Below are 144179 nucleotides of genomic sequence, written 5' to 3'. Positions count from 1 at the left end.
GAGCTGCAGACAATAACTATTGTTGATAACTATTGTCGCACATGGACCTGTGTCATGGTTAAAAGTAAATTAAACTAAATTTCAACCCAATAAAGATACAAGGAATTTTTTGAAAAAGAAATATAAATGTCTCAAAACAAATCCATAAGTTTCTAAAAGAGCAGATTGACATCGAAACTAATGGATTTCATTTGACTTCTTGACTTGTTCAGAAGTAACTAAATCACTTTAATATAAACATAAGGGCAAAAGTGAAACAACTGAGGAGAACTTCCTTAGACATGTTAGATGTACATGTTGGATGATAAATGGTAATGTTAAGCAGCAATTTTTTCTTTTATTCATTCATTGTTAGCAGAACACAGATTGAACAATTATTATCGTTCGATAAGGACTCCCTTCAGAATTATCATTAATTTCTTTCATGTTTCAAAAAGGATTTGTGTTTATTTTTTAAATCATCTGGTTGGTCAGATAATTTTGAAAATCAGAAATTGATTTAAAAATAAAAATGTGGGAAAGTTTGTAGGGCCTTCAAGTGAAATGATGGTTGTATTTAAAGGTACACATTGCCTTGGATCGGACGAGTTGGTCTATAAAAAGCGTTTGTAATCGTTTGTTATAAAATGCATATGATTAGAAAGATGTTTTAAAAGTAGAATACAATGATCCACACAAATTTGCCTCGAAATTGCGTGGTTTTCCTTTTTCTTTGCGAACTAACACGGTCGGCCATTTATGGGAGTCAAAAATTTGACTCCCATAAATTGGGAGGTAAACAGAAAACCGTGCAATTTCGAGGCATGTGTGTGTGAATCATTGTATTCTACTTTTACAACATCTTTTTTAACCATTTGCATTTTATAACAAACGGTTACAAACGCTTTTGTTCTTAAAAGGTGGGTGATTATTTGGATAACCCGATTCTTTGGAATAATCCGATTTCATGGCTTACAGGGTTCTGTGCATGCTTGCAGCAACCTGCAAAGCATGTAATTCTATGGGCCAAACAGTCTGCGTTAAGCGTAGAGCCATGAAAATTGGTTTATAATTAGTAATTGGGTCTCAGCTGTTAAGAAGGTAACACATTGGTTACAGGCCTGATACTTCACGGAGGCAACAAGGGCGATCGCCTCCGTGCCCCCTGGTCATTTAATTGCTGTGGTGCCCTTGATATGATCTAATAGTAATTTACAGTTTCCTCATACTTGTAGGTTGCCCTTTACCAAGGAGAAAATGCATTGCAAGTCATAAATTTTATGCAAGTCGCCAGACACACAAGGCCTGAGGGCTACTTCAAGGTGTGGGGTACAATTATTTTTGTCCAGAGGCTGTTGCCACCTACTCCTAGGGCTGAAACAGGGTTACCCCTTTTACAGTCCATACAGATGTAGGCTTGGTCATCAATCCGAAGCCTGGCGGGTAGAGCAGAAAGCACTACCTCCCCAATTTTATGTAGCAAGTGTCACGACCGGGATTCAAACCCACACTCTGCTGATCAAACAGCAGAGCTTGAATCCTGCTCTTAACCGCTCGGCCTTTTAAAAACGAAGATCTGGCCTGCATTATGTTTATAATAATACTAGAATAACAACTTAAAGCAAGATTTATAGAGCACTCTTACACTAGAGCACAGCGCTTTACACAAAATAAATAATAAGCAAATAAATAATGGCACTAATATTGGGAAAACAATTTGTGCATTCTGTGTTAGAGGCTAGTTGAGCTTTATTCAAGATGATACCAGCATAGTGACTTACAATGCAAGTGAGCGGCCATGTTATATTAACACTAGACTTGAGTCAGTCTGCTAATGGCATACTGCTTCATCGGCAACTATAACAAGGAACTCGCCTTGTCCTTTCAATAATATTATTGTTGTCTACTTAGATTGTTATTAGTATGCATAGATCAAAGCAAATACATTCAATTCATGTCATTGTGTTTTAACTCTCTGTAGGCTCACTTTCTTCTACATCCCTCCTGCACCAGGAGTGTACTTCAGACTAACATGGCGCATTACAAACGGCCACTATAGACCATATTGAATATGACGTCACGCGGCTCAAATATCTTACCTACAAGATGGCGTCTGTGCGTGTGCGAGTGTGTATGTGTGCATGTGCCATAGAAATCAAACTGGGAATGTTACATACTGCGTGCTTGGATGATGTACGCGTTAGGACGTGCATACGGTTTGCCCTATAAGATGGAGATTTTTCGTAGTAAAAAGGGGTTATTCAATACGGTCTATTATTGTTATTGTTTTTATTATTATTGTTAAATACATATAACAACAAGACATTTGTACAGCTTGAGACAATTTGCCAACAATTTTGAGCATGCAGCATTTTTGCAAAATTTTAAATGCATTTGGAATACATACTAGTAGTAGTTTGACAAAACTGTCCTGTGAATCCGGTCAGGCATTGGCAGATGAACGTAGTGCCGAGATCCTGACACGTTCCCTGGTTGAAACACTGAACGTTTGCACACTGACCTGTGTATTATGATCATTGTTAACATATGAATTTATTCTTTAAAGTACTCGCGCAATCTTGGTAAAATTAAGCTTTTGTCAAAACCACAGTTTCAGCAATTTTCACAGTACAAAATTAAAGACAACAGTCGTTACCAAAATGCTATAAAAATTTGCAAAATTAGAAGAAAGAAAAAAACCCCATATATATAAACACACTGCTAAAAATGGTATTTTTGAAACAAGAAAAACATCTTATTTTGAGAAAATATTTCTTGTGTCACTCCCTAGAAAAAGTTTGTAGGGAGTCACACAAGAAATATTTTCTCAAAATAAGCTGTTTTTCTTGTTTCAAGAATACCATTTTTAGCAGTGCACTCGTTTCTTTTTATGATGCACACTGGAAGGCAATTTTCATGTTTTTAACGTGATGTAAATATTAAATTGAAATTGAAATTGAAATGCTAGTCATGGCTCTCCTCAGAATGTTAAAGAAATGAGGGGCATTACTGGACCTAAATTTTCTAAGTGGAAGTGTCGTGGTCGAGCGGTTAAGATCACCGAATTCAAACTCTGGTGTTTCTGATCAGCTGAGTGTGGGTTCGAATCCCCAGCCGTGACACTTGTGTCCTTAAGCACGACACTTGACCATTGCTTCGTCCTTCGGATGGGGCGTAAAGCCGTTGGTCCCATGTGTTGTGTAACGCATGTGAAAGAACCCAGTGCACTTATCGAAAAGAGAAGGGGTTCGCCCCGGTGTTCCTGGCTGTGGCTGCTTAATGCACCGTAGCACCTTGTAAACCCTTATCAGGTGGTAACTAATTGGGTCTCAAAATTCATCACTTTAATAACCTATCTTTCTGAAAGTTTGTATATACTCAGCGCCTTGAGTACCTTGTTTGGTAGATAGTGCGCTATATAAGACTTCGATATTATGGTATTATTAAATTTGGGGGCTTGGCCGAAGGTTGCTGAATTTAAACAAGGTCTTCTAAACGTTTTCTACTTGATGTTAACCTTGATTTTAAATGCTCTAATGTGCAATCTGGAGCAATACAAAGGATTTTATCAAGATAATTTTTGCGAAATTAGTATTAAAGGCGCAATTTGCTATAGATTGTGTATAACTGTATTTATAAGGAGTACCCTGATGGTAATGTTTTACATGTCCTACATTATATTCCTTCGAAATTATGCCAAATATCAAGAGTCTTGACCTACATGACCTACTGGAAAAGTGGAATTTATATTTTGGATGGAACCTAGTCCTCTCTCTCTCTTGTAAAATAATATACAACATTTATAACGGCTGTTTCTAGGCGCACATTCAGAATTTTCCGGCAAGGTACTATACATGTAGGTGAGACTACATTATTTTGAATTAGGATATACATGTACTCCCTTCACATAGCTCCATACTTGATATTTCGGTGTAACTGAGCTATATCAGCAAAATTATTACATCATGTGAAAGCTTGCGAGAGCAGTCAAATGTAAGATGATTTACTAAAGAAACTGTGACTGTAAAGTCCCTGACCAAGAGAGTATCATTCTCTTATACCAAACCTTACTTAAATAAAAACTCTGAATGCCGATAAAGGATGTAAAAACAAATCATCAACTGCGCATTAATGGGTTAATTTACTGGTAAATTCTTTTAAATTGCAACATTAAAACAAATTATTTAATTAAACTTGGGTCATGCATTAAATGTTAGAACAGGATGGGGGGGGGGGGGTGGAGGGTGGCTGGGCAGGTGAATTTTGTAGTTTTAAAGGGTTTGTAAAAATCAAAGTCTCTAATCACACAAACCTTTGTCTTCCGAGCTGATGGAAATTTGGGGCAGGGGGGGGGGGGGCAGGGGAAGGGTAACACTTATAAATATTTGAGAGATGTTTGCTTTCTCGTTAATTAGTACACAAAAAACACTGTGCAAATGGTCAAATGTTAAAGGTACATTGTAGGCGGGAGGGGGAGCTTAAATACTGCAGCTTCTAAGAGTTCTATGGTGGGTGCTTCATTCTGCAAATGCAGTCACCAGTGATGACAAAAAAGAAGAAAATATTTTGCTAATTTTTTGGGACATCTTTTTACAGCTGGGGGTAGGGCATTATTTTGGAGATTAGTAAGACTTAAAACTTTGCATAGAAAGGATTGCGGTAACACCACGTAATGACTATCTCTAATGAGTTGCTGTGGTTCTGAAAAGAACCGTCGGTTTCAACTCGACGTTTCGATCAGTATGCTCCGATTGTCTTCTGGAGAAAGCTTTTGGAGATTGTTGCTATTCGAATCAAGCATCCTAAAAGAGTAGTCTATTAAATTGAACAGTTTATTGAGATTAGTTAGGTATGAAGGCGTAGATACGGTATTGACCGTATTGAATATGATGTCTCCATTAAAGCCATTGGACATTTTCGGAACAGAAAACAAATTTAAAAGTTCACAGATATTATACAAAAAACTTACAGGGTTTACAGAAGGTAATGGTGAAAGACTTCTCTTGAAATATTATTCCATGAAATGCTTTACTTTGTGAGAAAACATTAAAACAGTATCAATTCTCGATATCGACAAGGGTTGGTTTTCCCGTTATTTTTCTCCCGACTCAGATGACCAATTGAGCCTAAATTTTATCAGGTATGTTATTTTATATTATAAGTTGTGATACACGAAGTGTGGGCCTTGGACAATACTGTTTACCGAAAGTGTCCAATGGCTTTTAAAACAACCTGCCCTACATTTACAATATGGCATCTGTGAGCGTGTGTGTGTACGTGTGCGACAGGTGCCGGAGAAATCAAACCGGGAACGCTGCGTGCTGCGTGCTTCTTGGATGTGTGCGTTTAGACGTGCATACAGTCTGCCCTACATGTACAATGTGGCGACTTTCATAGCGACAAAAAGGTTATTCAATACAGTCAGCTGAGACACTTAGAGAGAGAAGACAAAGTTTATGACACAAGAGAATGTCATGTTGAGATGAGAAGTGCAATGGACTGAATGTTAGCAGATTCATAGAGATGAGTCTTAAAGACACTGGACACCATTGGTACTTGGTGTATCTCAGCATATATGCACAAAATAACGAAACTGTGAAAAGTTCAAAAGAGTCATGAAAGAAAGAAAAAAACGCCCTTGTTGCATTACTTTGTGTGCTTTCAGTTGCATAATAAAAGGCTTCAGCTGGAGTCCTTTTGTTATCATTTAAATTGAGTGAGAAATTATCTCTTTCTCAAAAACTACGTTACTAGAAGGGGAGCAGTCTCTCACAATGAATTATACTATCAACAGCTCTCCATTGCTTGTTGCTAAGTAAGTTTTAATGCTAACAATTATTTTGAGTAATCACCACTAATGTCCAGTGCCTTCAAGTTGGCATTTCAATATTTGTAAAGAGTCAAGTGTACGGTGTTCATAGGGGTGATCAATTCATAGCTTTGGATGCACATGAAAAAGGCTTACATTACAACTCCCTATATTACATAATATTTTTAACCCATCTTAAACAAAATGGCTGATTGAAACCAAGGAATTCATATGCCAAGGGAGTGCGAGATGATATCATTAAGAAGTATGTTTCAAAAAGGTTGGAGCCCAGCAGTGACTTTGTTTAGGCATGAAGTGAGGTAAGGAAGATTTGCGAGAGGAAGAATCGAGAACTTTGATGGCAATTTTTTAATACAAGAAGAGATGTGGTTGACAGGTTTTTCCATTTTGCTGCGGGTCACTTGCTTCTGCCATTAAAGTGAGGCGGGCTTATACACAGCGTGGACGGGAACATTTGAGCTGACACATTATGCCAGCGTACAGGGACATGTATTTATTCGTACTGACAGTCGTTTGACAAAATTGTCCAGTGAATCCAGTTGCACACTGGCAGGTGAACGTAGTGCCAGTTACCCGACAAAAACCTCCATTGAAGCACTGAACACTTGCACATGGACCTGTGTCATGGTTAGTATGGTTAAAAGTTATGTCAACTGAACTTCAACTAAATGACAATTCAAAGAGCTTTCAGACAAAGAAATATATTTGTCTCAAAACAAATCCATAAGTTTCTTACAGAGCAGACTGAAATCACAACTTATGGATTTCATTTGACTTAAATGAACATGATGGCAACAGTCGAACAGGCAAAGGAAATAGCTGAATTTTCATTTGTATACTGATGGTACAAGTTCGATAAAAAATGTCCATCTGAACTGACAAAATTGTCCAGTGAATCCAGTTGCACACTGGCAGGTGAACGTAGTTCCCAGAACCAGACATGCACCTCCATTGAAGCAGGCCACACTCGCACATGGACCTGTGTCATGGTTTAAGTGCAGTTAAAAATTAAAAATTATGTCAACTGAACTTTGACCAAATCAAGATACAAAGAACTTTCAGATAAAGAAATTTAATCGTCTCGAAACAAATCAATGAGATACCGAGAAAGAACTGATAGATTTCATTTGACTCCTTGAATTCGAAAAAGTAACTAAATGAACATTCAAACACTTGAAGAAAATAACTGAATTTACTTTGGTCTGTAGCCCTACTTACATGTATGATACAAATCTGATACAACTGTCCACTGAACTTATAAACACATAGTGTACGTACTGACAGCTGTTTGACAAAATTGTCCAGTGAATCCAGTTGCACACTGGCAGGTGAATGTAGTGCCAGAAACCTGACATGCACCTCCATTGAAGCAGGTAACAGTCGCACATGGATCTGTCTCATGGTAAGTATGGTTAAAAGTCAACTAAATTGCAACTAAATATTATAGGTACAAGGAACTTTCAGAAAAGGAATATAATCGCCTCAAAACAAATTCATCAGTTACTGAGAAAGAGCAGATGAACATTTCAACTTGTGGGTTTCATTTGACTCCTTGAGTTGTTCAAAAGCAATAAAAGAACATAAAGGCTACAGTCGTACAGTAGCAGAAAATAATGGAATTTGTGCGTACTTATGGTTCCAGTTTGACTATCCACTGAACTTATATATTACGTACTGATAGTCGTTTGACAAAATTGTCCAGTGAATCCAGATGCACACTGGCAGGTGAAGGAAGTGCCAGAAACCTGACATGCACCTCCATTGAAGCACTGAATGTTCGCACATAGACCTCTGTCATGGTAAGTATGGTTAGAAACAAGTCATTTATAAGTTTCTTAAAGAACAGATTGAAAGGGTCACAGCTTCGCGAAAATATAGATCATTGTAACATTACGTAAAGGTATTGGTACTAGGAACATGCAGAATAGTTGACAAAAGCTGGGTCTTCTTGTCATAAGGTTTATCACGATTCGGAACCGCAATGCATTGTGGGTAGGCAGATAGGTTATTTGACATGTATGTTCGACAACCACCATATCTTTGTGTGGGTTCAACAGCGCCCTCTCTTGATATTTTACTTTTCACAATAAACCTTATGAAATGAAAGTTTACACGCTGGTGCTTTCAGTTTGACAAAACTGTCCATTGAATCCAATCAGGCATTTGCAGACTATAGTCGTGCCAAGATCCTTAGATACCTCCATTGAAACACTGAGTATTCACCCTTAACTGCGAGTACTATGGTAACACTCACTGCGTTTAGCTACATGTACTGCCTTTAATAATAATAAGACATTTATGTAGCGCTCATACACGAGGTACCACAGCGCTTTACAAGAAGTTTTGATGTTTCTTGAAAACAGCAAGTGACTCCGCCGAATGAATTTGATGAGGGAGACAGAAGACATCATACAGCTACAAGTATGCTCCTTTTTTCTCCTGTTAAAGGGCGATTTGATAACCCAGTAAAAAGGGATGCGTCCCCTAGTATTCTTGATTATTGCACAGTTTGGATTGCATCGAGTGAATAAATGCTCTCAATAGCACCCACAAAATACAAGAAAGAGTCTCCTGGTTTCATTCCAAACTGTGTGAAACAATGTCAACGTGGTCAAGTGGTTAGACTGCATGACTTGCAATCACAAGGTTGTGGGTTCGAATCCCGCAGCTAACCGCAGATTTCACAATGACTAAAATAAACATTGTCGTCTAGTTGATGAATCACAATTTCTTGATTTGTGTAATTCATAATCATAGACGTTAAAGCAATGTTTGTGAGAGAGATTGGCTGCTGATTGCCAGCTTGGTGTTTATATCCCTTGTTGTGGGAGTTTGCTGAGTTCCCTTGATGGGAAGATCATTCAAACAAACAAACAAACAAACAAACAAACAAACAGGCTAATGCTACAGTATAGAGACACAAACAAACAAAGAAAAATGTGCTATAAGCATGCTTCGTCCTTGACTGAAGCATGCCAAGTAGCAAGCCACCTCCCCAGTTTCAACCGTGGGACATTTATGAGGATTTGAAGAGGGTGTCTGTTTCAAAAGCCGGGGGGCCCGACAATGTTCCTCAGAAGGTGTTAAAGGAATTCGCATACGAGCTCAGTTCCCCTGTGACTGACATCATTAACACCTCTCTCGTACAGGGCAGTGTTCCTAATCAATGGAAAATTGCAAATGTCATCCCTGTACCCAAACAGACACCCCCTTCAATCGAAAAACTTAGGCCAATTTCATTGACATCAACTCTAGCAAAAATTGGTCGTGTAGCCCAACATGTGCTAAAGTCAATCCAACCTCATGTTGATGACAGACAGTATGGTAACCGTAAGGGTATGTCAACCACACATTGCCTAACTGATGTCTACCACCAATTGGTGTCAAAAGCTGAGAAACCTGGCAACATCAGTACTCTTGTACTAACTGATTTCTCCAAAGCTTTCGATGTTATTGATCACAACATTGCTTTTTCTAGTCTTTTGAGCATGGGTGTGGCGCCCAATATTGTGCAGTGGGTGGTTGACTTCATTTCTGGTAGACAACAAAGAGTCAAATATAAACAAACCCTCTCCGATTGCATTACTTTAATGGGTGGTGTCCCACAGGGAACAATTTTAGCTCCAACTATTTTTCTTTGTATCATCAACAGTGCCCAGGAGGAAGTCAGGGATACGGACGTCCATGCATGGAAGTATGTCGATGACCTGACATTGAGTGAAAGTAGAAGTTACGGCAGTCCAGGTACCATCCAAGATAGTTTGGACTCCTTGTATCAATGGACCATTGATACCAAACTGAAACTCAACCCATCAAAATGTCAGGTCATGCAGGTGTACTTCGGACGAAAACCCATCCCCGACGTGGATGTCCGTATCTCTGACCAGAAACTCGCCATCGTGGACAAGGTCAAACTACTGGGGGTAATCATTGAACAAAATCTGAAATGGGAGGGCCAAGTAGACTCGATGTATAGTAAGGCCAACAGAAAGCTGTTCATGCTAAGGAAGTTGAAGGATGCTGGACTAGACGCCGAAGAACTCCTCACAGTATACAAAGGCTATATTCGCCCAGTCCTTGAATACGCAGCCCCTGTTTGGAATGCTGGCCTTACCCAGAAGCAGGTGAACCACCTCGAGAAGATCCAGAAGCGTGTATGTCACTACATCCTCTCTAAGGACTACACAACATACCACGATGCTTTGTCTATTCTTCAATTGGACTCCCTCCAGTCTCGAAGAAACAAACTCTGCCACCAATTTGCAGAGAAGGCAAGCGCTTCTGTGAGATTTTCGAGGTGGTTCCCTGCTTCTGTAAACAACTCATCTATGCAACTCCGCCAACGAGCACGGTTTGGTATGTTTCACTGCAACACCAAAAGATTCCAAAACAGCCCCTTGCCCTACCTCACCAAGCTCCTGAACTCCTAGAACCATGTTAATATAATTGCTTAATTTTCTGGTCTTAAATGTATACAAATGTAGTGAACCTGTTTGTACATAATTATCTGGCAGGCCATTGCTTTTGTGATTTTTTTTTTATTTATTTTTTTAAATTTTTTTATCAATAATGTTCACTATGTATTTTCTATTGTAAAGCTTTTTAATAACTAATGTAATATTTTTTAATTATTGTAAATTATGCTGCAATTCAGCGGTATGCTGCGATGGCATTTTTAAACAAATAAACCAATAAACCAATTTAAAGTATATTACAATATGGGTCAGATGTCAGTCTCATTGTGTTTTGAATGACCTTCTCTCTTCTATGGGAAGGGAACACTGACAATCTGTCGACCTTAACTGCATACAGTTTAAATTACAGCAAGATTGAGGACAGGGCCCGATTTCATAGCGCTGCTTAGCGGCCGATTTTGTGCTTACTGTGCAATTTCTATTTCATAGCGCTGCTAACCGTAAGTACACGAAAAGGCATGCTAACCTTCCGGTGCTTACCGCACGAAAATAAATGGCGTCACAATGCAAATCCACGGTAAACACGCAATATGGCGCCCAATTTTTCTGCTAACCCGTGAAATACGCTAAGGCTTAAGCAAATTTCTGCTACAGCAAGCACGCAAAGTTGCTTACCGTTAAGCAGCACTATGAAATTGGGCCCTGGTGGGAGGTGACCAGCCGTCGATTTCACCGAACTCTTCTTAACTTAGCATTAGTCTTAGGAGATAGTAGGAGTTCCGTATCCATAGACTAAGGACGCGTTGAACAGATCCCAAGTTAGGATGAGTTACTCGTCTTAACTCGAGACAGGAATAATCCTAGCATTTAGTGAAATCGGCTGCAGTTGCTCCATTATGGCTCAGTGCCTGGCTCTCCGGCTACTATGCTTGAGCTTTCAGATAAAAGGGATTGACAGCAGGCATCATTCAACTATGCCAGACAAATTATGGCCGAGCAAGTTATTCCGAGGAATGGCGAAGAATTTCGAGGCAAGATTTACACATCAGTGGGAACAAGTTTTGATTTATCAAAACCCTTCTAACCTCTTGACCTTAGAATTAGGTAGAGGGATTTGATTCAGTTCAATAAATGTTTATTTCATGATGGCAGTAACAAACACAAAGACAGGGACGTAAGGAGGGGGCTGAGGGAGGATGAACAACTCAACTCCAGCCTATATTCCAGTACAGAAGGAAAACAAACTAAACATGGCTGTACTTGAGGAGAAAACTCTAGATTGTTGGCCAAGCTCTACATATGATGTGCGGTGTTGTACAAGACTAATTTTAGTGATGGGCTCTAAATCCATCAAGTTCAACAACATTATTCATGTTTAGATTGGTGGTTATTACAATCTTGGGGAAATCTGTGCTGGGCAGTACAGTGCTCGGAGTGCTGGACACCATTTGGTAGTTCTGGGCAGGCCCACAGTTCTGAAGGCTACTAGTCTTCATTATCTGTTCAGTCTGCATGCTGCAGTAAATGCATACGCCATTGAATAAAAGTGGGCGGTTTCAGTACGAATGCAATGAGAGATTAGGATGAGACACTCTCAGTGGGCGAACTTTAATAGTGCCTTATGCTGTATCTACAGTATACAGGCCTGTGAGCGGGTCATGAAAAAAAGCGGAAAATTGTTGTCCGGATTTTGGGCCAACACTTCGAGCGTAATAAAGGGCTTTAATTAAAAACTGAAGCGTAGACAACACATTCACAGAAACATAGACCACAAATCTTACATGTAACACTGTGTTGTAAATCATCATTTTTAAGATATTTTTGTAACATTCTTTAAGAAATAAATCCACAAGCGTGATGAGTCCTCGTCGTCGACTGCCATATTTTACTTGTCGCAAAAAAAAATACACACCGTACACAAAGTACGTCGCATGGGGGAAAACCATGTGTGCCTAATCTTGTCTCAAGGTGTTGGCTTTTTAGTAAAGCACCCTCTATTTGTGCAATGGAACAATCACATTGAAGTACATGTAAAATAGACATCGCACTAAACGAAAAATTAACAACAACGGCTCCAATGAAAGACCAACACGGAGCATTTTACTGGGTCTAGCCCCCAACTCACATGTCAAAATCAAATCGCAATTAAAGTGCTTCCCGATTCTAGGTCTGTGCTGCTTGACGATCTATTTCGGATGTAAAAAAAACAAGATAAAACCGGAACGGGAAAAAAGCGGAGCCCGCAAGAAAAATGCAGATTGGGAAAATTTAAAAGAGCGGAAATCCGCTTTAAAGCGGAGATTTCACAGGCCTGAGTATACACAAAATGCTTGTAAAACCACACCGTGAACTGCGCATGCTCTATAAAACCCAAACAATTTTGCTCTTGCGCAAATAAGCGGAGAATTGTGCAGCAGAGTCATGAAAATGGGCCCATGGGTTTTATGCTTACTGCGCGATTTTCCATTCCATAGCGCTGCTTACCGGAAGCACACAAAAAAGTCATTCCAACCTTCCAGTGCTTACAGCACGAAAACTAACAACGTAAAATACAAATCCATTGTGAATGAAAGATGGCTGCCTAAAATTCTTGCTAACCTATGAAATATGTTAACACCTCAGCAAGTTTTTCTGCTACTGTAAGCACAAAAATTTGCTTACCGTTAAGCAGCGCCATGAAATAAGCACAAAAATTTGCTTAGTGCGAAGTTCTTCCTTAATATAAATAAAACAGGATTACCAACCAAATTTCGACGTGATTTTCAGGATAAGCAAACACTAAGCTGAATACCAGTAACAAGCAATATGCAACAAATAATCCTGGGTTTTTTTCAAGGAAGAAATTTCATGCTCAGCAAATATGTGTGCTCTATGAAATTGGGTCCTCCACAGCACACAGAAGGCACTCACCTTGCACGGTTACAACAACATTGAAGACGCATCGAGTTTTCTTCCCTACAATATCCTCAAACAGGTATGCCACTGAGGTGGTTCCTATGGGGAAGGTATCACCTGGAGAATGGGTATTCATGACGAGTCTTACATGTCCAGAAGCGTCGTATGCAGTCGGGGTCGTCCAGGTGATAGCTGGCAGCACTGTGGCAGAAACAGCCTCTTGTTGGATATTTAGAGGGCATGTTGTAAGAACCGGATCATATGGGTCATTTCCCGCTGGGTGGAATGGTACAAAAGAAAAATGCGATAAAAACAGGAAGAATAGCATGACAAAAGTACATTTTTTTTTTTTTTTTTTAAATTGCTGTTTTTTTCCTTCTCCTTGATGTTTGTTTGTGTGGTAGTTAAATTCGTTTAACAGTCCTGTCACATTTATAATATACAAATATAACATGGTTTGAGGGTCGATATTAGCTCCCTGAGGTATTGGAAATTACCAAACCAGTTCCTGAGGCGAATTGTCAACTTCCATGTCAACTTCCAATACCGAGGGGAGCTCATCGACTAGTCACCCAAATAAAAACATGTTTTACTTGTTTTACTATACTTCATACATATTCAGTTACCGGAACATGAGTTTTGAGCAAGAGAAAATGATGACTGTGAAACAAAATGCACATGATAAGTTTGTTCATGTGTTGGATGTCGCTTAGAGAGCGCTGTTCGTGCGTGTATACAAAACGGTGCCACGATCAATAGCGCCCGGGGATGACTTCACGCAATGGTAGTGCGCATGACAAGTAGAATAGCTCCCGGGTACCTATTTCTTGTCATGCGCATTTACCACTTGCGTGAATACTCACGTGCGCGTTTGGCAGTTAGCAAAATTAACACCTGGCAAGTGATGATGAATGGACCAATGAGAACTTAACTCTCTGTCATGAATATGTATGAGGTATAGTAATAAGCATTGCTTATTTATTTATTCATTTAGACAACTCATGACTGTTACTTCATATGTACCTGTATGTGTATTCTTTTTGAAGAGGCTAGACCCTGTAGAAGCCTAGGCTTCATGTCTGCGACCTCCTCATACTGTTATTAAGTTCTGATAATTAGTTTGGCCTTACATTGTACATGTAATTCAAAACCGTATGGAATTAAACCTGAAACCCGATTCTGTGTTTGAGTATTTTTTCATTCTGGTTTTTGAATCCAAGGATTCTCAGAACAGCAAAACTTATTCAATATACTAGCCAAGAACTTCACGGAGAGAATACATGTTTTGGTTTAAAAGCAAAACCCAAGAGAATTTTTCCTGCGACCCACGCAATCAGGTAGGGACTGAAAACCCAATCTACATAGCTTCCAACGCAGCATTCAAACCGGTGTCCTAGAGGTGGAAGTTGAGGAAAGCAAACTACTACGCCAATGGGAGACTTTGGGACGCTAGGTGGCAGCAGACTTACCAGGTAAACTCCCATTGTTTATGCAGTTCTGAGCGTCCGCACATGACCGAGAACAATGGATTTTACCAGGTAAGTCTGCTGCCACCTAGCGTCCCAAAAGTCTCCTATTGTTTGAGTGTGAAGTTCAAAGACTGTGTAGCCATTACTTACGTGATCTGCTGATGACAAATGAGCAAGAGGCACGGTTGCCGCTGTTGTCGTTGACGGTGTAGGTAACTGTCGTGAAACCGACAGGAATTCCAGCTCCAGGAGTATGGCTGCCTTGGACAGGTTGAACGCCAGATGCATCAGTCGCTGTTGGGACTGTCCAAGTTGGATTTGCTGATGAAGTCCTAATGTCGCTGGGGCATGTCAGACTTGGTACGACGGTGTCAGTTCCTGTGAAGAGAATTCAAGCTTGAGACATTAGAACAGTTCAAAAAACAAGAGGGTAAATTAAGTAGAAGAGAGTTAACGAACCATGAGACTAAGGCCAAATGAAAACAAAATACCAGTTGATTATCCCCTCCATCAACCTGTTTTGAGGCCACATCCTTTTTTTAATTGTTTTTATTTCACATTTCTTTTTCAAAAAGACAAATTTTTCTGTGTGTTTCTCATTAAAACTTCCTTATCTTTTAAGAACTTTTAACTACATAAAGTAAGGACTTTAAACTGAATAACTGGTGGCCAGTTTGAATGAAAATGTTTGGTGGCCACTTTTAAAACTAAAAAGGACCCCTTTTTGGAAAAACCCGGAGAGTCAACAGGCATTTTTTTACTTGGCTTATATTTAAATGCAGTGGACACTATTGGTAATTACTCAACATCATTAGCATAAAACCTCATTTGGTAACGAGTAATGGGGAGAGGTTGATAGTCAAAAACATTGTGAAAAACGGCTCCCTCTGAAGTGACGTAGTTTTCGTGCAAGAAGTAATTTTCCATGATTTTTGATTTTGAGACCTCAGATTTACAACTTGAGGTCTCGAAATCAAGCATCTGAAAGCACACAACTTTGTGTGACAAAGGTGTTTTTTTCTTTCATAGTTATCTCGCAACTTCGACGACCAATTGAGCTGAAATTTTCACAGGTTGGTTATTTTATGCATATGTTGAGATACACAAAGTGAAAAGACTGGTCAATAGTGACAAATAGTGTTCAGTGTTTTTAACTTGAGAAGTAAAATCTGGTTAAAAACTGTTAAGTGTGAATTTCCCAGAATCGATGGCAAGATACCTTCTCATATGCCGCATCGCAAAAACACTTTATTTTACTTAATTCAATTTGCCGTATTTTAGAATTACACCCCCACTTACGAACAGTATACCGAGTCCCTTTAAGCCAAGTCACACTAGGCAAGATTTGTCAGGTACCTCAATGGCAACCAACTGCACTGCTTTCTCCAGGAAAAACTTCTGCAGCACAACAAAACATTCTTTAAGCTGTCACCCACTAACCCCATGAAAACAATAAGAAAACTGACAAGAAAGGGTTTTCATCTGCTTAGAGCTTAATTGAAGTTTGCTTAGAGCCCCCCCCCCCCCCCAGGGATTTGAATTATCCTTCTCCAGCCGGCTTTGGCGAACTGAATCTCGGGCGGACAGAATTCCCTGGCACACCTCGCGTAACATGGCCTATAGTGAGACGTGTTGTGGCCGAGCGGTTAAGAGCACCGAATTCAAACTCTGGAGTTTCTGATCAGCAGAGTGTGGGTTCGCATCCCCAGCAGTGACACTTGTGTCCTTAAGCAAGACACTTAACCATTGCTTCGTCCTTCGGATGGGACGTAAAGACGTTGGTCCCATGTGTTGTGTAAACGCATGTAAAAGAACCCAGTGCACTTATCGAAAAGAGAAGGGGTTTCGCCCCGGTGTTCCTGGCTGTGGCTGCTGTTTGCGCCCCGTAGCACCTTGTAAATCATTATAAGGTGCTAAATAATTGGGTCTCAAAATTCATCACTGCAATTACCTATCTTTCTGAAAGTTTGTGTTATACTCAGCGCCTTGAATACCTTGTTTGGTAGATACGTGCGCTATATAAGACTTTGCTATTACATTAATATTATTATTATTATGAGACTGGTTTATACATTACCTGAAGTTGTCACAGTAACCGTGAACATGCATACCAATGGATCTAAATTATTTGTTGGATCGATCCATTGGTACGTCACTTCTGTAGCACCCACTGGAAAGAGGGTGTTGGGTGCGTGGGATCTCCAGGACCTTCGGACAACGTTGTTATTATCTGTGGGCATAGGTTCATCCCAGCTTGCGACACCTTGGGTATTAGCGCTGGTTATGGTAACGAATACATCACCAGGGCAAATTACTGTGGGCGGATTGACATCATTCATGACTACAAGAGAAGAAAAAAAGATCAAATGAGAATGCCATGTATATAAATTTTGGTTTACCCATACACACAGATGTTTAAGAGGCAATTGGTACAATAATACTACTGAACACAAGTGGAACTCCCTCATTACAGGCTTGTGGTAGTTGACTAATTAGTCAGTTGGCTGGGCTGAATGGATCTACTTTCAATTTGTTGTTGTTAAATTCCCTCTTACCTGGTATGGCCACAAGGAACGTGCAAAGTGCAATATTTTGTGGAGGAACTGCGTTGTCGATAAACTCATACCCAACGGTGGTAAACCCATATGGGAATTGAGTGGAAGTTGTTTGTCCGTACAGGCTTCTTGAAGATTCTGCCGGTGTAGCACTGCCATCAAGATTGAAAGCAGAAACAGTGTTCCAAGTAGCAAGGCTTGTCCCTGCGGTGGTAGTTACTTGGCTGCCTCTTTCATCGTCCATTGGACAATTGAATACTTGCGGAGGTGTGGTGTCTAAGGTGGAGGAAAAAGTATAAGACAAGGGAATAAATTATTAGCAAGTTTGCTGCTAGAAAAAGTATAAGACAAGGGAATATATTATTAGCAAGTTTGCTGCTAGAAAAAGTATAAGACAAGGGAATATAATATTAGCAAGTTTGCTGCTAGGCGCCACCAATTCATCGCCCTAATTTAGGTAAAATTACAGTCAATTTTATTCCCGTACAAGAAGGTTAAGCTGCATATTATTATACATCCATAAAAACAGGGAGAATTGTACAACTCTAAAAAGGCTTGAAAAAAATGTTACAAAATTGCAAGGAGATGGAATACATCTTCAGGTGAACAATTTTGTTACTGAATTTGGGGTAAAAAAACACAAAATTCTAATTTTTCAACAGTTTGAAAGTGATTTAGATGCATTATATGACTCTTAGCCTGCATATTTAACGGTTGACACATGTTCAAACAATGTTCTTTTAAAATCACCTGGAAATAGAAAATAATTTTTTGAGTAATTATTTTTAACGATTTAATACGTAAAAGAAAAAAAAGTTGTGTGGGGGTGACTCCGCCTACCCCTTTTGTGACATCAATCGAGGCAGACTTTGCCTCGATCGAACATTGAAAACACGTAAAGTGCAAGTACATTCAATTTCTAGTCGTGAGTATGTACATTTCGAAAAAGGTTTTTTTTCTAGCATTTTGCTGGCAATGTCGACTAGATGTATTGCTGCTGGATGCAGCCAAACAACTAAAGATGGGGTCAGTTTGCTAAGTAGTCCGGTCCGGCGTCTTTTCCAGCGCTGTGCAGCAAATACTTCGAGCCGACATGCTTTGAAAACATTTTGACATGAAGAGAAAAGTTCTTTTCTAAAACATGACGCCATCCCACCAACTTTTCCAGCTAGTGGGGAAGTCGAATAAGGTACCTGAATGATGTGACGAACCTAAAGGAGCATTTGCCTAATGTGAAAAAAATCAGGTATTGTTTCAACTTTGAGGGCATGTTTTTAGCTAAGCGTCACTATCTTGTGTTGGCACCGCATGTGATTCATCGCGTCTCACTTGACGTCACAAACAGCGCCCTCTCGAGTCGGGTTTATTTTCAAATTTGTAAATAACATTTAAACTATTTTTTTTAAAGCCATTGGACCCTTTCGGTACAGAAAAAAAAAAAAAAGTTCACAGATTTACAAATCACTTACAGGGTTTACAGAAGGTAGTGGTGAAATACCTTGAAATATTATTCCATGAAATGCTTTACTTTTTGAGAGTACTTTCATAAGTTTTAGGTTACATTTCGGAATAAAAATTGAGTCTTTGCTGAGTGAAGATATTATCTTCTTCAAGCTTTATTTGTTGGTCACCAAGCGCTGAACCACAGGTACCAGCCAGTTGAATTGACGACCTGCCGAGTGTTGAACATATCTGGAAGTCACAAAATGGCCGTGCGACATATCAACCTGGAACATTTGTGACTGTTTCGCTCCGGGATCTAGTAAGTTTTTGTACTTTTTTTCAAAATATTTTCTCAATGGTGTTTTCAATGTTATTCATTAGATATTGAGAATTAAGGTCGTGTTGACAGAATTTATGTCACGATTTTCGAAAGTGGTAAAAATTGAGCAAATTTGTTGGCTAGCTGTTGAAATTGTACGTTTTTAACCATTTCGCCCAGCACAGATTGCCGATGATTCATAACCCTCCGGCTACGCCCTCGGCAGGAGGGTTACGTTATCGCAACTAGGGCCCTAGGCCCAAGCAAGATGTCAATATTGATTGGTGCTATAATAACTATTTATTTAATATTATCAACAACAAAAAAAATCGTTTTTGTAAATGAAATTTTACGGAAAATCATAAGAAATATGTAGTTCATTTGTAGCCAAGACTTATAACTTCCATGCCCCATTTATAAGTTTGTGATGCATATTTAATGAGTTGACGGCACGAAAATGAGTTGACGGCGAGTTGACGACAAGTGAAGTATGATATGAGGATCGGACCGACAGCGTTTTTTTTTTTTTGCTTGTTCTTTATTGTTTACTTAAGTCTATTTTTTGTTTGTTTAAGGCATTCCGTTTATAAGCTTCGGCTTCCTGGGTTATGCCTCCACGTATTAGTTTATTGTATCTATTGTTTTGTTTTCTTATTAAGTGATTACCCTTTGTGGAAATAAATGTTCGTTGAATTGAATTGAATTGATACAGCATGTACTGTTGTATTCATTCAGTGTACAGTGAGTTAGTACCTACCGATTTGCAAATAAAGTTAAAGTTTAAGTTAAACGCAACTCTTAGACTCACAGCAAACAAATCCAAACGTCATTCATCTTAAAAGGGCATTACCTGACAAGTAAGTAATCATTGGTTCACCTTTGGATCAATCCGACCAGTCCTAAGATCCCAGAAAATCATGAATTTTAAGCCACACGCCGAGTCGCGCGAAACTACCGAGACTGAGAGTGTAAACAAAATAACTGGAAGTACGCCCTCTGTTGAACAAAAACCAATGTCATTGGATGGCCCTTTTCGAAACCACGGCTTCGGCTCTGGTTGGCCGGCGGGCCGGGATGTGCTTGGTTCAGTACTAGGGTTTCAGACGAGAGCACGGAGCCTGAAGCCTAATCTAAAGCCGAAGCCGCAGATTCTCCAATTCCAAAAGTCCCATCCCCAAATGGTAGCTAGTAGGTCAATGCTTGGACCCGCATTCCGAACTGATAACAAAGTTATTAATTATTAGTCAGGCTGACTTTCGACGCCATTCTGGGTCATTGTGACACATGTTTCTTGGTCATTCTGATCCATGTTCTGATGGACTCACAAGACTGAGTACAGCCACACACAGGACTACTCAGATCGGTGTCCCATAGAGAAATCTGTTCAGAGATAAGAGCGTCGATTAGCTTCCCTGGGTCTACCCCGCGCGCGGTGCTCACTCGGGTGAGCCCCTGTAAGAGCTAAACGAACGATCACACTTGCCCTCTCGTGGTGACGGCATGCACCTCGGGTCACCCCAAGTGACACTCCACAAGCAGGGCACTGGGGGCTGACCCAGGTGGCCCAGGTGAAAATGAAATGAATATGTACCTCTGTACAAAATAACTAGTGTGCTGCCAGCTTCCAATCAATGGCGGGTGCAGTTTTTGTTTGTATGTAGGCCTACATCAAAATTGCCACTGTCGTAAAGGCCCAAGGGCTTTTCACTGGGGATTTTTTTTGTTTCTAAATCGATTAAAAAAAAGGGAATCCTTCGATTTTCACCGATTTGCAATTGAGTAAAAAAATTCACCGATTTGTAATTATATTTTTGGGATACACGAAGTGAGAATACTGGTCTTTGACAATAATTTCACCAAATGTTTCCATACAGTGCCTTAAAGACGGCGGACACTACTGGTAATTGTCAAAGACCAGTCTTCTCACTTGGTGTATAGAATAACAAACCTGTGAAATTTTGAGCTCAGTCGGTTGTCGAAGTTGTGAGATATTAATGAAATAAATAAAAACACCCTGGTCACACAAAGTTGTGTGCTTTCGGATGCTTGATTTCGAGGCCTCGAATTCTAAACTTGAGATCTCGAAATCAAATTCGTGGAAAATATTACTAACTTCGTTCTCGAAAATTCGTCACTTCAGAGGGAGCTGTTTCTCACAACATTTTATACTATTAACCTCTCCCTATTACTCGTAATCAAGAAAGGTTTTATGATAATAATTATTTTGAGTAATTACCAATAGTGTCTACTACCTTTAAAGCACCGTATACGTCCGAGTCATGTACATGGAAAATCACCGGCCAATCTCTCGGGTGTGTGTCGAACCAAAGACCTTTGCCACTCTAGAGCAGGTGTCTTACACCAAGCTACAGCGACAGTTCGAATCCTGTTTTCCAGCTAGCAGGATGTCGAGCATATCGCAACGATTTTTAATAGATGACGAAACACTATTTCAATTTCAGCCAGATGAACAATGTTCGAACATTGTTCGAGCGTGGCCAGACAATCTGCTCTTGTATGGCAAAGGTCGCGGGTTTGAATCCCACCCAAGTGATATGCTGGTTCGTTATTTTCACAGGTCTCAGCGCGGTATATTTGGTAAAAAACTGACTTGATAAGGAGCATTGGAGATAGTATAAAACATTGTGGGAAACGACTCCCTCTGAAGTAACGTGGTTTTTGAGAAAGAAGTAATGTCTTACTATAATAATAAAAGACTTTTAGCTAGAAGTCTTTTATTCCTACCTGAAAGCACACAAATTCATCCAACAAGTGTGTTTTTGATTTCATCTTTTTCTCGCAACGTCGATGACCGATTGAGCCCAAATTTTCACAGGTTTGTTATGTTATGCTTATGATGGGATACACCAAGTGAGAACACTGGTCTTTGACAGTTACCAAACGTGTACAGTGCCTTTTAAACACACATCAGTCAGTGTAAAACCAAATAGTATTCGTAGGATTTGAAACTTTGGTGGAATCTAGTATAGGGTTAGTGGTAACACCACGTGGGCCTAATCATAATCTCCACTAATTGAGATGGGGGTGGTTCTAAAACAAATTGCAGGTCTTAAAGGCAGTGGACACTGTTGGTAATTACTCAAAATAATTATTAGCATCAAATCTTTCTTGGTGACGTGTAATGGGGAGAGGTTGGTGGTATTAAACATTGTGAGAAACGGCTCACTCTGAAGTGCCATAGTTTTCGAGAAAGAAGTAATTTTCCACGAATTTGATCTCAACTTGAGGTGTCGAAATCAACCTACTAAACGCACACAACTTCGTGTGACAAGGGTGTTTTTTTCTTTCATTATTATCTCGCAACTTCGACGACAGATTGAGCTCAAATTTTCTCAGGTTTCTTATTTTATGCATATGTTGAGATACACCAACTGTGAAGGCTAGTCTTTGACAATTACCAATAGTGTCCACTGCCTTTAACCACATACATTAAGAACCTAGGTTCTTTATGTCTGTGGTTTCAGCACACTTTTGAGAACCATCCCGTGTTACCGCAAACCATCTAGATCAGTATTCACTATCCCAAATGAAAAAAAAAAAAACATACATCCATAAGTTTCTTGTCACTTTCCAGTGACTTTCCTAACCACCAATTAGTTTGTTGTGTGTGTGGAAACTACTCTATCAAAAGTTGAAGTTTTGTCATCAGGGTGAATTTGAGCTAGATCTATTTGCGTGTTTGTAAACTTTACACAGTGTTATAGGGGGTGTTCCCGTAGGATTATATTTTTTATTTAACTTGTGGATTGTGCATCAGTTGGATTTTGCAGTGTCTGACCTGCTATGAAATGACAATTATTTTGCCACATTATTTGTGTTTGTTAACTCTATCTTTACAATGCGTAGTATATAATACATGAACGAGAATAACAACTTACCTTGTGCGAAAGCATGGTTTGTAGTCAGGAGGAAAACTCCGACGACTAGCAGGTGGGACACAGCCATCCCTGCCTTATGGTCTCTCCTGGTTCTCATAGAAAAATGCGCCCAAAAGAAAATCCACGTCCGCTCCACCAACTGTCTGGTAGATCGGTTAGAGTAAAGTTACTAGTCCCTGTACCCCGCTTCTTTTCGGGGACGGTATGCCCAAAACTTTTCAGCACACCGGGCTGGGCGCGGCTGCTGTATAGTTAAACTCGCCAAAGGCCAATATGCAAATCTACTCTAATAATGAAAAACCATTCAACCCTACAGAAACCCTTTCACATCAGTTTCCCCCGAAAAAATATTAAGTTCAGACTGATATTTTTCATCGCCCAGATGAATGTGCACTTTGTGCACTGGCAGGGAGCTTTGCTGAATTGTTATTTAAATTGCTATATATACCGCGACCTTCATAGAAAATAAAACATTCCTTTGTCACGAATAACTTGTTGTTCCTTGTGCAGTCGATACCTTGTTCTTGTTGATAGTGTGAACTTCTTTGATGTAAAGGGGAGGTTTATCTGTGATCTTCAAGAACATTAGGGGTTGAACAGTCAAGGTGTTTTATTTGAATTGAGGGGACACTATAAAGTAAGATCTGTTCACTGGATTACCTGACTGGTGACCTTTACGGACACGCGTGTGTCTTCTTAAAGGCAGTGGAAACTAACGGTAATATTATTTACTACGAAAAATAATTGTGCGCATAAAAGCTTACTTGGTAACGAGCAATGGAGAGCTGTTGATAGTTTAAAATATTGTGAGAAACGCCTTCATCTGTGTTTAAAATAACTCCGTTATTCTCGCGAACGAGTATTGATATTATTTTAATGTTTTCTCAAAAAGTAAAGCATTTCATGGAACATTTCAAGAGAAGTCTTTCACCATTACCTTCTGTAAACCCTGTAAGTTATTTGTAAATCTGTGAACTTTTTCTTTCTTTTCTGTACCGAAAGTGTATAATGGCTTTAAATACGAAGGACCGGCATTTTGGAGAGAAATATTATGCTTCGCACACTGACTGAGCTATTTTGATGGACAATTATGTCAGTGAGAATTGAAAACAAGTATGGCCTGAGTTCAGGGCGTGTGTATTTATCATATACAATACGCATTTTGGTTTTCCCCATAAAGGCAGTGGAAATTATTGGTTATTACTCAAAATAATTATTGGCATAAAACCTTTCTTGGTGACGAGTAATGGGGAGAAGTTGATAGTAAGTATAAAACATGTGAGAAACGGCTCCCTCTGAAGTGCCATAGTTTGCGAGAAAGAAGAATTTTTTCCACGAATTGGACCTCGAGACCTCAGACTTAGAACTTGAGGTCTCGAAATCAAGCATCTGAAAGCACACAACTTTGTGTAACAAGGATGTTTTTTCTTTCATAACTATCTCGCAACTTCGATGACCGATTGAGCTCAAATTTTCTCAGGTTTGTTATTTTATGCATATGTTGAGATAAACCAACTGTGAAGGGTAGTCTTTGACAAATACCAATAGTGTCCACTGCCTTTAACTTGTCATTTAAGTGGTATCAAAGAGCTCTAAGTTTCATACTTTCAGGCTATGACTATAGCCTTGCTCAAGGCAGTCGAATTATTCACTTCGAAAAAAGACCGCCGCTGTACAAAAAACCCACCCGTATTCACTGTGCGTAACATCGCACGACACGATGCCCCCGTACACTATCCGCATGCGGAGGCCGTCAGCGGCCTGACGGCATCCGCATGCGGTTAGTGGTACGAGTGCGGATGACTTGTGTGCACAGTAGTCGTACGATGTGACAGTGTGTACACGGGTGAGTCATGCGGTGTGATCGCACGCACCACGCACAGGGTATACGGGTGGGTTTACAGCGGCGTCTTTTCGGAGCGAATAATGCGACTGCCTTGAGCAAGGCTAGGCTATGACTTTAGCTTTAAAATTGAGTCTAGACGAAAGCACTAACAGCCCTTAGCTATCCACATTGTGAGATTTGCAGAACCTTTAGCTGTATACGGTCAACGTTTAAAGGCCAAGTTTTTTATCTCCTTTTTTTATTTATTTTTATTGTAAAAACATGACTGTTCATCGCAATAAAGCTGTCACGTTTCATAAAATATAAATGGAATTAAATTGGCAAATGTAGTCGAATTTTGACTCCACATAAGGCCAACCGTGTTTCTTCGCGGGGTAATTGTGTGCCCACGTTCGTCCTGGAAAAAAATAAACTACGCCACATCGGGGTCGACCCACGGAAGCCAATCGAATGCACCCATAAGGTGCGTTCGTTTAGCTCCCTTGGGTCGACCCCGGTGTGTGGCGGGGTTTTTTCCAGGACGAACGTGGGTAATTGTCTGCACACGTTTTTCCTGTGAAAAAAACGCCACACGACGGGGTCGACCCAGGGAAGCTATACAAACGCATCCTACAGGATTCGAACTAAACAATCGGGCAAGCTCTTTGATGCAGGGCCTACATGACATAATATGTCTACTCTGGAGTGACGAAGTTGGTGTTTTTTCCCATATAGAATTCGGCCGAGTGTACACTGCTAAACACACATTGGTGATGAGTAAAACACAAAATAGTTCACAGTTATACGCAAACCAGTTGAAAAGTAACTGCACTGATATTTTTTTTGGCCACGCACCCTCATGCCATTAAAGCTTCCGAAAGCGCTTGTTAACGTCCAGTCAGCTAGAATCACCAATCCCAATGCCATCTTACCATTGTCCAACACAGAGTGTCCTCCATCAAATGACCTTAATTGCGGTAGCTTATAGTTCACAAATCCGCGAGTTGCTTTGTCCACTATTCAGTCCACGTTTATGTTTTCCTTTTTTTCTATATCCGTTGAGGTCAACCCCCGAGGCTATTAACTTAAAAAAATATATATAAAAACCGATCTTAACTGAAGAGTTGACCTTTCAGCTGAATTGGAATAAAATAGTTTGAAGTAAGTAATAATTAGGATGACCTGCAGAGAGGGTGGGGGCAAGTGGACGGCCAACAAAGATGCGCCTAAGCCTCTCTGATAATGGAACATGGTCGTAACACAAAACACAATGTCCACAGATGAACATTAAACTTACAGGGTTTGAAGATATTAATGACAGTGGAAGGCTTCCATTATTAAAATATTAACTGCTTATGAGTTGCTGTATTTTATTTTTTTAAATGAGTAAAAGCAATATCAGGAAAATACATTTTACATGCTAGTGACTTGTTAAACTCATTTGTCAAAAACTACAGCAATTCAGTAGGTAACATTTTAAGGAAATTTTCTACCATCTATAACCGTGTAAGTTTAGTGTAAATATGTGGACATTGTGTTTTGTGTTCTACAAAAAGTACCCAAGCCCTTTAAAGGAGTAAAATATCCAAAGTATAACATAAAGGGAAACAGTTTGATATGGGATCGGAGACAGAGAGAGAGAGAGAGTGAGAGTCGGAGAGAATAACGGAAGAAAAACACCCTTGTCGCACAAGTTGTGCATGTGCTTTCAAATGCTTGAACTCGAGACCTCAGCTGAGGTCTCGAATTCAATTCAAATAGTTTGGTGAGAAATTACTTCTATCTCAAAAACTATGCTACTTCAGAGGAAGCCGTATCTCACAGACAAAAACCTAAAATAAAACGGCCTATTTTGTCCCAAGCAGTTTCCCTGAGATACTGTGAGTTTTTTGTTAATTCATGGAGTGAAACGGAGCCACCTTTAATAAACCAGTCAATGAAACAAAAATGTTTGTTCGTTCACAGCTTGACATGAATAAGTAGGCTTTGTAAAAATGTCAAACCAGTTCCACAATTCTATTCAACGTGCATGATAGGTTAACCTTTATCCACACGTTCGCACAAAATATGCATCTAAAGTTAGAGTTCGGTCATGAATAGAGTGATTTATTTTTCAACTTGCTTGGGAATGTCTGGTTATTTTTTTTATACCCTCAAGCTAAAAAGGGGATCTGTGAAAAAGAAGAAAAAAAATATGTAGGATTTTTTCAGTTGGTTACAAAAGAAGTATTTGAATGCTTGAATTTTAAGGGTGCAGCAGCGGTATGTTAAGTTTGGAAGCGGTTCAGTACATTTCTTTCTTCATAAAACTACACTCACTGGCAAATCTTACTCGGGCGTCACCTTTAAATCAAAAGGCTACGAAAAAAAGGAATGAAATCCGCGGGTATTTTTTCTCTCTAAACTTTGTTTTCCTCTCTGAACACTATCTCAAAATAATTGTTAGCCAAAAAAAAAACACCCGTGCCGGTAGCAAGCAATGGGAGATGTTGATGCTATAAAACATTGTGAGAAACGACTCCCTCTGAAGTAACGTATAGTTTTAGAGAAGGGGGTAGTTTCTCACGCAAATATTAAAAGACTGCGGGCATGATGGAGCCTTTTCGGCATCCGAAATAACTTTTTATTCAGTTGCAGAACACGGCTTCATTGTGTGATTTTTTTTGCACAGTGACCCTATACAATAATAACAGTTTCTAACAATAATAATAGCGATCAATTAATAAATACAACTTATAAAATGACATCAGGATTTTTGCAATCGTTTGGAAACCTTTTTGATGAGTTGGTTCGTTTTTATAATTAGTTGACAAATGCATCGTTCCAGAAACTACTGAACCACAAACATGTCGTGTTTTGTCCCTCAGTGAAACATAATTTTTTGTTTATGCCTTGTCGTTAATATTACATTGGCTGCACCAGTTCCGGGTCTGTGAACAAACACTACTGTACCTATATTTACTTACTTTCCAATTTCTCAATTCTAGGAAAAGTGCCACAATTGAGACGGAACGAAACCGAGCCCCAAAGTTCATGTTTTCTGTGGTGTTGGGATTTTCGCTGAAATACAGAATTGGGCATTTCGTCACAATGACGGTTATATCCCGTAATGACGATGGTTGACATTTTGATTTTATCTTAGGGCAATTGGGTTGCATTTTTGTCTATACATAAAGATTCCCACTGTCATTGCTTTTCAATGGGGATTTTTTTTATCTTCTAAATCGATTCCCAAAGGGAAACCTTTAAAGGGAAGGTACACGTTTGGTAATTACTCAAAACACATATTATTTTAAAAACTGACTTGGTACGAGCTGATGATAGTATAAAACGTTGTGAGAAACGGCTCCCTCTGAAGTAAAGTTTTTGAGAAAATATCATATATTTACTAAAATAATAACAGACTTCTACCTAGAAGTCTTTTATTCCTATCTGAAAGCAAACAAATTCGTCCACCAAGGGTATTTTTTCTTTCATCATTTTCTCGCAACTTCGATGACCAGTTGAGCCCAAACTTTCACCACAGTCTTGTTATTTTATGCTTATGTTGAGATACACTAAGTGAGAAGACTGGTCTTTGATAATTACCAAACGTGTACAGTGCCTTCAAATAATTATATGCATGGCTGGAAAGAACACATCAGCAGCAGTGTGTCTAAGCTTTGGGGTGTATCGCGTTGCTGAGTTACTCCCGTTTGAAATTAGCCACTACACCATTATTTTTGAAAAACGAATTACAAGTAAAATGAGATTTCAAACTACCATTGTGTGCAAAAGGATACAAATTAGACATAAGCATGATCACAAAATTGTTGTATTTATAGCTTTATTGCCTAAAATGTAAGTGTTCTAAAGGTTGACCATGCAACTAAAGATCTTTTACTCTTTTTTTATTATTATTTTTTTTATTATTATTTACATTTTCCACATTAAACTGTCCATAACTTAATATTGCAATGGGCGACATGTGACTCATTTTCACAGAGTGTGTCACATTGTTAGTGATATGGTTTACATGGTTTACATGTTTCTATGCTTTACTTATTATCTTAGGACAAACATTTTAATGAAGCAAGTCGGCTAAATTTCGTCGTAAAACATCTGATAAAATATGTTTAAGTTATCTGATGACCATTCAAGGGCATAGTCTTCATCTAAAACGACGTAAGAGCTGTGAAACATTGAACGCAATTTCCTTTCAGCTTGCGTTTAGTATGACCCCTAATCGGGCGTGCTTTTTGTTTGGCTTTACATTGTTAATTTTTCTGTATTTAAAAACAAAATCTTTGGGAAATATCGTGGGAAATGTGACTCAGCCCGGTGGATGATTCAAACATTACAGTCAATCGGGAACACACACACACCCAGTATGTCACACCGGGATATCTACCCCTCCGAAAAAAAATGACGAATGAAAAAATAAAACAAATAAAAAACAAAACAAACATGTGCACCGAATTTTGAAGGTTATGTCTAATTAGCATAGCGTGTTGTGGCGCGCGTGTGTGATGATGTCATCATAGAATGGCTGTCCAGACCACAAAGAAGGGAGGGGGGTGTTGACGTAGGCTATAACAGAGGTATCACAATTTAAGGCGTATACGCTTGACTTTCACCGGGGTTAAAATAAAATGAGTTCATATCACTTTTGGCGATTTACAGTTTTTATCACCTCATGCGTTGGTATGCGAAGAATCTAACTTCCTTTGTGCTCGTACTCATAGACCGTGGCGAGACGTTGTAACTCTTTGCTTCACGGAGTGTAAACGGCACGTTGACAAAAAATACTATCACCAGGATATTCTAGATTACTCTAGAGGGCTGGTGATCAATCACTCAGAAGGCTGGCTAATTTTAAAGGTAGATTGTGTTTTTTGTATTCCCCCCCCCCCCCAACAAAATAGTGACCCGAAACAGTTATCTTTGTTAGAAGCACAACAACTGTTGATAGGATAAGGTATTTTTTAATTAAGACAAAAATTCGTTTGAAATTGGGATGGTATGTCGGGTGGGAGTATGGATTGAATATTTACCCCAAACATCGGAAATCGTTTTCAAAGAGTGACTACATTTTAAATGGTCAAAATACAAACATTGTTGCTGGCGTTAAATAGTACACCATCAACATTCACCTATCTGGAAATTGTTTTCAAACTTCAAAAAGAGTTAGACAATTAAAAGTAAGTTAGTTACCTGTTCATGTTTGTTGTGTTGTCATTTAGCCTTCGAGAAAGACTCTGCTAGGGTCGAAACGTCAGGCCATTAACTATTTTTTACAATTAAAAGTATATCCATATCAAGATCCAAACTACACAACGTTATCATCTACGGCAAACAATAATGTTGAGAAAAATGGACGTTTCAAAAATATAAAAACTCATGTTGTTAAAATTTTAAACTCACTTACAAAAACAAACAACAATACTTAAAATTGACAGAAGTTGACACACTTTAAACTATTGTATTTGATTAACAGTAGTACCCGACTCAGACGACTCAAGCACACAATGCAGTAAGAAAATGGGAGGCTACATGCAACATAGCACCAAAAGTGGCACCATGCTGGCAACAGAAATAACCCCAAACAGTTTAAACTTATGACCATTGTTTTTTTGTTTTTTTTTGGAAATGAATCATCAGTCAAAACCATTTTTTTTCTGAAACAAAAAGACCAAGCCCCTTTTTACAAAAGAGTTACCCAAAGTTTGGGTTAGTCTCAAACGATCGAGAGGTTCATTCGAAGGCTTTTGATTGAAGAAGCAAAGGACAGCACAATTTTTTATGGGGTTGTGTGAAAGGAGTTCAGTGTTTTTTTATAGTTTTTTTATAGTTAAAGGAACACGTTGCCTTGGATCGGACGAGTTGGTCTATAAAAAGCGTTTGTAACCGTTTTTTATAAAATGCATATGGTTGGAAAGGTGTTGTAAAAGTAGAATAAAATGATCCACACAAATTTGCCTCGAAATTGTGAGGTTTTCCTTTTACTGTGGGAACTAACACGGTCGGCCATTTATGGGAGTCAAAATTTTGACTCCCATAAATGGCCGACCGTGTTAGTCGACGAGTTAAACGGAAAACAGTGCAATTTCGACGCATGTTTGAGTGGATCATTGTATTATACTTTTACAACATCTTTCTACCCATATGCATTTTATAACAAACGGTTACAAACGCTTTTCAAAGACCAACTCGACCGATCCAAGGCAACGTATTCCTTTAAAGCCATTGGACACTTTCGGTAAACAGTATTGTCCACAAGGCCCACACTTCGTGTATCACGCACCCTTATTTCCGCACGTTTCGCCGTGTTATGACACGATTGCGTTTAAAATAAGTCCGTAATTCTCGATATCGAGAGTTGATATTGTTTTAATGGTTTTTTTTAAAAGTAAAGCACTTCATGGAATAATATTTCAAGAGAAGTCTTTCACCATTACCTTCTGTAAACCCTGTGAGTTATTTGTAAATCTATGAACTTTTTTTCTGTACCGAAAGTGTCCAATGGCTTTAATGGTGTTTTCTTTTTTGAATTATTTGACGGGGAGTGTCTTATAATTTAACCTTTTTTTTTCGCAAAGTGTTGTTCCTCTTGGCTAGCATAATGAGTAAATGGTAAAAGATAGTTACTCTTTGTTTGCACTAAATATGTAACTTTGTTTAGTTTTCTGCTTGGTCTTGCACTATTTGCTCCTGACTCACGAGACCAAGGCCCCAAACTTTCACAGGTTTGTTACTTCATGAATAATATTACCACAACAAAACTATGATGTCTGCAAACAACACAATGAAAACAACACACACAATTTATGAGTTCAGAGTGATTTCAGGTTTGTGTCACCCTGTTAATACATTTAAATGAAAACAGTTTACATATTTGATTACGTAAACGAAGTTCCCCTGTTATTACATTTTAATGAAAACAATACACACAATTTATTGGTAAACGAAGTTCAAAGTGATTTTAGGTTTGTGCCACCCTGTTAATTCATTTAAATGAAGAAAAAAAATCACACAATTTATAAGGTAAACGAAGTTCAAAGTGATTTCAGGTTATAGCCACCCTGTTAATACACTTAAATGAAAACAGAATTCACACAATTTTTTGGGTAAGCAAAGTTAAAAGTGAGTGTATAGGTTTGTGGCACCAAGTTCATACATTTAAATAAAAAAATAAAAAAATCACACAGTTCTAAGTATAAGCGAAGTTCAAAGGGAATTCTGGTTTGTGCCATATACAAATCGCACATTATTTATTGGTAAACGAAGTTCAAAGTGATTTCAGGTTTGAGCCACTCTGTTAATACATTTAAATGAAAACAATACAGATACATAATAGTAAGCGAAGTTTCAAGCGAATTCACGTTTGTGCCACCCTGTTATTTAAATGGAAAAAAAATCACAATTTATTAGGTGAGCGAGGTTCAAAGTGAACTCAGGTTGGTGTGCTTTTGTAACACCCCTCCCAGTTTGCCAATTCCGGTCTCATATAAAGGTCAAATTTTATTGGTTGACCGGAGCCCAAAAAAGTGCATTGTTCATTACGTTGAATTCACTGGAGACTCCATTCACGCTCTGCCCAACCTGGGACCGGGCGAAATTAATTATACCATAAGAGTTATTTGCCGATTTTCTATGACCCTTTTCGAAAACCACGACTTTGGCTTTCCATTCTGCTTCAGGCTCCGTTCTCTCGTCTGAAGCCCTGAGCACTTACGCAAAGCACGCGCGATTGTTAAAACAACCGCGGGACCAAGCTAGCCTAAGCCGAATCTGGAGCTGAAGCCGTGGATTCCAAGAAAAGGGCCACAGTTATGTCAACCAGGATGAACCTTAAAATGAAGATAACAAAACATCAGTATATATGCTTATGAAAATAGGCGATTTCCTAAAGCTGCTGACTGAAGTTACTTAAAATATTCTGCTGAGCATCTAAGCAGGAAACTAGCCACTGATCCTACTTGTACGGTAATTCGCCTGGTAACCCTAACCTGACCAGCAAGCATTATTTGTGCTTAGCTATCTGAATTGTTGAAATTTTTTACTTAGAAAAAAGTTGTTTGAAGAGGGACTGTCCGATTGTACCATTGATTGGTAATTTTTGCGCGATATCTGCAGACAGACGCACATAGGAAAAAAACAAAAACAAAACGTGGAGTTCATAGAACCATTATGCCTAAAGTCTTGAAATCAAGTCGGTGATTGTAATAACCGGTGTAGTCACGGGGATACACACATCCTCGATCCCAGTATGTGTGGTAGAGCTGCAGCTTCTGACGGACCTTGCGGGCGCTACCTACGACCGTTGCATGAATGTATAATCGCACTGTGACTATTGCATGAACGACAGAATGTGTGTTAGTAACAGGCAGCGCTAACGACTTCAAGTTGAATAGAACCAGAAAGCAAGGTAGAACTGTGTGTTTTGTGCACGTATCTTTTGGCACAGCCATTTTTCGTTTTGAAACCAAGCTCTACATGTCCTCCTAAATCTGGACAAGGGAAGTGGTATTGGACTAGACTGGTCCCCTGTCTTTACCCGCTACGAAAATGAAAGGTTCCAGCCAGTCTTTCAAAAGCAGTGATTTCAATTGGGTACAATGATCTCATTGGATAAACGTGTAGTGACGTAAGCTTTCCATACTTGTGTTTTGATTGGTCCGATGTGATGTGGGTGCAGCTGACCAACTTCACATCGGACCAATCAAAACACAGATTTGGAAAGCTTACTTTCGGTCTGCTTGCATGTATTGGTGTAGGACTCGACTGCGTGTTAAATGCATGTAGGTGAAAGGTGATTATGGACATTGTAGACGGGTTGATGTTGGCTATACAAACTTTATACGCTTTATAATCTTTGCAAAAAAATAGTTAATTGCCTGACGTTTCGACCCAGGCAGAGTCTTTCTCGAAGTCGGTTGGTAAGCAGTTTGCAACAGCTTATTTTATATTGTCTCAAAACTAGTCTTTGCAATGATTTTCTCAAATCTAACAGTGAATTTGTCAGCCTCGCATTATAAACAGTGTGTTAAAAAACGTACCAAGCTGAAAAACTCTACATATTAATTGTTCACACTTTGATCAAACCAGACCTCAAAGACCAAATTCCACTCCTATATTTCTTAAGGCGCAGATAATGTAGTTACAACACCCTCGAGGGGGTGGTGGGGGGGGGGGGGGCTAACACATTATAAGAAAAAATAACCTCAACAAGAATGTCTTTACTGAGATCAATAACAAAGGGGAAGCATGGATGACTGACTATGAAAGAGGGCTTATAACAATACTGTCAACAGGCTAGTAAATAGTCAACTCACACCCGACAATGCCAGGCACGGGTTGAATGAATTCAGGTACTTTTGATTGAACCAGACCATGACCAGGTTTCTCCCAAAGATCGTCCCCAGATGGTTAAAGTGTTTAAAGGCATGGACACTTTTGGTAATTACTCAAAATATTATTGTGAACACAACACGTTACTTCGTAAACAAGCAATGGAAAGCTGGGACAGTATAATAAGCATTTTGCGAGAAACAGCTCCCTCTATAAAGTAACGTAGTTATTGAGAAAGAGGTAATTTTTCACAGAAATAATAAAAGACTGTTATTATGCATCTGAAAGCACACACAAAGTAATGCAACAAGGGCGTGTTCTCGTTCATTATTCTCTCGTAACCTTAACTATACCAATTTAGTTCAAATTCGTATCAGGTTTGTTATTTTGTGCATAATGTTGAGATACACCAAATACTGTCTTTGACAATAATTAATACCAAAGGTGTCAAGTGCCTTTAAGTGAGAAATTACACGTGAGAAATTACATCTTAACTACGTAACACTTCAGAGGGAACCTTTCTCACAATGTTTTATACTATCAACAGCTCTCCATGCTTGTTGCCGATTCGGTTTTTATGCCAACAATTCTTTTGAGTAATTACTAATAGTGTCCATCAGTGCCTTTAACTATATGGAGCACTGCTTTCGCACTATGGTTGTGTAAGTTAGAGAGTATGTGTCAAAAGCTTTTCACAAGTTGACCTTTCTAACTTGTTTGATTATGGAACGTGTTTCTGTTTCACAGTAATATCAAAGAGAACTTATGACACTTTTTTTATGCCCCGATTCAAAGAATACGTGAGACTGGGGGTTACGTCATTTAATTCTATTAAAAGGCACTGAACAAATTTGGTAATTGTCAATGAAAATTGGTGCATCCCAATGTATGCATAAGTATAACAAAACAAATCTGTGAAAATTTTGACTAAATTGGTCACCGAAATTGCAGGAGAATAATTAAGGAAAAGAAACAAAGAAAGAAAGAACAAAGTGCATTGTCCCAATGGGTCCAAATTCATTGATATCCTAGAATGAATCACTCCACATAACTTAGGCTGTGGCTCAGGTCTCATAGTAAAAAAGAACTTAAGAGAAATATGCCAGTTACTGGGTAACGAAAGTACTAATATATCTTAAACAATAGTTGGCATTTAAGGAAAAGACGTAGATGCACACATTGCTTGGAATCCACAATATGCCATGACTATCAGCCGGGTTTCAACCATAAATTCCCCTATTTCCGACGTACAATTGGATGAAAATACGCCCTCCCATGCGTTTATGTCATAACTCAATTTCATAACCTGGTAATAACATGATTTGATTACATTGAGTATAGCAATCGCAGAAAAGTTGTTATTGCAGATTTCCATTACAAAACTACCAAAACAACACTGTCAGTTAAACAGTTTGAAGAGAAAACACTGGCGAGTCAATTTTTTTGTTTTGTTCAAGGGCGTCGGGAACATACAAAAGACGCCCCATTGAAGATGACTATACAAAATGCCACAATCACTAATGCAGAACTTAGTCATTGACTTTTATGAATGGCTAAGTGACCTTTCCCACAGAACAAGAAATCCAAAAACACAGAACTCCTTGAGCCTTATATTGGCCCCGTTTGGTATTTTCTGCAATTAACCTTGTCGGTAGGGGTTTTGTGCCTTGATGGCACTTGTTCTTGTTGTCAACAAGGGTAGCACAGAAAGCATGTTTTTCAACAACCATTACCCACAATATTACTTAGTTTAGAGACGTTAAGAAGTCGCCTTTGTGACTACAGATACAATGAAAAACCTACATGAATAAGTTTATATAGTTGGCCTTTGGGCCAGACATCAAACGAATTTTCTTATTAACGTAAATAAATATACAGGGCCTACGTCAAATATTTTCAAGGTTTTTTTCCCCAATTCTCAATACTCACGTAAATATTAACATTCTGGGGTCTCAATTGCAAACGTATGAATATTTATGTGACTGAATAATTGCGAATTGAGGCAAAAAGAACGTGAAATATTGACGTCAGTATTAACGTTAAAAATGTTTGTTGTCCCTTCGGGGCCACCGTAACCGATCTTTCATTGTTTTTCTTGCTGAAAATGTTGCTAAAATGTATGCCTTCTGTGTGCTGGGAATCAAAACCCGCACGTGCAATTTCATTCAACAGATTATGGACGTTTGAAATTAAACACACCGTGAATTCATCCCACGGCCGACACATAAGGTTTCAGATAGCACACACACCATTGCGCCATCATAACATGGGTCCAATAATATTTAACCCTATGAGCATTATGTTGATCACGCACCCAATAATCGTCAGGGGTTTATATGGGTATGCCCAGATAACCCATTATGGGTTACATCAGATAACCCATTATGGGTTACATTTTGGGTCCCTTTTAATAATAGGTTCTATGGGCAACCATGAGTCCCATATGGGCCACCTCGGGCCCCATTTTATTTCATCCAATAATCACATGGGTCTCATATGGGTAGGCCCAGATGACCCCTCCTCCATATATGGGATAATCCGGGGTCCACCTGGGGGAAAACTACCTGGGTAAGTCTGGGTTACCCCATCTGGGCTCAAAATGAGGGTCCCTAGAGGGATGGCGCTCGTGGGGGCGACCTTCACCTTGCATACAGGAGAGATGGGCCAAGTTCGTGCAAGGGGGATGGTTCACCACCAAGTTAGCCCGAACTATGGTTTCAACAGCAATTTTCCCTTAACTTTTCTTATATGATTATAGTACTTTTCTTAAATCTGCCGTTTTAAAAAGTGTATCCACTTGCGTACACCACAATTTTGTAGACACTTCGGACCCACAGTGATAAGTGAGGAAACCTTACTGGGCCATGATTTTGTATGATAAACCTGTTTGAAAAATTCTTCTTTTGAGTCTCTCAAAAATCTCTTATATTATTGTATTTTGAACCTTGCCCAAATTTCACCCACATCCATCTAGGTTCAGCTGTTTGGTCAAATTTATCACACCCGGAGACCTCTATTTTGTTGAGATATTTCCACTTCACATTGTCATTCCACAAACGAGTGAGCAATACCTGTTTGTTAATTCTGAATCAGTATTCTATTGGTCCATGTTTTGGAGCGATCCTTTTTTCTAAAGTTTTGGCCTTAAAATAATGTACACGGTATTACTGTTCGTGTGTGAACTCAATTTTCTTACAGAAAACATTTTTAATGAATTTCAGCAAAGGATTCGGGTACTTTTTCAAAATGTCCACAGATTTACATTAAACTTACAGGGCTTGAAGATAATGATAGTGGAAAGCTTCCCTTCAAATATTATTAACTAAGGTTGTGTAGTTTTTGAGAAATGAGTAAAACAAGTCACAAAATAATTTTGGTCTCATGAGACCAAAATTATTTTAGCATGTAAAATCCCCTTAACCAGTTATGATATTATACCAAAACCATAGCATAACTGGTTAATACGTTTTTACATGCTAAATCTGAGACGAAAATTATTACTTTACTCATTTCTCAAAAACTGCAGCACCTCAACAAGTAAAATTTCAAGGGAAGCTTTCTACTATCACAATCTTCAAACTGTGTAAGTTTAATGTAAATCTGTGGACATATACCCTTTAATGCCGTTTTTGTTCAAGTAGGTATTTTAAAGTTACTGAACACATTTACTTTGGTAATTTGTCAAAAAAAAAACCAGTATTCTCACTTGGTGCATCCGAACATAATCATGCATAGATAACAAATCTGTGAGCATTTGGGCTCAATTGGTCATCAAAGTTGCAAGAGAATAATTAAAAGAAAACATCATTGTTGCATTACTGTGTGCGTTTTCACATGCATAAAATTGAGTGAGAAACTACTACGTTTACTTAACCAGAGGGAGCCGTTTCTCACATTGTTGTATGCTATCAACAACTCTCCAGTGCTCGTTGCCAAGTAGTTTGATACGCTAACAATTATTTTGAGTAATTACCAATCCAGTGCCTTTAAGAAAAAAATGCAGATGGAGGGCACATACACATACATTTACACCATAGGGAGCAAGTTTTCAGTCCCGAGTCCATCCACCCCTTCCACTCATTGTGAATTGCCCCAGTTATTTTATTCCACATTGTCCTTTGTGTGTACGGTAGGTTTGGTAAGGGTCATGTTGAGGCCAGTTTTATACACTGGTGGCTGCCGATGAATATAAAAAGGGGAACAGTGAAACGCATTCAAACCACGAATCCAATTATTATGCCCCATGGAGTATGTGTATAGCCTTTAGTGTTAGGAATTAGAATACATTGAAGGTGGAGAGGATCGTACGATGGTTAGGTCAGGGTGCTATTATTTTATAAAAATGTTCCCAAAGAGTGCGTTCCATTTGCGCACATTGTTGCATTGCGCAAACGTTTTCTATAGGTGCGCACTACGTGATGTCAATATGGCGGCGCCCTGTTGAAATGAAGATGGCGACACCGTACATAATAATTAATCAACGAATTAACTTTGTTATTTCAAACCTGCATCATCAACCACTGTGTAATTATGTTCATGACAAGATAATAATACCGTCTACTTGTCCGCCGTTTTAAAAACCCACCCGCCAAAACCTTAGAAGTACGGCCGAATCCGAATTTGCGGCTATGGCTATGGCTACAGCTGTTGCTAAGGGTGTTGCTAAGGACGTCCTATACACATCAACGCATGATGACGCGTAAATCTAGCCGTAGCCGTAGCTGTAGCCGCTAATTCGGACACGGCCTAAGTTCGTACATGGTTCGCCCGCCTACGTTTGCTAACAGTGGCGGCAACTCGTTCCACTGGAAATTGTTTTGTGAACGTGCGCAAACGATTGCAACGATTGTTATTATAAACCGCTTAACCAAACAAGAGCAGAAACACCAACCAGACGAACTAAATAAAAACCAAAGTAGTAATACACAATACACAACTTAATTAAAATAAGAAGTAATAATAGTAATAGTAGTAAACAAAATAATCATAACAACAAATAGTCATAATAAAATATATAAAATAATAATAATAAATGGTGTTTTTTACTTTGAATAACAAAATCTTTACTGTATCTGATCTGTCGTAACAGCAGACTTTTATTGACATCTGTGTTCAAGACGGAAAAAATGATACAGAATGGACTACCGATGACATTTTATCTGTGTGCGGACTGGGAAAATAATAAAAAATCTGAGATTTCCCTCATGCTAAGAATCGAACAAACGGTGAATCCAATTGGTGACCAGATTTGTCCTTGTTTATCGTCCAGCTTGGGTAGTGGAATTCGATGTTATATCGAGAGGCCCATCGTTCAAAGATGGCTTTCTCCGTAATGAAGCGATGTCCCCCACCTTTGTTCCTCTCCGCACCGTTGTAAGTTGAACACTCTTTTACATGTGGGGTTCTATAATAGTAGTACGGGCAATCCTTCTCTGGCTTGCTCCTATTAAAGAAAGGACACATGATGCAGATATAGTGATCGGTCATTACAAAACCGTCATGTTATCAGCATTCTAAAAAGCCTATAAAAGGCACTGAACACTACTGGTAATTACTCAAAACAATTGTTATAAGCATAAAAGTGGTTGGTATGAGCAATAAGTTGTAAGAAACGCCTCCCTCTTAAGTTGCGTAGTTTTTGAGAAAGAGGTAATTCATCTTGTTCATATATTAAACAGGCTTTAGGCCTGAAGTCTTCAAACAAAAAATTGACGTTTCAGACACAAATATTTCAAGAGATGATAGACGATATTTTTTGTTCTTACCAATAATGAAATGTTCCTTTAAAGGCACTGGGTTGGTTATTACTCAAATTAATTGCTAGCATAACAACTTAGTTGTTGATAGTATAAAAAATATTGTGAAAAAAAACCCCGTGATTTCGCACTAAAATATTTGAATTGAATTCGATACCTCAGTTGAGATCTCGAATTCAAAGCATGGGAAAGCACACAACTTTTGCGACAAGGGTGGTTTTTTTCCCTCCCATTATTCTCTCGCATCTTCGACGACCAATTGAGTCCAAGTTTTCACATGATTGTTATTTTATGCATGTTGAGATACACCAAGTGAGAAGACTGGTCTTTGACAATTACCAAAGGTTTCCAGTGCATCTTACCATTAATTATTTTGCTATGGTACTTACGCACAGTAGTTGGACGATACCATGCCGTACACATGAACTTCTGTACATATATCAATAGCTACCATCATTGCAAACCAACCGGTGGACAACCAGGATTTGGTTGTACGCCTGAAATGTTGAGAATAAAACAAACATATTTAACGGGAAACACAAACATGTGAATGAGCCACATAACACCACACAAAGTTGCTCAAAAAGTAACCAGTGGGTTTTTGTTTGCAGTGCATCGAGGAATGACCAGGGACCAATTTCATAGAGCTGCTTTGCTTAAGCACGAAAACAGCTCGCTTATTTTACACGTTACTGGCCAAAATGTTATGCCATATACAATTATTGTGACTGGTATTTAGCTGTTGTTCACTTAGCATAACAATTGAGTGGAGTCTTGGTCGGTAATCTGATTTTACTAAGCAAGGATTTTTTTGCTTAAGCACAATTTTGTGTATTTTTGCTTTTGTTATTCTTGTGACCAACACCGAGTCCAAATTTTCACAGAACTGTTATTTTATGCATATGTTGGGATATGCACCAAGTGTGAATACTCTTTGACACTTACCAAAGGTGTCGAGGGGTCGATTTCACAAAGAACTTGGGCCTTTAGTCCTAACTTTAGGACTAGTCCTAGGATTTAGGACGAGTTGACTTTTTGTGAAATCGACCCTAAGTGTCTTTAAAGGGAATGTAAACGTTTGGTAATTACTCAAGACAAATGGTAACTTGGTAACGAGCATTGGAGAGCTGTTGATAGTATAAAACATTGTGGGAAACGACTCCCTCTGAAGTGACGTAGTTTTTGAAAAAAAGAGGTAATTTCTCCATAAAATAATAAAAGACTTCTAGCTATAGAAGTCTTTTATTCCTCTCTGAAAGCACACAAAGTGTCGAACAAGGGTGTTTCTTCTTTCATCATTTTCTCGCAACTTCGATGACCGATTGACAGTGGCGTAACCAGAGGGGGGGCAGGGGGGGGCCGGCGCCCCCCCGCTCAGAACCCTTGCCCCCCCTCTTGCCCCCCCATATGAAATCAGAGATAAGTATATTCTTATACATAGGGCTTATATATAAATCGTTTAAGGCTGCATAAAATGCTGTCGTAAAAAGGAAAACTTTTATTCATACCAGTAGGCCCTATGTGGACTATAACATGAAAAATGCGTGGAAACGCGCGCGCGATCGTATTGGCGGTAAATGTTTGTTGTGGTTTTGCGGTTACAGAGAGTGCAGGATGTGACAAAGTTCTGTTAAATACGTGGTGGTGACCAATACTAATAGCTCCGTAAACACAAAGTCAGATCATGGAGGAAGAAATTTCTACCTCCATGGTCAGATGCACTACAGAGAATTTACAACAGCAAACAATGGCCAGCGAAAAAGGTTGCTTAGACCATTTCTTCTCCTTTGAAGCAAGCGGTGCAATTGAGAGGTAGGCCTATTTTAAATATCCGTTTCATAACTAAAATGTGATTATTAAACACCCACAATTTCGATCCTGTATTTTTTTTTTTTGATGGCTTACACTTGTTACAATAAGGCCGAGTAAAAAAAAGAAACATGTTTAGTGTCTGGGTTTCTCAAAAAAAAAGGAAGGAGGAGGGGCTTTTTATTTTTTATTTCAAGATGGCCGCCATGAATGTCAAATATCAACTGTTTTTTCTGCTGCTGAAATACACAAAACATTAATGAAACAGTTTGGTCAAGGCATTCAGACAAGACATTCAGATTTTTTTTTTTGCTGAGATCATTTAAAATAACCCTTTTTCGAAAAAAAAACAAAAAGAGGTGTCCTGTAAAAAGGAAGCGGGCGGGGACGCTAAACATTTCTATTTTTCTATTTTTGCTTGGCCTAATATTGTTATGGTTTGGGTATTTACACACCCACAAAGCCTATTTGAGAATGCCGTGTACAACTCTAAGTTGGTACTTGGTGACCACAGTTGGTAATTTAATCCTTTTATACAGTCAAAAAGTTTTATCTTATACAAAATGACAAGTTCTCTAAGATGTTGTTTTCGCAATCTTTTGTTACCTGCTGACTATGTAGACTGTTTTAGAACTGCATTGGTGTGTATCAACTATATATCAGTTAACACATTTAATAATAATCTTGCACTTCTTTGGCCCCCCCCAAATTTAATCTTTGTCCCCACTTGCCCCACCAAATGAAAATGTCTAGTTACGCCACTGCCGATTGAACACAAATTTTCACAGGCTTGTTATTTTATGCTAACGATGGGATACACCAAGTGAAAACACTGGTCGTTGACAAGTACCAAACGTGTACAGTGTCTGTTATGGCAAGGCATGCTAGAGGGACAATTTCAGGACTATAGACGATGTGACCTATGTTTACCGCCCTCTGTTGACAAAACACTATCTACGTCATGTTTCACCGGGCACTGAGTTGCGTAGTCATAGTAGTGTTCATGCGTTTTGCACGTACGTACAACGTCCATTAAGCTCCTGGCCAATAAAAAGGTCTGCTTTGAAGACTCCATCCCAAGCCCCTCCCTCTACGACTGTCCACATCCTTATAAATCCCACAACGAGCCCCGGTTTTTCATTGTTCGTTTCTTTCACCCGCTTGGTTCGTAAGGAATGCCGTCGAGAATACAATGCTAACACTATACTCTTATACTAAAGGAGTATTCCAATCCCAAACCCACATCCCCAGTCGTTACGACTCTAATTCAGCCACCAGCAGTGGTGCAAAGTCTTTAAACCCCGTTGGAGAACCCGTTGAATGGCTGCATTATACATGTATTTATAAAGTATACTTGTTTAGCACGTTTCTGGTTTGTTTTAAAGACAATCCATTATCTTGATCATCTATAGAAGACACATCTCTAATTGTTCTGATATAGTGTTACTGTAAACAATGGGAAGGTTAAGCGAAAATAGTAGTTGTTCTTTTTTGGGGAGGGGTCGGTTAATTAGGAGTCCGATCCCAAAACATGATATTGTGATCCATATTGCTTGTAGGTCTTCCTCCATGCGGTGTCCAGAGTGTTGTTGGTGAAAACCAGTAACAGTTCCCTTACAGACAACATTATCATTGCAAACTAGTGTCTCCCAATCCTTTAGTTACATCTTTTATGTTACATTTTAATAGACAAGGTATCGTTTGAAAAGACACCTAAATCCTTTAGGTACATCATTTATATCTCATATATGTACAGACAAGGTATCGTTTGAAAAGACACCTAAATCCTTTAGGTACATCTTTTATATACATTTGACAGACAAGGTATCGTTTGAAAAGACACCTAAATCCTTTAGGTACATCTTCTATATTACATTTGACAGACCAGGTATCGTTTGAAAAGACACCTAAATCCTTTAGGTACATCTTTTATATTACATTTGACAGACCAGGTATCGTTTGAAAAGACACCTAAATCCTTTAGGTACATCTTTTATATTACATTTGACAGACCAGGTATCGTTTGAAAAGACACCTAAATTCTTTAGGTACATCTTTTATACAAGTTGAACAATCAGCTACTGGACTCATTGTTAAACTCTATAGACGTCAATGGTCAAAGTGTGTTGGATCTTCCTGGATCTTTGGGCGGAGTCTGCAAAGCAGAGCTTTTTTATTAGCCAGGAGCTTAATGAACGTTTTACGTACGTGCAAAACGCATGAACACTAGTAAGATTGCATACACTTTCTAGCTGGCTGCCAAAACACAAAGGTTTTGCCCGGCGGTATGCGCGCGAATCATGTTATGGTTTTCGTGTGACGTCAGAGGTCACATCGTCTATAGGAACCGAGAGGAAGAGGAGGAGGAGGGGGGGGGGGAGTGACTCACAGCGATGTTCGTGTTTCAGAATTAAACAAATCCTCAGCCTCCTTCTCTCCTTCGTACGTCTGAGCGTGGATAGATATCCCTGGTCTGAGTCTCTTAACCGTTTCTTTCACTTCTGTTAAATATCTCTCCCTTCTGAAAAGTCCCCAGACGAGCACATGACTCCCCTCTGGAGGCAATCGATCAGCCCGCACACCGTCCATGAAGTTCATCACCCGTAGCGTTGTGCGGTTACCGACGTCTTTTTCGTAACCTTTGACCGGGGCAGAGTTCATTCTGATAACGCAGGGGTGTCCCTCGATAGCCTGCCCGGCTCCCTTGTCCAGGAGGTAACCCGAGCTTGACACCAGAGCGCAAGATGAACATCGGAGTGTCACTGGCTGCAACAGAAGAAAAGAACGGCAACAGTTTATTTTTTATTTTATCCAAATCCTCGAACGACGTGATGGTATTGTCGTAGCCGACCTGTGGTGGATTTCACTAAGATGGTCCTAACTTCAAAAAAAAAAAATCAAAATATTTTTGAACAACCCACTCACCCCAACTTTCTATTTTTGCAATAGTATTACCTCAAAATGATGTAAATCTTTTGTTTAGATCAAAGGTCTACAACCAGTAGTTTTTAATAGCCGTTCGTGGATTAAACCCACAAATTTATTGTTTAAACAGAGATGAAACGTGCTTGCACATAAAGCTTTGTACAACAGTATTTAGTTTGATATTATGAGGTTCTGCCGTGGATTTCACAAAACTCTTCCTAACTTCAGATTAATCTTAGGTCTTATAGGAAGAGTCCCCACTCTGCACTGTAGCATGCAGACCTTAAGATTAATCCTACTTAGGAGACTCGAGAAAAGACGAGTCCTAACTCTTTGTGAAATCGACCCCTGCTGTCTTATAAAAATGTTGATGAAAAAAAAATATCCAATTTTTTTCCATTAATTTTTTAATTTGTTTTAATTGAATTTCGTTTTGCAGTTATTTCTTTTGACCCACCCACCCACAATTAAAAAAAAATCGATAATACTTTTTGTGAAATCCAACCCTGGGCCCAACTTCATAAAGCCTGTAGATAAGCACGAAAACATGCTTAGAAAAAAGGAACTGCTTGAAGGATTTGGGTACACAAACACAATGTCCACAGATTTACATTCAACTTACACCGTTTGAAGATAACGAAGGTAGAAAGTGTACCATAAAATATTAGTTGCTGAGGTGCTGTAGTTTTTGAGAAATGAGTAAAACAATGTCATGAAATTACGTATTTGCATGCTAAAATAATGTCCGTCTCATGATCACTGAGACGAAAATTACGTTCATGACATTGTTTTTACTCATTTCTCAAAAACTGCAGCACCTCAGCAACTAATATTTTCAGGGAAGCTTTCTGCTATCTTCTAATTGTGTAAGTTTAGTGTGAATCTGTGGTTGTTTTTTGTCCTACAAAAAGTACCTAGACCTTTTAACAGAAACAGGTTACCAGCCAATTTGAATTTAATAAGAGACCTCAGCTGAGGTCTCGAAATCAAGGCATCTGAAAGCACATAACTTGTGCGACAAGGGTGTTTTTTTTTCTTCCAGTATTTTCTCCTGCGAACAAACGTTCACATTATTCTATGCATATGTTGAGTTACACAAAGTGAGAGCACTGGTCTTCGGCAATTACCAAAGGTGTCCATATCCCCTTATACCTGATCATCACCCAGCAACGATTTGTAGTGACGAATAGATCCATTGACAGCACCAGTGAAGATTGGTGCTTGGTGTTGAAAGTCAACCCTCCCATTATGGTGTCGATATATCACAAAGCACAACGGCATGAGGAATGAAACAAAGACAGTCAGTGTGAAGGCTTGTCTAAGGTTCAACATTAGCAGCTGTTAAAAAAATATATAAAAAAATGGATTTATACAATCAAAATTACCACCATAGAAATGTCCATTGTTTATTTAAAAAAAATGCGCAGGTTGTCATGGCCGACCGAATGAAAGCAAAACAATAAATCGTGTCACAACAAATTGTGAGCAAATTCAATTTTATTTTTTTCGTGAGTTGAAACATCCCTTATAGTTTGTTGAACTATTTCCAAAAAAATCAACATTGTCAATACTGAAAGTATGTAATATTTCATACAAACTCTCTGTTCGTGATGTGCTCATCCATAGTTTTCCAACCTCAGTTAGCAAAAACTCGGGCTGTGACGTGGCAATGTCTTTAAGTGATTCATTCATCACCATTGCAGTGGTGTACCATTTCTGGGTGTGTTGTTTTATCTGTATAGCTTTTGGTGTGTTTGTTTAGGCTATACAATGTTTAATGGCACTGGGGTGGATTTCACAAAGGTAGTCCTAACTTAGGACTAGTCCTGGACAATGCTAAGAGATAGGACCAGTCCTAAGTTAGGATGAGTTACTGGTCCTAACTTAGGACCAGTCCTATCTCTTAGCATTGCTTAGGACTAGTCCTAAGTTAGGACTACCTTTGTGAAATCCACCCCCGGACAACTATGAGTTATTAATAATAGAATAAAGACAAGTATCATACAGAACACAATGATAGCAGGACAAGTTTATCGAATACAGTGCTTTTATAGACCATGTGTGAACTTTGTTTACATTAAGTGTGACCTTGTACATTTTAAGCTAGTCTGGCAGGCAAGATGCTGCACTGGTCATGGGAAAGTTGACATTTTGTGTCATATAATTTCGACATAAATCCAAGAGTAACGAAAGTAAAAGCTGGACAAGTTTTGAGATGTGCCCTGTTTCATCGTATCAAAAGTTAATAAGAATTGGACAGTGCAATCTCTAAAAAATATGAGACTTTATATTTTCTTCCATTGAGCTGTGTACAAATCTTGCCTGCAGGAAGTCCAGGCGTGGTGGCTCTTTAGTAAACATGATGTCACTGGTCACATCGTCTAGAGTAGAGTAACAGTACAGACAAAAACGAACACAAGAATAGGCAACTTTTGGTAGTAGAATGAAATCGATTTAAGTACCAAATATGGTGTTTTTAGTAATAGAATTATATAACAAGCACCAAACACAGTGCTGTAGTAGCAAATAACAGCAAGACTAGTACAGAGTACAATGCTTTTATATATCAGCAAGACGAGTATATGCATACGAAACACAGTTAGTGCTTTTAGTATGTATTAGAATAAGCAATAGTGTCCACTGCCTTTAACCAAAAAACACACATTTAATGGAATCCTGCATCACCCATGGCGTCTTTAGACTCGTTGTTCTCTTCTATGTACTATAATGGGTTGTTCTTTGTCGTAGACCAAATGCATCATAGGAAACCTACCATGGCTGTTACATTGACGTTTGATAACCGTTCTACTGCCGTGCATTATGACCACTTATCCTGCAGCCGATTTCACGAAACGCTAGGATTAATCCTAACTCGAGTTAGAACGAGTAACCCGTCCTAACTTAGGATGGGTTCAATGCGTCCTAACGTATTTGGATACGGATCTGAACCCTTCCTAAGATTAACCCTAAGTTGGGAAGATTTTCGACGGGATCACGTACGGCAACAGCATAGTAAAAGCCATTTTGAGATATATATGTAGTCTTGGTCCCAAGACCATTGGTGTTGCGCGGTCACACACAACCAACGTTCCGATTATGCACGGCAAAAACTGTCCACGCTTGTAATGAACGAACGCTAGCGGGCGCTCTGTTTCTCTGATTTAGATCTCACCATGGTGAGCACAGGACATGGTGAGATCTAAAGCAGAGAAACAGAGCGCCCGCTAGCGTTCGTTCCTTACAAGCGTGGACAGTTTTTGCCGTGCATAATCGGAACGTTGGTTGTGTGTGACCGCACAACACCAATGGTCTTGGAACCAAGACTAATATATATGGTGGACACACGACGAGGTTCGGGTTATATCAGATCTGTCTGTATAAAAAAAATATACACAAACTGTGCATTCAGCGCGCGACGCGTCGCCTGCTGTAGGCGTGCGAGCCAACTAGGATCCTACAGCATGCTACAATATAACAGCCACTTACCGGTCTCATGGTCCTATGGCATGCTCTCCCAGCAGATATTCTTGGTTTTCTTTTACACAGGAACATAATGACAAACTCTCACATCAACAATTTGGACTAGCTACGTTACTAGATGGACTAGGTGTCTGTGATTAAGGGAATCATGTACATATGTTTCCAGTTCCGTGTGTGTGATGTGGCATTGATATTGCTGACAATCGTTCATTAAAATAACTATGATAATACGAGACATAATTGTACGAAAGCCCATCAGTGCCATCGCAACTATAAAATGTGTGTTTTTTCCCGTTTTTTTTGCAGGTAGGTTCTTATAATTATAGCGCCTCTATGTGTGTTTTAAAAGGAACTGACGAAAAATTTGCCAGTGGTGGTTGGAGAACCCTGAATGCAGGGCGAACCACTTCCGGCACCGACTGTCATGGGCAGAACCCTTGCAGTTTCCTCAAACAAGGCCTTGTTTGAGGAAATTGCTAAAACCATGGAGCAATAACTAGTTTATTGCTCCCCCAAAAAACTGTGATGATCACCTTATGATGTAACGACAACTACGGCAACCCGGCCTCATTTAATAAACTCGACTAAGACCACAGATTTACATACAACTTACAATGTCTACAGTGATGATGATAGTAGAAAACATCCATCAAAATACAGTTCTGTCTGAAATGTTATAATATTGATGAGAAATAAATTTTTAAAAATCCGTTTGGAGTCTATCGCTCGATCAGTGAGCGTTTTAAACCTAAGTCATGCAAACTCATGCAAACTGTGTTCACCCGTGACCAAGATGGCCGATCGATCTCAAACTTCTACAGGTTTTTCAATTTATATATATGGTGGATTACATGAAGTTCCAGCCACTTTTTGTTAGCAAAAACCAATTCTGTAATGTACCTTTTAGATTCGGACTCCACGAGGCCTGTACATGGGCGTAAATGAGTGAGGTGTCCCATGCATGGGCAACTGTCCACCAGAGATTCTGTCACAATGGGAACTTAACATGGGCTGGGGGGGGGGGGGTGGTGGATTACTCAACACCGGGCCGCTGTCAGCAGTAGTTTGTATTGTCTAATTGGGGGGGGGGGGGACACACATACTCCGGGGGGGGGGGGTAGACTTGATTCAAGTCCCTTGTTCGTGTGAGGTCCCAAACACAACGTGCCAGCAGTCAAGTACCAATATACGGCTCTGAGTCACGTAACAAGTGCGCCCCCATCGTCAAAATGTAGCTATTGCAGCAGCGATCCCGCAGGCAGAACAGGTTGGGCCTGTTTTTTCTGTGGCGCTGGCACGGGATTGGGACTTGAGTCAAGTCTAGGGGGGAGGGGACACACAGAGAGGGTCTCCTGCCACAACGGATTTGTGTGCTATGTTGAAAGCCACTATAACTATTGTTGTTTACATAGATTAGCTTCACAAACAATGACCTTTGGAGTTTGACCGAACCTTGGCGTACACAGCGTACAAATAACCTGGGCTCAATTTAGTATAAACATTCTGGCAAGGGGGATTTTTGGGTAGAGTTCCCCATATCAACTTGTTTAGAGCCTGACTCGGAAGGACTGGAGCAAGTCCACACATCTGGATCGTTTATAGTTTTGACTGTTTGTGTGATACAGGTATCTGTTCTCCAGTAATGCATGTTGCGGACAGTATCGTGTTGCGAACGGCAACTACGTTAACAAAATGTCAACAGATTTACATTAAAATTACAGGGTTTGAAGATAATGATAGTGGAAAGCTTCCCTTCAAATATTACTAACTAAGGTTGTGTAGTTTTTGAGAAACGAGTAAAACAAGTCACGAAATAATTTTGGTCTCATGAGACCAACATTATTTTAGCATGTAAAATCCCCTTAACCAGTTATGATATTATACCAAAACCATAGCATAACTGGTTAATACGTTTTTACATGCTAAAACTGAGACGAAAATGATTACTTTTACTCATTTCTCAAAAACTACAGCACCTCAGTAGGTAAAATTTCAAGGGAAGCTTAAATTTCTACTATCATAATCTTCAAACTGTGTTGTGGACATTGTGTTTTTTTGTGTTAGGAAAAAGTACATATACCATTTAGACTACAATATTATAGAGTTGTTCTTGAACTGAATAATTGGTTTGCGCGTAGTCTGACTTGGCGTTTTTCTCCCCAATACCCTGTGCAAGTCTTGTGTGGCAGGAGATTCGCGGTCCCCCATGGCAAACTGTGTACAAACTACTTGTGAGAGCGCCCTCTTTTGAATCATCCTCATCCAGCCCATGTTATTCCAATTGGGAGACCGAATCTCCGGCAGACAGAATTCACTGGGACACTGGCGCTTATCGAAAAAGACAACATTTGTTTCTATGTATTAAGTCTCCTATACACATTTCTGGAAGTAAGACAAACAAAATGAGCAATTTGTCATATTATATATATATTTTAATAAATATGTTTTCACTTTTTATATTAGACTTGGTTGCAAGTATAGATTAACACTGAAACAAATTGAAACTTGGGACGAGGGTGATTTATTTCTCCGAAACCTGGCCATTTTGTCAAGGCACGCCCCAATGGGGGAATTATTTTGGAACGCTAGGTGGCATCAGACTTACCAGGTAAATGTCCATTGTTCACGTAGTTCTGAGCATGCGTACATAACCCAGAACAACGGATTTAACTGGTAAAAGCTAGTCCTAGGAAATATTAAAACTGAATTGGATAATCTTAAGTTATGACGAGTAACTCGTCCTAACTGAACATAGGACTATAGTCTAAACCCTTTTCGAAATCGACCCCAGGTTCACCATGTACGCGTTAAGAGGGCAACGCACAGAAGATGACTTAACTTAACTTAAATGCATTTATAAAGCGCTTTAACACTGTTTCAAATCACTGTACAGTCAAGAAAAACATTTAAATGCAGGATTAAAAACATGAGCAAACATAGCAATTTTTTTTTTTAAATACACAACAGTTAAAAGGGAAACGGACCTTAATAATAATAATAATAATAATAATAATAATAATAATAATAATAATAATAATAATAATAATAATAATAATAATAATAATAATAATAATAATAATAATAATAATAATAATAATAATAATAATAATAATAATAATAATAATAATAATAATAATAATAATAATAATAATAATAATAATAATAATAATAATAATAATAATAATAATAATAATAATAATAATAATAATAATAATAATAATAATAATAATAATAATAATAATAATAATAATAATGATAATGATAATGAGATAATGATAATGATAATGATAATGATAATGATAATGATAATGATAATGATAATGATAATGATAATGATAATGATAATGATAATGATAATGATAATGATAATGATAATGATAATGATAATGATAATGATAATGATAATGATAATGATAATGATAATGATAATGATAATGATAATGATAATGATAATGATAATGATAATGATAATGATAATGATAATGATAATGATAATGAGAATGAGAATGAGAATGAGAATGAGAATGAGAATGAGAATGAGAATGAGAATGAGAATGAGAATGAGAATGAGAATGAGAATGAGAATGAGAATGAGAATGAGAATGAGAATGAGAATGAGAATGAGAATGAGAATGAGAATGAGAATGAGAATGAGAATGAGAATGAGAATGAGAATGAGAATGAGAATGAGAATGAGAATGAGAATGAGAATGAGAATGAGAATGAGAATGAGAATGAGAATGAGAATGAGAATGAGAATGAGAATGAGAATGAGAATGAGAATGAGAATGAGAATGAGAATGAGAATGAGAATGAGAATGAGAATGAGAATGAGAATGAGAATGAGAATGAGAATGAGAATGAGAATGAGAATGAGAATGAGAATGAGAATGAGAATGAGAATGAGAATGAGAATGAGAATGAGAATGAGAATGAGAATGAGAATGATAATGATAATGATAATGATAATGATAATGATAATAATAATAAATTAATAATAATAATTGTGGCTTCTTATAAAGTGCACATGTCCGTCACTCAGTGACGCTCCTGGCGCTGTAACATACAGTATTTGCTGGAAGATTGTGCGACTACGTTTGAATTATGAGACCTAATTCTGATAGCACCATGTAATGCTTTATAAGATGCTGTGGCGCAATTTGCTGCCGACCCCTTCTCTTTTCGATAAGTGCAATGGGTTCTTTTACATGCGTTACATAACAAATGGGACCAACGGCTTAACGTCCCATCTGAAGGACGAAGCAATGGTTAAGTGTCTTGTTTAAGGACACAAGTGCCACGGCTGGGGATTCGAACCCACACTCTGCTGATCAGAAACACCAGAGTTTGAATTCGGTGCTCTTAACCGCTCAGCCACGAGAGGCTATAATTACTTGACAGGTTTGTTGTAGGCCTTCACTTTAAAGACCCATTTATTGGAGTAAATGACAAAAGCAAGATTCACCAATTTAACATAAGCACAACAATTAGTGTTGAGTACGGACACATTTAAAGTATAACAGTAGGATAGTCTTTTATTTGTCACCGATAGAAGAATAAAAACAGAGATAATCAGTATTCAAAACAACAACAATTAATTGTGACAATTCATGGCACAATAGAGGAAAACAACATGTGTAGCTATAACGTTGGCCATTGGAGATAAATATGAGTCAATATTATACTCAAAATAATTATAGGCATTACTTGGTAACAAGCAATGGAGAGCGGTTGATACTATAGAACATTGTGAGAAACGGTTAGTTTTTGAGAAAGAGGTAACTTCTCACTTTAAGAAATAAAAGACTTCAGCTGAAGCCTTTGTTATGCATCAAACCACACCACAGTATATGCAACAAGGGAGTTTTTTCTTTCATTATTCTCTTGCAAATTCGATGACCAATTTGGCCCAATTTTTTTACAGGTTTGTTATTTTACGCATAATTATGTTGGGATACACCAAGTGAGAAGACTGAGTTTTTTTCAAACTACCAATCGTGTCCAGCCGTCGGTTTCACCAAACTCTTCCTAACTTAGGATTAGTCTTAGGACTTTAGGCGAGTGAAGCTCCATATCCATAGACGTAATTAAAAACGCATTGAACCCATCCTAAGTTAGGATGAGAAACACTCGTCCTTGACTCGGGATAGTATTAATCCTAGCGTTTCGTTAAACCATTACATTTAACATTGATTACTTTTTAAATACATTAATAATACTTAAGATCATAAAGCACTATCCTCCCATAGGTATTTATCATCGTTCAGCAACTGAGCAAGTTCTACATTAAAGGGGCGATAAAACTCCTTCAACAACTGTTTGGTTTCCGGTAGCATTTGTTTAGTCGGTCTCTTGTTGACATTGGACGGGTGACGGCGGCATTTCTTTTTTATGTCGGTACTGTCCAGTTTCCCTGCGTGGGGATAAACGAAAAGGTGCGTTGCTGCGGTGATTGCAAACTTATAAACCGTATTTCATGCTAAAGGTACTAGTAGGTATCAGGTACTCTTAGCTGTAGAATAAAGACGGGTCCCTGCTCTCAGATCCAGTGATTCCATTGGATACAATGATATCATTGGATACGTGCAGTGACATGAGCTTTCCATGCCCAAACAGCACACTGCTGTCACATCCGCAATATAATTTGACTGCGTATCTCTATGTGAAATGAATGAAGGTCAAAGGTGAAAGTACACGCCGGTCTGGAGGCAGGTCTCTGGCGTTATTCACGAGCCTCGAAATGTGACGTCAGATATTCAGACTATCTTAGCTGCAGCTCTGTGGTCCTCAACCCCAAATCCACCCACCCAAAATGCTGCCACCTACAGTGTCGCTAAGTCTCCCATTACAACATTAATAGTTGCATCGTACCAATTTCCATTTTAAACTATTTGTTTTATTCAACAGTGTAACTTACTCAATTGGAGAAACTCAAATAGTTGAGGCAGCATCTGTGTGCAGTTGGTTTGCCAGTCCTCCAATCGGATGACCTTAATCTGATCACGTGGGAAAACTTTCAGCCAATCACGGAGGTAGACTGAATAAAGTCCGATGCTGGCTCTCTTCAAATTGAATAAGTTTAAAGTATTGAGAACAAAAATAAAATGGTTAGTGTTGAAAACAGAAACCTAAGTTGAACAGCACTGAACACGCTTGTGCATAAAATAACAAACCTTTGAAAATGTGGGTTCAATTGGTCGTCAATGTTGCTAAAAGAGTAATCACAGAAAAACATCCTTGTTGCATTAATTTGTGTGATTTAGGATGCATAATAACAGAGTTTAGCTGAAGTCTTTTATCATTTGAGTGAGAAATTACCTCTTTCTGTTAATGTTACTTCAGAGAGAGCCATTTCTCACAATGTTTTTAAACTATCAACAGCTTGCTTATTTTATGCTAACCAGTATTTTGAGTCTTTACCAATAGTGTCCAATGCCTTTAACGACGAGGCATCAGCAGATACCTTTCACTTAACAATAAGGGAGCTTTTTACTTTTAAAGAAATTATTGTGATATTTTCTTTGAAATTCTGTTAATACGTTGAGCGGAGCCCCTAAAGGGAAAGGTAAACACTAATTGAAAGTACAGTTAGACTGGTCCCCTGTCCTTATCCTTATTCTTATCCGCAAGGATAAGGACAGGAATTAGTTTATATATGTACACGCATGTACGTCCGATTTAACTACGAATCTCCAGAATCATGAAGGCCAGCCATGTGAAATGATGAAAGGTCAAAGGGTGGTAATGGGCGTGAACTTGAGCTTTAACGGCAGATTTCTGGCCCTACCTTTATGCACTGTTTGTACTTTCAAACACAAATAATGGAAAATATAACATCTATTAAATACAAGCGCTGTTCAGTGAATTTAGATGGTTAATAGGAATTCTTGAATGACAAGGTCAATTTAAAGTTAGCTTTCTTTTTCCCAAATTTTTAGTAACACAGCAAACAATATCACTTTAGTTTTTCCTCTCACCTCAACAGGGATCTGGATCACTTAACATGTGCCAGACCCCCAATGCCATAATGCCAGTAAGCGGAGTAAAATGTTGCTCCGCAGAAAATTGGTTACCAGCCAAAAGTTTTACATTGTTGTCACTGGTTCCCAACTCAATTTTTGCTTAGCAATAAAAAAAAAAGCTGCCAAGCTGTGTTTTTCTGACGACCACCCTTATGAAATTGGACCCATATACTTAACTTCCTAATAATGACAGTGGCTAAATGAGACATTTCAGCTTAGCAGAGATAAGATCCAAATGTTGAAAAAACATAAACACGACACCACTGACTCCTTTCCTGTAAAACAAATCCTGAAATCAGTTTTAGGTTCCCTCAAAATGTAAATTCATTACCTCGAACTTTTATTTTCTTCCCCCGAAATGTATTATTTCGTTCCCTCGAGTTTGTTGTACCTGTCCCTTTAGGAGCTTCGCACTATTATTATATTTCAGTACAGAATTCCATAGTAAAAATTTACCACTTTTGATTCAGTCTGAAGATCATACGCACACGTCCTGTTGTCTTTCTTATTAGCTAAGCATGACTTAAAACGACGAAGGTATTCTTTGACTTGACTGTGGAATATCGACGGCCCCTTGTCATAGTCGTGCTTATTAAAGTAGTGGAAATCAGAGAACAACCTTTTGATAAAAGTGAAAAAAGACACAATAATGTATTCTTGTTTGTTCAGGTTTTTCATTGACGAAGTGTTGTTGCTTGAACAAAAAGAAATGCTCAAGATTAAGTATACGATAAGTTTGCCAGAAAATTTTTATGAAACTGAAGTTGGTGATAGTCCTCGGAATAAATCCATGCAGATGATAACACAACGAGCCTCAGCAACCAGGGGGCGACTGTGTCGGGCGACTTTCAGGGCGACTTTGAGAGGGCTTTGCTAGGGGCCGACTTTGCTATAGTGGACGACTTTGCTAGGGGGGGGGGGGCGAGTTGACTTGTTTCCGCCTCAGCAACCATGAGCCCCAAACAGTACTGACCGAAGTAACCACTGTCTTTAGCAGCAACTGCTATCCTGCCACTGTTCTTATCACCCGTCTGGTCTCAGAAATCTTCACAAACCACCGAGGCTCGGCAGTCACCAGCCTCAGTAGTGATTTTCTTTGCGGCAGCCCCTATGGTCTCAACAAGCCACCGAATCTCGGCAGCCACTGACCTCAACAACAACTGTTCTTATCAGTAGCCACTGGCCTCGGGCAGCCATTGACCTATGTCTTTCCGCGAAAGCCAAAGCCAATGATAAGTACAACACACTGTAAAAACTGTTTTTAGATGTTAAACACAAATGTTGTACCCACTTTTTAAACATGTTTACATGATAAAAATGTTTACAATTTTTCACACCTGTTCATATGGTTTGCATGCATCCAAGCACACACAATGATGTTTAGGTAAACATGTGAACAAAAGTGGGAACAAAATTTATGCTTAGACATGTCATGTATTTAAATTCTAAACACTGTTTTTACAGTTTATACAGTATTTTACAGTATATTTCAGCAGACATTGGCCTCTCTGATTATACTGAAAGTTTCCAACAGCATCTTACCACCCACCTTGCAGTAGGATCTCGAAATGTGACAATTATCTGAGACTTTGGCAAGACTGTGCTAATAACTTCTGCATTAACATGTGGAGGACCAATGTTTTCCTGAGGGAAGAATTGGCGCCATTTTATGTTGTCCCAGAAGGTCGAGGCCGAAGAGTCTCCTAGAAAGAATACGAAGCGGCAATGGATTTTATAAAGACTTATAGTTTTCCAGTCATGTTTTTACATTATGTGTGCAAATTTGGGCTCAATTGGTCATCGAATTTGCAAGAAAATAATGAAAGAAAAAACCTTGCTTCGTTACTTTGTTTGCTTAATGCATAATAAAGGCTTCAACTGAAAACTAATATCATTTTGAGTGAGAAATTTCTTCAGAGGAAGCCGTTTCTCACAATGGTTTATACTATCAACAGCTCTCCATTGCTCGTTATAAAAGTAAGTTTTATTTTGAGTATTTACCAAAAGTGTCCAGTGCCTTTAACCACAAGGACATAATTCTAGACATACTTGTTTTTGAGTAAGGGGGTTAGGTGTAAGAGAAGACAGAGAAAGTATGTTAATACAAAAAATACATAGCCTACCCATAATGATCGAAGGGTCAGAACCCTTCACAAGTTGCTTTGCGATGTTAATTGACTGGCCGCCGATGTACTGAAGTACGCTTGCTGAAAATGTAAGCAATCACTCAACATAACTGATTTTTATTAATCATTGTTCTGCACTTGTAATGGGCATCTTATCATATTAAAATGTACTACTCTCTCCCATTGTGTTTGGGAATCAATGATGCCAATCCCATCTAATAAAGGTCCGCTTGGTCAGTAACAACATCACAAGAGGGCGCTATATGTGAGACCTTTTCGCAATTTAATACTCACATTATGGGGGCGTTCGATAAGCTTCCCTGGCTCGACCCCGCATTGCTCACTCGGGTGAGCCCATGACAAGAGCTAATCGAACGATCACACTCGCCCTCTCGTGGTGACGGGATGCACCTCAGGTCACCCCACAAGCAGGGCACTGAGGGCCGACCCGGGTGATGTACCGGGGCAAACAGGGGTCGACCCAGGGAAGCTAAACGAACGCACCCACAAAATTATTCTCTGTATGCGTTGAAAGAGGTGCATGCTGGTCTAGTCAGCGCTCCTGAAATAGACTATTTCATTTTTCTTATATTTTTTTTACCAATATACACCGATGTGTGATTAAGACGGTACACTCACCCCAAACAAACTTCCTTTGTTAATGGCGTTAAGTTCCACAAGCATTAATTTTAGCCTATCTGTGAAAGACTGTGCACAACGCCTAGGAAGTTCCACGGTTTAACCAGCGAGTTGATCGTTCAAGTCTGACCGTTCTGCTGAGTATTGGGGAAGGGGGGGGGGTGTCACACATAAACACAATTTCACCTGAACAAAACTTACTTCCAGTGAAGCGTTTTCTGGTCCACCAGTGTGGTTCCTTGACGCGAGCTCTGAAGACCTGTGGATGCGTATGCAACTTGTCATGGACGTCAGTGGTACCAGACTTTGGCATACCGGCCAGAAAGAAATAGGGTAGACACTTCAGCGGAGGTGACGTCATCAGACCACCCTCGCCAGAGAGTTGAGACCGCCAGCAAGGATTTCTAAATTTAGGGAGAAATTCTTCTGGCACCGCGTCGAAGACCTTGCCGTGAAGACAAAACAAAACGGTAAAGCTCTAAATAAAGCTTAAGGTTAGACTTGATTCAAGTACCGTTCTCGTGCGAGAGGACATGTTGTGGCACAGGTTGGGGACGTTTCTGTTGTTAGGCGATGGGACTGAAAATATAATAACTCTCACGGGATTGGGACTTGAGTCAAGTCTAGCATAAGGTAAAACATGTTATATTGGTTTAGCAATGCTCAGTGCCGCTGATATAGGGGTATTTTGTCCCCAGTGTTTGAGTTCACAACTCTTGGTGCTCGATATGGTGTTGTACGGTACGACAACCCCACACCATTGGACCTTTGAAAACATTGATGTCGTGATTAATAGGCTCTTTTCAAATCCACGGCTTCGGCTTCGGCTTCAAACAGGCTCCGTTCTCTGAAGCCATGAGCACGACGTATAGCACGCGCAATATTGTCAAAACCACCGCGAGGCCAAGCTATAGCTATAGCCTGAGCCGAAGTCTGGAACCTAAGCCGTGGTTTCGAATAGGGCCATTATAATATATTATATTATTATCATTTCTGTATGCAATATAAAGATAGAATATAACGATAGACTCACATTTGGCGCAAGTTTATAAAGACTCTCCGAAATATTTTTCCTTAAAATGATTTCCTCCTTCTGCTCAAGATTTGTTAAATCAGTTATTGGAGACCCTTCGTTGATGAATGTCATCACCTCTGACATGTAAAGTGATTTAATCGTTGGTAGCTCGTTCTGGGCTCTCGGCCACCGCTTTAAGTCAGCCGTCAGCTTCAAGCAGAGAAGCAACGACCCGACGCTGACAACAAAAATTACGTTTTTCCTTTGCTGAAATGATAAATAGAGTAAATGTTTTTCCTTTGCTGAAAAGATAAAGAGAATGAACGTTTTTCCTTTGCTGAGAAGATAAAGAGAGTAAACATTATTCCTTTATTGAAATGATACAGAGAGTAAACATTGCTGAAATGATAAAGAGAACAAACGTTTTTCCTGTGCTTATATGATAAAGAGAATAAACGTTTTTCCTTTGCTGAAATGATAAAGAGAACAAACGTTTTTCCTGTGCTTAAATGATAAAGAGAACAAACGTTTTTCCTGTGCTTATATGATAAAGAGAACAAACGTTTTTCCTGTGCTTATATGATAAAGAGAATAAACGTTTTTCCTTTGCTGAAATGATAAAGAGAACAAACGTTTTTCCTGTGCTTAAATGATAAAGAGAACAAACGTTTTTCCTGTGCTTATATGATAAAGAGAATAAACGTTTTTCCTTTGCTGAAATGATGAAGAGAACAAACGTTTTTCCTGTGCTTATATGATAAAGAGAATAAACGTTTTTCCTTTGCTGAAATGATAAAGAGAATAAACGTTTTTCCTTTGCTGAAATGATGAAGAGAATAAACATTTTTCCTTTGCTGAAATGATAAAGAGAATAAACGTTTTCCTGTGCTTATATGATAAAGAGAATAAACGTTTTTCCTTTGCTGAAATGATAAAGAGAATAAACGTTTTTCCTTTGCTGAAATGATGAAGAGAATAAACATTTTTCCTTTGCTGAAATGATAAAGAGAATAAACGTTTTCCTGTGCTTATATGATAAAGAGAATAAACGTTTTTCCTTTGCTGAAATGATAAAGAGAATAAACGTTTTTCCTTTGCTGAAATGATGAAGAGAATAAACATTTTCCTTTGCTTAAATGATAAAGAGAATAAACGTTTTACCTGTGCTTAATGATAAACAGAATAAACGTTTTCCTGTGCTTATTAATGATAAACAGAATAAACGTTTTTCCTGTGCTTAAATGACGAAGAGAATAAACGTTTTCTTGTGCTAAAATGATGAAGAGAAAAGACGTTTTTCCTACACTGAAATGACAAAATTATTTTAATATAGACGTTTAATGGTAACTTTTCAAAAGAGTAAAACATCAAGAGGAAAAGAATGAGTGTTAAAGCCATTGGACCCTTTCGGTAAACAATGTTGTCCAAGGCCCACACTTTGTGTACCACAACTTCTATATCAAATAACAAACCTGTGAAAATTCAGGCTCAATCGGTCATCGGTGTCGGGAGAAAACAATGGAAAAACCCACCCTTGTTTCCGCGCGTTTCGCCGTGTCATGACATGTGTTTAAAATAAATCCGTAATTCTCGTTAACGAGAAATTATATTGTTTTGCTGTTTTCTCAAAAAGTAAAGCATTTCATGGAATAATATTTCAAGAGAAGTCTTTCACCATTGCCTTCTGTAAACCGTGTAAGTTATTTGTAAATCTGTGAACTTCTTTTTTTCTGAACCGAAAGGGTCCAATGGCTTTAAAGGGAAGGTACACGTTTGGTAATTACTCAAAACAAATATTAACTTAAAGACACTGGACACTATTGGTAATTGTCAAATACAAGTTTTCTCACTTCTCATGAAAAGGTTTTCTTCAAATTTTGCCCTGTCAGTTATAACAAGAAGACAATGTTTGCATGTAAGGCACACTTTACCTTCTTCCTGATCATGTGTGGTAAACAATCTGGTCTCAGATCAATCCCCTGTACCCTTTGACATGGCAAGTATCATTTATAAATGGGTGTCATTTCCTACTAACTGTAAATTTTGTAGTGCACGTATGCAGCTCTGTTTTAAAAAGTCTTTTGTAAATTGGATTGAGGCTTTTTTATGTCATCTGGCTACAAATACGTGTGTGCGAATGATATGACCTCTAATTGAACTGGATAGACTTGTAAAAGGGCTGTGTAGTTAAGGGTTCAGGAAGAATAATTTTATTCTTTACTTGCATTTGATGGTATTAAAGGTACTGGACACTAGTGGTAATTGTCAAAGACTAGTCTTCACAGTTGGTGTATCTCAACATATGCATAAAATAACAAACCTGTGAAAATTTGAGCTTAATCGGTCGTCGAAGTTGCGAGATAGTAATGAAAGAAAAAACACCCTTGTCAGGCGAAGCTGTGTGCTTTCAGATGCTTGATTTCGAGACCTCAAATTCTAAATCTGAGGTATCGAAATCAAAATCGTGGAAAATTACTTCTTTCTCGAAAACTACACTACTTCAGAGGGAGCCGTTTCTCACAATGTTTTATACTACCAACCTCTCCCCATTACTCGTTACCAAGTAAGGTTTTATGCTAATAAATATTTTGAGTAATTACCAACAATGTCCACTGCCTTTAAAAACTTACTTGGTAAGGAGTATTGGATCGAGAGCTGTTGATGGTATAAACATTGTGGGAAACGACTCCCTCTGACTGTACAAGTGGCTTATGGAGTTCAATCCTGCGAAATGCCAGGTTATATGTGACCAACAAGAGGAAACCCATCCTAAGACCTTACAGCATTCACAATCACATCCTCGGGATGAAGCCAACTCTGCCAAATACCTGAGTGTTCACATCGACTCCAAGGTTAACTTCAATGCCCATGTTGATGCCACAGTCAAGAAGGCAAACTCCATCCAAGCCTTCTTAAACCGGACATTCAGGCACTGCAATCAACAGATCAAGCAGGCAACATACACAACTTATGTCCGGCCGATTGTGGAATACGCAGCTTCTACGTGGGACCCACACACCAAGCGCAACATCGACAAGCTTGAGATGGTCCAACGTAGAGGTGTTCGCTATGTCACCGGTAACTAACACCATACCAGCAGCGTAACCACCATGCTAAAAAAACTACAGTGGCCCACTCTGGAAAGAAGACGTCTCCAAAGCCGTCTTGCCATGATGTACCGCATCCGATATGATCTTGTTGACATCAACTAGCAAGCACACCTCACTGAAGCACAACACCAGACCAGAGGACATGGATCTCGCTTCTACATCCCGCACTGCAGCAATCAGGTCTATGTATCATCATTCTTTCCTCGCACGAACTGGAACTGCTTGAAGACGGACCCTGCCCTCTCACCCTCTCTAGATGCATTCAAGAATGCACTGAGGGTCTCACCTAGTCAGTAATCTTGCTGGCCAGTTTTTACTTGCACCATGTGTATTTTGCACCTGATTGGCTTACGGTCCCATGGTTTCACGCGTGCGCCCAGCCACAGTGCGGTAATCTTCAAATTTTCTGAAGCAGCAATAAGGAGGAAGAAGAAGAAGAAGATGAAGAGCTGATTTGAGTGGCCGCTGTTAGGCGCTCAGGCAAATCATTAACATATTATGATGGTCAACACTCCCATGTACGTTGCAATCAAACTAAGATACCTTTTCGAAACTTGGGAGCGCCAAATTGCCCCACAGCATGTAGATACGCATGTGGAAACATGTGTACGAGAGCCAGCGGTTTTGCTAGGCTACGATGGTAGTACGTCATCACTTTGTGTGCTCAGGTGACGCGTAACCGCGACATTCGTGTTTTGCATGTACGGAGCCCGTATATGAATAGACTTGATTCAAGTCCCATTCTCGTGTGAGAGGTCCCTAAGCTTACTATGAAACAACCCCGTAGCATACAGTACAGTGCGCGCTCGCCGTCAAAATGTGGTCCAAATGGGGAGATGTACAAAACCAATGGGAGCGTTGAAGCGCTGCCCTGCCCTGGCGGTAAAATATTCATTATACTCCGTGACATCACAGTAGAAGACGTTGTAAGGCACGCGTCTATACGCGCGGCACGCACGTGGGGCGGGTAAACTCATTAGCAGGCAAGGGGGTGTCGGTGTCATAAGTCGTTTTATTGCACTTCCCAAAATTCAAATTTTGCAAACAAAACCGACCCCAATGTATGTTACAACGTATTACTTAAATTCAAACGAATATTTAGTGTTTTTTATTTATATATATAATTAATTGGTTATTAAAAAATGTATTTCAATCATCAACTTAAAGTACTTAACCCACAAGTGACAAATGAACTAGTCTTCTTTTTGGGTGCGTTTGATTGGTCAAAACGTATCACGTAACAATGTTACATATTCATAAGTGAATACATTTACATACCAGGCGACTGCGACATCGTCAAGTCCCTGTCCCGCATGCGGAACAGGTTTGGGAATGCAGAGCATCACAAAATAATAGTTTTCTGGGGATGGCACGGGATTGGGACTTGAGTCAAATCTAGTATATGAAGGATTTGGGTACTTTTTGTACGACACAAAACACAATGTCCACATATTGACATTAAACTTACCCGGTTTGAAGATAATGATGGTATAGAAAGCTTATAATAAGCTTTCTATACCATCATTATCTTCAAACCGACTATGTGCTCTAAAAATTGAGAAAGAACGATTTCGATAGGCTAGCAAATTTAAATTAGTTAGAGAATTATGTTTCTTTTTAATAACATATCTTGAGTGAACCCACATAGTGGTATTGTTTTGCAGAATAAATAATTTAAGAAAATGTAGTTTTAAATCCTAGAAAATATAATGCACAGATTTTTTGCGAGTCGAAAAAAACAAAACATGACACAATTTTGTTAGACCAAATTGTCTCTAGTTAAAGCTTTGTTTGAAGTTCCATAGGCTACTACTAAAACTCTTCATAATAATGTGAGGTTTTTCTTAATTGTTATCGTCTGAATGTTTCCATTTTTCAGGTGACCTGTCTTCCTTCTGGTCGCTGTTTACAGTTTTCTTCGTTCAGGCAAAGTCAAGAGATTTCAATTGTATCTGATGCAAATTCCAACGTTATTCAGTCAGATCAAGCTGGTAAGCATGTCTTGTGTTTTTTTCGTTGATATATTGTTCCCATGTAATACAATTAAGATACAATTAAAATTTTGCATTTGTTGGCATGGTTGCTATAAAGGAAAGCAATACTTTTTACGATATGGTGGGAGATATAATTTAATACAAAGCTGTTTTTAAAAACGAGTGGTTTGTTTGTATATGGCCACCTGAGCCCTATTGCAAGAGCCTCAATAACATAAACTAAAAAATAGAGACTGACATGTTTTTTATATTCAACGATTGTGTGCTGGTCAACAGAAAAACAACCGTAAATTACAGTGACATATACTTTACATTTAGTTAATGCTACCATTTTCCATGGTAATGATGTGGAGGGTTTGTTAACACTAACAGTCGTCTGGATGTTTTCATGTTCCAGGTGACCTTTGTTCCAATAGTGTTTGCTGTTTACAGTTTCCTTCATCTAGTGTAGAGGTCAAGAGGTTTCAATTGTAGCTGTTGAGGTTCAGAACATTATTCAGAACAAGCTGGTAAGTACTATTTCCCCTAGATGGAGGTTGTTTAAAATTATGTTTCCTTTACTGAAATGTAACAGTGGTCCATTTCACTAAGCAATAACATTCATTGCAAGACAAATTGTAAGTATTACCTTGCTAATTTGTATAGTGACATCACACTTTACTTAGCAACTGCGATTGATTTGCAGCTAAAATCAAACTTAGCTCTTTGTGAAACCTGGGCCTACTAATTCCACTTTAAGCCACAATGTTGTTTAAATCAACTCTATCAGAAAGAACTCACGTTTATTTAGAACTTGATTTCTTTGATGCGATTCCTTTTGCTTTAAACAAGGAGTGAGTTTATAATAATATCATTTGAAAAACGATCACATATCCACGTTTGAGGGGCCCCTATAATAGCTGATAGCTGATAATTTGAAAGTATTTAATCTTGTCACATAAACATGCGGATTCCCCTATATCAAGGTCACATTCACATACAGGTCCAGGGTCACGTTTACATGTTTTTTATCATGGTTATGTCGACCAGGGACAGAATTCTTCAAAGACGTTTCTTTGGGACTTAAACAGCCCCCCCCCCCTTTTCCAAACCGGTCAAGAAAAAACTGTGCATTTCAAATGAGAACATTTCATTATCGTGAGCATGTTTTGTTTTTTCAAATACAGGAGGGGAGTAGCACACACATCGATGAAGCAGTTACAAACTTGACATCTATAGAGATACAGCAACCTGAACAACTTCCCTGAGAGAAAGCTGAAGCAGTTTGTCTTTTGTATGGATTGCATTCCCGTTAGTGTGTGGGGGGGGGGGGGGTCGTCAGTAGTTGAAACTTTTGATAAGTTCTTAAAATCCGTTATTTTGAGTGTGGGTCAGACTACTCTGAAAAACCAACAACTTTGGAGATCCTTGCTGCAATGAAATCCGGTTATCCAACTGATATCAAACATAATTCACAAATCTAATTTGAAGTGGCATTCCCTTGGATACAGCATACAGTTTTGCTTAAAATAAATAATTTGTAGGAGAAAGGTAGTTCATCAGTTAATTCAAAAGCATTTAACAAATTGTGGCAATATCTTTTTTTTTTAAAACAAGTTATTTGAAATAAAGTTAGTGTCGTTACTAGACTGTCCATGTTCACCCTATCTAGGAAACAAACAAATTGTTTTGTTTTAAAATAAATCTCTCAAATGTGCCCAGAGGCTGTAAACAACTGGTTAACAACCACTCGAATCTTCTTAGAATTGTTGAATGAAATTGCAGATTTAAACCTTGAGTGATAAACATGTAGCTACAAAACAGAACTTTTCATGTTTATGGACAACATAGGTCAATTGTATGTCGAGGTTTATTGTCGAAACTATGTGTATTATTTAACTTGTATATTTGAAAATAAAATTTTGAAGGCAAATATTTTAAAACTGTTGTTTTTACTTTGTTTTGTTTTTCCTGCTGGTTCAGAAATCGTGTTTACTGTTTTAATCCCCAGGAAGATTAGAAATGAATCCGAAAAGATTGCTAGCATCTAGGTTTAAATCATTCAATGGGTGAAGGTTAAATCTGTAAAGATTTGGAAAAATAAATCCACTGGGATTGATTTAATTAATCCTCCACAGACTTAATTGTTTTAATCTTTTGAAAGATTAATTTTAAATCCACGCTGATTGGTCCCTAACGACAATCCTTGAAAGATTTAAAATTTAATCCTGTGGATTTAAATTTAAATCCTTGTAATTTAGAGTGTACCTTAAAACATTACTCTTTGAGGTGCTTTAGTCTTATCTCTTTTGTGAAATCACTGACATAGTGCGTTGACAATAATAATGGCTACTTTAAAGACACTGTACATTTTTGGTAATTGTAAAGACCAGTCTTCTCACTTGGTGTATCTCAACATATGCACAAACCTAACATTTGAACCCAATTGGTCGTCGAATTTGCGAGATAGTAATGAAAAAAACACCCTTGCCACACGAAGTGGTGTGCTTTCAGACGCTTGATTTCGAGACCTCAAAATCTAAATCTGAGGTCTCGAAATCAAATTTAAATACTTTTAGTGGAAAATTACTTATTTCTCGAAAATTACGTTACTTGGTTATTTCTCAAAATGACTTTTATCATAAAAACTTACTTGGCCAAGAGCAATGGAGAGCTGTTGATAGTCAAAAACACTACGAGAAAGGGCTCCCTCTGAAGTAACGTGTTTTTTTTTTTTAAAGAAGTCATTTCTCACTAAAACATTTTGAATCGAGGTGTCGAATTCAAGCATCTGACTGAAAGCACACAACCTCGTGCGACAAGGGTGTTTTTTCTTCCATTATTATCTCGCAACTTCGACGACCAATATTGAGCTCAAATTTTCACAGGTTTGTTATTTTATGCGTATATTGAGATACACCAAGTGTGAAGACTGGTCTTAGACGATTACCACGGTGTCCATGCAGTGCCTGTGGGAGCTTAATTAGACTCCCCTCTCTATCTACACTATGAACGAGGTCTACTGTTAAAATAAAACGATTAAAAAAAACCTCACCTGCATGGCGTTGAAGCAGAATAATTTCAAACTGACGTATAGACGAAGGTTGACAAGTCCAATTTTTTTTTTGAATGTGTACAGTCCCGATTCGAGGAGAAAAATAACATAAAGAGGCACAACATTCAGTCCTCCTGATAGCGCAGTCAGGATGTCAATCTGGTAGAAACTCATCCACACTAGTGATGCACTGCAAGTAATGATTTCATCCCCACCAAGCCAAAAGGGTACTTAGTTATACCAGCTCGTATGGTACAATATGATCGATTCATGTTCTGCACACGGGGGGGGGGGGGGGGGGGGGATGTTATGAGGTAATGCGCTGTGATTGGATCGCCAATAGCAATATTGATATTGCACTGGTTTATGTAAGTGGGTTGGTCAGTAAACAGCTGTGGATGGTGTGACGTCAGCTGTACAAGGACTTTGCTGCTGTTGCTCGTCTCTCCAACACCCCCCCCCCCCCCACCCCGTTGTATTTCTGAACACGGTCAAGTTTGGAATCAATATTGAAAAGACTTTGGACCGAGCCCAACCTACCCGTGAATAAACAAATCTAAATCAAAGGCATGGAAACTAGAGTGCCCCCTTTTTGTTGAATCTGTCGAGGACATTCTCGGCGGTGTCATTTGCGAGGCATAATATTTTAAATGTTATATAGTTATGTAAAATCATTTCAAAAAAGACTCTTTCAATTCTGCTTTTTCTTCTTCAAAACACAAGCACGATAGCATCTGTTTCGCCCTTGCCTGGAGATTGTCTACAAGATACATACCTCATTGCATGTTGGGCACCATGGTCCTGTTAAAGGCACTGGACCCTATTAGTATTTACTCCAAATAATTGTTAGCATAAAAACTTACTTGCTTACGACCAATGGAAACGGTTCCCTCTGCAGAAGTAACGTAGTTTTTGAGAAAGAGGTGTTTCTCACTCAAATAATAAAAGACAGTATAAGCCTTTTTATTATATGCATCTGAAAGCACACAAAGTAGGCCCAATGCAACAATGGTGTGTTTTCTTTCATTTAGTCTCTTGCAAATTCAATGACCATTTTTATTTTGAGCCAAAATGGCCGTCGATTTGTTATTATAAGTTGGGATACACCAAGTGAGAACACTGCTGGTCTTTGACTATTATTATACACACTGCAAACGTTCTTCTTCAAGAAGGCACATAAGGCAATGACTCTGAAACAATTGTTGGGGAAATTCTATCCCAAAACATCCTTGTTCAAAGTATGTACAGGCGACTTTCGGAGATTCAAAATGTCCATGGAGTCCGCTTGTGAGTAGCCTTGCTGAAGGCTTTCGCATTATATTCACTCCGAAAAAGACGCCGTTGTGAACATACACCCGTATACATTGTGCGTAGTGAGTAATCACATCGCACGACCCACCCGCATACACTGTCACATCGCTGAACACTCGTCGTACAACTGTGCACAAGTCATCCGCACTCGTACCACTAACCGCATGCGGCTAGTGTACGGGGGGGGGGGGCGCCGTGTCGTGCGAAGTGATTAATTTTACACACAGTGTATACTATACGAATGGGTTTTTACAGCGGCGTTTTTCGGAGTGAATAACTCGACTGCATGAGCAAGGCTAGTTTGTGAATGGTGGCGCAAGAGATGCGGAAATGTCATCTCGCCAAAATTGGATGGTTCGTTTTGCCAAGAGACAACTGTATTCAGCTGAAACTGTCACAGGTGACTTTTGCTGTATCTTTCTTTCATAATGTTGTTGATAAATCAGCATTATGTTGACAAAAAAACAACCTATGACGTTACCTTATAAAGACACAAGTGAAGCATAACGGGTCAAGCATATATAAAGTCTTGGTGCAAGACGTTTTTCGTTTACCTTTCACGCACAGCGCGGCCGACCAGGGCGGTTCGTGGGTTAAGTCGGGTTAATAGTTTTTTTATTATACACGAACGGTTTGTAACGGGCGTAACAACGGTTTGTAACAATTGTTCTGTGACGCAACAAATTTAAATGTTGTGTTTATTAAGAACTAATCTTTTATTATGAGAAATATTTACACAAGTATGTTGCACCATGGATAAAGGATCACAAAATGAGCTAGAACGACAGACCATCACCCAAAGCCTGTCAATTAGAAATTGCATTGTGATCGCCAGCTGCTCTATGCATGGGCTTTCTGTCTTCGTTTGTTAAAGATCGTCGCCGCCGATTTGCTTGCCATGGTATTCGACAGCCTGGTTTGATAACAATTTCGCTGCTGTTAAACCATTAGTATCCACGGAATTGAATGTTCATATCATGAAACGATTTCCTATGGAGTCTTACATTCAGAAAAAAGTTGTATTAAACCGGCAGGATTTCTAGTAAACAATGAGCCATCTCTGATCGACGCAAGCTTTGGCCACTAACGGAAATTTTTTTTCCAATACTTGACGTTTGTTCTTTTTTAGAATGGAGCATAATATACTTTGAATACTAAGTATTGCATGCAAATAAGCAACCATTGTGGCTGTTAAAGACCCATGAAATATGCTTGTTACATTCACGCATGCGTACAGACCCTGTTGGTTGGCAAACGCCATACATAGACCTTATCGCAAATACCAATGCGCAAGCGCAGACTGTTGAATGAGGTGCATTGTGGGATAGATATGAATCAAATTTGTAATCAGCTAGACCACAATGCACCTAATTCCAAGCTTTACGCGCGCGCCCCAGTATTTGCGAAAAGGTCTATTGGTGTACTAAGCAGACGCGCAATCGCGTCTGCGTCACGCACCCATTAGCCGTGTACAAAACCGCGCGATGTATCCTCATTTGCCAACCAAAACGTTAGTGCGCACGCGCGACGTGCAATTTACATATTTCATGGGAAGGGTCTACCCATAGACCCATTGATCTCCATTATACTGACAGTATATGGAGATCAATGCATAGACCTTATCGCAAATACCAATGCGCAAGCGCAGACTGTTGAATGAGGTGCATTGTCGGATATATATGAATCAAATTTTGCTACCAGCTAGACCACAATGCACCTAATTCCAAGCTTTACGCGCGCGCCCCAGTATTTGCGAAAAGGTCTATAGAGTTATATATAAGAACTAGAGAGCGCACGGTTTTGTACACGGCTAATGGGTGCGTGACGCAGACGCTATTGCGCGTCTGCTTAGTGCACAACTCTATGGCGTTTGCCAACCAACAGGGTATGTACGCATGCGTGAATGTAATTAGCATATTTCATGGGAAGGGTCCATTGTCAAAGACCAGTCTTCTCAAAATGCACAAAATAACAAACCTGTGAAAATTTGAACTCAGATCAATTGGTCTTCGAAGTTGCGAGATATTAATACTGCTCGGAACACCCAATTTTGGAGCAACCCAGTTGCTCCCCAAAACTGCGGTCTGCGTTCCTGCTGCATACTACTTACAGCTGTTAAAACCAAAATCGCAAGCATATACATGTTTACCCGTTACAGCTTTGGGCTGTCAGGCCAGCTGTTGCTAACGTTATTGCTTTAACAACGTGGAACATATGAGTTTACGGAGAATAAAACAAACAAGTCACATTGATATTTTGGAAAATGTTTACACTTGGTTTAATAGAATGACGACATAAACACACTGAGTTGTGATCGATGGGCAATGCAAGGCCTAACCATCTGTGCTTTAATTACATATTGTAAACTTTTATTTGTTTTGTTCTTAGGGGCCTTGTCACACGTAGACTTGACTCAAGTCACAATCCCGAGGCAGTTCCAGGCAATCTGCAAATCTGCAAGGAGATAACGCATTCACAATTCTTTTCTTTAGATCATAAAAGATAAGACATCGTTTGTACCAAAAGGGTTCCTTTTGCATGTACTTCAGTTGGTTGCCTCCAAGTTGCCCGTAAAAGTTGCCTCATGTGCCTTGTCACATGTAGACTTGACTCAAGTCCCAATCCCGTGAGAACCCTTCTTTTTTTCAGTCCCATCGCCTAGCATTTTAAAGAAAACTCCCCGCTCACCTGTGCCGTGCAGAAATAAGAAACGACCCGTCAAGTCCCATCCTCGCACGAGTCGAGAACGGGACTTGAATCAAATCTATGTCACACGAGGCAACTTTTACAGGCAACTTGGAGGCTACCAACTGCAGTGCATGCTACAGGACCACTTTGGTAGCACATGAGTTGATTTTCAAACAATGTCTTACGATTCCTTAGAAAAACATGCAAGAATTCAAGCATGAATACCTTTTCTTCTTGCAGATTGCCTGGGACTGGTTGCCTGCAAATTGCATCGTGTGACATGGGCCTTTGATAGACCGTGAACTGAAGGCCTTTCTGTTTTTCTTTTACATAATGTGTGAAGTTTCAGATCAATGACGGCATCGGGGGGGGGGGGGGGGTCACGTGACGTGCACATTTTGAGGTTGTATAACTCCAGAAGTAATGATGAAACTTGGCAGGTTGTTTAATAAATCGTCACCGTTTTCACGAAGGGACAATTTTGTAAAAAATCAATAAAAACTCATTTTGATTTTTTTTTGTGGTTTCGAATTAGTTTAACGGTATCTAACAATTCTCTAATTTATAGACCTAAAAGTCGTCTAGGTTCTTAGATATGCTAAGATGGTGAAGGACAAAAACCTCAAGATCCTTGATTTGCTTTTTCACGAACAGACAGTTTCCTTTCTGTGCGTTAAAGACACGGCTGGCACAGCGCCAAAAACGAGTGCTCCGGTTTATACCTGTGACCTACATTGTTTTACGCGCGCGCGCCCCAAACGGGCACAAATGGCCACAACTTGTTTTTTCGTTTTCACGAACAGGCACTTTGTGTATTGCTCTAACGCGTGGAAATGTCCCCTTTCACAGCAAAAAAGTAGGAGATCCGGCTTCTGCGTTTTCACGAACAGCAACACGACTCGCTGCACACAGACCACATTTTGTACAGTTTTCACGAAGAGGCACTTTTGTTAATTGAATAATAACTCATTAATTAAACCATTATAAACAAAATTGGAAACAGATTTGTCTGATTTAGGATCTCTACTTTCCTGATATGTAAAAATTTCAAAGATTTAACATCGAAAAGTCTACGAACCAGTGATTTCAAAATTAGCTTAACTTCAAACGCGATTTTCTCCAAACATACATTTTGGGCTGCAGGGGACAAATTGTCCCTTCGTGAAAACGGTGACGAAATGTTAGATATTGGCAAGTTCTTGTAAATTGTGAAATGACATCATGATGACGTTTTTTTAATGATTTATAAATTGCTAACTGAGCTTGGTAAGATCTTAATTTTTATTTAATAGGCTGAATAACTGCTTTGAAAACTAAAAGAATATCGAATTCAGTTGAGAGTAATTTGATTTTTTTCTACGTCTAGTCATTATTGTGGTGGCGTTTACTTTATGCCGATCTGGCTTCAGTGCCCAACGATAGATAATTAGGCGTCCGGGCACCTCTGAGCAAACATCTAAAAGACCACAAACTTATACCAGTTGATCATCCCCTCACTCATCCCTTGTTTGAAGCCGCATCGTGTTTTGAATTGGTTTATTTACTCTTTTATTTACTCAAAAATTTCTGTGTATTCCTAATTACCCCGTCACTTAGAGAACTTCATTGGCTACCGGTATTGAGAATGAACCCATTTTAAAGTTGCCCTTCTTGTATTTAAATGTTTCAATAAAACTACTCCTTGATATATTTCCACTTTACTGTCACATTACTACGGTGGCCCACAACTGTCACGGCAAAACAAAAAGCGCCACGGCAAAACAAAAAGCGCCACGGCAAAACAAAAAGCGCCACGGCAAAACGAAAAGCGCCACGGCAAAACGAAAAGAGCCACGGCAAAACGAAAAGCGCCACGGCAAAACGAAAAGAGCCACGGCAAAACGAAAAGCGCCACGTGGGCCTCAAGATCAACTGCACACTGCGCGTGCTGACCCTTTATAATAATTCGACCTTTAACCCGCATGCTTTTCGTTTTGCCGTGGCTCTTTTCGTTTGCCGTGGCGCTTTTCGTTTTGCCGTGGCTCTTTTCGTTTTGCCGTGGCGCTTTTCGTTTTGCCGTGGCGCTTTTTGTTTTGCCGTGGCGCTTTTTGTTTTTCCGTGGCGCTTTTTGTTTTGCCGTGACAGTTGTGGGCCACCGTACATTACACTCTTCACCGATTTCTTCGGTCCGTACTCGCTAGTGAATGTTTCCCGTGCAAACAAAGTTCTAGTTCAAAGAGCTACAGCTGGGCCAGTAATATGGAACAATCTCCTTGACTGCCCTAAGGGAATCTGTTATAGGCTACTCTACCTGCATTAATTAAAATGCTAAAAACTCATCCTTTTCCACGTTGATTGCTTTCTATAGTGCGCTATGATCTTGATGGAACAGCGCCGTATGAAATGGTAATTGTTCAGTTACGCTACGTTACGTACGTTACGTTACGTCACGTTACGTTACACGTACGGCACGTTAAAATACAATTCAGTTCTTCACTTGCTTATGTACGAACCATATCTCAAGAAGTACACAGCCGATTTTTATTTTTTGTTTCAGTTTAAAACTCATTGGGCATTGGAGATTAGCCTTAGGTAACTGTGACCGTTACCTTTACATCCGGGTCAACCGGAAGTGGGACCCGAGTTTCAATTGATTTCCAATTATAAACAAGGATTACCATCGCCCCTGTATTGGCCTTTATTTCTGGTTTAAAATGTCCTGTATATTTATTATCAAAATGAAGACATGTTTGTGATAAGACACTTAAGTGATAAAAGGGCCCGTCAACGATCAACAATCTTGAAACCAGACCAAATTCAAATCTTTAAAGCACTTAATCGAAACAAAACAACGCGCAAAAAACAACAGCTTTCACAAACACCAATGTCTAGTGATTATTATTATTCTTTATTTCCGCCTAAAACCCCGGCATAGCATTTGTACACGTTTTTTCATTTAAGTCTAATATCCTAAAGCATAAAGTCAAAAGTTAAATCACATTATTATCAAATTGAAGCTTAAAGGCAGTGGACACTATTGGTAATTACTCCAAATAATAATTAGCATAAAACCTTACTTGTTAATGACCAATGGGGAGAGGTTGATAGTATAAAACATTGTGAGAAACGGCTCCCTCTGAAGTGGCGTAGTTTTCGAGAAAGAAGTATTTTTCCACGAATTTTCCACGAACAGCGTTTTATACTATCAACCTCTCCTTATTACTCGTTACCAAATCAGGTTTTATCATAATGATTATTTCAAGTAGTTACCAATAGTGTCCACTACCATATTAAGTTGTTTTACTTTCTAATCTTCCCACAGAAACCCATCATGTCCAGTCAGTTCAACCAATTCTTTGTTATAAGGAGCATACAACTCCTGCAGTAATTTCTTAGTAGAAGCCATCATTGGGTGTCTCTTCTTCTTGCCACTGGATCTCAAGACGGTCTCTCCTCCAATCTTAATCTTCCCGGTGTCAACGGTGAGGATGTCTTTCATTTGCTCCTTAGTGACATCTGAATCATTAGAAATAAGCAACGTGTATGCATAAATCAAAGGTCTTAGCAGCAGCTCAGATAATGAGTTGTATTTTCTATGTATTCCATTTGTTGGCAAGGGTATACCAGTATCGTTCACGAGTAGGATGGTCAAGCACCTAGACCTGACATGTTTATAAGGTACAAAGGGGGATAAGTGACACTCTTTGGGGCACCTGGTTCAAACGGAAGGTTTAAAAGACACAAATTTAGAAACGATTTGGCAAGATCAGTCACTATGAGTAAAGGCCCCTTTCGAAAGCTAAGCTAGGCCTTGGCTTCGGGCTTAGGCTCTGTAGTCATTTCAAACTATAATGTGCGCTTTCCATATTGGCCGAATCCCAACACCAAGCCATACTTTCACAAAGGCCCTCGATGGGCAACAAAATAAATAAATTAAAAAAATTGTCACAGCTTACCAATATCTAAAAAGTGATAAGTCTTAAGCAGAATGTCTGGTTTCTGACCCTCGAACCAGTCATCACTCCGAAGAAACAACACCTGATCAGTTGGAAAACGCCGTAACCAGTCTCTGACGTAGATGATATATAAACCGACTAAAGCACTCTGTATTATAAAAAGAAAAGTGAAACAGGCTGAACAGAGAAAAGACCCAAAACAAAAGAAAACCCTCGACCAAAACATTAAACAAACACCTCAACAAAGCCACATACACCCATTATGGGAGTTATGCTTTCAAAGTATTGAAATAGCAAACTATTAATACTCAACACTTGCCACTTACGTGTCCTGCGCCTCCATTATTGAGTCGATATGCGCATGTGCGGTCATCTGCCGTATTTAGACACTCTCGAAAAATCTTCAAATGAGCGCGAATTTTCAGATCAAAATCCTGAGGCGATTTCCCGCCATAAATGTACCAATAATCAGAGTACAACCTAAAGCAGATAACAGAAAAGTTTAGTAGTTATTACGATTATAATAATAATAATAGCCTCTTATATTTAATATAGCGCTCAGGTCCGTCTAGTCTTGAAATCAAGTCGGTAATTGTTAAGCTGTGTATTCACGGGGACGGTACACACATCCTCGATCCCAGTATATATGTTTGTATGTGAGTCTTGCCACGCGCTACCTACGACAGTTGCATCATGAAAGTACATCAATCTGTGACTTGCATGAACGGCAGAATGTGTGTTTGTAACATGCAGCGCTACTGCGACTTGTCATCAAGTCTAAGCTCCGTCAGGCATGAAGATGTTGGCGCTGCACAAGAAAATACATAAAAACTAAAGAAAGTACAATAAATTATTATTGTGACCGGCTCAACAAAAATACGTAAATTGAGGTACATACACAGTTGAATTGGTTTTATTATCAGCTTTCTTTTGGTGTAAGTTTGAACTCTGTGCCATTTTGCATTCTGGAGATATGATGACTGATATTTGCATATTCATATTTTATAATTTATTGAAAGTTTGAACTCTGTGCCATTTTGCATTCTGGAGATATACTGACTGATATTTGCATATTCATATTTTATAATTTATTGAAAGTTTGAACCCTGTGCCATTTTGCATTCTGGAGATATACTGACTGATATTTGCATATTCATATTTTATAATTTATTGAAAGTTTGAACTCTGTGCCATTTTGCATTCTGGAGATATGATGACTGATATTTGCATATTCATATTTTATAATTTATTGAAAGTTTGAACCCTGTGCCATTTTGCATTCTGGAGATATACTGACTGATATTTGCATATTCATATTTTATAATTTATTGAAAGTTTGAACTCTGTGCCATTTTGCATTCTGGAGATATGATGACTGATATTTGCATATTCATATTTTATAATTTATTGAAAGTTTGAACTCTGTGCCATTTTGCATTCTGGAGATATACTGACTGATATTTGCATATTCATATTTTATAATTTATTGAAAGTTTGAACCCTGTGCCATTTTGCATTCTGGAGATATACTGACTGATATTTGCATATTCATATTTTATAATTTATTGAAAGTGCCTTCAGAGATACAGCTCCTTAAACTTAGCAAAATTTAAGGGTAGTTACCTATAGTTGATATAAACAACCTTTGTTTTTTCAACTAAACAAAAATTTAAAAGGTTACTTCTGTGAATAAAATATGGAACTATTTATGCAACAGAAGCTAATAAACCGAGAAAGACAAAATATTGTTGTGAAAATGTTTTCAGGATCTCAATATTGAACGCCTCTTTAAATGTAATTAGAATATCGTCCCTTTTGTGCAGAGCGGGTCACAATAACTATACGACTATTAAACCTGTTGATTGGGTTCCGTAGCAAGAATATGATTCTTGCGTTTGGTGTTAAAGCTCCGATGACGTCAGATAGTGTGAAAGGTATGTATTGTTTCATCTGATTCATTTTCGACCATTGGATCGTCAGGTGGTTGTCCCATAGCGTGCTTGTTGATCCATCACCTAATAGTTAGAATGAGAAAATTTCATAGTGATGCTTAAAACGGTAAGCAAATCTGTGTACTTGCTGTAAAAGAAACATTTGCTACGGTGGAAGCGTATTTCACAGGTAAGCAGAAAAAAAATGAGGCGGCGTTCACCATGGATTTGCATTGTGACGTCATTTGTTTTCGTGCAGTGAGTTCCGGAAGGTGAGCAGTTAAATGAAATGGAAAAAAAAACCCAGAAATATGTTAATTGCATGAAGGTTTCGACACTAACAACACACCTAAAACAGGTTCACATTTATCTGCATTTTATTCATATTCAAATTTTACTGCTTCACATAAAAATAGTCCGAAAATTTCAATCGAAACAGGATTTTAAAGCAACAATTTTGTAAAAGTACCATTGCACGCTGCCAGCGTGCAATAGTACTTTTTGGATGGAACGAAAAAGCTGAGTAAAGAGGCTTGATTTTCACCCCAAAACGCCAGAAGGCTCAGAGCTTTGCCCCCTGGACCCCCACCGGGGCTTCGCTCCTGGACTCCACCAGAGGCCGGCCCTCCTGGACCCCACCCAATAAATTGGTTCGAGCCAATAATTCTGGGTGCGCCGTTGTCAATTCGAACCACAATTAACATTTATTTGGGTCAGCTTTCCCAATAGTGAAGTACATAGTTGTTAATAAAAAGGCGCGTATTTTTTTTATATGCATGGTATGAGTATGAGTACGCAATTTGGCAAATTTGTTTGCTAACAAAAATGAATAAACACAGAAAAGGTAAATAGTTTTGTTGTAAGTTCACCACGTTCTAACTTTGTGCCTCAAACAATACTTTATAAAGAAAAATAGCATGATTTTATATTTCCAGAGACACTTTAAAAAAAAACTGCTATGCATTTAAAAAAAAAAAAAATAAAATAAACAGTGAAATGTAAAAAAGTGTAGTTATTTGTGACCCTCATCTAGGTCCAATTTCATATAAACCCGCGTTGGTGTCCAGTGCCTTTTGGGGCATTATATATGGGAGTTTGGCTAATCTGTGTTTAGTAAGCAGATTGCAGCAGCGAATTTTAAAGACAACGGACACTATTGGTAATTGTCGAAGACCAGTCTTCATACTTGGTGTATCTCAACATTATGCATAAAATAACAAACCTGTGGAAATTTGAGCTCAATCGGTCGTCGAAATTGCGAGATATTAATGAAAGAAAAAAACACCCTTGTCACACGAAGTTGTTTGCTTTCTGATGCTTGATTTCGAGACCTAAAGTTCTAAACTTGAGGTCTCGAAACCAAATTCGTGGAAAATTACTTCTTTCTCGAAAACTACGTCACTTCGGAGGGAACTGTTTCTCACACTGTTTTATAATATCAACTTCTCCCCATTACTCGTAATCAAGAAAGGTTTTATGACGATAATTATTTTAAGTAATTACCAATAGTGTCCACTGCCTTTTAAAGCACATTGATAATAATCGGTAAACTCACCCGTTATGTAGTTATGAATGTTTGGATCAGTGTCTGTTCGAACACATTGCTCAAATTTTTTGTAGAAGCGGTCGTATCTAGCAACTATAAAAAAGGGGGGTTTGAAAAGACAGGTGATAAACCACACATGTTCATGTAAAGTTAATTGTGCGTTAAATAGTACAATACAATGTATTCATATTAATGGGCGTCAATCGGGGGGGGGGGGCAGTGGGACATGTCCCCCATCTTTTGGAGGGTGAGGGACACAATATCAAATGCTCCCCGTGTCTTTGACCACCTTTATCATGAAATTCAAGAATTGCACTCGGTTATAAGACCAAACCATGTGTCCCACCATGGGTATTAATCCTGCGGAAAAGAATGACACAACTTGTTGAAGGGTGGGGGACACTATATCAAATGTCCTCCCTCAAAATTGGCCCAAGATTGCACCACAGAGCATCTAAAATGCAAACTAGTGTGTCTTATAAGGGCATGTACATACGTGCGTGTCATCTCCCTACTCTTGTAGTTTCTGTATGTTTACTTTACAGTGATGGCGCGCTGTCTCTGTCTGCCATTGCCGTTCTGCTGCCTCTATTGCTAGTTCGAGCGATATTGGTCATGTTTTACCCAGGTATCTCCGCACCCCCGCACCCGAGGCTGTTATTTACTCTGTTCCATTTTGATACCATATTCAATTGAGACGTTTCTGAAATTGTTTTCTTTGGCATACCTTGCGTGTACAACATTGCAAACAACTACACATACCCATCTTTTTCATTTTATTTTAATGGCCCAAATTTTACTGCTCAAATTTGAAGGCTTAAAATTGTTCTGGCACCACAGAGTATCTAAAATGCCAAATTTTCAGGGGTCAGATAACCATGTAGCAAAAAAATGGTGCATCATATTGAAATAGGCATTACATTCCAGTAACATCCGAGAGGGGGGCACATCACCCTCAGACTCCCAGATTTCACCAGAGAGCACAAACGACCTAAAACTTTCCTGGGGCCCTAAAGCGGGCCCGGACCCCACGCCGTAAATGTTATTACTAACGTCCCCCCCCCCTCATCTTTTCAGATTGACGCCCATGATTGGATTCTTAAAGGTACCGTTAAACTAACTTTCGTGTTTTGTCTTTCTTGTCCACCAGTGCGGTTCTTTAGGCGTTGAGTATATCATCGGATGCAACTCAAGCGAATACCAAAAGTCAGTTGAGCCGCTCTTAGCTCCTGTCAAGACATAGAAGTATGGGAGACAGTAAACCGATGTTGGGCTGACACGGCACGGGTTTCTGTAGGTGTCCGTGAAGGGAGTGTACGTTCGCCAAATCTACAAGAAAAACAACAAATTGTACACATGAAAACAACAAATTGTACACATGAAAGATCGTGGCACCGGATTCAAGCTCTGTTGTTTGATCAGCTGAGTGTGGGTTCGAGTCCCGGTCGTGACACTAACTTGTGTCCTTAAGCGATAAACTTAACAATGATTGCTTCGTAATCGTAAAGTTGGGGAGGTAGTGCTTTCTGCTCTACCAGCCTAGACTTTATTCAAGTCTTAGATCGCGGTTATTCCTCTGCATCCCAGCCACGAAAAACGCCCCAAATTAGCTAAACTCGATCGTAGGCTAAATGACGGAGTTTTATTACAAGCGGGCGCTGTTTCAGCCAATAATGTAGCTGCTATCAGGACGACTAAAAACCACGATCAAAGACTTGGAACATAGTCTACTATCGGCCAGGCTTCTGAACCCATGCATACATCCGTATACCCTTGTTTCATCCTCTCCCTTGAGCGACGGCCCCTGGAAAGATTGTCGATTGAAGCCCACACCTTGATATGGCCTTCAGGCCTGTGTGACTGGCGACTTGCATTAAGACTTGTTTAAATAAATAAAAGTCTCAAAGCATTTTCTTGCGCTGTAAAAATTATTACAAATGTGTGGGCATAGGCCCTATACAAAAAAGGTATTTCATAAACGATGGCCCGAACAACTGGAATGGGTCAAAGTTTGATAACGAAACTTTTTTTGATGTTGTCGCTTTTTACGACGATCAGAGCACACTCTTTTTGAGTTGATAAACATAAACACAGCTTTTCAGGGCCTAATTGACCTTTAGAAATATAATTGTCATAATAAAGTCTTACGTGTGGAATGTATTTCTTTAGTTGGGCCATCAAACTACTACTGATATTCTCTCTTGTAATGGTCGAGTTAAGTCGTTGAGGCGGGCTCCTCTCATATAGTCCGGTTACAGAGTTGATTTGGGCGGCTGGGTAGTTCTTTACAACGTATCCTTTTCTTAATGCTGACGTGGGAATTGTACCTTGAATTGTTTGTGCACACAAGGTGTTCGATTCCACGAACATCGAATGTTTATTTGGGTAGCTTGCATTTTGAATAGCTTCTTGTTGATCAACGCCAATAATATCGGGTATGGTTTTCACGAATGCCAGATGGTCAGGTGTCGATTCTGTGGGTAACGATTCTTTGTTTTGGGAATCAGCTGTGCATGTCTTTTGAGTACATTTGATATCGGGAGCCGTTCTGTCAAGTTGGAGTGATTTCCTGTTTGGTTTTGAAAGCCAAGGTGTCGATATTGAGGGTGCTGATGATTTTACTGAACTATTCGGATATTGAGAAAACGCCACAAGTCCGAATATGAATAGGCAGACTAGAAGTATGTATTTCTTGACGAGTCGATCCTGTTTTAAGGAAATGAAGAAACATCTCGAATAACAAACATAAAATTCAAAGACGATCGCAAGATCATTTCAACAATCATACTTTTAGGATGTTGTCATCCCAAGTTAAATTACCACAGCAAGATGACATCTCAATTTTAGGATGTCGTCATCCCGAGTTAAAATATTACAGCTCGACGACATTAAACTTTCGGGGATGTCGACATCCCGAAATAAATTATGACGGGAAGCCGACGTGCTACTTTTTTAGGATGAGTTAGTGAGAATGACAAGAACAACTCCAAAGTATACCTAGACCATGTAACCGGGGCGATGTACTCCTTTTTCGAAATTTTGTTTTTATCGGTCGTCAGTACGACCTGTAATGACAAGGAATACACGGTCCCAGTTCCTTGGTCTAATAATTACCATAATAACGCCAGTCTTGCTAAAGACGTTCAGCTTCAGTGAAGAAAACTTAACCTCGAAAAAACTGTTCTTTTCATATAGAGAGATGTCTTGAAATGTGCTTCTCACTGTCCGTACTATGATGAGCAGAGCGGTGAACAGGCTGGTTGAAAATGAAATGTCATTTTTCTCTGACCACAAAATACTTTACCCCGGTCTTCGTCAGACCAATCGTTCTAATGGTCAGACGGACTTGAGAATGCTATGTAGCCTCCTCCAAATGTCCGCTGGTCAATATTGGCCTAAATATCAACTCCAAGTTATTATTCACTGCAACAAGATTATTTACTGTTCAACCATCCTACCTCCATTGGTTCAATGGTTCAACTAGTGATCATTCGTTTTACACGTTCGAAGCACCGTTGCACGTTCATATCTTATTGAACTACATCCCATTGCGTCATTTAGACGGATCTTTCGTTGAGTTAGTTACATGGCTTTTTTCTTCCTCCATGTTTACCCCTCTCCTTTGTTGAAATAGTCCTTGAATAGTGGGGTTATTGACCAAATTGATTTTGTGTTGACTTAGCCTTTAAGCAATGCATTCGTGACTTGTTGTACGTGCAGCTTCGTATGTGCCGCAACCCCAAGCGACTGAGGAGACTGTCACAACCCTTCCTTTATAATTTTGAAAAGGTGGGCATCTACTGTCCAATCTATGATAAAATGCAAACACCCCTGTTTTACTTTGGTTGAATCAAAAATAATCTAGCCAATCACGCATAGTATTTGTGGGCGGTAGTTCACAACTAGTCGAACAGCCTAGAGCAAGTTCGAGTGTGCTTTGGCAATTACTCAAAATAATTATTAGCACAAAACCTTATTGGTAACGTTAACGAGTAATGGGGAGAAATGGCTCCCTCTGAAGTGATAGTTTTCGAGAAGGAAGAAATTTTACACGAATTTGTTTTTGAAACCTTAGAGTTAGATGTTGAGATCTCGAAATCAATCATCTGGAAGCACACAACTTCGTGTGACAAGGGTGTTTTTTCTTTCAATATTATTTTTCAACTTAGACGACCAATTGAGCTCAAATTTTCATAAGTTTGTTATTTTACTCAATGTTGTCATACACCAAGTGAGAAGACTTGTCTTTGACAATTACCAATGACTCGAACCCAGGCTGGTCGATCAGTGGTTGACTTCTAGGTTTACACTCTGTCTGAAGGCCAGAATGACAAGGGTTTAAAAGTGAACCAACTGCATTTTTGCACCACATTTTCAAGACAATGGTGCTCTCTGATGCATGACCCTGGAATGTAACCAAATGTATCATTGGAAAGCACAAGGTTTCAGCTTTAAGATGATGCCATACTTTCTGCTGGTAAACATAATAGTCTGGCCATAAAAACCCTTTAAAGTAGGATTACCTTTTTTTTTAGACACCCTGTATGTCGGGAGTCACTTTGTAAGGGGGTGACTTTGTAAGGGGGTGATTTTTAAGGGGGTGACATTGTAAGGGGTGACTCTGTAGGGGGGTGATCGTCAGGGGTGACTTTGTAAGGGGGTGACCTTGTAAGGGGATGACTTTTGTAAGGGGGTGACTTTGCAAGGGGCTGATTTTGTTAGGGGTTGACTTTAATGTCCAGGGGTGACTTTGGCAGAGGGTGACTTTGTGAGGGGTGACTTTTTAAGGGGTTGTCTTAGGGCGACTTTGTAAGGGGGGGACGACTTTGTTATGGTGACTTTTTAAGGGGGTGACTTTCTACCCCCCATGGTATAAGCATGGAGGTAGGGGGTGACCTTTGTTAGAAGCAGTGACTTTGTAAGGGGCGAATTTTTAGGGTTTGTCAGGGGATGACTTTGTTAGGGGTGACTTTGTTTGGGGGTGATCGACTTTGTTAGGAGGTGACTTTGTTAGGGGTGACTTTGTAAGGCCTGACTTTGTAAGAGGATGACTTTTTAAGGAGTGACTTTGTATAAAAAGGGGCGACTTTGTAGGGGTGACTTTATAAGGGGTGACTTTGTAAAGGGGTGACTATGTAAGGGGGTGATTATGTTAGGGGTGACTTTGTTATGGGTGTTGTATGACTTTGTTAGGGGGTGCTATGTAAGGAGTGACTTTGTAAGGGGCGAATTTGTCAGGGGCGACTTTGTAAGGGGTCACTTAGTGAGAGGGTGACTTTGTTAGGGGTGACTTTGTAAAGGGGTGACTATGTAAGGGGGTGATTATGTTAGGGGTGACTTTGTTATGGGTGTTGTATGACTTTGTTAGGGGGTGCTATGTAAGGAGTGACTTTGTAAGGGGCGAATTTGTCAGGGGCGACTTTGTAAGGGGTCACTTAGTGAGAGGGTGACTTTGTTAGGGGTGACTTTGTAAGGCGTGACTTTGTATGGGGTGACTTTGTATGGGGTGACTTTGTTAGGGGGTGACTTTGTAAGGGGGTGACTTTGTAAGGGGTGACTTTGTAAGGCGTGACTTTGTATGGGGTGACTTTGTATGGGGTCACTTAGTGAGAGGGTGACTTTGTTAGGGGTGACTTTGTAAGGCGTGACTTTGTATGGGGTGACTTTGTATGGGGTGACTTTGTATGGGGTGACTTTGTAAGGCGTGACTTTGTAAGGCGTGACTTTGTATGGGGTGACTTTGTATGGGGTGACTTTGTTAGGGGTGCTTTTGTAAGGCAAGGGGGTGACTTTGTATAAGGCGTGACTTTGTAAGGCGTGACTTTGTATGGGGTGACTTTGTATGGGGTGACTTTGTTAGGGGGTGACTTTGTAAGGGGGTGACTTTGTAAGGGGTGACTTTGTCAGGGGTGCTTTTGTAAGGCAAGGGGGTGACTTTGTATAAGGCATGACTTTGTAAGGCGTGACTTTGTAAGGGGTTACTTTGTTAGGGGGTGACTTTGAAAGGGGGTGACTTTGTAAGGGGTCCAGGGGTGCTTTGTAAGGCAAGGGGGTGACTTTGTATGACTTAGTAAGTGGTGACTTTGTGTAAGGGGGTGACTTTGTAAGGGGCGACTTTGTAAGCCGTGACTTGTCCGGGGCGACTTTGTAGGGATGACTTTCCCATCCCCATTAAGTGACAGCTAAGATGAAAGTTTTCATTACAGTACGTAACATAACGCATTAATTATTTCTAGTGATTTTCAAAAGATTCTGGCCTTAATCGGGGCCCAATTTCATGGCTCGCACAGAATCGGCGCTTACGGAAGCAGGGAATTCTGTGCTTCGTCAAGCCTAATTTCACGGGTTAGCGTCGAATTTTGGCGTCTGCGCTTGCGTACGACACGTTACTAGTCATTCTACACCATTGATCTCCATTATACTGTCAGTATAATGGAGATCAATGTTCTACACTTACCTAGCGCCGAATTTCGGCGCTTGCACGTAAGCGGGGAATCGTGATCGTATACTCAGAATTCGGTGGTAAGCAGAGCCATGAAATTGGGCCCTGGTCTTTCGCAATCGAAGAAAATATTCCAGAGATATCTTTAACTGAGAGATGATGTCGATTGCTGCTGTTCTGGAATAACTAAACCCCTTTTTGCATAATTCCAGATAAGCCTGAGCAGTTCAGCTTACAAAGTTAATTACAAAGTCACCCCCTTACAAAGTCACCCCCCCCCCCCCCCTTATAAGCAGAACATAATATCGTCCAGGAACAGTGTCAAAGCGACTAGCCGCAGCCCCCCCCCCCCCCGCAACCCTTTTGCCCCGCCCCTGCCCTACGACGTTGTGTACAAAACCATTGATTTATTTATTTCTATACCATTATATTAATGGCATTACATATACATAAATTAATCATAAATTAACAATTTATTTGTTCCAAAAATATTTCGATAAGTTATATCTAAACTTTCATTTGGCGCTAAACTTTCATTTGGAGTTTTTGTTTTTTTACTTTTGACTGTGTTTCAATAAATAAACGAGTTTAGGATTTAATTCAACAACATGGCTGCGCCCAGGGGAAGTCCGATAGTCGACAAGGAGAAGAAATACGACAGACAGCTGAGGTAATTATTATTAAAATTAAACAGACATGTAGCTTTGGAAAATGTGGAAGAAAATAAACTTTTTACAGGGAATCTCGTCTGTGTTCTTCTCAACTTTGAACTTGCATTACAAAACCCTGAAATTCGCACCCAACCAACAAAAGGAAAAGTTTAGGGACAGTCGCGCACGCGAGTGCATATCATCATCATGCAATATTGTTTGTTGGGCGCAAGCTTTGAAGTCGGTACTTTCTTCTAATACGCGCAAGCTCACTCTTTTTTCTACCGTGGAAACTATGTGTTTCCTTGCATGATTTTGAATTCGCTCAGGAGTAGGTCGGGCGTAAACTTGAAACACCGCGTGATCTTTGTCACTCGACATGCTCAACCGCCAGACCGCTCACTTGTTTGTGAACAATTGGTGATTTAAGGGAATAAAACTTAAAAGGGTAACGTAACGACGAGTTCGTACACGGGCGTTTAAAGCTGGCAGGGTCGAATTCATGTGATTAATCGCACGACAACGACCCTTTTTCACTACTCTTTTTTTTTCCCATTCATAAATGCCCTTTTTGTTAAAAAACGTTAAAAAATACAATTACAGACACTTAAACAGTTGAAAAATTTGAGGTTTGTGATATTTTTTTCAAAAACTTTGTGGTGAGTATGTTGCGCGTGGTTGTGTGTATGCGCGCACATGCTTAATTAAAAATAGATAACGTGCGCGCGCTTAGAAATAGATTACGAACGCGCGCTTAGAAATAGATTACGCGCTGTTACATAGCTATGAATTGCGCGTTCCGCGTGATAGTCTTGCGCGCGGACAGGTGGAAGCCAGCCGGTCATAAACACTGGTCATTATCAACCATTTAAACACCCCCACGTGACGCGTCTCCACCAATAGGAGTCGAGAAACTGTCTGGGGTATTTATGAATAATAAATGACAGTTTATCCATTCTGATTGGTCGAGAGGGCATCACGTGGTGGTGTTTAAAGGCAGTGGACACTATTGTTATTGGTAATTACTCAAAATAATTATCAGCATAAAAACCTTACTTGGTAATGAGGACTGGGGAGAGGTTGATAGTATAAAACATTGTGAGAAACGGCTCCCTCTGAAGTGACGTAGTTTTCGAGAAAGAAGTAATTTTCCACAAAATTTGATTTCGAGACCTCAAGTTTAGAATTTGAGGTCTCGAAATCAAGCATCTGAAAGCACACAACTTCGTGTGACGAGGGTGTTTTTTTCTTTCACAGTTATCTCGCAACTCCGACGACCAATCGAGCTCAAATTTTCACAGGTTTGTTATTTTATGCATATGTTGAGATACACTAAGTGAGAAGACTGGTCTTTGACAATTACCAATAGTGTCCACTGTCTTTAAACCGATGATATAACACCAGTAAAAAGTGTTGAAACATGGGCGTGACACGCAAGCTTGCACCTGTGCTTACAAGACAGTTTCTTCATTCCTATTGGTTGAGAGCAACGGCTGGAACAGTTGTGCCACATCACGCGATACGCGCGACGCGCAAAGCAATCTCCTTATAAGGAGTTGTTTACCCGAGGGCCGTACCATTTCATAGCTGGACGGGTGTTCTGTTGAAAGAAATCATTGACAATTATAATTTTTGCATTTATTTTACTTTTTAACCAAAAAGTGTTGATGTTTTTTTACCGAAAGGGTATTTATTAATGGGTTTGTCTCAGTAAAATTATCAAGAACCAGGCCTCGGCGGGTTTAAACCACTAGTTGAAAACCTCTTCACCACACATTGATTCCCTTAATGTTAAAGGGTTTGGGTACTTTTCGTAGAGTAGTCAAAACACAATGTCCACAGATTTACATTAAACTTACGAACGAGGTTTGAAGATAAAACAGCCAATGTTTTTTGTTTTATAAACAGCAGCCAATCAGCGGCAAGCTTAGAATTGGCTCCCTCCTCTCGTCTGAAGCCGTGAGCTTGTACTAAAAAAACCACAATAAAATTATTGTCAAAGCAACCACGGGGCCGAGCCACCCTGAGTGCTAAATGATCTTCGGTCGGGCAGGCACCCGTCTATTAATAAGATAGCTCTAGCTCGCGATGTGATGGATGGTCCAGCGGAATGTCTGACAAAAGCGTCATTATAATTTCGTGCCTGGTGTTGCATCTTAATGCCATTGGACCCTTTCGGTACAGAAAAAAAAAAAAAAGTTCACAGATTTACAAATAATTTACAGGGTTTACAGAAGGTAATGGTGAAAGACTTCTCTTGAAATATTAGTTCATGAAATGCTTTACTTTTTGAGCAAACGGTAAAACAATATAAATTCTCGTTAACGAGAATTACGGATTTGTTATAAACACATGTCATGACACGGCGAAACGCGCGAAAACAGGAGTGGGTTTTCCCGTTATTTTCTCCCGACTCCGATGTCCGATTGAGCCTAAATTTCCACAGGATTGTTATTTTATATATAAGTTGTGATACACGAAGTGTGGGACTTGGACAATACTGTTTACCGAAAGTGTATAATGGCTTTAAACATAGTAGAGGCCAGGAGGCTGTTTTGAAGGTAATTCGTTGGGTATTTTCGTCATTTTGGGGCATTTTTTGTGAGGCAGTCATGGAATATTGCTGTCTTAAACCCAAGCACGGCTTTGGCTGGGGCGTTAGTACGACTGATAGTGACAAAATTTCGATAAAAAAGGAGTACAGCGCCCAGTTATTGAGTCTATGGTCCATGCTGAGTGTAGTTTTTTTATTGTCAATGTCACAAAAACAATGTTTGATTGTTTCAGGAGACAACAATTATTTTAGCTTGTACCGTATCCTACTAACATGTAGTTGAATACTATGTAGCTCTCCTGAAAACTATGCTCTGTTGTTATCACTTTTTTTTCTTAGAAACTTTTGACTTCATTTACTGTGCTTAAAGGCTGAGTCACACTGCAGCGATAACATTTTCGTTTTCGTTCTCGTTATCGAGGCCTGTGTGTGACCTGGCCTTCATAGTGTTTTTTCATTTTTCTCAGACTATGGGGAGATCACGGCCAAGCTGCCCTGGAATCAGCTCAAGTGTGTCTCATCAATGCTACGGCCACGGGGACGGAGATCCTTAAAAATATCATCCTACCAGGAATTGGTTCCTTCTCTGTCGTCGATGGTAACAAGGTCAAAGGTGAAGATGTTGGGAACAAGTGAGTATTAGACGGATGATGTGCAGCTGGACACATTAAGGTTTTGTCTTTTCTTTTCTTCTTGGTCTTATATTATTATGATAAAGACTTGTAATGCGCATTATGTGACCCACTCTGTGAAAATGAGTCACATGTTGCCCAATGCAATATCAGGCCTGGAATTACACGGCGGTCACGATGGCCATGGCCGTCGATGCCCTTCCAACTGGCCGTGATGCCCTTCAAAAATTTCCGCCTTTCACTGCCATAATTTCTGTGCCCTTTTTTCCTTTTGGCCGTCGAGCCATTTTTTTTTCTTAAAAAAAAATAAAATATTTACGTGTTTAGTATCCGCCAACGAAACTTCGCTTGTGAAGTGTAAAAAAATATAATCCAATGCAATCAGGTCAAGAGTCATCATCGTACAAACAATAAGTAACGCAACTTGTTATTCTCATCGTGACATCCGGTGTGCAAACACGTACACATGTACATGCGATTAGCCCGAACATCTGACGTCCCATTTTCACAGGGGACCCTTCTATTACATGAAACATTGAAACGACAGCGGGCGCTGTTGTTTTTCGACCGCCCTTTCCTGGTGGCATTGTTACACCACGTGATCTGAAAAACTGTTTTAGTTAATACTATCGCTTGCAAAAACCCTTTAGGTCAAAACTATATAACTTCATAATATTAATAGAATAATGCCGCGAAAAGAGCGTTTGAAGGGTTCTGAAAGGGCAAGTACGAAAGCTCTGCTGCAAAATGCAAGAAACTTGACTTCTTTTTTGGGCAATTAAGGATTGTTTTTTTTAGTAGGCCTTAAATAAAAGTTAATCAATTCATTGTAATGCCAATCAGGTCAAGTTTGCTTATGATGATTAAGGTTTGATTTATCAATATCCTTCTTCATGTTACAAACTGGTCAAATTTAACTGATTTTAAAGCTGCTGCTTTATTAATTTCTTTTTGTTTGGGGGGGGGGTAAGTATTTCTATATTTTTAAATAATACAAAATATTATTTTTAAACTAAATGGTAGTTTGCTCATGAACATGATGAATAAGATATGATTTATCAAAATCCTTATTGAGATTTGATTATCAATATCCTTATTCAAGTGAACTGTTTAAATGGGTTTACCAGAGGTTCTTGATGCCTTGTTTATTCTCACTGTTTTGGCCTTGGTGCCCTTTCTACTGGCCTTGGTGCCCTTCAAAATTTGGCCTGCTCCAAGGCCAAAGTGGCCTTGCCCTAATATTCAAGGAACACATTGCCTTGGATCGGACGAGTTGGTCTATAAAAAGCGTTTGAAACCGTTTGTTATGAAATGCATATGGTTAGAAAGATGTTTACAAAGTAGAATATAATTATCCACACTAGTATCACTCAAAATTGCGCGCTTTTCTTTATACGTCGCGAACTAACATGGTCGGTCATTTATGGGAGTCAAAAATTTGACTCCATCAAATGGCCAAACGTGTTACTGGAGGAGGTAAAAAGAAAACAACGCAATTTCGAGGGCTATCTACGTGTAGATCATTGTAATCTACTTTTACGACATCTTTCTTACCATACCGATTTTATAAAAAACTGTTACAGGACGCTTTTCAAGGACCAACTCGACCGATCCAAGGCAATGTGTTCCTTGAATATTGCAGGCCTGGAATTACAATTTTTTTAGGGCAAGGCCACTTTGGCCTTGGAGCAGGCCAAATTTTGAAGGGCACCAAGGCCTTAGTTCCACTAAGTTTTGGACAGTTTAATGTGGAAAAGTAATAGAATAAAAAGAAAATCTGCTTTTCTTTTCTTTTTAAGATCTTTAGTTGCATGGTTAACCTTTAGAACACTTACTTTTAGGCATTAAAGCTATGAATACAACAATTTTGTGATCATACTTATGTCTAATTGTATCCTTTTGCACACAATGGGAGTTTAAAATATCATTTAACTTTGTTTTTCATAAAAAATGGTGTAGTGGCTAATTTCAAACGGGAGTAACTCAGCAACGCGATACACCACAAAGCTTAGACATATACCAAACTTCTTCTGCTGATGTGTTTTTTCCAGCCATGCATATAACTCAATTCCTCAAATTGCCTACATCTGACTCATTTTCACAGAGCGGGTCACATTTATCCACCCCGGGCTGGGTGCCATAAAAACCAATGCAAAATGAAAACAAAAACAGACACGTCAAAATTTGTAATTTAAAATTGTTAACCAGACTCAAGGACAACACTTTAACATCACTTGTTTTAATCAGTAAGCTTTTATTAATCAGAGGGCCTGTGGTTCAGCCAGTGTAAAATAGGCCGTGTAAAATTCAAGCCCTGAATATGATTTGGACATTGGTCCTGAAATGTTGATTACGTGCGGAACTCTTATGGTGGATTCAGGGGTGATACTTCATTCTTTAAGGGCACAGCAGTTTTGCTAAGGTCATCTGTATGAGGGATATATAAATTTGTACACTTCAAAGTCATGGGACATCAAGGCAATGACCAGGGGCATGTAAGCAACGGAATAGATTAAAGACAATAGACACTATTGGTAATTGTCAAACACAAGTCTTCTCTCTTGATGTACCTCAACATATGCATAAAATAACAAGCCTGTGAAAATTTGAGCTTGATTGGTCGTCGGAGTTGCGAGATAACTATGAAAGAAAAAACACCCTTATCACACGAAGTTGTGTGCTTTTAGATGCTTGATTTCGAGACCTCAAATTCTAAACTTGAGGTCTCGAAATCAAATTCGTGGAAAATTACTTCTTTCTCGAAAACTACGTCACTTCAGAGGGAGCCGTTTCTCACAATGTTTTATACTATCAACCTCTCCCCATTACTGGTTAGCAAGTGAGGTTTTATGCTGATAATTATTTTGAGTAATTACCAATAGTGTCCACTGCCTTTAATTGAACACAGAAGCTTTCGCTTCCCAGGTCGTATTTGTAAAGTTGGGTGTGATCCCTTGCTATACAACCGTAACAGGTTGACTGGTTTCAGCTACGGCACTCACAAACAAAGGGCTTGAGGCTCACAGGTAATTGAGTGCCGAAATTTTAATCCCGAGGTCACAAGTCGCTCTTTAGTATTTGTCTTCGTTCATCCCCAAAAATACTTTACTTACGTGTAATACTACCAGTGAAAGAACTGCCTGGATTGGTGTATGATTGATAGGGCCTTGTTGTACCACTAGAAAGTACAAAAACTACATGTAAGGTCATGTAACAGTGTTTATCTTACAAGGCTAGAAACAGTGATTTGCTCAAAAACATGTTTTTTCTTTGATACTTTTAATTACATTGTTAAATACCGTGGAATGATGTAAACTGAGTAACTGAGTTGTTAAAGTCACGTATGAATAACATTTCAGAAATCATTTTCTTTCCCCAGCTTTTTCCTGGATAAAGACAGCATCGGCAAATCCAGAGCACAGGCGACGACAGAGTTTCTCCTGGAGCTCAACAGCGATGTCCGGGGGGACTTTGTGGAAGAGGTTGGTTTTTAAAAATTAAGTTAGTGGAACATTACTGAATTGGTTTTTGTTTACAAAACAGTTGCTGGCAGTGTACAATGGTGTAAGCACATGTAATCCACCATAAACATTTAACTGACAAACCTGTTGAAGTTTGAGATCAGTCAGCCATCTGGGTTGCAAGAAAATAGTTTAAAAAATAATTGAACATTTTGCATGACATCGATTCAAAAAACAAAATTAATAAAATGGTCACTGAGCAATAAATTCCAATCGGAATTTTGTTTTATTTTTTATTTTTCATCAACTATGACATTTCAGACAGAATTCTTTTCAAGGGATGTTTTCTACTATTGTCATCATTAGACCGTGCAAGTTTTATGTAAATCTGTGATCTTGGACGATTTTTGTTTTTTACCAATTCTGTAATGTTCCTTAAAGGCAGTGGATGCTATTGGTAATTACTCAAAATAATTATTATCATAAAACCTTTCTTGATTACGAGTAATGGGGAGAGGTTGATAGTATAACACTGGTTAAACACTGGTGCCAAGAGCCTATGGAACACTGGTGCCAAGAGCCTATGGAACACTGGCACCTAGAGCCTATGGAACACTGGTGCCTAGAGCCTATGGAACACTGTCACCAAGAGCCTATGGAACACTGGTGCCTAGAGCCTATGGAACACTGGTGCCTAGAGCAAATGGAACACTGTCACCTAGAGCCTATGGAACACTGGCGCCTCGAGCCTATGGAACACTGTCACCTAGAGCCTATGGAACACTGGCACCTAGAGCCTATGGAACACTGGTGCGTAGAGCCTATGGAACACTGTCACCAAGAGCCTATGGAACACTGGTGCCTAGAGCCTATGGAACACTGGTGCCTAGAGCCTATGGAACACTGGTGCCTAGAGCAAATGGAACACTGTCACCTAGAGCCTATGGAACACTGGCGCTTCGAGCCTATGGAACACTGTCACCTAGAGTCTATGGAACACTGGCACCTAGAGCCTATGGAACACTGGTGCGTAGAGCCTATGGAACACTGTCACCAAGAGAGCCTATGGAACACTGGTGCCTAGAGCAAATGGAACACTGTCACCTAGAGCCTATGGAACACTGGTGCCTAGAGCCTATGGAACACTGGCGCCTAGAGCCTATAGAACACTGGCGCCTAAAGGCATCTTCTTTATTATGTGGACCATTTGTAAGTCTGAAATTCGGACCCTGATATTTTCATAAGTGAAAGCTATTTTGTTTATTTATACATTGTAATAAACTAAGAGGTGTACCTAGCAAGATATTATACACAATTTTGACAGCCCAGGCCTTTCAAATAAATCAAGGTAGAAGATTTTGAGTCCCTGACATCAGCATTTTTGACAGACCTCAACAACCTGTTAGATAATTGAGGTATTTAAATGATCAAAACTTCATATTTGCAGGGCACTTATTTAACTTTTGAATGCGCAGGTGGTGGGGGACGTTGACAAATAATTTAACAGCAAAAGACAATCAAAGTCCGACAATTAAAAAAAAAAGAAACACGTGAGTTAACCAATTTTTAAGACATTCAATAAGTTCAAAAAAAATACAAAGAAAACACGTTTAAATAATGGTTATTTTGTGACAATGATTGCTGCGATATAATCAGTTTTTCAAATCTCCAGCGATGTAATTTTTCCTTGTCTGTCATTTACTTCCGCGCGACGTTCATGAATTTTCTGATCGGCCTGTAAGTTGACCTTTGACACGAGACGTAGCCCCTCAAATGTCTGCTTGTAGTCAGGCACCCTCAGTGTTTTTACGGAACGCGCGATCAGCACATGTTTTTCTGCGCGATCTTATACTCGGGCAAAATAATTCTGTCAAGAAAATAACGTCGGCATTTACTGCCGTTCGACAATCCATCGGACAGCTCCAGACGAAAAACCAAAACGTCTTTCAGATGATTTACAACGGAAATACTTTCTTCAGAACGCTAGTTTTTGGAAACTAAATCAACTTCCGTTCAGGTACGTTTGATGTGGATTGCGCGAAGGTAATACATTCTGGAACGTCATTTTGCAATAAAGTCCGTCTATTTTCTGGAACGTCATGCAAATCTGTCAAAAATTACGTTCGAAACTGACGTTTTTTACCTAAAAAAAAAATGTGGACGCTTGACAAAGTTTTTATTTTTGATAGATATTAGGTAGGAGAGGCTGCAATAATCAGCGAAATTACAGTAGTCTTGTGCCAGAAAAAAAATAATTACAGACAATATTTGCTTTGTTTTTCTGTCAACCTTATGCCCTCCTCTGTCAGGCTAATATTTTCTGTGTTTGGTGTTTTGTTGAGTTTTTACTGATTTTATTTGAAAGTACATCTGTTGGACCTCATTATAGTAAACAATGAATGTTCCTTGTGATTTACTTAAGCTAGTTTTGAATTAAATATATATAACCACAGGTTTCACTGCTGCAGACTCTACATTTTTTAAATAATTTTTTGAAAAATGACATTTGAGGTTGTAAAATGGTCCATATTTCAAAGAAGATGCCTTAAGCATATGGAACACTGAAACCTAGAGCCTATGGAACACTGGCACCTAGAGCCTACAGAACACTGGCACCTAGAGCCTACAGAACACTGGCACCTAGAGCCTATGGAACACTGGCGCCTAGAGCATATGAAACACTGGCGCCTAGAGCCTTTGGAACACTGACGCCTTAAGCCTCACTCATGCTTTTTCCTCCCCTCTTATACCCATCTGTCGTTGTATTGGGTTATTGTTCATTATGAAAAAAATATTAAATATTGATGTTTATTTTTTATTTCAGAGTCCAGAACAGCTTCTAGAAAATAATCCGCAATTCTTTGAATCGTTCAATTTAGTTGTAGCAACAGACCTGGTTGAAAGGTATGTCTTTATTTTGGATTTATTAATTAATGTGGGGTGTTTTTTTTGGGGGGGGGGATTAATTTCAAAAATTTAAAATTTGAAGAAAATAGTTTCTGTCAATAATGTAGATAAGAATAGATGTATGCTGAAAAGATGCTAAAAGATTTCACCAATCTTGGCTTTACTGAGCAAGAGCTACATGTAGCGTGTCATGGCCGAGTGGTTAAGAGCACCGGATTCAAGCTCTGCTGTTTAATCAGCAGAGTGTGGGTTCGAATCCTGGTCGTGACACTTGCTACATAAAATTGAGGAGGTAGTGCTTTCTGCTCTACCGGCTAGGCTTCGAATTGAAGATACCCAAGCCTATACCTTAGTATGGACTGTAAAAGGGGTAACCCTGTTTCAGCCCTAGGAGTAGGTGGCAACGGCCTCTAGACAAAAATAATTGTAGCCCACACCTTGAAGTAGCCTTCAGGCCTTGTGTGTCTGGCGACTTGCATAAAAAAAAAAAATTAAAAAAAAAAGCTGATTTGAGCTAAGAATTCCTTGTGAGTTTGCTCTCCCACAAGCAGAAATTCACAGCTAACCTGTGGAATCTGCTTGATGCTGGCACAGATTTTTTGTTTGTTTAATCCAAAAGTACTTAATTTGCACAGTCAGTTTCCCTGCAATTTTTTCTTTTTTGGCCCAGTGGTTAGAAGCACTGGATTCAAACTCTGGTGTTTTTGATTAGCAGAGTGTGGGTTCGAGTCCTGGTTGTGACACTTGTGCCCTCAAGCAAGACACTTAAAAACCATGATTGCTTCGTAAAGTTGTGAAGAATAGATGTGTGGAGCAGTGGGATACCACTGCTCCACACTGTGGAGCAGTGGTATCCCACTGCTGGTTTGCAGAAGTTATGGCTTCATTGGAGGCAGTGCTTAATGCTCTACCAGCCATGCTGCTGATGGATACACAAGCCTATATTCGTATGGACTGTAAAGGGGGTAACCCTATTTCAGCCCCAGTAAGTGGCAATGGCCCCCCTGGGAAAAAAGTTAGTTTGTTGTGCACACCTTGAAGTGGCCTTCAGGGCCCAATTTCATAGAGCTGCTAAGCACACAAATTTGCTTAGCATGAAATTTCTTCCTTGATAAAAACAGGATTAGCAACCAAATTTCAACAAAATTTTCAGGATAAGCAAACAACAGCTGAAAACCAGTAACAAGGAATATGCAACAAATTGAAGTTTGGTTGGTAATCCTGTTTTTACCAAGGAAGAAATTACATGCTAAGCACATTTTTGTGCTTAGCAGCTCTATGAAATTGGGCCCTGGCCTTGTGTGTCTGGCAACCTGCATAAAACAAATAATAACAATGATAATTGTTTGCCCAAAAAATTGTTTACAGAACCTTACTTGATTTAGCAGCAACACTGTGGAGCAGTGGTATCCCACTGCTGGTTTGCAGAAGTTATGGCTTCATTGGTTACATGCGACTAGTCGTCAAAGAGCATACAGGTAAGGACACAAGTGTCATGAGTGGGATTCAAACCCACACTCTGCTGTACAGAAATACCAGAGCTTGAGTTCGTTGCTCTTATTTGCTCGGCCATGACACCCCACATACATGTATATAGATATGTACAGGCATTATTTTTCAGCGCCCCCATAAAGACGGGAGTGCTTTACAAAAGTTGACATTTGATTTGAATAAAGATATAAGAGATGTTAAATTTGCATTGGGGATAAAGAATATTAGTTTTGGTTTTCACCCATACACCGATGTGTGTTAGCACTATCTCTCCGTATTTTCCCGAGTCCTGTGAAAAAATATCACAGGCATGTTACTCGGGTGGGATTTGAACCCACGACCCTTGCAATTCTAGAGCAGTGTCTTACCAACTAGACTACCGAGGTTGCCCGGCAGCTAGAGGCAGTTCGAATCCTATGTTTTGGCAGCGGGTACTGCAACGATATAATAGATGTTAAATTTGCATCGGGGATAAAGAATATTAATTTTGGTTTTCACCCATACACCGATGTGTGTTATATAGCATTGTATACTCAGTACTTTCCCGAGTCCTGTGAAAAAATACTTACAGGCATGTTACTCGGGTGGGATTCGAACCCCGAATAAAGATACAAATAAACAATGCATTGTTAAAGCTGTTGGTCCCTTGTGTTGTGTAACACAAAAAAAAAAAAACACCCAGTGCACTTAGAAATAGAAGGGGTTCGCCGCGGTGTTCCTGGGGTCGATATCACACAGAGTTGGGACTTGTCCTAACTTGGGACTAGTCCTAGAAGATATTAAAAACGTATGGCTGGTCCTAAGTTAGGACAAGTAACTCGTCCTAACCCGAGATAAGACAAGTCTTAACTCTTTGTGAAGTCCGCCCCTGGTTTGATTGACAGCATATTCTGCCACAGCACCTCGTAAACCATTACATGGTGCTATGCAAACGTAGTCCCACATACTTTGCAGGAATATTTATTAAAGTGCCTGGAGCGTCACCGAGTGACGGATATGTGTGCTATTAAAAATAAGCCACTTTCGTTATTGCTATTAATATTATTTCTGGATTTTTTTTTCTTTTCTGATGGCAGTGATTGAGTCTCACCCTGACAACGCCAGGGATGATTTGAGATTGGATTGTCCGTTTCCGGGCCTTGTGCACTTTGTGGATTCTTTGGACCTAAGCCAAATGACAAAGCAGGTGGGTGGCCGATAACTTTACCTCGGAGGACTTGGGGATTTACTCCAGTGCTTGTTGATGACATGATATTCTTCCTACTTTAGTCTGATTTCTGTTTTTTTTCTTCCATCAAACAATTACCAATTTTTGTTTTAACCCCTTAACACCGGTATTATCAGGCCTCAATACCCGGCTTACATGCATGACTGCATAGCAGCCTTTGTTTGCCCACAGCTGTACCAGCCACAGACTGCATTCCACGGCTTACCACATACTCAGTCCACAGCATTCCGGAATAGAATAGCGGCCATAGCCGCCTTCCGCCTTCAAGGGGGTTATAAAAGGTTCGGGTACTTTTTGTTGGACACAAAACACAATGTCCACAGATTTACAGTAAACTTTAACAGTTTGAAGATAATGATGGTAGTAAGCTTTTCTCTTAAAACATCACTTGCTGAGGTGCTGTAGTTTTTGAGAAATGAGTCAAACAATGTATTGAAAATATTTTCCATACTCACTCTTGTCATTTTCATCTTCCAGGAACATATGCACACACCCTACCTAGTTATTGACTACAAATTCTTGGAGAAGTGGAAAGCAGAGGTAAAAGCACCAGGGCCATTTTTCATAGTGTTGCTTAAGTAAAAAAATATGCTCAACACTTTTCTGCTAAGCAAACATTTGCAGGATACCAGTCATAAATTGTAAATGAGACATGGTACTTTGGCTGGTGGCCTTGTTCTGGTAAGCTAAATTTTGTTGTGCTTAGCTACTTTTCATGCCTAAGCAGCTCTATGAAATTGGGCTCAGATATTTAGTTAGATCGTTGTGAATCTTCAAATGCTATTTTCTTGACTTCTTCAGACGGAACTATTTTACTAGAGTAGTTCCTGACTAGCTGTATTAGCGCAGTATGCCCTGTAACGTGGAATACGCACAAAGGTTTTGAAATAACACTAGGAGTGGTTAAGAGCACCGAATTCAAACTCGAGTGTGTCTGTTCAGCACAGTGTGGGTTCAAGTCCCGGTGGTGACACTTGTGTCCTTAAGCAAGACACTTAACCATTGCAATGCATTGCTTCATCCTTCGGATGGGACGTAAAGCCGTTGGCCCATGTGTTGTGTAATGCACGTTAAAGAACCAGTGCACTTTATGTCGAAAACAGAAGGGGTTGCCCAGGTGTTCCTGGTTTAATTGGCTGCATATTGCGCCACAGCACCTTGTTAACCATTACATGGTGCTTTAAAGGAATAGGTCTCTCACTTCAAATCGTAGCTCCACATACCTTGCAGGAAAAATACTGTGTGCTTTAATACGCCCCCAGGGTTGTGATAAAGCGCTGTATAAGAACCAAATATTATGATTCTTATTAGGGTAGGAAAAGTGTAAGGTGTTCGATACAGCATTTGAAACCTTTGTGTTCTTAAATGCCCTATAATGATCAATATATAGGTGACAAAATTATCCATTGTCAACGTAAGAAAATTCACTTAAACTGCACCCAACGAACCAATTTAATTAATTTTGTGCTTTTATTAAAATGTGATGTTCTTTTCCCCCAGCATGGAGGAAACATTCCCAAGACATATAAGGAGAAAGAGAGCCTTCGTCAAATGATTCGGAGTGGTGTTCTCGTCAACGAGAACGGCGTCCCAGAAATCGAAGAGAACTTTGAGGAGGCGGCAAAGAGTATCAACGCCTCCGTCGTGCCAACGAGAATCCCCAGTGAAGTCCAGGAAATATTCAATGATCCTGCGTGTGTGAACTTGACGTCAGAGGTGATGATTTTCACAGAGTGTTAAAGCCATTTCGGAACAGTAAACAAAATTAAAAGTTCACAGATTTACAAATAACTTACAGGGTTTACAGAAGGTAATGGTGAAAGACTTCTTCTTGAAATATTGTTCCATGAAATGCTTTACTTCTTGAGAAAACGTTAAAACAATTATCACTTCTCGATATCAAGAATTACGGATTTATTTTAAAATCATGTCATGACACGGCGAAACGTGCGGAAACACGGGTGGGTTTTCCCGTTATTTTCTCCCTACTCCGATGACCGATTGAGCCTAAATTTTCACAAGTTTGGTATTTTATATATAAGTTACGATACACGAAGTGTGGGCCTTTGGACAATACTGTCACCGAAAGTGTCCAGGGCATTTAAGAACACATAGGTTTCAAATGCTGTATCGAACACCTTACACTTTTCCTACCCTAATAAGAATCATAATATTTGGTTCTTATACAGCGCTTTATCACAACCCTGGGGGCGTATTAAAGCACACAGTATTTTTCCTGCAAGGTATGTGGAGCCTTTGTAGCGCTAGGGTGGCCACTGTTGAATACTCCCCAGCCTAGGAAAGATTAAAGGGAAGTTATTGGCCAAGTGACCAGGGGTCGGTTTCACCAAGAGTTAGGACCACTCCTAGGAGATATTAAAAACCTATGGCTAGTCCTAAGTTAGGAGGAGTAAATCGTCCTCGTCCTAACTTGAGATACTCGTCCTAACTTGAGATAAGACAAGTCTTAACTCTTTGTGAAATCTACTTCAGAGTACTAACGTTAAGGGCATTGAGATTGTTATTGTAAATCGCGCTATATTTAAGAATTTGTTATTATTATTATTTTGATCACTATTTGCATCATGTAAACGAATTCTCCCTTAAAGCCATTGGACACTTTCAAGCCAGCGAGCATTCTTGGTAGTCTAGTTGGTATGACACTTTTCTAGAATTGCAAGGGTCGTGGGTTTGAATCCCACCCGAGTAATATGCCTGTGATTTTTTTTCACAGAAAGTACCGAGTATACAGTGCTAATAACACACATCTGTGTATATGGGTAGTATCAAAATGCACATTCTTTGTCCCCTATGCATATTAAATATCTATTGTGGACTTCTTATTGTGCAGAGTTGCTCCTTCTGGGTGATAGCTCAAGCAGTCAAGCAGTTTGTGGAGAATGAAGGATGTGGAAAGCTACCATTACGAGGTTCCATTCCCGACATGACTGCCGACTCAAAACGATATATCCAACTCCAAAATGTGTGAGTTAAACCTTATCAGGCCTTGCGCCTAAGCTTTTTGTCAAGTAGCTCAATGGGCAAGTAAAGCATTTTAAAGGCAGTGGACACTATTGGTAATTACTCAAAATAATTATCAGCATAAAACCTTACTTGGTTAAGAGTAATGGGGAAAGGTTGATAGTATAAAATATTGTGAGAAACGGCTCCCTCTGAAATGACGTAGTTTTTGAGAAAGAAGTAACTTTCCACGAATTAGAATTTGGGGTCTCGAAATCAAGTATATGAAAGCACACAACTTCGTGTGACAATGGTGTTTTTTCTTTCTTTCATAGTTATCTGGCAACTCTGATGACCGATTGAGCTCAAATTTTCACAGGTTGTTATTTTATGCATATGTTGAGATACACCAAGTGACAAGACTGGTCTTTGACAATTACCAATAGTGTCCACTGTCTTAAACTTGCCCTCAGGAAGTTTAAGTAGCTCAGATTTTGATCATGTATTTTAGAGTGTTGTGGTGAAAAGCGTCAAATTCAAGTTCTGGTGGTTACGTCATCAGAGTGTGGGTTCGAATCCCGGCCATGACACTTGCGTCCTTGACCACAATACTTTACTATGATTGCTTCTCTTCACTCGGGTATAAATGGGTACCTGCGAGGGTAGAGGTTGATATTATGTTTGAAAAAGCCCTTTTGAGCGCACAGCAGCTGGGGCTGTTTACTCCTCGAGAGCTGAGAAAGATTAAAGGAATAACATTGGTTGTCATAATGACCAGGGCACTAATATAAAGCGCATTGATAAGAACTAGTTATTTCTATATTATTATTGTTTTCATAAATGTATCTTTAACTTTAGTGACCGATTTTTGGGGTTGAACAAAGAATTGACTAGAGTTGGATTCGAACCAACGACCTCCGGATTAACGTGCTGGCGCTCTACCAACTGAGCTATCTAGCCCTACATTGGCGGTGTCCCTATTTTGTCAATATCTTTGTTCGGGGGTGCCAGTCAGAAGCCATACAACCGTTAACTGCCGTGTAGTCAGGGATCACACGCAAATTACGATACAACCTGGGAAGCGGCAGCTAGGGGATCACCTTAAGGGGATGCAACTTTTTGTTTCAGATATCAATATAAACCACAAGGGAAACTGACTGAGTAAATTTGTAAATGATTTTTGGGGTTGAACAAAGAATTGACTAGAGTGGGATTCGAACCAACGACCTCCAGATTAACGTGCCGGCGCTCTACCAACTGAGCTTTCTAGCCTTATATTGGCGGTGTCCCTATTTTTTTAATATCTTTGTTCGGGGTGCCAGTCAGAAGCCAAAATAGGGACACCGCCAATATAGGGCTAGATAGCTCAGTTGGTAGAGCGCCGGCACGTAAATCCAGAGGTCGTTGGTTCGAATCCCACTCTAGTCAATTCTTTGTTCAACCCCAAAAATCATTTACAAATTTACCCAGTCAGTTTCCCTTGTGGTTTATATTAATAACTTAAGTGATCATAACCAGTTTTAAATGGTCAAATGGTGCACAGAATTTTTAGTGGTGTTTGCTGCCTTACACCAGTTTTTCACTGGACAGTGTACCCCGGGCTATAGTTATCACATTTTTTACAGCCTGTATGTTATTTTCTTGTCAGTATGCATTATTCTTTTCATTGCAGGTACATAGAGCAAGCCAAGATTGATATATCGGCTGTGACATCCAGAGTGAACCAGATCCTGGTCTCCCTAGGGAAGGTGAGTCGGTGCCCTGTTTGCCTTGTTCACACTTGACTGAAGTTAACCCTTTCAATACCATTGGCGAGTTCACTCGACCGCGCAATGCAAGCGCTTCCTTACCATTGTCGTGAAAACTCGACCGTGCATCATGTAGTCGCTCCGTCCCAATGTCAAGAAAACTTGCCTTTGAGAGTCTGTTCTTATTTTGTTCGACGCCCTCTGTTGTTAGGCTTTATATAGATGGGTAGCTTGTTTACCAAGCATTGCAATGGTGTGTATTGTGTATAGGGGGTCGCCATTACGATTTTCTGAGAAAAGTACACTTCAAGATTTCACGTTTTTTTGTTGTGTTATTTTTCGACAAAAATCACCATCATGGCTGCTCATTGCACAAAGGGTTTGGCCAATATGTTTGCCTATAGTGACTCTACAAAAAGACTTGGAAAGTCCTGACAAAGAATCTAGTGAACATTTGGCAGCAAATCATGGTATTTCGTCGCCAGACATGCAATCAGATGATGTCAAAGCCGGACTAAATACCAACGGTAGCTAGCTGGAGCGAGCGCGTCACCCGTTCAATGCCGTGGGCTTGGGCGTGCATGGTGGGCAGGCCTTGACCAACTCGTGCTGGTCGAATTGATGGAGTGGCTAAACTCTTTCAAAACGGATAAGATTTTTTAGCAAAATAGGCACCGATGTTTAGCACAAATGGAAATAGAAGCTTATAACCAAACAGGTTATATTTTTCTGAGAGGTTTCTACAAACTTTTCTTGAGGAAGATAGATTGAAAATCTTGTAGTTTTTCGTGAGACAGAAATCCCGGATAAAAGCAGAAGTAATTTTTTTTTAGGAAAGGTCGTTATATATGCTACAAATTGCATGCACAAAGTAAACAAAAAGAAGATAATGTCTTCTCACACAAAAAATCAAGATTGAAACCAGTACACATCGCAAATTGCTTATATTTTTTTTCAGTGTGAAAAAATAGGGTACACAGCATTGTGACCTTTTTCAAAAATTACGGTATCCTGTTGGGCGCTTGCAATAAATAATGTGGTATTGAAAGGGTTAACAAAAACTTTTAAAGGGACATGTTGCCTTGGATAGGACGAGTTGGTCTATGAAAAGCGGTTTAAACCGTTTGTTATCAAATGCATATGGTTTGAAAGATATTTTAAAAGTAGAATACAATAATGGGCACAAGTATGCCTCAAACTTGTGCTGCGTACTCTTGACTTGCCTTACTGAACTATTCTTGAAATCCTGCAATGAATTATTATTTGTTACTCTTCTGTGCAGACACCAGACAGTATACCAGACTCGGAGATCAAGTTATTCTGCAAGAATTCACAGTTTCTGAGAGTAGTCCGGTGCCGGTCATTGGCAGAAGAGTACAATAGAGATACAAGCAGTGCCTCAGATATTGGTGAGCTAAAATTTGGTAGCATTTTTCTTTGTCATAACTTGTTTTTTACCTAAACGCTTTCTGAAAATGTAAAAAAACTTGCACACTAACGAAAGGGGATGAAATTGAACTCTTCATAGAAAATGGTTTGTTGTACAAAAAATACCATCACATCTTTTTAGAATTGTCAGGTTTATAGGTTCTTGGTCAAAATCTGTATTTTCAATAAGCAACTAAAGAGTTATATTTTAATAAGGGAATAATATAGAGTGGCAACAGGGTCTGAAACAGCCATTCATGAATACCTAAGATAGTTTATCCATTCTGATTGGTCGAGAGGGCATCACGAGGGGTTGTTTGAACGGATGATATAACACCAGTAAAAAGTGTTATAACATGGGCGTGACACGCACGCTTGCACATGTGCATATAAGACAATTTTTTCATTCCTATTGGTCGAGAGCAACGGCCGGGACAGTTGTGCCACATCACGCGATACGCCCACATCATTCCCTTATAAGGAGTTGTTTACCCGATCGGGCCGAGGGCCTAACCATTTTATAGCTGAAGGGGTGTTGTGTTGAAAGAAATCATTGAACAATTATAATTTTTGCATTTATTTTACCTTTTGACCAAAAAGTGTTGATGTTTTTTGACCGACAAGGTATTTATGAATGGGAATCAAAGTGTGTTGAATCGGTCTTCAACTAGTGGGTTTAAATCTGCCGAGGCCTGGTTCTTGATAATTTACCTTGACTTCGTCTCAGTAAAATTATCAAGAACCAGGCCTCGGCGCGGGTTTAAACCACTAGTTGAAAACCTCTTCACCACACATTGATTCTCTTATTTAAAACTAGCAGGGGGAATGGCTGGGCAATACAGGACCGAGCTATAAAGGAAAGGTCCTTTATTACACAGCCACTGCTTTTGATTAATGTCCTTTTTGTTCGAAATGCGTACAATGTTGAAAACCTGTAAAATATTCTTGAAATTAAGTTTTGGGGAAGACTGTAGGTTCCACTTCGGAAAGAATAAAATTGCATGCGACACTCAATGGTTGTGCGAACGTGCACATACTAATTTGTTTACATGTACATGTAGAGTTCTGGCATGTATCGATTGCACTGCGCATAAATCAACGCCCATGTATGCCTGGCGCCAAGAAAAGTGACGGATGTTTGTTTTTTTCTGACTTTGATATAACTTAAAAATAAAACTTGGGAATCGTGTCCCCCACCTGTTGCAGCACTTCATCTTGAGAATCCAGACAGCGAAGTGGTCTTCTACGTCCTGCTGCGTGCCGCCGATCGTTTCTACAATCAGTATAATCGGTACCCCGGGAGCTATGACGACCAAGTAGAAGCAGATACATACAAACTAAAGGTCAGAACACATTGTAGGCTCTGTGTCATAGAGTTGCTGAAAGGCAGTGGACACTATTGGTAAATACTCCAAATAATTGTTAGCATAAAAATTACTTGGAAACAACCAAAAGAGAGCTGTTGATAGTGTCAAACATTGTGAGAAACGGCTCCCTCTGAAGTAACTTAGTTTTTGTGAAAGAGGTTATTTCTTACTCAAATAATAAAAGACTTCAGCTGAATATGAAGTCTTTAATTATGCATCTGAAAGCACACCAAGTAATGCAACAAGGGTGTTTTTTCTTTCATTTTTCTCTTGCAAATTTGATGACCAATTGAGCCCAAATTTTCACAGGTTTGTTATTTTTTTTGCTTACATTAGGATCACAGACATATAATACCTAAAGACCGACAGCAGGGGGTGCTAGAGTGAAATTTTGGATTTTCTCAAACCATGGGCGGAAGTTAACGCACCACCCGCTGCTTTTAGTACACGTTTTGGCATAACCTTGAGGCAGTGCCCGCACTTCTGAGTTATATTTTATAAATTTTCATGAGATATTGGCACTTACAACCAATCATCCCCAAGCTAACTGAGATTGTCAACACTTCTTCTTTACAAGGGGTATTCCCGAAAGCCCTCTCTCATCCCATAATTACACCAGTGCTGAAGAAGCAATCTTTGAATAAGGATGAGCTACAGAGCTATCGTCCTGTGTCCAACATCCCAACTATCTCAAAATATTTTGAGAAGATAGTATTAGTGAGATTAATGGAGCACCTTGACAAATTCAATCTTATGGATCCTTGTCAGTCAGCCTACAGAGCAGGACGTAGCACTGAGACTGCATTACTCAGTGTTCATGATGACATCCTACGTGCTGTAGATAGAGGTGAAGCTACACTTCTCCTTATGTTGGGTCTATCTGCGGCTTTCGACAAGATCGACCATGGCATTCTGCTGCACGGCCTTGAACAAAGATTCCATGTAACTGGGATAGCTCTACAGTGGCTTCGTTCCTTCTTGACACATAGAACTAGCCAAGTCCGTGTTCTCGATGCAACATCTGAAATTCTGTCATCCGAGTATGGTGTCCCACAGGGATCAGTTATTGGGCCTACAGCATTCTCATTGTTTGTGCACCAATTGGAGATATCATCCGTCATCATGGGCTGCAGTACCTTGTTTATGCAGATGACATTCAAATCTACATCTCTTTCAACCCTAAGATTCCTTTGGATGCTGAATGTGCGGCTTTCAGACTTAAACAGTGTTTTACGTCCATTCATACCTGGATGCTTACTAACAAGCTGAAGCTTAACCAAGAAAAGACAGAGTTCCTCATTGTTGCCTCTCCTCATAACCTCACTCGACTAAGCAGTTTGAGATTAGAAATCAACAACACACATATCCGTCCATCAGCCAAAGTGCGCAATCTTGGCGTCAGTTTTGATCAGAAACTAACCATGGAATCCCATACCATCAACGTGACCCGCATAGGTAATTTCCATCTCTGACACATTGGGAAGATACAAAGGTACATCGATCAGAAGACCTGTCATGCCGTTGTGCGAGCCCTAGTTTTATCAAGATTAGATTACTGTAATTCCCTTCTTTATGGCATATCCAAACGTTCTCTGACCCGCCTACAGAAATTACAGAATAAGGTTGCACGTACTGTTTTCATGATGCGTCGTTGTGATAGTGCTACCCCTCTCTTGAAGAAACTCCACTGGTTACCTGTTAATAAGCTGTGTTGACTTCAAAATCTGTCTACATATCTTCAAGGCACACATTCTGAAATACCCAGTAAACATCTGTGAAAGGCTTCAGCAACATCAACCATCACGCATGCTGCGTTCTTCCTCACGTAACCTTCTCACTGAGCATAGGACAAGCACTAGTGCAGGAGACCGAGCCTTCTCAAATGCAGGCCCAGCTCTGTGGAAATCACTTCCTGATAGCTGCAAAAAAGCAAGCTCAGTTGATTCATTCAAGAAATTGCTAAAGACTCACTTGTTTTGTCTTTGATTTTGACTTTTGATCTGTGTTGGACATATCCAAGCGCTTTGTAACCTATGGAAAAGGCGCTATATAAATGCTAGCTTATTATTATTATTATTATTGACCCGATGCTGGATTGTAATCTTAAAATCTTAGACAACACTTCACAAATATTCCATATATCTGTTTACAAATGTTGGGCAATGAGGTTTAACTATTAAAATGTAGTTTTTACAACCTTTTTTCCGGGAAATCCAGTCTAGACTCACTCTGTTACACAAAAGTTCATACTTTGGCCCGCCGTGTTGGGTACGCTCGCGTCGAATGCACACCAAACAATCGCGTATTGGTAGCACGAAAGTCTATGCGATACACGTCACCAACGCCCGCACAAAACACGCACCGACATGCACTTTGGCCAGAAAGTGCGTGACGAACATATTTTCTGGACAAAATCCTTCTACTTTCATTGTTTTGGAGAAAGTTCAGAAAAAAAGACGAGAAACGGCAGACGAGTAACGACACAAAAGGTATCTAGCCTTTTGGTGATAAAACACAAACTTTCTATCGACATCTTTCACTCGCCCATTGCTTTACACGTGTTTTTACTTGCATTTTCACAGATTTTGCCCATGGTTTGGGTATAGTTGGGTGCTGTTCAAATAACACTACCGAGACGTTAATTTCCATAGGTGCTGTCGGTCTATATAGGTATTATATGTCTGTGGTTAGGATACACCAAGTGAGAATACTGGTCTTCGGCAATTACCAAATGTGTCCATTGCCCTTAACCATAAACTGGGGAGTAAAATAACATGTTTACACTGTCTTGACTGGTGCCCCACTCATGTTTGGCTTAGCATGGTTACAATTCCTAAGCAGTTTTTTTTTGCTTAACAGCTTCATGAAATTGGGCCCTGCTGGATACGATGACTATAAACCATATATAGTTGTATATAAGAACTAGAGGGCGCACTGGTGGTGCCGCGAGCACAACGAGACAGGACCGCAAGGTTGAATGTTGGTGTGTGTGTTATGATAACGCTGTGCGATGCTGTTTTTTCAACTTTCAAAATGGGCACACCGGGCGGCGTATCTACATGTAGGCCAGTGCGCCCTCTAGTTCATTTAACTCTATGACTGTAAACCAACCTCTCCAAGCAGACCCCGTACAGTCCACTCTAGCTTGTATTTATTTGCTGTGAGCACAACGAGACGGGACCACAAGGTTGAATATGAAGTACGTGTTGGTCATAGAGTTATATATAAGAACTAGAGGACGCACTGGCCTATATACGCGCCCCGGCATGCGCAAAGGCGGCCATTTTCTAAGTTGACAAAACTGCCATCTCACAGCGTGTGTTTGTGCGGCCATTTTGTAAGTTGAACAAACAGCATCGCGTGAGCGTTCAATAAAAAAAACTTCAAACATGTATTTCATATTCAACGCGCGTGAAGAATGACGCGCTTGTCATCTTGCAGTCCCGTGGCGTTTGTGCACGAAGCATCACTCGTGCGCCCTCTAGTTCATATATATAACTCTATGGTGTTGGTGTATGTGTTATGATACCGCTGTGCGATGCTGACTTTTCAACTTACAAAATGGTCGCACACCGGGTGGCGTATCTACATGTAGGTCAGTACGCCCTCTAGTTCCTATAACTCTATGACTGTAAACTAACCTCTCCAAGCAAACCCCGTACAGTCCACTCTAGCTTGTATTTATTTGCTGCGAGCACAAACGCAACGGGACCGCAAGGTTGAATATGAAGTACGTGTTGGTGTATGTGTTATGATAACGCTGTGCGATGCTGTTTTTCAACTTACAAAATGGTCGCACACTGGGCGGCGTATCTACATGTAGGCCAGTACGCCCTCTAGTTCCTATAACTCTATGACTGTAAACCAACCTCTCCAAGCAAACCCCGTACAGTCCACTCTAGCTTGTATTTATTTGCTGCGAGCACAAACGCAACGGGACCGCAAGGTTGAATATGAAGTACGTGTTGGTGTATGTGTTATGATAACGCTGTGCGATGCTGTTTTTTCAACTTACAAAATGGTCGCAGACCAGGCTGCATATCTACATGTAGGCCAGTGCGCCCTCTAGTTCATTTAACTCTATGACTGTAAACCAACCTCTCCAAGCAAACCCCATACAGTCCACTCTAGCTTGTATTTATTTGCTACGAGCACAACGAGACGGGACCACAAGGTTGAATATGAAGTACGTGTTGGTCAAAGAGTTATATATAAGAACTAGAGGATGCACTGGCCTATATACGCGCCCTGGCATGCGCAAAGGCGGCCATTTTCTAAGTTGACAAAACTGCCATCTCACAGCGTGTGTTTGTGCGGCCATTTTGTAAGTTGAACAAACAGCATCGCGTGAGCGTTCAATAAAAAAAGCTCAAACGTGTTTTTCATATTCAACGCGCGTGAAGAATGACGCGCTTGTCATCTTGCAGTCCCGTGGCGTTTGTGCACGAAGCATCACTCGTGCGCCCTCTAGTTCTTATATATAACTCTATGGTGTTGGTGTATGTGTTATGATACCGCTGTGCGATGCTGTCTTTTCAACTTACAAAATGGTCGCACACCGGGTGGCATATCTACATGTAGGCCAGTGCGCCCTCTAGTTCTTAAAACTCTATGACTGTAAACCAACCTCTCCAAGCAAACCCCATACAGTCCACTCTAGCTTGTATTTATTTGCTGGGAGCACAAACACAACGCGACCGCAAGGTTGAATATGAAGTACGTGTTGGTGTATGTGTTATGATAACGCTGTGCGATGCTGTTTTTTCAACTTACAAAATGGTCGCAGACCAGGCTGCGTATCTACATGTAGGCCAGTGCGCCCTCTAGTTCATTTAACTCTATGACTGTAAACCAACATATCCAAGCAAACCCCATACAGTCCACTCTAGCTTGTGTTTATTTACAATTGATGAATTTCTTTGTGATTATCAATCAGAGCTGTGTGCATAACATCCTACATGAATGGGGAGTCAATCTAACCTTGAAGGATGACCACATCAATGAAATGTAAGTATTGACCCCTTGCACGTGCGTCACACGCGGGGACTGATGCCTTGCTCACCATGTTGGTGGGCAGTTAGGTTTACGTGTATTAGCGCCGCGTTGCCTAAAATGCGCACTTCACTGCATAACGCACAGCATACTCTATGCATAGAGTTATATATGAAAACGCAGTATCTTCTCATTCCATGCCGACCCCCGTGGGTTCAAGAGAACTCTGCATTTTGTAACAAAGTAAATTGCTGGAGATAACGATCTCGAAAATTCTCCACAAAAACACCTGTATAATTTGAGTAATAAGTGACCAAACATTGCACTGTTTGGCGCATGGCCATTTCTAAATTTGCTAATTTTCTAGACATCTTTACATTCACACCACATGGCCTTCATGGCCTTGACTTATCAAGAAGACAATAAACTCACTTATAGTGTTGTGCAGCCTTTCCCACTCCCCCCCCCCCCCCGCCTCTAACCATCTCTTTCCCTGCCCAACCATATCCCTTCAAGTTTCATGTTGACTTTTCAAAAGTATACATGAAGGTTATTATTTTTATCCATGTTTCTTGTGCTGGTTGTCTTTGTTTAAAAAAAATTAAGTTGGATGCAGGACTATTTTTCTATAGATTCTTGACTTTTTATTCGGTCAAGAGTCTATAGGAAAATTACAAATTATCAGAAATACTTCAGTAGTTATAAAAACAATTGCAATGTTCGTTTCCTCTCTCCGGAAAAGTCAAACACTTACGATCCCTGGCTGTGCTCCAAGGTCATATAATGTAGGTCAATGTGGCTGGCCGCCCTAGGCGCCTGGCATACCAAGGCTTGACGCACTGTAACTTCTGTATTTACGAGTGCGCGTGTGATAACGTATTTATCTTCATGCAAACTTGGCGCGGGTAGAACATCACAAGACGCAGGTAGTGATATTAGCCGTGCAATATAGGTTTTTATCCCACTCCATTCTGCCAATCTGATTGGAGGATTAGCGCGTACTTGAAGATAAAATTGTTTTAACTACTTCAAATTTACACTCCGTCAAGGAATCTGGAACTCTCTACCACTTAATCATAGATCTTGACTTTGTACCACTGAAAAATTCAAATCTCTTCTCAAAACTTATCTTATGTTTCAGGTTTTCAAGGACTAATTTTGTTGTGTCTGTGTTTTGTTTCTGTTTTTTACTGGGCCTTGAACACCCAGCAGTAGGGTATGTGCGCATTACAATTCTTTATTATTATGATTATTCATTGTTATGTCGTTTATTTAGGTGTCGATACGGAGCGGCCGAGTTGCATTCCATAGCGGCATTCATTGGTGGAGCAGCAGCACAGGAAGTGATCAAGATTATAACGCATCAATTTGTACCGTTTTCTAATACTTACATCTACAATGCCATCACTGCATCCTCGGCTACGTTCCAGCTCTGATATCCCTTAACTGTTTGAAACCGCTGTTTGAAACCATACCACGGTTCTGCCCACAGTGGTCGGTGCCGGAAAACCCACCCATGCCCACAGTGGTCGGTGCCGGAAAACCCACCCGTGCCCACAGTGGTTGGTGCCGGAAAACCCACCCGTGCCCACAGTGGTCGGTGCCGGAAAACCCAACCGACACTAAAGGATTCCCCAACCAGCACTGAAAATATTTCCTCTGTTTCCGACCACCACATATTTTCAAAATTTTCTAAATGACACACTTTCGTTTTTAATGGGTATTTACCAGTAAAAATGGTATCCCAAGCCATTCATTTCGAGCACTTCTTTGACTTGCGTCTATTTACATGATCTACCATGTAACTGATCCATCTCGAAATGGTTTCAAGGGGAAACAAGCTCCTGAATATTTCATGAACATGCTCAAATTGAGATCTCAACAAAGACATCTTCGTTCGTCTAGCTCTTGCTCCCTTTTTGTTGTGCCAAGAACTCGCTGTTCAACTTTTGCAGAGAGATCATTCTCTGTATATGGCCCCAAAATGTGGAATCAGCTCCCTACACAGATCTGAAATGCCAGCTCACTCACCTAATTCAAGACACTCCTTAAAGCTCACCTGTTCCAGCAGGCTTGCTAACCGTTACAACTGTGCCTCAGCGCCTTAGAACAAACTTTTGATGTTGGCGCTCTACAAATGACCTTTGATTAATTGATTGATTGATTGCCACCACTAAAGAGTTCCTAGGCAATACCATTGACTCTTCTCACTCTCAGAGCCAACACTTCTCTTAAAGGCACTGGACACTATTGGTAATTGTCAAAGACTAGCCTTCACAGTTGGTGTATCTCAACATAAGCATAAAATAACAAACCTGTGAAAATTTGAGCTCAATCGGTTGTCGAACTTGCAAGATAATACTGAAAGACTGTAACCCTTGTCAAACGAAGTTGTGTGCGTTTAGATGGTTGATTTTGAGACCTCAAGTTCTGAATCTTAGGTCTCAAAATCAAATTTGCTGAAAATTACTTCTTTCTCAAAAACTATGGCACTTCAGAGGGAGCCCTTTCTCACAATGTTTTATACCATCAACCTCTATACTCGCCATTACTCGTCACCAAGAAAGGTTTTATGGCAATAATTATTTTGAGTAATTACCAATAGTGTCCACTGCCTTTAAAACAATTTTATACATTGAGCAAGTTCAAATTGTGCACCTTGGTTAACTAAAGGTTGACCATTTTTACTCAAATCCAGGCTGGTCGACCGTTGGTTGACTATAGTGGTTGACTAGTTGGATCCAGCCTCATGACCATGGTTTCTTTCACTGGGAAAGACCCACAGTTCCTTGGAAATGTTTGTTAACTAAAACACTACACAGCGTGTAGATTTTACTTTTATACAGTGATAACATGTAGGATGACCCTGGCCGAACAAAAGGATGATTTTTTTTCCTCAGTTTTTTTTCCCTTTTTTCCCCCTTTTTGGTTTGTAATGGACCCCTCACAATAGGCCTCAGTGTATGTGTTTAATGGCATGTTTCTTCTATGACTATCTATTACGTTTACGGAGCAAATTAGCCCAGATTTCCCCAATGGACATATTTATTGCATTAGTTTTCATAAACAGTATGATACCACCAAGCAAAACCTGTGAACTTTAAAGTGAGGCTCTGAGGCAAACTTTAGTAGTGGGATGCTCTAATTTTCCCAGGTTGTATGTACACTTACAAACAGGATTTTTTCCTGTTGTTTACAATGGTGTCAATTAGTGTCAATGTATATAAAAAAAGCACCTAAAATTGTGGCTATACAAAGTAGTAAAGTACACATTTTTATGTGAAAATAAAATAAAGTGTGGATGATAGTATAGGTTACTTTTTAGATTGTGTGGTTTACTCGTCCTACCTTGAGATAGGATGTATGCTAGCGTTTCGTAAAAGCACCCTTTGAAACAGCCATTGCCATGTGAAGAAATAACAACACAATCGGCATAACTTCATTATAATTAATAACATACTTTATTGATGTTTCACTCTTTTTCAACTTGCAAAACCTTGTAGATGTACAGAATGTGCTCAACACAAATCAGCAAAAAAATTATTAAAACAACTACTCAATAACCTATACATATATATATATAATGCACTGGAAGATAGGGTAGCTGGCTAGCTGTGTGAACTTCTGGGCCCAATTTCATAGAGCTGCTAAGCACAAAAATTTGCTTAGCATGAAATTTCTTCCTTGATAACAACGGGAAAACCAACAAAATTTCCATGTGATTTTCAGGATAAGCAAACATCAGCTTATTACTAGTAACAAGCAATATGCAACAAATAGAAATTTGGTTGGTAATCCTGTTTTTATCAAGAAAGAAATTTCATGCTAAACAAATTTTTGTGCTAAGCAGCTCTATGAAATTGGGCCCTGGTGTTTGAAACGTGTTTTGATGATTGAGACATAAAGTAAGTATAACTGGGTTTGATGAAAGAAAAATTGAATCGAGCGGGATTTAACATGCCTGGCACTCAGTTATAACTTATAAGGCCGTGTCCGAAACGGTGACTTCGGCTACCTACGGCTAGATCGCGCGCGTCTGCTATTCTTCAACACTGGTAGACGCGTTAATCTAGACGTAGCTGTAGCTGAAGTCGTCGTTTCGGACACGGCCTAAGCCTCCTCCAGTTTCCCTTGTGGGTTGTTATTCAGAGTAATGTACTTGGTAGATAAAACTGTATAGACTGCAAGTCTCCTGCGTATTCAAACATTGGGACTCTTTAAAGTTTGTAATGTTCCTTTCACACGTTGCAGAAACGTACAAGGGACCTCAAGCGGTCCCACAAAATGTTTGAATGCGCTTGAGATATAAATGATATTAACGCAATAGGTTTGTATCATAATGGTCAACTGCATAAATTAAAATTCAAGAAGACAAAGACAGGATTTTGTACCAAATTGTAAACATGTACAGTTCATGCATGTAAATAATGTATGCTTTTAAAACTTGCAATTGGCCCAATTCACATGGTGTCATCATACATTTGGGAGTCGCAATTCCCCCCGTGTGTTACTGTTCCGTGCATGTTTCAGGTGGCATGCATGCAGCAAGATGAATTCCAAAGCCACTTGGGGACATCCGAGCAATGGGGCCAACACAGAGTTTTCATTTCTGCCACACAAATTCCTATGAATTGGTTTCTTTTTTCAATCTAACTGTTTCCATTTTCCTTGGGTTAAAGATCCTGAAAAGCAACTTAAATGAACAAGAAAGAAAATGTTTTGTGTATAATTTATATTAAAATTTCAAGTAGAAATAGGATAATTGTTGATTGCCACTGATAAAGGTTTTGCATTTTCAGATCACGGAAAGTTGAACATCTAATAATACCTAGACCCAATTTTATGTCATAGTAGAAGATATTACTAAGAAAGTTGACTTTCTATGCAAGACAAGTGGTACACCTGTTGCAAAGAGGCAAACTACTGTACAGTCAACCCACTTACAACAAGCACTGTTATGAAGAAGTTCTGTTTGTAAAGAGTACATTCTCAAGTCCTGAATCCAGCCTGGAATTACACATAGACCAATGAGGGCCATGGCCTCTGTTGCCCGTGGTCTTGGCCTTGGTGCCCCTTCATAAACTTTAAGATTGTTTAATGGAAAAGCCCTTTGTAAAATGAAAATGGCCTTGCCCTCTCAAAGATGTAATTCCAGGGCTTTGAATTTCATTTCTCCCTTGTGTTTCTATGAATTGCTCGTCTTTCCATAATTGCATTCACTGTCCAGGAATATTGAGGTAACTTGGCAAGTGCCAGCAATTTATTGTTAAAACGAGAAGGGACTGTGGTGTTTTGTCAGGTAAGTACTCAATCCCTCTGACTCATTGTAGAGGATTATAAGGGTCGAGGTTTTTCATGCAGTGCAGGATTCCATGGTTTATGGATCGTCTATCAGTGGCAACTTAAGGCACTGGACACTATTGGTAATTGTCAAAGACCAGTCTTCTCACTTGGTGTATTTCAACATATGGATGAAAAAAACCAGAAAATTTGGACTTCATTGGTCATCAAAGTTGTTAGAGAACACTAGAATAAAAAAACACCCTCATCTCTCAAGTTATGTGCTTTCAGATGCCATGAATTTGAGGTCACTTATTCTGTTCAAGTTGTTCGAGTGAGAAATTACTTCTTTCTCAAAAATTGTGTTACTTCAGAGAGCGCCCTTTCTCCTCATGTTTTATACTCTCAGCAGCTCTCCATTGCTCGTTCATCAAGTAAGATCTTATGCTAAAATTCTTTTGAGTAGTTGCCAATAGTGTCCTGTGCCTTTAACAACTGTCCTAATGAAAAAAACGTTAACTCACAATCATCCAACAACTAACTCATTTCCATTAAAAGCATATTCTGGGACTTCTAGATTCTCAGGTGCAGGTCCCTTCCTGATTCGGCCCGATGCATCGTAATGAGAGCCGTGGCACGGGCAGTAGTAGCCTCCATATTCTCCTGCATTGGCGATGGGAACGCAGCCCAGATGCGTGCAAACTCCGATAACCACCAGCCAATCAGGATTCGTCACGCGCTCGCTGTCTTGCTGGGGGTGGCGTAGCGAGGCTACGTCAACCGAAACGACGTCGTCGATCTCGGCCTGGGTTCTGTGCCGTACGAACAATGGTTTACCTCTCCACTTGAATGTCATATTCTTACCCTGTGAATAAAAGCAGCAAAATTTTAAAACTTAAAAAAAAAAAAAATTTGCTCCTTTCAATTTCGATCGACAGGCCTGGGGTCGATTTCACAAAGGGTTAGGACTAGTCCTAAATTAGGACAGGTCCTGGGAGATATAAAAATTGCATGGATAGTCCTAAGTTAGGACGAGTAACTGGTCCTAACTCGAGATAAGACTAGTCCTAACTCTTTGTGAAATCCACCCCTGGAATTTATATTTGAACATGTTGAAAGGGCAAGGCCTTTTCCATTTTTGCAAAGGGCACTTCCAGGGGAAAACCAAAAAGTCAATGAAAACTTTTGAAGGGCACCAAGGCCAAGACCAATGGTAACAGAGGTCATAGCCTGCGTGGCATGGGTGTACTTTAAGGCCTGTTTATAAAGTATGGTGTATCAGTAGGAGGGATAACCCTCCTGCTGATTGACCATTTGAATCCATTCAATAATCCATTCCTTGCACTAGCTCGTAGTTTTGTACACACTCTTAAAGCCAGGCATGCAACTTTTCTTTGGCTCAGCTGATTTTCTTTTTATTATTCTCAGTTTTACCATTCAAATTTTAGAATACCATCCAAAATCATTGAAAAGCATGCCTGAAAAGCTTCAACATTGGATCAAATTTGGGTAGCTATGCACAATCAGTAAAGCATGTCAATGAATTTTGAATGGTTGAACTGTGACTCCACAATTGACCTCAAACTCAAAGTGGAAGTGTTAATCTTGGACAAGTTCATCTGAAAACGGTCAAAAATATATGAAAAATAACAATTGTTTTTGACTGCAGGAAATTTGTCATGAAATTTACACTATTTACATTGATCTTTAAATATGTAGGCCCAATTTGATAAAGCTGTTTAAAAGCATTAACAATTCCTTAGCAAAGAAAAATATTGCTTTAACAGAAACGGGTCATCAGCCAAATTAGTATAAAACTTGTGTTGCTTGTGACTGGTTCCCTGCTAATGATGGCTTAGCAGGTACTTGCTGAGCAGTATTGTCTTCTTTTATACAGCATAATGAAATCGGGTGCACAAAAGGCTGCGATTAATCCTATCTCAAGTTAAGACAAATAACTCTTCATAACTTAGGATAGGTTCAATGCTCCTTACATCTATGGTTACGGAACATAACTCATCCTACAATTTTAAGTCCAAAGATTAATCCTAAGTTGGTAAAACTTTGGTGAAAACAATGGCTGGTGAGTTTCAGACCCTACACAATACAAACCTCTGGGATCTCGCTGAGCTTGATCTCAATCTTGGCCATAGCCAGAACGTCAGCGGACGCGCTCATGCTGCTAACGAAATCTGTCACCATGGTCTTGGCTATGTATGCTGCGGCCACACCACCGGCACCGACCATCATATAGGAGTACGCCCTGCGATCCATTGATGTTTCACTGGAAGGCTTGTTTGGATCGAGTGAACCTACATTGCGGTACTCTGAAAAATCAGGCACTCTAATGTCGGTGTGTGCATATCTGACATAGCTGGAGCCTGTGTAAAATAAAATGTTCAACTATTAAAAATTTGCTCATTTTTTTACCACTTTAAAAAATAATGACACAAATTCTATGCACACGAACGTAATCCTCAATGTCTAATGAATTAGATTCAAAAACACAATTGAGAAAATATTTTGAAAAAAAAGGACAAAAACTTACCAGATTCCGGGAGCGAAACAGTCACAAATTTCCCAGGTTCTATTTTTGAACCTGTCGCTGGTTACCATGCGCAGCCCCAAGCGCTGAACCTAACCGCAGGTACCAGCCGACCGAGCCGCAGCCGAGTTTGACTAAACCATTCTGTAAAAGGGGTGTTACAAGGGGTGCTGCAGTGCGGCAGTGCTTTAAGTGAGTGAACAGCGGGCATAGTAAACGGACAACGCACACGCACTGCCGCGCTGCCTTATAACACCCCTTTTACAGAATGGTTTAGTCTAACAGCAATAAACATCGGGAAGTCACAAAATGGCGAAGCGACAGGTTCAAAATAGAACCTGGGACTGTTTCGCTCCGGGATCTGGTAAGTTTTTGTACTTTAGTTCAAAATACTTTCTCAATAGTGTGTTGAATGTTATTCATTAGATATTGAGGATTAAGGTCGTGTTCTTAGAATTTAAGTCATGATTTTCGAAAGGGGAAAAAATTGAGCAAATCTGTTGACTAGCTGTTGAAATTGTACGTGTTTGACCATTTGACCATTGTACGTGTTTGACCATTTCGCCGTTTTTCGATTGAAGCGACTCGTAACCCTCCGGCTCCGCCGTCGGCAGGAGGGTTACGTTATCGCAACTATTGTTGTTGTACAATAACAAAAGCAAGAATAGGTAAACAGTGGTCGACAGCCACTTTCTCATTCAATTAATTATGTAATAAATAAATGAAAAATTGTTTATTATTTAAAATATTAATTTAATTAAGCCTAGGCCTATATCAAATAAAAATACATTGCTTACTTTCATTTATTTCACCAGTTTTCATAAAAATATTTACCAATTTTTTCCAGCTGAAAACTGTATGAAACAAAAACTAACGAGCTTATTTTTACAAGAACGCGTATTGCAGCAAGATTGTCAATTTTGTTCATAACAAAAACCAGAACACCAACTCGCATCATCAATCAAGAACATTGGTTGGAATAATTTGATGTCGTGGGAAATGTTTGTTTATTTTCATTCAGGGAACTTTCTGCAAAATCCGGTAGAGTTCAAAATGGAAAAGTTTCCGTATGGCGCCACCACTTTTTCATTCGATATGAAATAATTTAGTATCTAATTTACCTCAATGAGATATCCTTTTTTGTAAAAATGAGTGAAAAAGTGGTGGCGCCATACGGAAAGTTATCCTTCAAAATCAGATGATTGTCAAATTGTACCATAAATTGAATATTATATAAAGTATGTGTTTTGTAAATACTAATTAGTAATAGACTTACATTGAACACCCGATGTCACTTTCAAGTTGCTACGGGGTGCGAGAGCGCTCATTCCCCGGTTTGTGTGCTTCTCCACGTCGGTCGGAATCTTGAAAGTCGGGAGCAACGAAGGGGCCACAACTACAGCTGGCCTTAGCTGTGATGCAACATTTTGTGAGGTAGCACTTATAAACGGGGCAAAAGCCCCGATTTTTGTCCCAACTGCCAGCATAGTTATGATGATTTTCCTCAAATTATGGCACTTTCGATGTGACTCGATAAAGTAGAAAGAAGAAGCCGGCAACACCAGCATCAATGGCGATCACCTTAAATAAATATCGGTTATATGGTTACGGTAAATTTGAGAACCGAATAGTGAGGGTGGCCTATGTTCTTATAACACGGGTTTCATAATAGAATCGATTCCTTAAGATAATTTTGATGCTGCATAAAAGGAATCGATTAGTTTATGATGCCCTCTCTGCGCACGAATTACGAAACACGTTTGTGCCCTCTAAGCTTATAACATTTCGACTCGATCAAATTGGCTTGCTCGTTAGAGGGATCACGTCAAAAACTCTACGCGCCTCTTCATGGCTTTTTATCACTGTGCCGGGGAATTTATTTTACAGTGGAATTGTGGGTAATTTTCCATCATGGCGCCGCTTGAACAATAATCCCCCTATCGACTGCGTGGTTAAACTTTTAAATTGCGTTATTTTTGAGGAAAATTTCCTCTGAAATATAATCTTGAGATGCTTGTTGCTCACTAAGGTGCGTTTGGAATTGGTCTGAGTTGAAATAAATTGCTCTTTGGGGGTTGTTTTTACAGATACACTGCTTTGCAACACGACACGGATTCTTGATTTTTTTTTTACTACACACAACACGTTCATACTCCCTTCAGCGCTCAGAGAAAATAGCACAAACAGCACACGCGTTCGAATGTTGGTTGCGCAGCTCGAGGCGTAACTTAGTTTTCCTGTGTTGCTTTTATATCCTGCTGTAGCAAAAAAAAAAGTGGAATTTAAAATTCTTCATTGCAAATTAAATTGCCATTTTAGCCAAACTTTTTGTAGTTGCACTAATTTGATAAGGGAATAAGCAGATGAACAAAATATGATATGAACACAAAAACAAAATTAGTTTCTTTTCTGACCTCCTCTCGAGAGTTCATCATCATGTTCGCCAATTATGAATTAGAAATTGCAAATCTTTAAAAGTCGAGTTATACAAACATGATATGGAAGCTTTCATTTAATGTAATTTTGTTCCTTGCAAATTTTTCATTTATATGAAATTTGGCTCAGTTGATTTTCAAACAAAACGGTTGAAGTGCAATAGTTAAGAAGTTGGTGCGAATGTGTGATTCCAAACACTGATGTAGCTGCATCTTAATATCTGTGTATCTTTAGATTCTATAGCGCCTACCTGCGCTGCTGCTGCTGCTGCTAAACAAATTAGTGCTCCTGGAAAAGATTTATTCAAAACTAGAGTTTGCGAAAAGACTTTTTGTTTTTTACTTTTTAAATTGTTGCCTTTAAGAATCTTGTTTATTGATGTCTGATGATGCAACAAATTTTGCACCCTATTTATTAGCCTGGAACTTTTTTTTTTTTTTTTTTTTTTTACTTTTAACAACAAATAAAAAAAATTCCTCGAGCTCCCTTTGTCAGAGAACCTAATTTGAATACCTCTTATAATTTTTCAGGTAATTTGTTGGAAGCTTCAAGGAATTCGCTCCTCAGAGATGGATTCAGAGGATGAGGGACAGATTCAAAGCCCGGATAATTTGGAACTCGATGACCAAAACTCATCTGGCAAGAGTGACAACAATGAACGAGGATCGCCACCGAGTGGCTCTGACCTAGAGCCAATTGTGGATGACGATCATAATGGCGTATCGGATTTATTAAGTCGGATGGATAACCCTGAAAGTCCGCCAAACTCAAGTAGTGACGATCAAGACGATGAGGAGGTATATCAGAGGGGACCCCACACCCCAAGTGACAATGAGGTCCAATCGGAGCCAGGCGATGCGGATAATATAACGGAAACGCCAGAAAGTCCGAACAGCAGCTCCACTGGGAGCAGCGACAATGAAGAAGAAGAGGCAAACAGTTCAGGTGATGAGGAGAGTGACGCAGCCAGTGGGTCAGAGGAGGGTGGTCTTATCGCAAGCCCATCTGTAGAAGTCGAAACACCTCTCAGTCCTGCGACGGCGGCAGAATCTAAAAACAACGAGGACAGTGAACAAGAAGAAATGGAAGTCGGAGTGCAGGACGAGGGTCTAGAAGAGGAAGCTGAAGAGGGTAGTGAATCCGAGGGAGAGCTAAAGGATGAACAAATTGAAGACGATATTGAAGAAGATGATCGGACTAGAGCTGTAAATCAGGGTGGAGACCCTGATGAAAGTGTATCTGAACAGGACATCTCTCGTAGTCATCCTGGAGACGACGACGAAGAAGCGACAAAGGATGAAAGTCCACTTCACCTGAATCAATCCGGGGAGAATTCAGAAACCGATGGTGACGACAAACATCTAATAAATGATCCAGAAATAGCCCAAGAAACTGAGCCAGAACAAGAAACAAACTTGGCATTACATCAGGCTTCAAATACAACACATGAAACTTCAGAATCCGTACAGTCTTCGGTTACTTCCCTCGCTGACAAAACAGAATCTGTAAGCTTAGAGGATGGTGGTCAGGCAGAGGGAGAAGCAGATAGTGGTGATTCACAGGGGGATGTTGAGGACACTAAAACAAGTAGTGATCAAAATTTAATTGATCAAGACTCATCCACAAAGGATATTATAAGCGAAGAACAAATTACTGATTTAACTAGCTCAGGTAAACCCGATCACGAGGAGACAACACAAACTAATTCAATAGGTCAAACTTTAAGCAATAATGAGATTATTACTGTCAAGGACTTGCAGGCAAATGAGATGCAAGACAACCCCAAGACACCTGACCAATCGACAGTGCCCACTCAATCCTCAATGGGCAACACAAACCAATCACAGACAGCTGTATCAACAAGTGACCAATCGGAAGGTGTGAAGCAGGCAGCAGCCAGCCAATCAGAGATGCTAGATGTTCACCACCTGGATGATCATGCAGTGGAGCTGGATTATGAGGAAGATGTTGAAGATCATGATAAGACTGGTGGTAAAGATGAGAAGGAAGAGGGTGAGGAGGATGGCCTCTATGCTGAAGAGGGCGAAGATGATGATGATGATGGTGAATTAGAGGACGTAAGTCAAGAAAATAATATGAGGAAAAAATGTAAGGAAAAACTTCAGTGTGGCGCCACCACTTTTTCAGTCCATATGAAATAATATAGGCCTAGTATCTTATTTACCTCAATGAGATATCCCTTCTGTAAAAATGAGTGAAAAAGTGGTGGTGCCATACGTAAAGCTATTCAAATGTAATTTAAAACATTGTTATGTAGTTTTTTTACTGAAAAAATATAAAGTATCTATGAAAGGGTGTTCTTAGCATTAGCACATCATAAGTAGGCCTGATACTTCACAGAGGCAACAAAGGCGATTGCCTCCATGCCCCTTGCCATCACCTTGGTGCCCTTGATTGAAATGCTCTGAGTAGAAAATTGGGCCAAGGTTTGTGACTGGGTTTCATGAATGTCCATACTCCAATGAGAGTCCAAAAGTAACGCACACAATTTTAAAGCGTTAAATCCATTGACCCTCCTACTATGAGTGTTTTTTTTCTTATTCAGAACAATCGACCAATACCTTACTCTGCCCTAAGTATATGCCACAACAGCGGCATGTTGAGTCTAGCGTAAAGTCCATTTACCCTCCTATGTATTTCTCAAAACAATCAACTAAAACCTGCCCCTTTCTAAGCCACAGCAGTGACATGTTGAGACACACCCATGCTTCTTTATTAGAATCAAGACACGACGCCATGGTGTCATTTCTTGGACGCTGACAGTGCAAGATTTTGTACACAACTATTACTCAGAAGATTTACACAATTTCCCTGTATTTGAAGTTCTTAGTCAGTCACTGTTTTGTTCTCCACCAGGATGAGGATATGGAGGAGGGTGAAGTCAAGGAACCAGGCAGTAGGAAACCCTTTGTGAAGAAGGTGTGCCGGTTTTACAACGAGGGCAAGTGCACCTGGGGCTCCAATTGCAGATTTGTTCACCCTGGTGTCAATGATAAAGGTAACAGAATATCTCTCGCTTGGGGAAAAACAAATATTGTCGTTATTTTTTATTTCCACAGGCCTTCACTCTTGAAGGGGCACAGAAAATCCCCTTTGGTAAGGGGCAACTCTATGAGGAAAATGTAAACTCACACAGGAACCATGCACAGGGCAACCTAGCAAAAGCACAGGGCACTACGGCAATTTGCTGTGGGTGCCATGGGTTATATGCTTCCACCTTTCTAAACTTCATTTTTGGCCGTTCATGTTTTGACCAGTCCATGATTTGACCAGTCCAATACGAGGCTGTGTGTGGTACTTTTGTATACCAACAACCAGTAAACAACCTGGGCCCAATTTCATGGCTCTGCTTACCGTAAACACAGAATCGGCGCTTACGGAAGCAGGGAATTCTGTGCTTACGGCAAGTGTATTTCACAGGTTAGCGGCAAATTTTGGCTTCTGCGCGTGTGTACTCCCCGTTACTAGGCATTCTAGGCTTACAAGGCTAGCGCAGAAATTCGGTGCTGGCACGTAAGCAGGGAATCGTGATCATAAGCGCAGAAATTGGGCCCTCAGGGCCAAGTGTCACAGCTCTACTTACCACAGAATTATGCACAGTACAGCCCAGGGTGTCGTGGCCGAGCGGATAAGAGCACCGAATTCAAGCTCTGCTGCTTCTGTTCAGCAGAGTGTGGGTTCGAATCCCAGTCGTGACACTTGTGTCTCTGAGCAAGATACTTAACTATAATTGCTTCTCTCCACCCAGGGGTAAATGGGTACCTGTGAGGGCAGAGATGGTTCTTGTGGTTGATTTAGCCGAGTAGCGCATATTAATGTTGCACAGGCTGCATACTCCCTACCAGGGAGCTGAGATGGTTTAAGGAGTGAATTAAGGCCCAGTGACCAGGGGTAATAATGTGAAGCGCTTTGGGACGCCCTCCGGGTGTGAAAAGCGCTATATAAAAACGGGTTATTATTATTATTATTATTAAAAACACCTGCCGGGACGGCCACTTCAAGATGAGGGCTACAAATACCTGATCTGGTCTATCAACTCAAATCAACCGTAACCAGGGACACGTTGCCACCTGCTCCTTTGGCTGAAACAGGGTTACCGCTTCACTGTCCATAATGATGTAGGCTAGGGTATCATCCACTATACAGGCCTGGTTGAAAGAGCACGATGCACTACCTTCCCAACTTTTCTATAAAGTGCCTTGCTCAAGGGCACAAGTCTCATGATCGGGATTCGAAACCCACCAGCTGATGCTGACAACACCAGAGCTTGGGTCTAATGAACTAGACGGCACGACCGTAGCCCAATGACATGCCACTGCAGGGTTTTTATATTTTATTCAACTGGATCTATGACTAATATTTGTACTCGTAATGTACTTTTTCTTACACCTGTTTAGGAAACTATTCACTGATTGATCGAAGGGAGCTGCACCAAGCCACGGCCAAGCTCCTCAATATACCACAAGCTCCTCCAGCACCAGCGGTAAGATGGTTGACAAAATCTTCTTAGGAGTGTTTTGGAGGGTTAAACTGACCTGACTTATTCATGGGGTTGATTTCACACAACTCTTCCTAACTTTTAGCTCATTTAAAATGAATTTGAAGTATTGACCTAGTCTGAGCTGATAAATATCTTTCTGATTGGGTACTTCCTTTCTTTCCATTAAACTTATTTTGGTTGTGAATCCAAAGAGTCGCAGAAAAGCGAACCTAGTATCATCAAGAGTGGTTCATTTATGTTTGTTTTTGTTGTTTTCCCAATCCTTATTAGCCACCCCCTGCTTTTCCACCGCCGCCGCCTCCATCAAATGAGCCGGTGGTCGAGTCTGCTTGGGAGAGAGGGCTCAGGCACGCCAAGGAGGTCAGTAAACAGTCTTCAAGTTGTTTTATTCTTATTTTATATGTTTATGAGATATCGCCCAACTCACAAGGCCAGGTGGCCACTTTAAGTTGAGGGCTACAACTTAAAGGATTTGGGTACTTTTTCAAAATGTCCATAGATTTACATTAAACTTGCAGGGTTTGAAGACAATGATAGTGGAAAGCTTCCCTGCAAATATTACTTACTGAGGTGCTGTAGTTTTTGAGAAACAAGTAAAACAATGTCATGAAAATGCGTTTGTAAATGCTTAAAATAATTTTCATCTCATGAGACGAAAATTATTTTCATGACATTGTTTTACTCAGTTCCCCAAAAATATAGCACCTCAGCACAGAATATTTTCAGGGAAGCTTTCTACTATCATTATCTTCATACTATGTAAGTTTAGTGTAAATCTGTGGACATTGTGTTTTTTGTCCTACAAAAAGTACATACACCCTTTAACTGATGTAGGCTAAGGACCCAACCGTGTGTGGGTTCGTGTCCTTGGTCTTGACAATTGTGTTGTTTTAGAAATAATCGTGACCATTATTTAATGCAATGCATGCAAAAGATCCCAGTTCACTCTGATGATAATAATAATAATAATAATTTGGGGGGCTAATCATCAATACTCGCAGCTAAGAGCTGAGTTGCGAAGGACGCGGCTACAACGTGTTCGAGAAGCAGGCATGCAAGGGCGCCTCTGGGTGCCAGCCACATCAACCCATTGTGACCACGAAGCACAGCCAAGATCGAAAGTGTTTGATTTTTCCCGAGGGAGGAAAACCGGATGGTCTGGAAAACCCACGTGGCACAGCAGAGAACCAACGCACAACTCAACTCACATATGGCCTCAGCCGGGAATCAAACCTTGGTGTCACCTTGGTGAGAGGCGAGCGCTTTACGCACACGCCAACCATGCCACCATTGCCACACCATACCAATTTAGTTTCCAGTGAGAACTGCTTCAGGGATTAGTTTACTCAAGACTCAAGACTTGAAACTCACCCTCTGTATACTCCCAAGGGAACTGAGATGGTTTAAGGAATGAATACAACGGGCCAGTGACCAGGGGTACTAATGTTGGAGGCACTTTGAGATGCCCTTCGGGTGTTTAAAGCGCTTTAGAAAAAAACAGATGATTATTATAAATAATAACTCAATTTTGAAAATTGATTTACAACATCATTGTCTAGATTCGTAAGAAAGCCTTGATGCGCAAGGAGCAGGATCATAACTTTGAGGAGAAGAGGATGCTGGGGGGTATACCGTACGAGGAGGAAAGAGATTTCGACAAGGAGAATGACTTCAGTCTCCCACAAGGAAACACAAACTTTGAGGAGTTTTACGGGTGAGGCACCACATTCTGAAAATGCTTGCAGTCTTAAAGGCAGTGGACACTATTGGTAATTGTCAAAGACTAGCCTTCACAGTTGGTGTATCCCAACATATGCATAAAATAACAAACCTGTGAAAATTTGAGCTCAATCTGTAAAGACCAGCCGTCGATTTCACCAAACTCTTCCTAACTTAAGACTAATCTTATGACTTGGGTCGAGTCTCAACCCTGCACTGTAGCATGCAGACCTTAAGATTAATCTTAAGTTAGGACGAGTTACTCGTCCTAACTCGAGATAAGACAAGTCCTAACTCTTTGTGAAATCGACCCCAGGATTCACACTTAACAAACCTGTGGAAATTTGAGTTAAATCGGTCATCAAAGTTGCAAGGGAATAGTGAAAGAAAACACACTCTTTTCGCACATTTTTGTGCGAGTACCAATGATTCATATCTGAAGTCTTTTATTTGTAAAGTGAGTAATTACCTCTTTCTCTAAAACTACATTTACTTCAGAGGGAGCCGTTTCAGTGTTTTATACTCTCAACAGCTCTCCATTGCTCGTTACCAACTTTGTTTCCACTCTAACGATAACCAATAGTGTCCGATGCCTTTAATACCATCATCGACTTGTGTCAGAAGTGATCATAATTAACCCTAGCAGTGCCCTGTACTAAATATGTGTAATGCCTTCAACCCCCTAGAGACCGTATTTACTCTTTATAATCTTGTTTATTTCGGCAGCTATAGCATAGCTGATGATGAAGCGCCCCCTAGAGACAACAGGGAAGGTTTTTTCCCGCAGTTTGAGGTTTACAACACCCGATACGAGCGCCCCGAACCTACCCAGCAGGTTGAGTATCACCGGGTAAGTTCAACAATCAGGTGTGTCATTTCTTAGGGCCATGTCACACAAGGCAATTTACAGTCAACCATTTCCTTGAATCTCTATATGTGAATTTTGAGCGCTTTGTAATCTTAGGAAAAGGCGCTTTATAATTGTTGTTATTATTAAGGAACAGAAATATATTTCAGTTGAGCCTTACAAAAGATAATTTTATTGATATGTTTCCATATCTCATTTTCAGCCTGAAAAAGAGATACCGTGGCGAGCTGAGCGCGAGCCAGTAGACCGACGCGACACGGAGAGACAACGCCAGCGGGAGATCAACCGCATGCGCGAGAGACCACGTGACATGATGCGAGAGAAGCGCAGCCCTCCACGCCCACTCTCGAGGGAAAGGCCCCTACCAGGAAACGACCGCCCTCCAATGATGAGAGAAGACCGGGTGCCTAGGATGGAGAAGGACATGGGAGGCCCACTACCACCACCGGGGCGTGCTGACCGGCCAGCTGACGCTTGGCAGGATCCATGGGCGAGGTCTCGCTCGCCGAAGACCAATGCTAAAACGACTGGGAAGAGACGTCGATCTTATTCCTACTCGTCAGATTCCTTCAGTGACTCCTCCTTGTAAGTCAGGTTTTATTCTGCATCTTCAGCGATTAACCCTGTTGGTCCTAAATCCTTAAGAGTCTTCCTATGAATGCTGTATGGTTTGTGCGTAAAGCGCCCGCCACTCACTACTGTGGAACTGGTTCAGCTCGGGCAATATCACGATATGATAGAATATCGCGATACTAACTTGGAAACTATTTCGATATATCGGATCGATTTGGTTTTAGTCGAAATATCGATGTATCGCGATATATCGCGATATCGATTAAGTAACGCAATATTGCGATGTTTTTCCTAGCTGAGACATCTTGCGCCCCATAGGTTTTGATTATGTCTGTATTTTGTATGTGTTTTTATGCCGAATAATCAATAACAATAATAATAATAATAATAACTGCTTTCTTGTGATCCAAATATAATTGGTCCTGCATATTTGTGAAGTATTTTTTTTCTTTTCTGGCAGCTCCTCTCGATCAAGATCCCGTTCGCGATCCCACTCATCCTTCTCCTCAAGCAGCCGCTCATCTTCAGGAAGTTCGTACAGTCGTTCCTCGTTTTCATCGAGATCCCGCTCCAGGAGTCCCGCCTCGAGAAACCGTCGACCCGCTGGCGCTGTCAAGCCCTCCGCCGGCGGGGTCAAACAGACAGTCAAACAGACCCCGGGGGTCAGACCGGGTGCTGGGGCCAAACTGGCCTCGGGGGTCAAGCAGCCCTCGGGGGTCAAGCAGCCGATCGGACGGTCAGGTTATCCGCAGGGAAGAGGTGGTATGCCTCCCGGAAAGGCAGGGCATGTTGGAGGTAGAGGAAATATGGTGGATCCTGGGGGTCGAGGAGCGCCTGGTAGTAAATCAGCATCACAGAGAGCACCAATCAGGTATGCTTTAAGGCAGTCATTTGTAGACGTAGAGATATTAACTCTCCAGTAAGATACTTTCCTGTAAAAAGCTAGCAACTAACCTCCACTGATAAACTGTTCCTTTAACCCCTGCAGTCTGGTTCATACTTCCTGCGAAAGCGCATGTGAATGCGATACAAAATGTATTATTTGCGCCATTGACTTGTGCTCTACTCCTGGGAAACATTCGCTGCGAAAGACAGCTCTATGATGTCAAAATGTGTATTGGCTTCGCATTCGCAGGAAGTATGAACCTGGCTTCACATTCCGAACTTCTCAAAAGTCCTATTATAAGGGAGCTGTCAACAATGGACCTTTTGCACATAGCGTCGTTAAAGGAGGGTGACTTCGGCTAGAGGTCAAAAGAAGGTTGCTCATTGGGGCTTCCTATATGCGCCGAGTGAAAATATCGATGTGCATTTTCAAATGTTGCATAACCTGAGTCACCTCTTAAATAGGGTCAAAATGTGAGACCGTTATTGTTTATATAACACTCTCTGCATGAATATAAACGAAATATACGAAAGGTATCACAAATTTTGAAATGTTTATTCATGGTTAAGATTGATTCAAATAATTTGACCGGAGTTACAAGAACTGTTCAAAGGCATCCGCCATATTGGTAATTACTCAGAATAATTGTTACCATAAAAACTTACATGGACTTGGTAACAAGCAATGGAGAGCTGTTGATAGTATAATTGTTTTAACACAGTGAAAAACAGCTCCCTCTGAAGTAACGTAGTTTTCAGAAAGAAGTAATTTTCCACTGAAATATTTGAACTTGACAGTACGAGACCTCAGAATTGGAACTTGAGGGTCCCGAAATCAAGCATCTGAAAGCACTCAACTTCATGTGACAAGGGTGTTTTTTCTTCCATTATCATCTCGCAACTTCAAAAACCAATTGAGTTCAAATTTTCACAGTTTTGTTATTTTGTTATTTTGGGCATATGTTGAGATACGTACATGTACACCAAGTGAGAAGACTGATCTTTGACAATTACTAAAGGTGTCCAGTGCCTTTTTGCATGATGACAACAACCCCCGTCCTTTTTTCCCCCAGTAGTGACTCTGCCACGCAGTCTCTGCCAAAGAGACCGCCACTGGTCACCCCTCCTCCCAAGCCAGCCCCTTCCTCAGCCAAACCCTCGCCGGGCCTCAAGGCTCCAACCAGGGGGGCTGTCGAGCCCAAGCATTCACACCAAGTGATGAGAGGGCACGGCAACGTGTGAGTGCAATAAGCATATTATTATGAGTGTGCTTGTTGATGTGTGCTTTGATGGGTGCTTGTTTGTGTCCTGTTGAAATGTGAAGCAATCTGCCCACCACTTTTCTATCAGTGCCACGGACGCGTCACCGTGCACCAAGATTTCCAAAAGGGATACTATAAGAAAAACTGGCTGCTTTTTTCATTTGCTTGTTTTCACTCAAACGCTTTGCAAAGCTCTGCTCTGTATAAATGCTGCAGTAACATCGTTTCTCTTGCATGATATGTTTGCAGTCTTGTTCCTTAAAGGTTCAGAGAAATATTTTTTTTCTGATCAGGTTTTTGTGAGAGAAGTTTTTATTTTGCATGCTTATAAATCCTTTTGTATATCCGTCTCAAATCACACCTGTTCTCACGATGATTGCTTGGTTCATTATGATATTAATTTGTAATTTTTGTATCATCGTTGCCATGTTTCTTTATCTTTGTTTCATCACAAACCGCTGTGAAATTGATGAAATGGCGGTATATAAAACATTTTTGTATGTACATGATATATATGTAAATGTACGATATGTAAATGGTGTTTAACTTTATTCCACTGTGTAAGCCACTTCACACAAACTGGCTCCAACGATTACCAGAAGTCCATTGGAACTGCTTTTTTAAACTCTTTGGTGCACAAGCCGGTCGCTAGAGACCACCAAAACACATTCAAATTGGACTTTGAAGTAGCTAAAAAACTTTGCGCTTGCTGCATATGCATGCGAACACGTGTGGGTTAATGATTAACCAACAGGATCAGGGCCCAATTTCATGGCTCTGCTTACCGCCGAATTCTGTGCTTACGATCACGATTCCCCGCTTACGTGCAAGCGCCGAATATCTGCGCTAGCCTTGTAAGCGTAAAATGCCTATTAGCGTGGAGTACGCACACGCAGAAGCCAAAATTCGCCACTAACCCGTGAAATACGCTTGCCGTAAGCACAGAATTTCCTGCTTCCGTAAGCGCTGATTCTGTGCTTACGGTAAGCAGAGCCATGAAATTGGGCCCTGGCCATTTTCTACGTCACTTTCAGACCATTAGGAACTTTTTGACGACTGTGCATGTAGCTCATAAGATTTGGCATGCTTGTAAGAGTTGCACACCCTGTTTCCTTATTCACTGTCAATGGTGTAAAGGGAAGTTTTTTATCTTATATCTTTATGTAACAAATTTTCTTTGCAGATCATCTATGCAACAGAAGAAGTCATCGGCAGGCCAGGCACCAGACAAGAGATCTTCTGTGGCGCAAAGAGCCACAGACAGTAGGAGACAGGTAAGACACTTGGGGAAGACAAGTGATTATAAGAATAATAGTGACTTCTGATAGTCCATCATGCTTAAACTTAGCGTGGTTTTATCTTTTCTTCTTTTGTAATGTGAATTGAGGAATCTGTGCTTCATAATGCACTGTATTAAGCCTGGTTCATACTTCCTGCGAATGCGATGCGAATTTGACGTAAATATCGCTGCGATATTCGCATGACTCAACTGCTGCGAGTTATTCGTTGCGAATTTTTGACGTCAACATTCATATCGTATTCGAATTTGCAGGAAGAATGAATCGGGCTTAATGCTGTTTATTATTATTTTAACCAGCCTCTAGGCAGACAGATCCTGGATAAAAGCTTGCATTGTTTTATCTTGCGCTTCTATCGTATGATTCATTATGCGCTACAGGCCTGATACTTCACGGAGAGGGACGAAGGTGATTGCTTCCCTTCCCCCTGGTCATTGCCTTGGTGCCCTTGAAATGCTCCAGTAGAAATTTCCTCACAAGGTGCTCTTTCCGAAGGAAAAACATGCCTTGGTGCCCTTGCCCTTTCAAAAATGAAACATACAGGCCTACACTTATTAAATGTTGGGATTCGAAATGCCTCTAGCTACCAGGCAATCTCGGTTGTCTAGTTGGTAAGACACTGCTCTGGAATTCCAAGGGTCGTAGGTTCCCAACCAAGTTATGCCTTGAGGTTTTTTTCACAGGACTTGTGCTTTACACACATCAGTGTAACATTCATAAATGCGGTTTATTATTCCTTTTGACCAGCCTCCGGGGAGACAGATCCGACCTCGGGCCCGAAGCAGCAGCAACAGCAGCTTCACTAGCAACTCCAGTTTCAGCAGTCGCAGCCGCTCACGCTCGCGTAGTCCGTCGGTTAGCTCGGGATCTTCCTACTCTAGTATATCGTCAAGCGAGGGCGACATGTCACCCAGGCGGCCGTCTACAATGAAGGGAATCGACGGAAAGAGATTGCCTCCCAATACCAGGATACCCAAAGGTACTGGAAAATATGATACTCTTCCTATATTATATGTTTGTTTTCCGATTGTTTTTGCCCTGAAAAAAATAAAAATTGTGATTAAATATCCTGAAATGTACATTAGAGCTTACACCATGTGTACATGTAGGTCAACCCTTGTATCCCATGAAATGCTTCTACTTTTTGTCCAAAGACCAAATATTATGCCTGTACTAGGAAGCTTTGAAAGTGTTTGGGCGTGAACTGAGAATGCTTTTTATTATCGTTTAATGTCTTTCCAGATGTTCTAATTCTTCTTCCATCAAACTTTTTCCTTGTGGGCTTAAATTTATAGAGCTGATCAAAGCAGACAAAAATTGCTTAGCGCAATGAGTAGGAAACCAGTTACTAATGGTACTCGTGACACTTTGTTTCAGCTGGTAAGCATAATTGCTTTTGTGCTTAGCTGCTTTTTTGTGCGTAAAGCAGCACTATGAGGGTTTAAGCATAAAACAATACTCACAGAAAATTCTATGACCCTACAGCTCCCATAAAATAGGTTTTTGGAGCAAATTTAATGTGCTCTTCCAAGAACGAAGGTGGAAAAAGAGAGTGATTATCACGTGACAATCCTGAAAGTCGGGCTTTACAGGCTTTATGAAATTGGGCCCTGATGTTTAGACCCTAGCAGAGTCTCTCTCCAAGGCTAAATGAAAAGAACTCTCCTTCAAGCATGTAGAGTAAGACTCTACTAGGGTCGAAGCGTAGACCATTAACTATTTTTATTTTATTACATAGTTCCTTTTGGTCAGTTAGCAGTTTCCAGCAGCTAATTCTATTTTCTCAGAACTAAAATAAAATAAATAAGATAAACTTTCTGTCCTGTCTCACCCCGCAGTTGCACTTCCACCCCAGTCCGCTAATAAACCCAGCAAAGCACCTCAGGCACCAGCAGCAAACAGCGGCAGGACCAAGCCCACTCCAGCGTCCCCGAAGAAGGCAGTCAAACCCCCAGGACCTAGCAGCAGCAAAGCACCAGCAGCAGCGTCTACCAAGCCACCATCCTCCTCCAGCAAACCTCAAAGTAAGCCTCCTCCATCGGCCAAACCGCCCTCAACGGGATCCAAACCTGCCGGTAAAACCCCGGGCGGGAAACCTTCAAACGGGAAACAGTCTCCGAGCAGGAGCACCTCCCGGACTGCTGCTGCTCCAAGCGGCAAGGCTCCGCCGGCGGCAGCCAATAAGGCCACCACTGTCCAGACAAAGCAGAAGAGCGCAGCCAAACCAACAGCGCCCTCTAGGGAGAAAGATAAGGAGAAGTCGAAGGGGTCTTCCGGGACCGCATCTAGTGCAGCAACATCAGCGCCACCAAGGTAAACAAAACAAACTGTTGTCAAAGATTTTCAAGTTTGCTTTTTCTAGGCGAAGCAGATACCTCATTCCAGACCTTGAATTTTAACCTTTTTTAGAGGGCAAGGCCAATAAATTTTGCAAAAGGCACGTCCCGTGTTTGAAGGGGCCAAAAGGCCAAGACCATGGCCTCCTTAGCCACCATCTGATTCCTGGCCTTTATTAAGACATATAATTTCTTGCTAATTCTCGAAATCTCCTTGAGCCTCTTTGTTTGTTGAGTTTTTGTTTTTATTTGGGGGGGGGGAGAGGTGTTTTTGTTGATGTTGACAGTTGTTGTTATTGTTGTTTTCAGCAGACAGCATAGCACCTCAGCTCCAGTAACTGCGGCCCCTCGCTCCAACACCCTAAAGGTCACCGCCCATAAGAATATCAAAGTCACTCTCCTCAGTAAGGTAAGAGAAAAAGAATCCAAAGTAAACCAGTTTCCCCCAGCCGACAACCAAACAAGTCCCGCTGTCTAGTGTTTTCCTAACAAATCATCACTGACGCTAGATACATGTAGCTCAACTGGTAGAGAGTTGGTGGTCATTGGTTCAAATCGCTGTAGTCAATTTCTTCTTCTATCATCCCCAAATCATTTCGAATCCATCTCAGTTTTCCCTTAGTGGTTTATTATTTAAATTCAAAGAGGCAAGAAGTGAAGATTTTGTGTCTCTCTTTATTACAGGCTCCAGCTGAACCCAAGAAGCGTCCCGCAGAACCCATGGCTTCCCAGACTGGCAAGAAGACTTCAACCACTCCATCGCAAGGCAAGGCTCCAATCGAGAAAGGTAGGCTTATCACTTCATCTTCAATTTTTATAAAGTTGGAGCCCTTGAATTGCCAAATTAATTTTTTTTTTTTAATCTGAAAGTGCGGGACTTGAGAAACAGTTTTTTATCAACGTCTTTACTCCAGCGTTAACGCTTCTTGTTTAATTATGACATGTCATTGCCGAGCAGTCAAGTGCACTGGACACGGTCTGGCATGCTCTACATTTTGGGAATCAAGTTACACGTAGATATTATGATCAGTGTGTAAACACTGTATTGCCTAATTTGTGCATCACACTGTTTACCACAAATGGTGACATTGACTCCCAAAATTGAGCAACTCGTATCCAAATTGGCGGCTACAGCTCTTGCTCTGACTGTCGTAAAGTCTTTTTATACTTCAACATGTGATGATACAGATATATAGTGGTAGCTGTAGCTGTGGCCACTAATGGACGGATCTGGCCTATCAATCAAACTGTGCGCGCTCACCCATTTGACCAATCACAGCAATGATTGTGGTCGGACAAACCATGGACAAACTCGGTCATGCGTGCGCGTATATTTGGCACGCGCGGCAGAATCGTGCAGAATGTCATTGGGAGTGTTCGTACACGTGTCTTGCTCATGTGCGCAGTTGGCGGAGCTTAGTGGAAAGCCGGAACGGTCCATTCGGACATGACCCAAGATTATTGTGATGACGACATCAGGTGACCTTGGTTCAATAAGTCATCATGACATAATAACTGTTATTCTGAAGTTGTCTTCTTTTTTATGCTATCAAAAGTCTCTATGTGTGCATTCTCTGCCTTCAGATCGTAAGGCTACCCGCCAACCCACGGCCGCTCCAACTGCTGCTAAGAAACCTGTAAGCTCAGGTGATGCCAGCCGAAAACCCGGTGCCCAGGGGTATCCGGGTAAGACAGCAGCCAAGCCGACGGGAGGCGAACGCAAGCGTCCCCCGTCCCCAACAGCACCACGCGGTCAGCCACCAGCTAAAGTACCGGCTCGGTCTGCTGCACCGTCTGCCAAACCTGCTGTAGTAGCTGCAGTTGCTAAGGCAGCTCCTGCGACGGCGAAACCGGCAGGAGGAGCAGCGGCCAAGAAGAACACCACAGTGTCACGACGTGAAGAACTCTTAAAACAGCTGCGGGCTGTGGAGGACGCCATCGCCAGAAAGAAAGCTAAGCTTAAATAACTTTCTAAAAGGGTGTCAATAACCTTTTATCAGACAGGAATTTACTATTACTTAATTTAGATTGGTAAAAACCTCAAGACAAATTTTTTTATAACTCTCCATTTTGTAAAATTGCCAAACCCAGGTCTTGAAAATGTATTATTTTGCTTGAGTGGTAGGAGTTTGGGTATTTCACTGCAAGTGTAGTTATATCAAAAGCATAACTCATAACTATGGGGAGTAGGGAGTAAATTGTGTTGGGATTTATTAGGGGTAAGGGATCTTAACAGAAATCTGCAGTTCATGATTGTGGTTTAGCCTTTTTTGGGTTTCTTAAGGTTGGTTGGTGTCAGGAGATTTCTTTCCCTGGCTCATTGTAAGGACCTGCTGCTTTGAACACCTATTTGACCTTTCAGTGGTGTAGCGATTAGGGATGGCAAGGGCATTCTCTTCGTCTTCTTCTTCTTCCCTCTTTCTTGTGCAGCCTTCATAATTGAAGTTAGTCGCACTGCTGGACACACCCGGCAAACCCCTTCTCTTTGTGATAAGTGTGTACCGGGGTCTTGTACGTGCATTGACAGTTGTTATAATAGCACACTGGACCTACAGCTTTACGTCCCATCCAAAGGATGAAGCAGTGGTTAAGTGTCTTGCGAAAGGACACAAGTGTCACACGGCTCTCGAACCCACACTCCCTTGAACAGGTCAGAGCTTGAGTTAGGTGGTGGTGCTTTTAAACGCTCGGCCACGACACCTCCCTGAACAGGAGTCCTCCTTTATCAAATCTTTTACCAACAGGGTTCGAGAGCAAATTTGGGGGGGGGATATATATTATGAATCTACAACAACTTATTTCTCAGCTATTTTCAAGTTTCATGTTAATTTCTTATCGATTGTCAGTACAACATCGCTAATTTTAAATATTATAAATTTTTACCATCAGTTTGGCCAATATAATTAATTAAAGGTGAAAATTAAAAACTTGACAACAATCTTTGAGAGAGTAGTACTGTACATACGATCCCGTTTTACCAGTCCTTTAAAGCTGATGTCTTATTGTCCCATAATGAATGTATAGATTTTACTCTCGTTGAAACAGAGAGGTCTCAACAATGATTTTATTTTCTTTGTCATTTGTTCCATCAAATCCCCCCTCAGAAAAACTTTCAGAAAAACTTGAATCCTTGTAATTTTTTCTATTTTTCTGTTTTTCTCTTTTGTGTTTAAAGAACAATCCTGTGAATAATTCCTGAAGTCTTTGCTTGTGTCCTGTTAGTTTATTGTTGTGTCTGGCTGGTTTTTTGCTAAGTTTAAAGTTTAAATAAATGTTTAAAACAAAATAACCAGTAATTGTGAATATATTTGGTTCCTTCGCTAGTTTCAATTTTTTGGTTAATGATAAGGATTTTTTTATCACGTATATTTTCTTCCTGGTATTTTGTGTTTGTGTGTGGGTTAGTACTTTTGATTGGCAAACCAAGTTGGTCGTGGGTTCGAATCCCGCCTGGTTAATATGCCTGTGATTTTCCTCACAGAACTCGGGTAAGTACCGAGTATGCAGTATAGTGCTAACACACATCGGTGTAAGGGTAAAACCAAAATAAATAAAATTTGAAGTAGTTACTAAATGTTGCATTTTGTAAAGAATTTGTAAAGAATTTGGTTTAAGTTTAGTGGTTATCTTTTGGGGTAACATTGTACAAACAAAATGTGCAGATCTTGTAATGTTGATGACCAACTAATGTTTGATTATCCCTTATAGTTTTTAGGTTGTTTGTAAACTTTAATATCATGATGATAATTTTCTATGGGGAATGGAAACAGCTTTTTAATGGATCGTAGTCCAGGCTATGTGATTTTCGGGATGGGGGAGTGGGAGGGGAGGGGGGGAGTATCTTTTTATAATTGATTCATGACTGGTTCTGATTCCTGGAGGATACTTAAGTCACGTCTTGGGCGTTTTCCCTGTCCCAAAGACATCCTCTGCATAAATCTCTCTCTCTTTTTGCCTGCAACATTTTCTAGAACCTTCCTGGAGTTATCCATGTGCTTGCTAGATTGCAACTAAGCCTGGGAGTCTAGGGAGACTAGTGCGACTAGTGTCGTAGTCGGACTATTGATTGCTTAGTCGAGTTGCGACTGTCGTTTTTCAACTACTCGGTTAAAGGCAGTGGACACTATTGATAATTACTCAAAATAATTATTAGCATAAAACCTTACTTGGTAACAAGTAATGGGGAGAGGTTGATGGTATAAAACATTGTGAGAAACAGCACCCTCTGAAGTGCCATAGTTTTCGAGAAAGAAGTAATTTTCCATGAATTTGATTTTGAGACCTCAGATTTAGAACTTGAGGTCTCGAAATCGACTATCTAAACGCACACAACTTCGAGTGACAGGGGTGTTTTTTTCTTTCGTTATTATCTCACACATTCGATGAGGTTTGTTATTTTATGCATATGTTGAGATACACCAACTGTTGAGGCTAGTCTTTGACAATTACCAATAGTGTCCACTGTCTTTAATCGTGCCGTCATGACTACAACAAAGTTGTGAATACTACAAAATAGTAACTACTACTTGGTGAACCAATTGTGAATCGCTCATGACAGCATAATTTACTTACAAAACACAATCAGACATCAGTGAAACAATCATTCAATCCTTTCAGCATGACTATTCCGCCTGTGGCAAACATGCTTCAATAAATCTTGGGAATCAAAAATTAGTCGCCACTAGTGTTGAAGTCACGACTGTTTATTGAGGTGATATTAGTCGAGTGGTAAATTTAACTAGTTGCCCAGCCGTCGATTTCACAAAGAGTTAGGACTCGTCTTATCTCGAGTTAAGATGAGTAACTCGTCCTAAGTTAGGACTGCATGCTACAGTGCAGGGTTGGGACTCGTCTAAAGTCCTAAGATTAGTCTTAAGTTAGGAAGAGTTTTGTGAAATCAACGGCAGGGGTGGATTTTACAAACGGTTAAGAATAGTCTTATCTCGAGTTAAGACGAGTTACTCGTCCTAACGTAGGACTTGTTACTCGTCCTAACTTAGGACTAGCCATACGTTTTTGATATCTCCTAGGACTAGTCCTAAGTCAGGACTAGTCCTAACTTTTTGTGAAATCGACCCCAGACCTAATAATTGCAACTCAAATCTTCACATGATTTTGAAGTTTGGTTGATGTCCACATATTATAAAACATCTACCCTAGAATGTTCAGGAAGCTTTATCCACATAAAGCTAAGGGCGATAGACTATAGCCTACTTCCCTTCAGTTTTGCAAGGTTTGTCACTTTCAATCAAAACCAACTTCCTAAGTTCAGTAAAGCAAACAACGTCTGTCCTCCACTCATTCTGCGTCTAGCATGATATGGGACGAAACTTAACTACTTTATATACCTCAATTTTGTTATTGTTTGGTATCATGCACCAACCCAAATGAACCAGGTTATTTTTGACTGTTTAATTTTGTACAGTTGATTTTAAATGATCAAGCTCTTAACAGTGATGCATTATTGTAGTGGGATTTTCTCATGTCATTTATGTATGTGAATAAACATTTTCATCACTGAAAACTACTTTGTAGTAGATGTATATTCTTCTTTGCTCGTTTTTGTAATGCTGATCTATAAGCAAAATTATAAAGAAAGATAAAATAAAAAGGAGAGACAAAAGTTGTTAAAAATCGAACAAGATATGGAAACCTCACTGGGTTTTTTTTTTCTTTCAGTTTTACAGTTAGATCCTACAGAAATTATTGCATGGAATTTGTTTGTATGTGAAAAAAAGTTCATAATTAAACTGCTGTGTAGTTGACGTACACATTCCCCAAGTACATTCTTCTGTGCTCAAAAGTTTTCACAATCATTGAATAATGTAGATACATGGTGTAGTGCCTATATAATGAAACCAAGGGAAATTTCATTTCAAAAGATGGTAGCGTTTTTGAGATGTAGCCAAAATTCTAGAGTTTTTTTTTTACATTTTGTATTTAGTAAATTTTCGTTTTATTGCGCAGTACGGCAACATTAGGCAACAATGGTACGGTTATCAACCCATTAGTGCGACGATAGAAAGAAATAGAGCACCGACAAAAAAAAAAGCATTAGTACGGCGAAAAAGGCGATAGTACGGCGAAAAAGGCGATAGTACGGCGAAAAAGGCGATAGTACGGCGAAAAAGGCGATAGTACGATGATAACGCATTGTATAGGCATAATACGCACCGTAAAATGATGCCCCCCCCCCCTGCCCCGCCCTCCACACTGGTTCCCATCATAATACTCCGTGACACCCTTTCCCTACTGTACATGTGTAAGTTGAAGTACAGATAAGCTATATCCCTCACCCCACACACCCTTCACGAAAAGCATCTTCGGAAAGAATACAACCACTTTGTACTTTCCGTGAAATTAAAGTGATCATTCTTCAAAGACAATGGACACTATTGATAAAAATGTCAAAGACCAGTCTTCTCTCTTGGTGTGTATCTCAACATACACATAAAACAACAAATTTGAGCTCAATCGGTCGTAGCCTTGCTCAAGGCAGTCGCATTATTCGCTCCGAAAAGACGCCGCTGTAAACCCACCCGTATACCCTGTGCGTGGTGCGTGCGATCACACCGCATGACCCACCCGTATACACACCGTCACATCGTACGACTACTGTGCACATAAGTCATCCGCACTCGTACCACTAACCGCATGCGAAGGCCGTCAGGCCGCTGACGGCCTCCGCTGACGGCCTCCGCATGCGGATAGTGTCGTGTCGTGCGATGTTACGCACAGCGAATACGGGTGGGGTTTTATACAGCGGCGGTCTTTTTTCGAAGTGAATAATTCGACTGCCTTGAGCAAGGCTAAATCGGTCGTAGAAGTTGCGAGATAATAATGAAAGAAAAAACACCCTTGTCACACGAAGTTGTGTGATTTATGATGCTTGATTTCGAGACCTCAAGTTCTTAATTTGAGGTCTCGAAATCAAATTCGTGGAAAATTACTTCTTTCTCGAAAACTACGTCACTTCAGAGGCAGCTGTTTCTCACAATGTTTTATACTATCGACCTCTCCCCATTTACTCGTTATCAAGAAAGGTTTTATGTAGTAATTATTTTGAGTAATTATCAACAGTGTCCACTGCCTTTAAGCTGTTTCGGCGGGGCGGCGAAGGCACAATTATTGTGTGAAGGGGGTTGCCCCCACCCTCTGCCCGCCCCCTGCCCCTTCAGTTACACCACTAGTGGAAAGCGTGTTGGTTAAAGTCACCTGGAAGTGGTATTTTTTCAAAATAAAGCTTTTGTCACTAATATATGTGTTTTGATTAGTGGAATGTGAATAAACAGTTAACTAAGGTTTAAAAAAAATCAGTTCTTATGTTATTTACAAATTTAAGAGTAGACCCCGACCCGAGAGGGCGCTGTTCGTGACGTCAATCGAGGCAGACTTTGCCTGTAATGCGTAGAGTAAACACAATTGCAAAGTACATGTACGGACCAAGTGGTGAGTTTGTACGTTTCAAAAAAAAAAAAAAAATGTTTTTTTCCGGCAATGCCGACCAGGTGTATTGCTGCTGAATGCAGTAAAACACTTTTTGAAATGTACCAACTCACGACTTGGACGTACAAGTAGTTTGCACGTGTGTTTACTATACGCATTGCAGGCAAAGTCTGCCTCGATTGACGTCACAAAAGGGTTAAGCGGAGTCAGCCCCCAAACAACTTTATATATTTTTTTAAACATATAAATCGTGACAAACAATTACTAAAAGAGTTGTTTTATTGTTCGTAAGCATATACTCTTATGTTTGAAAGAAAACAAATTCTATTTCCAGATGACTTTAATCATATTTCTTTGAGTAACAGAATAAGAAACTTCCGCTGTGGATGGGCGGGTCGATGTGGCGTGGAGGGATGGTAACTATATAAGGACAGAACAGAAAATAAAGATCGGAACGTTTTTGTGAGAATCGGAGAAAAGAAGAAAGGTTTATTGTGCAAGTGGTCTTTGCTCTCTGATTTGAGTGAAAGTCAAGGAGTCTTTCGATCCAGCATCAATACAATTTTGTGGTTTTTTTTATACATTTTCTTGCTCATAATAATTAATGAAAAGGATCGTGATGCAGTAGGCCTGTAGCAATTTGGAAAGATGACATTCAAATTGACGTTGAAAACTAAAACACGTTCCAAAGGTTGTGTGTTCGAATCCAACCTAGCTAACCGCTTTTTACAAGGACTAGACCAAGTATTGTCGTCTAGTTATACTGAATAAGGGGGGGGGGGGGGGGGGCTACTGAATAAAATCTTGATTATTTTGTGCAGTTCATAATCAAAATATACGTCACTAAACCAATGTTTGTATGAGAGAGCGGCTGTTTCCAGTAATAAGTGTATATCCCCTTGTGGGAGTTTGCCGAGTTCCATTAACGAGGTGATCATCTCCCCATACAAACAAATAAACAGACACACAAACAAACAAACACCCCAAACAGACACACCGACAAATAAACACCTATAGGATGTTCACACAACACACGAGAAAAACACACAGCGCGCCTCGCAAATCTCTCGCCCTCATGCAGCACAAAGGTTTTTTTTCACGGGCCAAGGCATCAATCATCTTCCCAGTCAGTGATGTGACATGTTATTTTGCTAGGTCTGATTGACGTCATCACCCGTTGTGCCGAACCCATGATCACGTGAGTAGGGCGTGTCTTGCTGATTTACATACGATATAATAATGTGCTTATCTCTTCTTTTGATTTTTTTTGTTTTGATTGACGACGTTGGCGGGTGACATGAGCAGTTCAATCGTCAATATTGCACGCTATTATAGTGGCGGACCTGGAAATAATACAAGCTGATGTTTTGTATCAGTACAACGGAAGGGTCAATTTAGTCGGTGTTAAAGGAAAAAATTGGCACTTATTTAATCGAGAATCAATTCAATCTCCCTGGATGCCACCCCCTCTAAACTTGAATAACTTCAAAGATGCATTGCATTAGAACACGTAAGGGAAACGGAAATTTCGTTTTCTTTTGAATTCCGTTTAAAGGCACTATTGGCTAGCCTTCACAGTTGGTGTATCTCAACATATGCATACAATAACAAACCTGTGAAAATTTTAGCTCAATTGGTCATCGAACTTGCGAGATAATAATGAAAGAAAAAACACCCTTGTCACACGAAGTTGTGTGCGTTTAGATGGTTGATTTCGAGACCTCAAGTTCTAAATCTGAGGTCTCGAAATCAAATTCATGGAAAATTACTTGTTTCTCGAAAACTACTCCACTTCAGAGGGAGCCGTTTCTCACAATGTTTAATACCATCAACCTCTCCCCATTACTCGTCACCAAGAAAGGTTTTATGCTAATAATTATTTTGAGTAATTACAAATAGTGTCCACTGCCTTTAAGTTTTGAATTCCGTTAAAAGACACTGGACACCTTGGTAATAATATTGTCAAAGACCAGTCTTCTGCTTGGTGTATCCCATGATGCACAAAATAACAAACCTGTGAAATATTGAACTCAATAATTGGTCGTCAAAGTTGCGAGATAATTAATAATGGAGGAAAGAAACACCCTCACTTGTCACAAGAAGTTGTGTGCTTTCGGATGCTTGACTTCGGAACCTCAAAATCTAACTCTGAGGTTTCGAAATCAAATTCGAGGGGAAAAAATCTACCATACCTCAGAGGGAGCCTGATGTTCTCAGGTTGGTTCCTGATCTCCTTGCTTGAATCGATCCCTACGTGGCGGCCGTCGAATCATTGTTTTTGCAAGAAAATCTGCCCTTTAAATATACAAGAAGGGGGCGGGTTTAGAACAAACCTTCTAACCTTCTTTTAACCATTAAAATAATATTATGCCGGAAATTGATATCCTTCAGCAATAAATTTATCAAGTTATAGGCCTACATTCGTATATCATTATTTTGCAACCCAGTCTTAGGCCTACAGCCGGCCTACTTCTTGTTATGTATTGATTCATGCCTACACACGCCCCTTGGCCCTGTCACTCCTTACGGATAAACTTCATCTTCTTACACTCAACATACAAAAAGTCTGGATGTTTGTGGCGAGGGAGCCTGTGCAAACTATTTTCGGGAATGTATCATTATCCCGACGGAAATTATTATGCCATTTTATGGTAAACATCATAAATTGATCAACAAAATCCACGTGGACCGACAGGTGGGACCAGAAGGCACGGGTCCCCGCCCAAACCTCTTGCCTGCTCTGCTCAGAGTGTTTCTTCCTTGCTCTAAGCTGGTTCCATGGAGGCAGACTTGTATGATTCAAGAAGGGTCAATGCATGGGTGTGATTTGTCGAGAAATGTACTCATGTGGTATTTTTGTCCCCTCAA

General features: G+C 40.0%; 7 protein-coding genes, 1 long non-coding RNA gene and 1 other non-coding gene across 18 annotated transcripts in view; 4 read left to right on the top strand and 5 right to left on the bottom strand.

Annotated features, from left to right (window-relative positions):
* The window catches only part of LOC139934501 (uncharacterized), a 109510-nt gene extending 86474 nt beyond the window's left edge, over nt 1-23036 (bottom strand). The window contains exons 1-6 of the mRNA XM_071928758.1: nt 22805-23036; nt 17144-17419; nt 16666-16929; nt 14739-14966; nt 13135-13395; nt 2387-2500 (exon numbers count right to left, since the gene is read on the bottom strand). Of these exons, the coding sequence (XP_071784859.1) occupies nt 2387-2500; nt 13135-13395; nt 14739-14966; nt 16666-16929; nt 17144-17419; nt 22805-22901 (1240 nt within the window). The 5' untranslated portion in view covers nt 22902-23036. The remainder of the gene's footprint in view (nt 1-2386; nt 2501-13134; nt 13396-14738; nt 14967-16665; nt 16930-17143; nt 17420-22804) is intronic.
* Nucleotides 23037-37116: 14080 nt separating this feature from the next.
* On the bottom strand, nt 37117-48905 carry LOC139935319 (alpha-N-acetylgalactosaminide alpha-2,6-sialyltransferase 6-like). Of its 6 annotated transcripts, none has more exons than XM_071929847.1 (6): nt 48830-48900; nt 47936-47984; nt 45602-45787; nt 43914-44290; nt 40105-40212; nt 37117-39402 (listed from the first exon to the last, which is right to left on the bottom strand). In XM_071929847.1, the coding sequence occupies exons 1-6, from the start codon at nt 48886-48888 to the stop codon at nt 39162-39164; spliced, it is 1020 nt and encodes a 339-aa protein (XP_071785948.1). In that variant the 5' UTR covers nt 48889-48900; the 3' UTR covers nt 37117-39161. The 6 variants fall into 6 exon arrangements, with proteins under 6 accessions (XP_071785948.1, XP_071785949.1, XP_071785951.1 ...); XM_071929848.1 differs by having other exon boundaries at nt 37118-39402; nt 47936-48060; nt 48830-48867; XM_071929850.1 differs by lacking the exon at nt 47936-47984 and having other exon boundaries at nt 37118-39402; nt 48830-48905.
* Nucleotides 48906-51964: 3059 nt separating this feature from the next.
* Nucleotides 51965-68037, bottom strand: LOC139935370 (carbohydrate sulfotransferase 15-like). 2 transcript variants are annotated; one of them, XM_071929917.1, is made up of 8 exons: nt 68019-68037; nt 58750-58998; nt 57918-58161; nt 57075-57158; nt 56501-56654; nt 55408-55570; nt 53847-53991; nt 51965-53342 (listed from the first exon to the last, which is right to left on the bottom strand). In XM_071929917.1, exons 2-8 carry the CDS (start codon nt 58873-58875, stop codon nt 53155-53157), a joined length of 1104 nt encoding a protein of 367 aa, XP_071786018.1. In that variant the 5' UTR covers nt 58876-58998; nt 68019-68037; the 3' UTR covers nt 51965-53154. The 2 variants fall into 2 exon arrangements, with proteins under 2 accessions (XP_071786018.1, XP_071786017.1); XM_071929916.1 differs by lacking the exon at nt 68019-68037 and adding an exon at nt 66870-67084.
* LOC139934946 (uncharacterized) lies at nt 63492-65823 on the top strand. The gene is made up of 3 exons (XR_011785740.1): nt 63492-63832; nt 64233-64344; nt 65002-65823. It is a non-coding gene; the product is annotated as an uncharacterized lncRNA (long non-coding RNA).
* Nucleotides 68038-73955: 5918 nt separating the features above from the next.
* On the bottom strand, nt 73956-81797 carry LOC139934833 (carbohydrate sulfotransferase 15-like). The gene is made up of 8 exons (XM_071929238.1): nt 81395-81797; nt 80429-80986; nt 79402-79609; nt 78290-78373; nt 76659-76818; nt 75130-75283; nt 74804-74951; nt 73956-74363 (listed from the first exon to the last, which is right to left on the bottom strand). The coding sequence occupies exons 1-8, from the start codon at nt 81395-81397 to the stop codon at nt 74155-74157; spliced, it is 1524 nt and encodes a 507-aa protein (XP_071785339.1). The 5' UTR covers nt 81398-81797; the 3' UTR covers nt 73956-74154.
* Nucleotides 81798-85321: 3524 nt separating this feature from the next.
* Nucleotides 85322-113320, top strand: LOC139934564 (NEDD8-activating enzyme E1 regulatory subunit-like). Its single transcript, XM_071928835.1, has 14 exons — nt 85322-85392; nt 88394-88558; nt 91938-92040; nt 94844-94923; nt 96295-96404; nt 97494-97603; nt 98123-98185; nt 99146-99361; nt 100497-100630; nt 102279-102354; nt 103637-103763; nt 104989-105125; nt 110086-110156; nt 111418-113320. The coding sequence occupies exons 1-14, from the start codon at nt 85331-85333 to the stop codon at nt 111575-111577; spliced, it is 1614 nt and encodes a 537-aa protein (XP_071784936.1). The 5' UTR covers nt 85322-85330; the 3' UTR covers nt 111578-113320.
* Nucleotides 101962-102034, top strand: Trnay-gua (transfer RNA tyrosine (anticodon GUA)). The gene has a single exon. It is a non-coding gene; the product is annotated as a tRNA-Tyr (tRNA).
* Nucleotides 113321-113579: 259 nt separating the features above from the next.
* LOC139934565 (cytochrome b-c1 complex subunit Rieske, mitochondrial-like) lies at nt 113580-119555 on the bottom strand. Its single transcript, XM_071928836.1, has 3 exons — nt 119243-119555; nt 117534-117802; nt 113580-116286 (listed from the first exon to the last, which is right to left on the bottom strand). The coding sequence occupies exons 1-3, from the start codon at nt 119532-119534 to the stop codon at nt 115948-115950; spliced, it is 900 nt and encodes a 299-aa protein (XP_071784937.1). The 5' UTR covers nt 119535-119555; the 3' UTR covers nt 113580-115947.
* Nucleotides 119556-119881: 326 nt separating this feature from the next.
* LOC139934750 (uncharacterized) lies at nt 119882-139392 on the top strand. 4 transcript variants are annotated; one of them, XM_071929144.1, is made up of 16 exons: nt 119882-119995; nt 120933-122480; nt 123280-123421; nt 124821-124906; nt 125195-125284; nt 126484-126638; nt 127370-127493; nt 127714-128096; nt 128545-128955; nt 130046-130207; nt 131415-131505; nt 132277-132508; nt 133368-133842; nt 134175-134274; nt 134550-134652; nt 135450-139392. In XM_071929144.1, exons 2-16 carry the CDS (start codon nt 120972-120974, stop codon nt 135830-135832), a joined length of 4446 nt encoding a protein of 1481 aa, XP_071785245.1. In that variant the 5' UTR covers nt 119882-119995; nt 120933-120971; the 3' UTR covers nt 135833-139392. The 4 variants fall into 4 exon arrangements, with proteins under 4 accessions (XP_071785245.1, XP_071785246.1, XP_071785244.1 ...); XM_071929145.1 differs by having other exon boundaries at nt 130043-130207; nt 134178-134274; XM_071929143.1 differs by having other exon boundaries at nt 130043-130207.
* Nucleotides 139393-144179: the final 4787 nt, after the last annotated feature.

Source organism: Asterias amurensis, chromosome 3 (assembly GCF_032118995.1).
Source record: "Asterias amurensis chromosome 3, ASM3211899v1".
NCBI lineage: Eukaryota > Metazoa > Echinodermata > Asteroidea > Forcipulatida > Asteriidae > Asterias > Asterias amurensis.
This window is presented reverse-complemented; position numbering and strand designations above follow the sequence as displayed.

What these genes read in the sequence shown, in the direction of transcription:
- LOC139934750 (XM_071929143.1), top strand. Translation starts at nt 120,972, where the DNA reads ATGGATTCAGAGGATGAGGGACAGATTCAAAGCCCGGATAATTTGGAA. An exon ending in TCACAGAGAGCACCAATCAG is followed by an intron (nt 128,956 to 130,042) that starts GTATGCTTTAAG and finishes TTTTTCCCCCAG; the next exon opens with TAGTGACTCTGCCACGCAGT. An exon ending in CCACAGACAGTAGGAGACAG is followed by an intron (nt 131,506 to 132,276) that starts GTAAGACACTTG and finishes CCTTTTGACCAG; the next exon opens with CCTCCGGGGAGACAGATCCG.
- LOC139935370 (XM_071929916.1), bottom strand. Translation starts at nt 67,043, where the DNA reads ATGAGTTTCTACCAGATTGACATCCTGACTGCGCTATCAGGAGGACTG. An exon ending in TCTGCTTCAACGCCATGCAG is followed by an intron (nt 58,999 to 66,869) that starts GTGAGGTTTTTT and finishes TTATCATTTCAG; the next exon opens with CAAAGGAAAAACGTAATTTT. An exon ending in TTTCGAGATCCTACTGCAAG is followed by an intron (nt 55,571 to 56,500) that starts GTGGGTGGTAAG and finishes TTTTATCAAAAG; the next exon opens with GTTGTTCTCTGATTTCCACT.
- LOC139934833 (XM_071929238.1), bottom strand. An exon ending in CTACGGAACCCAATCAACAG is followed by an intron (nt 75,284 to 76,658) that starts GTTTAATAGTCG and finishes TATCTGCTTTAG; the next exon opens with GTTGTACTCTGATTATTGGT. An exon ending in ATAATGGAGGCGCAGGACAC is followed by an intron (nt 74,952 to 75,129) that starts GTAAGTGGCAAG and finishes TTTATAATACAG; the next exon opens with AGTGCTTTAGTCGGTTTATA.
- LOC139934564 (XM_071928835.1), top strand. Translation starts at nt 85,331, where the DNA reads ATGGCTGCGCCCAGGGGAAGTCCGATAGTCGACAAGGAGAAGAAATAC. An exon ending in AAATACGACAGACAGCTGAG is followed by an intron (nt 85,393 to 88,393) that starts GTAATTATTATT and finishes CATTTTTCTCAG; the next exon opens with ACTATGGGGAGATCACGGCC. An exon ending in GGGGGGACTTTGTGGAAGAG is followed by an intron (nt 92,041 to 94,843) that starts GTTGGTTTTTAA and finishes TTTTTATTTCAG; the next exon opens with AGTCCAGAACAGCTTCTAGA.
- LOC139934565 (XM_071928836.1), bottom strand. Translation starts at nt 119,534, where the DNA reads ATGCTGGTGTTGCCGGCTTCTTCTTTCTACTTTATCGAGTCACATCGA. An exon ending in AGTGACATCGGGTGTTCAAT is followed by an intron (nt 117,803 to 119,242) that starts GTAAGTCTATTA and finishes TATTTTACACAG; the next exon opens with GCTCCAGCTATGTCAGATAT. An exon ending in AGCTCAGCGAGATCCCAGAG is followed by an intron (nt 116,287 to 117,533) that starts GTTTGTATTGTG and finishes TTTTATTCACAG; the next exon opens with GGTAAGAATATGACATTCAA.
- LOC139935319 (XM_071929847.1), bottom strand. Translation starts at nt 48,888, where the DNA reads ATGGGACACCTCACTCATTTACGCCCATGTACAGGCCTCGTGGAGTCC. An exon ending in GTGGAGTCCGAATCTAAAAG is followed by an intron (nt 47,985 to 48,829) that starts GTACATTACAGA and finishes CCTGTGTAAAAG; the next exon opens with AAAACCAAGAATATCTGCTG. An exon ending in TCTGAAACACGAACATCGCT is followed by an intron (nt 40,213 to 43,913) that starts GTGAGTCACTCC and finishes TCAACATTTCAG; the next exon opens with GCGTACAACCAAATCCTGGT.